Here is a 140,353-nt window from a genome sequence, read left to right as displayed (position 1 = left end):
TTCCCAAGACTTCACTCAGCAAACACTTTTTGTAAATTCAAAACCAACTAAAACGTAATCACACATTAATATGTGTTGGAGAGGTTAAATAACTTGTCCAAGTTCACAAATTTAGTGTGGAGTCAAGGACATAAACACCAATACTCAGTACCCATAGAGCCCCAAGAATAATTTCTATTTGTTATCTATGTATCTGTAGTTTTCCTCTCCACCTTGACTGTCAAGAATCTCAGAACTGTATCTGATACTCTTACCATAGCAACTATATTAACCTATACATATTGGTATGTATACTTTTTAGCTAATACTATTTCTTGCTACCAGGCTGTGTCTTAAATGTATTGCATTTAACCCTAAAAAAGAAAGTTCTAATTTTACAGATGAGAAAACCAAAATGATTTGTTTGATGTTGCCAAACCAGAAAGAAACAGCCCTCTTCACACTCTGATCTCATTCCCAGGGGTAAGCTTCTCAGCGTTTCAATCTTCATTTGTCATAACCTTACTTTAGCCCTTTGTATGTTTGTATTTTAATTTGTCGTTACAAGCCATCTCAACTTCATTGGAAAATGGGAAGACCCGACTAACACAAATGTAACTTAGTGTTAGCATCTCCTGCCTGCTGCCCTGAGACACCGTCCTAGATGACTGCTGTGTCTTCTGAAGGAAGGAGACTGGACCAGTTCATATCAAGAGCATTTCTGGTTTTGAAATCGATTATTCAAAGTTGCATATTGCTTAAAAGTTATTTTTTTCTTTTCTTTTAATGTGACAATCTAATTGTGCTCCTGAGCCATGGTTCTGTAGATGGGGTAACTCCTAGGATGAGGCTCACCAAGGGAGAAGTCTGCATTGTCAGTCCTGACCTACTAAAGCCCAGGAGCACAGGAAACTCCATTAAGGCCTCAGGAGCCATGTCTGTGTTTACCTTTATTGCAGGGTAAGAGGCTAGATGAGTTTCAATCAAGGCGAGAAAGGTTTCTTATGCAACTATGAAAACAGTGCTTAGCTAGCAAGCACACACATAAACGTTTACCAGTAGCTCTATTTCAAATAAATAGCAATCCTACATTTACCTACACTAATTCACAGAAATGGCAAACTGGTGACCCATGGGCAGAATCTCACCTACAGATATGTTTTCTTGGACCCTGACATTTGGGTTCATTGCCAGTATTTACAACTCCGGTTTCACACTTGTTAAAAATCTAGAGTTCTGTTTCTGCTTGAAAATTTGGGACAGTTGGGGATCCAACACCCACATTTCCATCCAGCAACAGGACTGAGCTAAACAATAGCTGTCCCCTTCACCCTGGGCATCTTTGTTTAAAAACATTTATAGAGCTCCTACTACATTTCCAGCACTAGGTACAGTGCAGCATACACCTCAGGCCCTCGCCCTGAGCTCACACCACCAAGTGAAGACCTTTTCCCTGTCGACCCTTCTCTACATCTTTGCACTTCCTGTCAATATCCTACCTTTTTCCAGAAATGTCAGTCTCCAATAGGAATCTCATGAGAACTAATCCAAAAATGGCTTATTTCTGAAGTTTTTATTTTAAAAGGACTGAATCTTAGACAGTGTCATAAAAGCCACTGTATCTTTCTTGCTGTTCCCCAAGAAATAAAATCATTACTGTTTTTAAAACACTTCTAGTGGCTTATGTAGTGATTGGTTTGAGATAATATTTGTGCTATTCTAAGACAAGCTCACAATTTACTACTTTAACAGTAAATGATGCTGTTAAAAAGCAAAATACTTAAAGGCATATAGTCATCTACTGAGCAAATTTGCAAGTGACTGCTTCAATACATAAGGGACCCTCAGATCTTCTAACCCAGCTTTCATAGATTATAATAAGGCCAAAAGTAGTAACTGCCATCTGGAAATTTGAGCCCCTACCTCAGTCCTTGGATCAGAATAAATTGCAGAAGAATCCAAGGTTTAATAATAAGAAAGTTTGTTTAATCTTAATTGGGAAAGGCCTCGCCAAGGCCACTAAAGGGTAAGTTTGCCTACATAAAAATAAAACTTTGCATGAAAAAAACCATCATAAACAAAGTCAAAAGAACAAATGACAAGAAAAGTATTTACAAAGCATATTACAAAGGGTTACTACGTTCCTTAATTCCTGCAAATTACTAATAAAAACAATACAGAAGACCACAGAAACACAAATGGCTCTTAATATAAAAAAATGCTAAATTTATACTAGGAAGAACCACTTCTTATATATCAGAATAGCAAAAGATTAAGTATGAGAACTATACTTAGGAGGAAAAGAGCAATCTAAAGCAATCATTGCTGTAGAATATACATTATTTCTATTGAGAGCAATTTTGGCAGGCTTCAGTAAGTTAAAGCACAAAAACAATTTCTTACTTACACCAAATTGGGTTTTAGTTTTTCTAATGACTAGCAGATTGTAAAATGTAGAAACTTATGTTATGATTTTTTTGAAATTACATACAAGGATAGTCACAGCAAGTTTTTAAGCAAAAAAAAAAAAAAAATACAAAGTACTCTCTTTAGGGAAATGGTTAAATTATGATCTATTCAATGGGATACTATGCAGATAGCTATTTAAATGAACATGGCAGCTGTAATACTGAGAACAATCTCTAAAATGATGAGAACAAGGGGCAGAATACATAGTCCATTTTGTAGTATTAATTTATATACACACCATTATTCATTCTTAAGTCTGTCTTAAAGAATAAATTACTCTATTAGTAAGGTTTCCTCTGGGTGAACTAGGTTGTTGAGAATCAAGGATGCAAACCACCCACTATGTAGCCCTTTTATGTTGTACACTATTAAGATACCTACTTCTTAAGAAAATAATGGGAGCAGGGTTTCATAAACGTACCAAGGACTAGCTGGTCTGGGAAAAACCACAAATTCTTGACCCCTTTCAGCACTTTCCAACATAACCACTCCTTGTCACCTAGTCCTAAAAAAGGTACTGGCCTTTCAGGGGTATTTTAAATTTAGATTCATTATTACAAAATATCAAACATGAGGACTCACCTCAAATCCTGAGCTGATTTTGGAGCCGCAGTTCTTGATTATGAGTCAGTCTTAGTTTAGAAACTTCAAAAAATATTTGAATAAAGAACAGAATGAAAGCAGTCACAAAAAACTCCCAGAAAGGTAACAGAGAACCTGGTAGGTCTGCTTCATGGGTCTAATCTACAGATTTAGGAATTCCTATTTCAATTTTAACAATTATGTAACGTTTCTCCTATGTACTAGGTACTGTTGTACTTTCTTTTAATCACTAAAACACTGTGTAATGATCCCATATTACTAATGGGGAGAAATAACCTGAAGTTCATAAGCCTAATATTGGTAGAAATGGGGAACCAGGATCCAGACCTAGATGTTTCTAAAATACATTACCCCAAAGTTTTTAGCATTTACAGAAAATATCTTTTAAAGAAAAAAGCTTTCATTTAATTACCAACAAAACCCTGAATTTAAATGTGCAATCATCAGAATACAGGGCAATCGTAGTGGTTTTAAGATTTTACTTGAGTCCATTTGCTCTGGTTAATTATGCTAATACCTCACTTTCACTTAACTTTGGTTATTTCCCGTTTGAGAAATGAAATAATCCTTAGCAAGTATTTATTCCAAATATGGGACAAGACAGACACAATCAAAAGCCCCATGCTTGGGTAGTAAGAATTTACTTCTGTTCTAAAATTTGATAGGTAACCAATGTTACCTGGTTTAACTATATCAACCAAGATGTTTCTTCTATAACCATTTAGCCAGCAGTCTGTTCCCTCTAAGGCTTTACAGAGCTAAGGATGTACAGGGATGGGGCGCTGAGACCCAAGGCAGTCTTCACCGCCACCTGTTTACCTCACGCCCCACCCACCCACACCTTGCTCCCCTAAAATTAGATTTAAGCCCTTTCCCCAGCAAATATAAATCCTAGTCACAGGAGGTTCTGATAACCATCTCAATTGCTTGCTTGGGTTAGTTACTCAGAATTCTAAAGCTTAAAGACCACAGATTTTTAAGATTTAACTCAAAATTCACTTTGGTGTTGTTCTACCATGAACTAGTTCATTATTAACAGAAAATTTAAGCTATAATGACCTTTTTAAAAGTTTGTATATTTCAAGGTAATGGCACTAAGCTCCTCTGCCTCATTAATGAGAAAATTTCCAAGATAAAGTATTAGTTAAAACAAGACCCAATGGACTAGTTAACAGATGAACAGAAATGTCAAGAACAGAACTGATTTTGTAAAACTGTGTAAATTTTAAAAGTTCATTAAATTCCACACCTAATTTTTAAAGAATGCTTAATAAATATGAAGAACATCGACAAGCTTGACTTTTTTAACCAAACATTTTACTAAACTCTGTATAGGAACATTAGGCAGAAACATGACAAAAGTCAACATGGCTCCAGACACGTTCTTTAAAGTGAAAATTAACTCTAGCATAAGACAAAAAACAAAAATAATATAATTTTATTACAAAATTTTTTTAAAAAACAAAATGTAACATTCTAGCAAATCCATCTACTGATACTAAAGCCCTGCATGTTTGCTGTGCTACCACACACGTCAAGAAATTAAGGAAACCATTAAATATTTAGAAACATTCAACATCAGCTTTAAAATCTAACTGTAGGTAGCAGCCCCTCAAAAAGGCTGCAACCTGCATTTTTAGAAAAGTATTTTCTCTACAAAGAATCTTATCAGCTATACAAAAATCTGTACAGTTTTTATACTGAAGCTAATGTTGAGCTGCACGTGAATTCACATTCTTAGCCAAACAATTGCCTGCGCGCGCGCCCGACACAGCGCCCGGGACGGCGTTCATTCTTCATCCTCCTCCTCCTCCTCCTCTTCCTCCTCCTCCTCCTCCTCCTCCTCCGGCTCATGCTTCTTCTTTGACCCCGTCGGCCTGCCGGGGCCCTTCTTCCCAGCCTCACTTTTGCCCTTGGCACGGTACGCGGCAATGTCCTGAAATACCGCCCAAGAGCATCGGCTCGGCGCCCGGGGCCACCACTCAGCTGCGGGCCCCGCGTCACTGACCAGCGACCCCGACGACCGTCCGCAAAGGTGGTCGGCGTCTAACTCCGCGCGCCCCGCCCACCCTCCTCCGACACCCCGAGTCGAAGCGCCGCCCTCGGCCGTCGGCTTTCCCGGACCCGGGGCCCCGCCCGCGCTGCCCACCCCGGCGTCGGGCGCGGGACGCCTGCGCCGCTCAAGCGCCCGCTCCCCCCGCCAGGCCTTCGAACGCACGACGGCCGCTCACCGGGCCCCGGGCCGCCCGGGCGCCGCGCGGGCACGGTACCTTCTCGTACTTCTCCTTCAGCTTCGCCGCCCGCTGCTCGTACGGCTGCTTGTCCTTGGCCGCCTGCTCGGACCACAGCTCGCCCAGCTTCTTCGCGGTGTCGCCGATGGACAGGCCCGGGTGCTCGCTCTTGATCTTCGGGCGGTGCTCGGAGCAGAACAGGAAGAAGGCGGACCTGGAAGGGGCGGCGGGTTAGCGGGCGGGCGCGGGGCGGCGGGCGGGCGCGGGGCGGCGGCCCGGCCGCGGGAGGCACTCACGGGGGCCTCTTGGGCGCGTTGGGGTCCTTCTTCCGCCCTCTCTTGTCTCCCTTGGGGGGCACGTAGCTCTTCATCTCGCGGTCGTAGCGGGCCTTGTCGCTCCGCGCCATGTCCTCGAACTTGGCCTTCTCCTTGGCGGACATGGTCTGCGGGCGGGGAGGGGGCCGGACGGCCGCGGCGGGGCGTGAGCCGCGGGCCGCGGCGGCGAGCGGGGTCCGGGGGCGCCCGCGGGGCCCCGCCGCCCGCCGGGCGCGCCCTCACCTTCCACCTCTCCGAGCACTTCTTGGAGAACTCGGCGAAGTTGACGGAGGAGTCCGGGTGCTTCTTCTTGTGCTCCTCCCGGCACGTCTGCACGAAGAACGCGTACGAGGACATCTTGCCCCGCGGCTTGTTGGGGTCCCCCTTTGCCATGGCGGCGGCCTGGCGGGAGGAGCCGGTGGGCGGGCGCCGGAGGCCGCTTCCCGCGCAAAGCCGCCGCCGCCCCGCGGCCCAGGCCCCGCTCGTCCCGGCGCCGCCTCCCCGGCCCCGCGGGCCCTCCCGGCAGAAACGCTCCCCCGCCGCGCAGCTGCCGCCCCGCGGCCCGGCCGCCCGCCCTCCCCGGGCCCGCCCTCCGCCGAGCCCCGTACAAGGCCGCGGGGAAGCGGGAGCGGCCGGCCCGCGACCCGAGCGGCCGGAGGGGCCGCTTGCCTGGTGGCGGCTTTTCCTCAGAGCCCCGCGGAGCGGCCGGATGCCCCACACACGCTTCCCTCCCTCCGCTCCGGCGTGAACTGGTTTGTCGCGGACGCAACCCTCAGCCTCTTGTTTTGCAGAGTTCTCCGCGCCACGGCAGCTTGACAAGACGGGCCGCAGGCCACACCCCCGCCTCTCGGATTGGCCCTGGTGGTTATTCAAACTTCGCGAGGCCTCGCCTCCTAGCCACGGGGGCTTCCTATTGGCCGGTGTCTCGCCACGCCTGGCTCCCGAGCCCCAGCCTAGCAGGTTCGGTGGGTCTCGCAGGTCGTTAACTCCCAGACCCGTTAGAACCGGTCAGGAGAGGAATGCACTGCTCGGCCCTGATTGGCGTCGGGAAAAGAGTTTGAAAAATGGCGGGCCTGACGCTGACTGGCCTGGGCGGCCGGGGGGCGTGGCCGGCCCGACTCGGGAAGCCCCGCCAACTTTAAAAATACCACCGTACGGACTGGGTGGCGGCGGTGCGGTCTCCCGGCCGCGAGGTGACAACTCGTCCGCCGCCCCTCCTCGAGCCTCGGCCCAGCGGCGCGCCCCCCGGGAGCCGTGGTCACCCCGCCGAGGCGAGCGCAGACAAGCACAGGGGGAGCGGCCGGGGCGCCGACCCCGCGGAGGCCGGTGGAAGCCGCAGAGGCGGCGGGGTGTGAGGAAAGGCCCTCAGCGCGGCCCGCCTCCCGCCGCGTCTCGGGCGCCACCCCGGGCGGCAGACTGGCGGGCCCACCGCTCCCTCCCGGCCCGGGCCGAGGCCGCGCCGCTGTGGGGCCCGCCGGCTGCTCCCCACGCCCCGCCGGCCCCGCAGTCGCCCTTGAGGCCCATGTCAGCACCCCCCGAGGCCGCCACGGGCCGTGAGTGCCGCGCCGCACGGCCCCCCTGGGCCGGTCCCCGGTCGGCCCCGCGATGCGCCGGCGGTTGGTCTCAGCCGACTTCTGAATCTTCTCTTAGGTCCCCAGGAAGTTCGCTGGCACGTGTTCGTGTTTGGTTTACGAACGGTAATCACAGTCAAAGGTAACTCACAACCAACAGCTTTTTATCTAGATTTACTAATCGTAAATCTGGATTTTTAAAAATATGTGTAACTTGGACACGGGTATTGGCTGCCCAACATTGTGTAGGTACTAATGCCGCTAAATTTAAAAATAGATTTTTAAAGCGTAGTGCAATAGTGATCTGCTCATTTTCGAATAATGTAATACGAGTTATTTTGTCAATTTGGATTTTTGTGTGTTTCTACAGCACATTGTAACGGGGACCTTATTTGAGAATAGGGTCATTGCAGATGTAATTAGTTAAGATGAGATCGTCCTGGAGTTGGGTGGTCCTAACCCAGTATGGGTGGTGCCTTATAAAAAAGGGGCATTTGGACACAGACAGGCATACGGGTCAGAGGATGTGAAAGGACACGGAGAAGTTGGCCACCTACAAGCCCGAGGGAGGCGCCTGGAACAGACCCTTCCCTGACGGCCTTGAGGGAACTAGCAGTGCCCATACCAGATTCCATCCTTTACTCCGTCACAGCAGACATCAGGAAAGCAATCCCACAGTTAATGTACTTTTACCCTTATTCCCAAGACTTCATCTTACTGACTTGGAAGTAACATTGAGAAGCGCAATCAAGTAGCAAACGAAATAAGATTCAAAAGAGATTGAGATGGTTGTTAAGACCCTTTTTTTAAGTAGAAAAATAAATTTCTCTTAAAGACTTAAATTGTTTGAAACATACAGAAGCTGGTAACAGACACAGAAAAATTTAGGCCCAAATGTGGCTCTGAAAATATGGGTTAAATACACAAGAGTCAAGGCCCGCTCTTAGGAATTACTTGGCATATTATTAAGACTTTATCAGGAAACTAAAATGTCCAATAAAGAGGTAATACCAAAGATTTTTCTCATTGTATTTCTCATCTTGTTATGGGTCTAAATGGGAAAATCAGATTATATTTCTAAAACTCAACTTCAAAGCCATTTGTTTTCAGGAACATATCAGTTTCCTATATACTAAAAGTGATTTCCCAAATTTTTATTAGTATGATGCATCTTTATAAAATGGCGAAAAGTGTTCTTCATAAAAAATGTACAATTTAAATCCGACAAGGACTTGTGATTTTGAACAGTGAAATGAACATTTCTAGGCTTTTGATTGACTGTAAAAATGAGGTTGGAGGGAATAATCTCTAAGGTACTCCATTCAGCTCTTAAATTACGTGATTATATAATTCTGTGAATATATGATCATAATGGGAAATACATATTTTAACTTTTGCAATTGCTAGGTGGTCAGGAGATTTTAATTAAAATCTTAAAATATAAATAACTTGGGTTCTAGGATGTCCTTTGGTTATTAGAGTACCAATTAGTTGTGAGCCCAGTTACTTCAAACAGTATTTGATGAAGAGTTTATATCTGCCCAAATGCGATAAACTATAAACCAAACTTTAGATTATACAATATTGTTCAGTCATCTTAGTCTTCTACTAAAATGATTTTACTGGGTTCTTTTCGCCTTAGATGATAGCAGTATATCACTTTATTTGTCAAACTTTGCCTACATTCAGCATCTCACAAATTGTACCAACGTAAATGCTTAGCAATAAGCTAATTATGAGTTAGGATTAAAGCTGTTTCTAAATAGATTCCCTATCCTATACATACAAATAGCTGTTCTGTAGGTAAACTGGAATTTATCCACAGCAAAGTCAGTCTTGCAGGATTGTGTAGAAATGATCTGGGTTATGCTAGCTATTGAAATATCATTTATTCATTTAGTTATCCTAAAAATTTAAACTTTTCATAATCTAGTCATCAAACCAGATTGGAAAATCCTGATGAAAGAGAATAGTATACACATTTTTTTATAACCCCCCCCCCCCGCAAAACACAACACACACAAAGGTCTAAAAGATAAATTCTCAGTAATTATTATTTGATTACCTCATATAATTAGCCAAAAGTATACTTTATCTAAGGTTAGTTGCATAGAAAATAATTCTTTTCTTTCAAATTGCATAATGTAAAAAACTAAAACCATGCACATGCTTTAGTTTCTCAAAGATGACTCATATTGAAGTTTAATATTAAAGTTTTCATTCTACTGCTAGCATTTTCTGTGAAAAATGGTAGGAAAACAAAGTCATTTTGTTTTTCTTCAGAAACATTAACTATTTTTGTGTATCAGTATGAATTAAATGTCCACCAAAAAGTTGTTTACTTCCTAAAAGTCTCCACTGCCATAATTAGGGATAAAAGGACAAATTGCAAAAAAGCAACTTTTTAAGTACTTTGTAGATTTATTGAAGCAATTGTAAAATAATTCAAACTAAAATTCCAGACAGCAAAGAGTTCTTCCTTGGTGTGCGGATGATTTGAGAACAATTTGTAGATTTTAGGTGTGGAACTGAGGATCGTTCTGACTTGGCCCAGGTGGAAGGACTTATACTAAGATAAAGAGAATCCAGCAAGCTTTTGGCAGTTGTGCGGGGTTAAGCACAATCAGTTGGGAACTAGAGGACCTCTAAGTATACATAGTGATCTATTTTCCACACAGGTGAGCTGAATTCTGAAGTGGTATGGGAGGCTAGAGAATTGTGCCAGAAACTTCTAAAAGGCAAATCAAAATCTCCCAGGGTTTCATGGTGCTTGGTAGACAAAAAGTCTGGCTGGGGAAAGAGGGTCTGCCACAAACATGATATGACTAGTCTTTTCCTGAAGATATTTGCCATATTTTAAAGCCATGTAGGCAGAATGTAGAGACACAAGCTCAAAGCCCCAAAGAGCAGAAATGAATTTTCCATATCCTCTCATGGCTAAGGAGACAAAGACCAACAAGCCCTCAATCAAAACCTCATGCGACAATGTCTGAGGAACAGAAATAAGCCAGAGGTGAATGTGGGTCTTACTAAACTTTACAACCCAGACTAGGTACCTGCAACTCAGTGCCTCATTGGACTTAGATAACCCCTATCCTTCCACCTATTAGAGGTTGATTTTTGCCTCAGAGAAGAAAGGTCAGTCCTCCCTAGCAGAAGATGTCATCTGGTGCACATTGTAATAAATTTGAAACTAAGACAGAAAATCTTAAATGGAACCAGAGGAAAAAGTGAATTTTAAAAAGCAGTAAATCTGAACCCTGACTATTCAACAGAATTATTTTGAAATCTGGAAGACCATAGAATGACATCTTTAAATTGGTAAAGAAAAAAAATGGCTAACTTACAGTTCTATATCCAGGTGTGGGGAAGTTGGGGTTCCTATGGCCAGGATCCTCACTGAACTGAAACCACGTGATTACATAACTGGCCTGTTGCTAGGCTACTGCTTCCACACCTGTAGGCAATAAGCTATTATTGCGCCATATAGAGAACTGGCCCGTGCTCTGCGCAGAGACAGAGATGTTAGTGCTCAACCTACTGCTGGGAGGACAAGCCACGTAATAAAATAAACCCTTTCACCCCCAAAAAGGTTCTACTTTCATTTCTTTGGTCACATTGAATCCATAGCGAACTTTCTTGGGGCTGAAACCCTTTGGCAAGACACCAGAGAAAACGATGTGAAGAATAAAGGCAAAATAAAATTTTTCAGACAAACAAAACCTGAGACAATCCTCCTTGTCAGCAGTCCTGCTTAAGGAAAATGATCTGAAATCCTGAGGAAGAGAAAAAGAACACAGTCAAGTATAATTATGTAAATTTAAAAAGACTTGTTTAAAACAACAGTAAATGGACAAATGAAGATAAATTGTTGGAAAGTCTTTCATTATTCAGAAAGTGATAAGAGTAATGATTTGTATTTAACTGATATACCTAGCATGCTAAACTTTGGGGTGCTAGATATATAGGTATGTGTGTATATACAAATTACATGCATATGTAGATAAATCTATGGGCAAAACTCACCCTTCTGTACAGAGGCTACCAGGTCTTAAATTCATCTGTGCCAAAAAAGCCAATGACTAATGGCTACTAAGCATATGAAAATATGTTTAACACCCTTAATCCGTAGGGAAATGCCAGTTGAGAAACAATAAGATACCCCTCTGCACCCACTAGGGTGGCTGTAATAAAAAAGACAGAAAATTGCCAACTGTTAGTGAAGATGGGGAAAAATTGGAACACATATGTCACTGGCGGGAATGTAAAATAGTACCATCATTAAGAAAATAAGTCTGGCAGTTTCTATAAATTTAAGCAATAGCCCAGTAATTCCACTCCTAGGCATCTACCTAAGAGAAATAAAAACCTAAGTTCACAAAAAAACTTGCATGTGAAAACAGCAGCTGTATTCATATAGCCAAAAACTGGAAACAATCCAAATGTCCTTAACTGGTGAATGAATAAACAAAAATGGAGAATATCCATACACTGGAATAACAATTAAAAAGGAATGGAGGAAGGAAAAATGAGCAAACATTGAGATAAACTATAACATGGATGAACCTTAAGAACATTCTGTTTCAGAGAATATATTCATAAACAACTTACCCAATAAGGGGTTAACATCCAAAATATGTAAAGACCTAATACACCTTACCACCCAAAAAACAACCTGATTAAAAAAATGGGTGGAGGATCTGAACTGACACTTCTTCAAAGAAATTCAGATGGCCAACAGCCACATGAAAAGATGCTGTACATTGCTAATTATCAGGGAAATGCAAATTAAAACCACAATGAGATATCACCTCATGCCACTTAGGGTGGCTAACATCCAAAAGACAACAACAAATGCTGATGAAGATGTGGAGAAAGGGGAGCCCTCCTGCACGGCTGGTGGGAATGTGAATCAGTTCAACGAATGTGTTAGGCAATATGGAGTTTCCTCAAAAAACTAAAGATAGAAATACCATTTGATCCAATAATTCCACTGCTAGGAATTTACCCAAAAAAACTAAGATGCCTGGTTCAAAAAGACATGCATCCCTGTTTATCGCAGCACTATTTACCATAGCCAAGATATGGAAGCAACTAAGTGTCCGTGAATAGATGAATGGATAAAGAAGAGGTGGAACATATACAGATGGAATATTATTCAGCCATAAAAAGAAAACAAATCCTGCTATTTGCAACAACATGGATGGAGCTAGAGGGGATTATGCTCAGTGAAATAAGCCAGGCAGAGAAAGACAAACACCAAATGATTTCCCTCATTTGTGGAGTATAAGAACAAAGCAAAACTGAAGGAACAAAACAGCAGCAGAATCACAGACTCCAAGAAGGGACTAGCAGTTACCAAAGGGGGAGGGGTGTGGGAGGCTGGGTGGGGAGGGAGGGAGAAGGGAATTAAGGGGCATTTTAATTAGCACACACAGTATACATAGGTCATGGGGAAGGTAGTATAACATGGAGAAGACAAGTAATGACTATAGCATCTTACTACGCTGATGGACAGTGACTGCAGTTGGGTGGGGGGGACTTGATAATATGGGAGAATGTTGAAACCACCATGTTGCTCATGTGAAACCTTTATAAGATTGTACATCAATGATACCTTAATTTAAAAAAATATTCTGCTAAGTGAAAGAATCCAGACACAAAAGACAACATATATGATCCCATCTGTATGAAATTTCTAGGCAAGGCAAATGCTTAGACTTTTGAAGCACATGTGTTCCCCTAGGGCTGGAGGTGGGAGCTGTGACTGACAGCACACATGCATGATGGAGCTTTTTTGGGTGAAAGAAATATTCTGAAACCAGAGTGTGATGATGGTTGCACAACTGTATAAATTAAAAATCAGCTGTACACTTACTGTGTTTGAAATTTATAATATGTATACTATATCTAAATAAAGCTGTTTTTAAAAAGGCCAATGACATTTTTCCACTTGTGGAGTATTGCATTCAAAAGTCCAGAACAATTTCTGAATATCTATTACTTTCATATAATGAAAATAATTCTTATTCTACTTTTTTGTAGGTGTTTCCAGTTACAGTAGATTTGTGATATATTAATACTGTGTTGTTATATCTAACCAATGATAGTTTTGAGTTTGGTAATGACTAAAGGTTTGGTAATGTCTAAAAATTATACAAATAACTCCTATAAATATAAAAGTGACATATTTACAGCTTTATCCTCTAGTTAATTTTGTGACTATGCTTAGGAGTTTGATTATTTAAAAACATTTGCAAGCAGTTTGAAATTTTCAGAAGTACTTTTAAAAAAATCCAGCTGAATTTAAGTCTAGAATTCCAATTAGACTAAAAAATGCACTTATACATAGTTGAAGATTGGACTAATTAATAAAGACAAAGAAGTATTTACTGTGCACTTAGTAGGACAAGCTGACAGTTTAAAGGAGAGTAACAACTGAGGTGATCATTGTGGAAAACTTCAAGTCATTCTGGGAATTTCTGTATGCAAGTCTCTGGACAGTGGACCAACCCTTGTACATACGGTCCCAGCAGTATTTTGTCTGTTCAGAAACCTCTAGGCCAATCTCATTTCCACATTTTGTTTGTCTTTTTGGGGGAGTTGTCTCAAGGATCTTGGCAATGGAGTGAATATAACAAGAATCTGAGTCTGTTTTCCCTGCTGAGCATGAAATCAAGTCAAAATCCCCCCAAAAAAGTCTATGTGGACAAGATTTAACCTGAAGATTCTGCATTTCTTAAGCCTTTTTCTGCATGAGATCCCTGACATCCTCCTCTGAAGAATCTGGCTCCATCTTCAGATTCCAGGACCATCTGCCCCTGCCAGGGCTGCTGCTTGCCTGTGTACCCCTCTCACCACGGCAACATCCTCAAGTCCAACAACTTCATTTCAAAACACTTAAACCTGCAGGCCTCCAACATACCTAAGTTATGTCTGAAGTAAGTGGGGGAAGAGACACTGAAAAGAAGACCCTGATGTAGGATAGAAGAGATGAGCAAAGGAGGAGATAGAGGCATAAGAGAACACAGGTAGGAAGGTGAGAGATAAACAGTGATGACAAGGGAGGATCATGGGGCAATTTGCTCAAAGCCATAACTGTGTGGAGGGAGACATTAGATGTTATAAACCTATGTCTAAGGGCATATGTACTTAACAATAGGACACATGTAATACCATTTATTTAACGATCATAGGGTCTGGCACACAGCAGATTACCCATTTAATCCTCCTAATAATGCCAATGAGATATACTATTATTATCTTCTATAAAGGAAGTCACTGAGGCAAAGACATTTAATTACTTGCCCAAAGTCACAGTCCCAGTCAATATCCAATAAAGAAAAGAAAAACCAGTCTGGGAATAGAGATACAGTATGATATACTTTAAATGCAGGTTGGCAGCAAAGAATTGTAGGAATTACATTAATCAAATGTTCTACAAATATTTAGCAAGTTCCTATTTCGTGCCAGGCCCTGTTCTGCTGAAAATACAATGATGGGGAATAAAACAAAAGAGGGAAGAGAGTTCCTTTTCCCCCATTTTAGATTGAATAAAATTCCCAGGGAAGGATTCCCACTGGCTTGACTTGAGTCACGTGCTCACCCGTTGAACCAAGCACTTTACTGAGGAGTGGGTGTTGGGGAAAAAACCTAGTGGAGATGCCCACTGTAATCCCGAGACGAAGATTTGTGTGCAGGTAGTTTATCTGGAGGATTGAGGAAACACCAGGAGGAGGTGGGGAAGTGACTGAGAAGGGGAGGCAATAAATAAAGGCTGCCTCATCAAGCCAGCTACCGCTGCCAAAGACTGGTATTAAAATGCTGGGAAATGGTACGAAACTTGCCTCAAAGTCATCCCACCTGAGGAGCAAGAGAGCTGGGGGATATGCCAAGTCTCAGCCATGGAGGAGGGCCACTGAGATGGGAGGTCATGATCTCAGGCACTTGCAGGTTGTGCTGACCACACAGAGGACTGCCTGCCTTGCTTGGAAGAAAGCCCACAGGCAGAGATGCAGCTTCTGGCGGCTGGAAACATGCAAGGCCACTGAAGTGGTAAAGGCCAGAAGAGTGCTGGCAGGATCTGCACGGCCTGCTGCTCTTACTTTCTTCATCGATAAAAATCTCCTTTGGACAGCAATGTTATGGCTTCAAAAGAAGTAACGCCTGTGAAAGAGTTCTATAAAGTAGGAAGTATTATACAAAGACTCATTGTTTAGAAGTGTTTGGGAGGCAGGAATCTGTATCCTGTTTCATCTCTCTCATAGTGCTGTACAATTTGTCATAGGCTCAGAATTTACCAAGTGAACTTGTCAATTTCATTAATACCTGAACACATTACTTTGTAGGCTTACAAAAGGTGGAATTATTTTTAAACTGCCATTAAGATCAATAACTCATTTCTGCTGACTTCTGTAAGAATTTTTCATCTATTTCAAGAATTTTTAGTATGGTCTTGTTCTACTCCTACCATCGTTCTTAAATCTAGACCTTGGCAGGAAACTGTCAATTGCCTATGCAATAACCATTCTCTCCTTCCTTCTTTTAAAAAAATCTTGATTACAAATAGGGCATTGAAAGATTATTGCTGGTTCAAACCAATCATGAGAATGGTATTGAGTTGCATGAAAGAAAGGCAAGAAAATCACAGATGCCTGAAATTGTTAAACTACTGAAGTAATAACGGTAGTCATCTTCCCTTAGCTTCCTTATTACGTCAGAAAAATTAACTCCTGACACTATTGTTAAGCTGGCATTGTTATATACAGCTGATGACTCATAATTTTTGAAACAGCAGTTTTTTTCCTGCATAGCAGCTCCAAAATAAGTCATTTTATTTCTGGAGCATATTATTTAAGAGAGTAATGCCTCAGAAAACCCAGATAAGCAGTTAAGTGTCTGGCCACATTAGTTTTAATTCCTCTAGAGTCCCTCTGACTGAGGAATGATCCACAGCTCTATCTGCTCTCCCCTTCAGTATTCACTTTGACATTTTAGAGTTTAGAGCTAAAGGAGCTCAGTAGGGCTCTCCGACCAGGAGAGCCATGAAGGGATGATGGCCTTCCAGATGAGAGCAAGTGTAGTGTGACCGGTCATGCCTGATCTCTACACGGCCACTTTGCCTTGCTCAGCCGCACTTGAGAAACACATTCTCTGTTCTCCTTCCAGAATACATTCTGAATCTTGCTGCTTACTTCCATCTCTACCATCATCACACAGTTCACAAGTTGAAGATTAAGGCACAAAAATTTCTCACCCAGAATAAAGCAATGGACTCTGTCCTGATCTCCCTAATTCCAAGAATCCTTGACCCTAACAATCATTCCATCCTCCACAGAATAGAGTTATCTCAAAACATAAACCAGATAAATCACTTCCCAGCATAAAACCTTGCAATGGCCTGTCACTTTACATAAAATAAGGGCTAGGGGGAGACACTGACCGTGAACTAAGAATCAGTTGCTTTGGGTGGTGAGTAAACCTGAGGACCAGGTTAGCATGAGAACAAATGCCCAGAGCAGCTTTTTAGTTTGTGGTCCTTACCAGCAGGCTCAACTAGGCAAACTGAACCGGAGACAGCATGAAGGTGTGCCCTCTAAGGAAACTAGAATAGCATGTTGGTAACACTGTCTCCTGGAAGAGACATGAAATTCCTCACTCAGGAAAACAGCCCAAATTAATGTTACATAAAAATCACAGGTTGATCAAATAAATATAAGCACAAAATCAAAGATTCCCAAACACATGAAGAAGCAGTCCACCACCGGACACCCAAATTCAGGTAGTCCAGTCATTAGGTTTAGAAGATAAAACTCTTTAAGAAAATGGTTTAATAACAAAGATGGAGAAGCCACATGTGTCTACCAGGAATGACAAGAAAGAGCAAAAGAATAACCAAATGGATCTTCCAGGTATAAAGAACACAATTATTGAAATCTTAGTGAGTGGGCTAAACAAATTAGAACTGAGAACAAAGTTAAAGTGGAAGATAAAGTCCAAAAATTTACCTAGAATGGAGCACAGAAAAATGAGATGAAACATATAAAAGAATGAATCTGGAAAATACTAAAAATAGAACTGTTTATCAATATTCCAATATGTTTAATTAGTCCCAGAAAAAAGTAGAGAAAAGTTAGAAGTGCTACTATTTTAATATTGTGGTTGAAAGTTTTTCATAATGATGTGAACTCAAAATTAGGAAGCATAAGATAGCCATGTCGTTTAATAAAAAGAAATCCACAACAAATACTTCAAGTTGAACTTGCAAAATATCAAACAAATGATTCTAAAAGATGCAAGAGAAAAAAGACAGCTGACTTGCAAAGGAAAACAGGCTGATAGCAGATTTCTCAGTACCCACAGTGGAAGCCAGAAGACGATGAAATAAGAGCCAAGAGAAAATGACTGTCATCCTACAACTGTGTACCCAGCAAAACTGTCTTGCAAATAGAAATATCTAAGACTAAGGAAAACTGCAGGATTCAATGGACTAACCCTAAAGAGACTTTTAAAGTATGTAAAGAAGAAGGAAAATAATCCTATAAAGATAGTATGTAAATATTAGAACATATACATAATAGAAAACAGCATTAGAGATAAATGAGACAAAATGAAAAAGGCTAGCATTCGTGTAACTTGAGTCTCAGAAGGTGAAGCAGAAAATGGGGAAAAGTTGTAGTTGAAGACATAGTAGTCAATAATTTTGTACAACTGATAAAAGACACCTGTAGGTTTAAAAAAGAAAGGAAAACCTCAACCTAAGTCTCACATCTTACACCCTTGCACAGAAATTAAGTCAAAATGGATAATGAGCTTAAATGTAAAATGTAAAATATAAAAATACAAAACCTGCAGAAAAAAATAGAAAATCTCTGGGATTTAAGGATAAGGAAAGAGTTCTTAGATTTAACAAAAGCACAATCCAAAAAAGGAAAAACTGATCAATCAGACCTCAACAAAGCTAAAACATTTTTTCTCTGTGGAAAACATTAAAGAAAGGATGAAAAGACAAGTTACAGACTGGGAGAAAATATTTGCAAACCACATATCTAACAAAGAACTGATATCTACATTATATTAAAAAACTCTCAAAAAAGTACAATCCAATTAGAAAATGAACAAAAAAAATGAGCAGACACTCACCAAAGTGGGCATATGAATAGTAAATTAGTATATGAAGAGATGTTCAACCTGATTAGCTGTTGGGAAAGTGCAAATTAAAACCACAATGACATATCACTACACACTTATCAGAGGATTAAAATAAAAATAGTGACAATGCCAAAAGCTGTTGAGGATTCAGAGAAGGATCACTCATACATTGCTAGTGACTAAGTGGTACAGCCACTCTGGAGAAGTTTGCAATTCTTAAAAGCTTGAGCATGAAACTACGTACAGCCCAGCAAATTGCACATCTGGGAATTTATCCTAGAAAAATGAAGACTTATGTCCACACAAAACCTGTATATGAACATTTATAACAGCTTTATTCATAATAGTCCCAAATTGGAAACAACCCAAATGTCTTTCATCCTACGAATGATTAAGCCGGTTGCTCTACATCCATACCGAACCATTCAGCAATGAAAAGGGACAAATTATTGATACATGCAACAACCTGGATGAATCTACGGAGTACTGTATTAAGTGAAAAAACAATCCTGAAAGGTTACATACTGTATAATTCCATGTGTTTTTGTATATTTTTTGAAATGACAAAACTATAGAAATGGAAAACAGCTTAGTGGTTGCCAGGAGGTAAGGAAGGGGTGGGTGTGGCTGTGAATGGGCAAGGAGGGAGCTCTCTGGTGATGGAGATGTTCTGCATCTTCACTGTGTCAATGTAAATTCCTGGTTGTGAGACTGTACTATAGTTTTGCAAGAGGAAATAGTAAAGGGTACACAGGGATCTCTGCAATATGTCTTGCAACTATATGGCAGTCTACAATATCTCAAAATAAAGGTTTGTTTAAACTAATGGAGGAGGAAGTGGAATAATAAAAAATATTTGATTGGTAACAAAAAAAAAAAGGCAAGAGAGGAGACCATGAACATAAAACAGATGGAACAAATGCAGAATAAGTGGTAAGATAGTAGCTTTAACTTTAAATACATTTAGTAAACATACTAAACAGTTAAGTTAAAAAATAAAGATTGTCAGACTGATTACAAAAACAAAACCTGCTTAAATAAGATGCACCTTAAGTATGGCAAAGAGCAAAAGCAAAGGGATGGAGAAAGGTATAAAAATTCTAACTAAAGAAATCTAGAAAAGCTACTCCAAACTCAAATTTGTGACAATAGAGAGAGAAACTAGAGAAAAAACATATCAAGAGACTATAAACATCCTACACATTAAAAGATAAGAAATATCATGATCAGTCAACTTGAAAATTTGGATGAAATGGACAAATTCTTTGAGACACATCTTAAAATTGACAGGTGAAGAAATAGAATATCTGAATGGTCTTTTATCTATTCGTAAACTTAGTCAGTACTTAACCTTCCCATGAAGAAAACTCTAGGCACATATTATTTCACCAGTAAAGCTTATCAAGCATTTAGGCAAATGCTTGATACAACTCTTCCAGAGAATACAAAAAGGAAATATTTGGTCATTGTTTATTTGAAATCAAAATTTAACTAGGTGTCCCATAGCAAATCTAGCAACTGTAGTGCTAACAATACTTGGTAAGAATTTTACAAGAAAAGTAAATTACCAGCCAGTGTCTCACCAACATACTGGTAACAATCCTGAAGAAAATACTGATAAATCCAGCAACATGGAAATCATGACCAGTCTGGCATTCTTCCAGAAATGCAAGATGAGTTTAACATTCAAGATAATCAGTCGTGGGGGAACCCTCCTACACTGCTGGTGGAAATGTAAACTAGTTCAGCCATTGTGGAAAGCGGTATGGAGGTTCTTCAAAAAGCTCAAAATAGAAATACCATTTGACCCAGTAATTCCACTTCTAGGAATTTACCCTAAGAATGCAGCAGCCCAGTTTGAAAGAGACATATGCACCCCTATGTTTATTGTAGCACTATTTACAGTAGCCAAGAAATGGAAGCAACCTAAGTGTCCATCAGTAGATGAATGGATAAAGAAGATGTGGTACATATACACAATGGAACATTATTCAGCCATAAGAAGAAAACAAATCCTACCATTTGCAACAACATGGATGGAGCTACAGGGTATTTTGCTCAGTGAAATAAGCCAGGTGGAGAAAGACAAGTACCAAATGATTTCACTCATATGTGGAGTATAAGAACAAAGAAAAAACTGAAAGAACAAAACAGCAGCAGAATCACAGAACCCAAGAATGGACTAACAGTTACCAAAGGGAAAGGGACTGGGGAGGATGGGTGGGAAGGGAGGGATAAGGGTAGGGGGAAAGAAAGGGGGTATTATGATTAGCATGTATAATGTTTGGGGGAGGGATGGGGAGGGCTGCACAACACAGAGAAGACAAGTAGTGATTCTACAGCATCTTACTACATTGATGGACAGTGACTGTCAAGGGGTTTGTTGGGGGGACTTGCTGATGGGGGGATCTAGTAAACATAATGTTCCTCATGTAATTGTAGATTAATGATACCAAAAAAAAAGTCAGTCATGTGATTTGCTATATTAATGAAATGAAAAGGAGAAAAAAAATCATACAAGTATCTCCAGATGGAGAAAAGCATTTAATAAAATTCAACACCTATTTATGATTTTAAGAACTTAGAAGTTTTAATACAAATTAATAATACAAAGCAAAGTAATAATACAAGAGAACATCCTTAATCTGATAAAAGGTACATCTGAACATCCTATAGAAAACATATTTAATGTAAAATGTTGAAGTCCCCTAAGATTGGGGGTGAGACAAGGAACTCCACTATCACCACTATTCAACCTTATATATGAGGTCATAGCCAGTGTAATAAAGCACTCCCCTCCTCCCCCACAAAAGAAGAAAGAAATGTAATATGTAAAGTAATATATATGTATAATATAAAGTAAAATAAAAAAATATTGTTTAAAAATTCATATTGATTTGTAGATTCAATGCAATCGCAATGTAATTCCCAGCAGGTTTTAAAGGAATTTGACAAGCTGATTGTAAAATTTATGTAGAAATGCAACAGACCAAGAAAAGGTGATACTCTTAAAGCAGAACAAAGTTGGAAGACTTAAACCACCAGATATCAAGATTATTATAAAGTAGCAAAAGTTAAGCAGAGTGGTATTGGTGAAAAAATAGACAATATAGATCAATGGAACAGAAAAGACCTATGTACATAAAGCCACTTGACTTATGCCGCGAGCCCCAGTGCTGTACAGTGGGGATAGGACAGCACTTATAAATGGTGCTGAATTAGCCAGGTATCCATGGGAGAATTAGATGGGCCTCCTGCTTCACATCATACGTGAATAGCCGTTCTAGGTGGATGATCATCATGAAAGTAAAAGGCAAAACACTGAAGCTTCTAGAACATAACAGATTATTACCTTTCAATAGGCAAAAACTTTTTATGTAAGATAAAAAGCATTAATATAGTAAAACATTGATAAATAATATTTTATTAAAATTAAGAACTTCTGTTCATTAAAGGACATGATTAAGGGGCATTAAGACACAAAAAGGTAAGCCCCAGAGGGAGAGAAGATATTTTTAGTACATATATCCAGCAAAAATGTTATATCCAGAAAATATGAAATACTCCTACAGATCAATAAGAAAAGGACATTTTTTTTAATGATCAAAAAGACTTGAGCAGGCATTTCAAAGAAAGTATATCCAAATGGCCAATAAGCCTATGAAAATATGCTCAACACCAATAATGTGAGAAATGTGAACTAAAACCATAATGAGTTACCTCTCCATGTCATCGCATGGATAAAATTTTTTAAACTGAGCATATCAACCTGTTGACAAGAAAGTTGAGCATCTAAACTCACACACTTCTGGTAGGAGGCTAAGTTATTAGAACCACTTTGGAAAATCATTTGACTGCATCTGCTAAAGCTGATCATAGACATTCTTGTGCTTCTAGATCATAGACAACCTCAGACGTGCCTGTGTATTTGTAAACATAGTCCCATAAACATATCCTGCATGCTTATAGCAGTATTTTTTTTAATTTTTAATTTTGATATCATTAATGTACAATTACTTGAACAACATTATGGTTACTAGACTCCCCCCATTATCAAGTCCCCCCCACATACCCCATTACAGTCACTGTTCTTCACCATAGTAAGATGCTATAGAATCACTACTTGTCTTCTCTGTATATACTGCCTTTCCCGTGTCACCCCCCCTACATTATGTGTGCTAATCGTAATGCCCCATTTTCCCCCTTACCCTTTTGAGGGAGTCAGAGATTAGATAAATATCTAGAGGGCATCCTAAGTAAGGGACAGCACTGGCTGGTGTATTTGTTTTTTACTTGGGAGAAACCTGGGAGAGAGGGAAAGACAGTTAAGGGAACAAAAAAATTAGGGAGATCAGAGGTAATAAAATCCAGAATACAAATAAAAGAATGCTTCCCTCTTGCACTAAAGAGGCCAAGATCTGTGAGTATGTAGGTCGTGTTGTTGGTAGGCACAAGCAGGAATTTCTGACTGTTAGCATCGGTTTGCTTTTTCAACTAGCAGGTTGATCTTTGGGTAAAAATGAGGGGATAGATGGTGAGCTGGAAGGTCAGAGGAGGTGCTGGCAGTTCAGCGTTAGCCAGGGGTGGGTGGCAGGACCCGCGCCAAAGCGGACCCGCGCCAAAGCTGAGGTGTCCTGGCAGAGGCTGCAGTGGGCCAGGGCTGAGTTTCTCCAAGGAGGTGAGAGGAAGGTTTTCACAGGAACCGAAGATAATGAGAGTGACTCATGTGACAGAACACAGGATATAGGTAAAAAATAACTGAAGAACGTGAATTCCTCATTGTATGCACATCCTGCCATCGCTGTCACTGGGTGTGGGAGTGACACTTCTTTTGGACTGAATTGTGAATTTTGTAATGGCAAAAATACACATGCCTACTTTATCTTGTCTTTCGGTTTATCAGAAGTGTCTCTAATCCACTCTCATCTTTTTTAAAACAGGAAAAGAGGCCTTTTTATGGACAAATATACTGTCTACACTAAAGATAACATAGGGTTAAAATTAATGTAGCAAGAACTGTTGGTATTTTAAGAAAAAAGTCATGGAAACACACAGAGGGATCCACACATCCACTCATAGGGATCTTTTGTGTATAAACACAAAATGTACCCTATCAATAAGCATGACTTTCAAAGCCCAATTATAAGCTTTGTGGCAAAACTTCAAAAATTTCCTGCAAAGTTAAGAAAGCAGTCCATAGGAGACCACTGTCCTTTCTGACACCAATGTCAGAGTTTAGGGTTCCCTGGAACACCCTTAGGTTTGATCATTTCCTGGAAGGCCTCAGAAAACTCACTGAATTGTTATACTCATAGTTATGATTTATTACAGCAGAAGGATGCAGATTAAAACCAGCTAGGGTAGCTGGTGCCCGGGCCACAGTCCGGGGAAGTCCCCAGGTGGAGCTTCCAGGTGTCCCGTTCGGCGAGTCATGGGTAGCGGCACCTTCCCAGGAACGACAAGCAGCAGTGCACGTGGAGTACTGCCGGCCAGGGACGCTCACCCGAGCCTTGGCTTCCAGAGTTTTGGGGGGGCTCAAGTGTGCAGACATGGCTGGCTGCCCTTGTGGCTGATTATTGCAGTCTCCAGCCCCTCTGGAGTAGAAGGACACCATGTGGCCCCAAGTCCCCATAGCCCCTCTTCTAGGAGGGAATTGCCTCCTGGGGCCTGAGGGCAAAGACCAGAACCTTGGATAAGGTTAATTCTTTACTACTCATTCCCAAATCAAAAGAACTAATTCTCTGATTATAGGCTTATAAAAAAATAGACAAAAATAACTTTCTGGTTTCCCGGTACTTATATTTATTATTTGGCCTTGTATTTATTTATTCTTTGTGATTTTACTTCATAGGGTGATTGTTTCATTAAGTCTTTCAAATTCATGTTAGAATGTTATAAATATAAATTTCATTTCTTTTATGGTAACAATGTTCTGGTAAATTTTCGTCTTCTGTAACAAAATTGTGTTACTCTGTTTCACAGTTTTCTTAACTGTATTTTTGAGTGGATGTTGTGCATATGACGTTCATAACCCTCACATGAGTGAGCTGACTTTCCCTGGATTAGTATCAGGAGTGGAACGAAGGGCCAGGATGGCTTACGGAACTCAGCTCTTGTGGGCTCTCTCCTGTTGCTATGGCAAAAGACTGTTTCCTTTAATTATGGCAACACTACGAAGCCACGCTTCCTCTGCCTTCTGGTACCTAACCTGGCTCTGAAGGGGTTCTGCACACAATCCTGGACTTGCTGGTTTATTCACAGACTCGAGGGACCTGGGCTCTGCCTTCCAAGGTGGGATTGTTTGTAACTTATTTCACTGTGTTGCTTGGATGTGCTCTCTGATTAGGCGCTGTCTGTCCTCTCTCTTCAGTGTCTGGACGCTATTCAATCTCAGTTCTTTCCCATTCCTACGTAGGGTGGCTAGCCAGTGCTTCTGGCCTCAGTTGCCCTTGTGAGCACTCACATGGAATTTTGGAGTTCTGGTATTTTCTTAGTCAGATGTTTGCTGAAAATTCAGTCTCTGTGAATGTATTTTCATTCCCCATTTTGCTCTGGATGGGTTTCAGGAGAAAAATTAAAAGGTTTGGATCCCATGTTCTAAGCAGAATGCTAAATATAGTTTATTGTTTGCCCATGTTTCAAAAGATACGAAGAAATTCTCTGTAAGTACTATGATTATTGGCTTTTGATAATGAACAAGAATGTCATAGCTGTCCGTACCCTAATGATAGCCAGTTATTTAGAAGTTCACATCTGCTCTGACATGAAGGCTATGTCTAGGGGATAGTACCACAAAGTATTTTTAATGGAAAATCATTTGAGGCATACAGGGTAGCAAAAGAATTTTTAAATGGGAGAGGCTTATTTTATTTTATTCTGATATGCTAAAAAGAGAATCTAGCAAAAGATTTCTCCTGAACCCAGTGAGAACATTGCACAGGAAAGTTTGAGAGTGTCTTATTCCAGTCCAGTTGGACTATGTATGAAAGGATGTCCCAGGAATTCTTGTTTTGATCCTGGGGAACTAAAGCTATGTTCATTTTATTTTTGAAGATCGACACCATGCCATCCTGGTAGTCAGCCAAAAGTAGTTTCACACCCAGAGCAAGCTCCAGCATTACCTGGGAGCCACATCTGCTTTTCGTATGTGTGACACTTTAATGAGGAGAAATCATGGTGGAAGAAGCAGAGACATGCTCATCAAAATCGTAGGCTCCGGGCAGGATAAGCACACAGATGCTGTTTTAACATAAGCACTACTAGTTATATCCAGGCAACTTAAGAGCAGAGGTAGAGGAAAAGCTGAGCATTTGGAAGTCAGTTGGATCTAGGATTGGATTCCAATACACACTAAGGGTTGTAACCCTGGTAAAACACCCCCTACTCTGCCCAAGAAGCATAGTCCAGAAGTAGAGACATGGCCTGGAATCATTCGCTGGGCTCTGAAATCCTCAAGCATTGGTTCAGGACCATTGGTACCCGTAAGGACCTGAGAGAAGGAAAAAAAAACTCCTCTCTGGAGAAGAAGAATACTATCCAATGTGTAAGCTATTTCTATAATTAATTTTTCAAATGAAATGAACAGCAAAAAGTCAAAGATAATAGGATGCAAGAAGAGTCAAGCACAAGCCAGCATCAATAGAAACAATAGGGAAAAGAAACAGACTTAATAACAAATGTAGTCTAAAAATCACTGTGCTTGCTATGGTCATGGAAGAAAAAGTGAAGCTTGTACAGTTTGTCAAGAAAACATAAAAATCACATCAGAGGACTCAACAATTGTAGCATAAGGAGCAGAACAGACTAACCCCAGTCCTGCAGACAGCATTCTCCTCATCAGCAAAATCTCGGCAATGGTGAAAATCTGAATATTGATTAAAAAAAAGAAACCATAAAAAGTGACACTTATGACTTTAAAAAATGACCAAAGATAAATAATAAAATTTATAAACTAGAAAAGTACAAAAAGTGTGAATGAATTTTAGAGCAGATTAGGTACCTCTATAGAGAGAATGAGTGACTAGAAGTAGGTTAAACAAAACAACCCACAATGAGGGAAGGGGAGATAAAATTAAAAATAAAAATATACTGAAGATAGAGGCAGAGACATGGAGGATACAGTGGGATGGCCCAACACATATTGAATTGGAGTCCCAGAAATGGAGAAGAGATAAGAAGAAATAACGGCTGAGAATTTCCAAGAATTGATATAAATTATTAATTTATATTAACTAATTTACATTAATAATATAAATCTTAATCTATAATTTAAGAAGCCCAATGAAGTACAAGCAGGGCTTTTTAAAATAAAAGGTATTTTACTTGAAGTGAAACCATAGAAAATCAGTAGCAAAGAGAATACCTTAAAAGAAGCCAGAAAAAAATAAAACTAAACTAAACAAAAAAATAGGACTCTCCAAGGAACCTTGCAATTTCTGGAAAAAGGACAAAGTAAAGACTAATATTAGACTTTAAAAAGTAAGACACATATTGTACATTTTAGGTCAAAAGAATAGAATAGAAAAAGAGTTTATGATTTCCAAACTAATTGGGAAGAAATGCAACTATAAAAAATCTAGAGTGAAAAGAACATAGATAGGCACAACAAATACGAAGCAGAAAAGATAATGGATGTTAGGTCTAAACTCAAATATATTAGTAATTACATACGTATAAATAGACTAAATGCCCTAGTTAAAACACAGATTATCAGACTAGGTTTTTTTTAAATGGAAAACCATGTGCTCAAGAGACACGTTTAAGACATCAGCACACAGAAAGGCTTGCAAGTAAAAGGATGGAAAAATATGTTATGCAAACACACAATAAAAGGCGGATGGTGTAACTATACTAATACCAACCAGATGAAATCAAATTCAAGTCTAAAACTATTACAGAGATAAAGAAGGTCATTTGGAATGTAAAAATGTTCAGTTCCAGGTCTACATAACAATTTGAAATTTGTATGAACTAAATAGTACGGTATCAAAATATCTAAAACAAATTGGCAGAAGAAAAGGATAAATAAATCTATTAGCCAAGTAGTATATTTTAGCTTAATAATTAATAGAACAAGCAGACAAAAGAGTTTGTAAGGCTGCATTAGAGTTAATAGCACAATTAATAGGACCCAGTAGACATACATGGAACACAAACCTGACAGCAGAATATAAATTGTTTTTAAACAGATACAGAATATTTTCAAAAATCAACCATATTCTTAGTTAAAAAGCAAACCTCAATAAATTTTAAACAATTTAAATCATACATATTTCTATAATGAAAATGATAAATCAATAAAGGTAACCAGACCATTGGCATATATTTGGGGATGAAGACATCTAGATCTAAACCATTATGCATCAAAAATAATCATGAGGGGATTTAGATAATACTTTGGCCTCAGTGATAATAAGAACAATACATATCAAGACTTGGAGGATTCAGGCAAACTTGTATTCATTGGGAAATGTACAGCTTCTAATGCACATACTTGTAAAGAAGTCAGTAAACGAACAGCAAAATAAAGTAGAAGAAAATAATAAAGAAAAGAGGAGAAATTAAGTAGAAAAAAATACAATAGAAACTATGAACCAAACTAAAATTGGTCCTTTGAAAGGTCTAATGAAATTAATAAACTGCTCTGGTGAGACTGAACCAAAAAAGAGAGAAGGCACAAATAATTGATACCAAGAATGGAAAGAGAAACAGCAGTACAGATCTTGCATACATTTAAAAATAAGAGGGTATTATGAGCAAACAAACAGTATAAAAATTCAGATGAAACAAAAAGTGTGTCTCAAACATCATACATAGTCCTGAGACATAGAATGTCTTTCTTTGGAGACTGGAAACAACACAAGGATACCTGCTGACACCGCTGCTTTTCAGTATGGTACTGGAATCCTAGCCATGTAGCAGGCAAGGAAGCATATGACTTAGAAATGAAGAAATAAAACTCAATTTTTTGCAAATGATATGAACTGGTACATTGATAAACCAAAGAAAAACACATATAAATTACTATGAATAGGAAATTTTGCTGGATTCAAAAATTATTCTGGGAAAAGTCAGTTTGATTTCTATATATCAGCAACAAAGAAGAAAATGAAATATTGAAAGTATACCACTTACAATAGTATAAGAAATATCAAGTACATATAAATAATATATTGGCAAAACTGCAAAATGACAAATAAAATTCTATGGAGACAGTACAGAAGAGCTAAATGAATTGAAAAACATCATGTACATTAACTAAAAGGCTCAGTATTCCAAAGATGTCTTCTCTCCTAGGTTAATGTGTGGATTCAATGCAATGTCAACCAAAAATCCCAGAAAGGTTTTTTGTTACTGTATTTCTCATTTCTAGAACTTACACTGATTTTAAAATTTATAAGTCAAAGCACCAAATAAGACCAAGACTGTCTTGAAGAAACAAAAATAAGATGGACAATTTATACTTTCAGATTATCAAAAACTTCTATAAAAATTTGTAATTCAGACATAAAGAACAATGGAAAGAATAGAGTTCTGTAACAGGTCCATATCTATGTAAACTTGATTTATGATGAAGATGACACTGTAGAAGAATAGTATATGGATGGATTCTCCAGTGAATGGTGCTTAGTCAAATGGGTAGCACTTGAAAAAAAAAAAGAAACAGGACGTCTACGTCCCACTATGCACAAAAAAATAAAATCATAATCCTAAATGGAAAAAGTAATATAGTGAAGCTTTTAGAAGACAATATAGAAAAGCATCTTCTTCACGACTTTGAAGATACTAAGATACTTAAGGAACTATTACTTAAGTCACAAAGATTAACAGCCCTAAAAGAAAAGATTGATTTATTTCTTCAACATTAAAAGACTTGCATCAAGTTGCCACCATAGTCAAAAGGCAATTACAGAGTAGAAAAAGATATTTGCGATACATAACTTTGAGCAAGGGCTCTTATTCAGAATATACAAAGAACTACAAATCAAAAGAAAAAGACACAAAGCCAATAGAAAAACAAGCAAAAGGTCTAAACAGCCATTTCCAAAGAGGAAATCCAGAAGACCAATTAACATCTAACCTCATTAGTAATCAGAAATATTCAAAGCAGTACCACAGGAAGATACCTGACACACCCATTGGATTGTCAAAAAAGGCGGCCTGGCAGTATCAAAAGGCAGGCCCAGATCTGGAACTCTTATGCAATACTGTGGAAGTGTAGAAGTTTACAGGTATCTAGTAAAGTTGCCGCTATGCATACCATGATTCAACAGCTCTACTCACATATACGTATCCCACTGCCCTTCAAACACGTGCATCAGGTTGCTCTCCAAAAATGATCGTGGTAACATCGCTTTTACCAACCCTATGTTCATCAAAAACAAACTGGTAAAATGTATTCATACCATAATGAAAAGTAATAGTTAAGCAACATACCAGTAGATCTTTTGGAGTGAATGAAGTCAGAGAAAGTTGATTAACAAAGTACATGATTCTACTTGTATTAAGTTCAAAACTAAAGAGTATTCCTAGAGTTAAGGATTGGGTGGTAAAGTCATAATGAGGAGTGAGGTAGTGACTACCTGACAGTCAGGGCTACTGCTGTTCCAGGCAGGGGGGGTCTTTGTGGGGGAAGAGAAGAATCTGGCCTGACAGGCTGTCAATCAGGGTCAGCTACATAATTTGCAGGGCCTGATGCCAAAGTCTTTTCTATTTTCTCCATGGTCTTTCTGGACCCGACGTGATGTTCTCTAAATTTGCTACTTAATGTTGCCTTCCTTTGGGCACATGAATTCTTACTGGCAGAAGGCAGACTCCCCCCCACAGGAGCCAGGGGCCTGACCCCCAACTCAAAGGGATCCCCCGTGCACCCAAGTGGACACTCCCTATACCAATTTTTAGTGCTCTTGACCCTGCCAGAGCAGAGTGGGAGTGTGGGGAGAGCCGCCAGAACCCTTCCTAGAGAGGACAGGGCTTAAGGGAGGCCCACTAGCCATGATAATGCATTATTCCCATTGATACTTCAGTTACAACATACAAACTCAAAGATAAAATCACTAAGTATTTCATGGTGGTGATTGCGGAGCATTAAACCCCAAGCAGGGTAAAGGCAGTGGGCTGGTAGAGGGGGTGAGCTTCCGAGCCTGGGGCCCTAGTTGCACATCCACAGATCTGGCTGTGTTGTCATTGTTGTATTTCTTGATCTAGGTAGCAGTTACATAGATGTGTAGCTTACCGTAACTGTTTAAATTGGACATTTACATGTCATGCACTTTTTTGTATGTTTGCTTCATGTTAAACTAGTAAAGTGTGGTATAAAATAGTTGTGATCCTTTGGTATAATAAAATAGAATTATTCATATATACAGATGTACATATTAACATATGCATACAATTTTTTTCCTAGAAGGAAACCCAAGAAATTGGTAACATTGTTGCTTTTAGAGACAGAGATTTGGTCGGAGTTCTCCTTTTGTTTTTCATATCGGGACTTTTGAATTATTTGAATTTCCTAATCATATTCATTAGGATTATGGGTAAATTTGTGTAAATAATTATATAATTATTTAAAAAATAAAACCAAAAGAATTCAATCACGTTAAGAGCCCTAGAAGGAAGGAAGGAAGGGAAAAACACTTTTTCAAAATGGTATTGGAACTGCTCCAGAAAGCAATTTTTTGATAATAGTGACAGCCCCCCTATAACTTAGGTTTCATAAATCTGTATTTCCAGAGGTAGATTTATCATGAAACTAATGGATTTAAATTTAAAAGGCCTTCACTTGGACAGGCCCTTTTAAAGTTCTGCACTTAATTTTTTATTCATAATTTTACATACGTTTTCTTTAACAAGTCCCCTCAAATTAAATAAGTTTGAAGCCCCCCAAAACCTAATCACAACCCTGGCTATGAATTATACTTAAAGCAAGGAATTCTTATCTGTCCTGAATATGAAGATTTGTAGAAATAACAATGAACCAGGATCGTTAGGAAAATTTCTTTTCTGAACAATAGATTCACTAAAGATATACTTTAAACCAGGCACTGAATTCACTTACTGCAGGAATGCTTTCTGCTTGACAGAGATGAATCATTTCCCTTCTGTATACTAAATCCATACTTTCTAAGTTTATTGAGGCACTTTGCCTGTTTGGGCTGCTATAAAAAAATGCCATAAATCGGGTGGCATATGAACAACAAATATATTTCTCACAGTTCTGGAGGCTGCGAAGGTCCAGACCAAGGTGCTGGCAGATTTGTGTCTGGTTAGTCTGCTTCCTGGTCCGTAGGCTGATGTCTTTTCAGTGTCCACTCACCTGGCCGAAGGGGCGAGGGAACTTTCTGGGTCCTATGAAGACTAATCCCCGTCATGAGGGCCCCAGCTCATGGCCTAATCACCTCCCGAAGACCCTACCTCCGAATATCATCACTTTGGGGGTTAGGTCGCAACATACGAGTTTTGGGGGACACAACAGTCAGTCCATGACGGCATGTATTGTATGCATAAGCTACCGTCTTAGTATTAGACATTGAGCCCCACAATGGCTAGGACCCTCTCTCACTTATTTTTGTATCTCAGGGCCTAGAGAGATCCTACTATGCAATAAATGAATATTTAATTAGATCTCATAAACACTATCGTGTATAAAGGAAGCATAGACACAATTCATCACTGTAGTAGAATCTATGAAACTGACCACATATGTACATGAACTGACTTGGTCACATTCTGCAGAAAATAATTATAAAATTTTAGCCAGAACCAAACAAAATTATGAGTTACTTAAAAAATATACAAAAGTACAGAGAAACATGTGAAAATCCAACACCTCAGTATGTTTGTTTCAGATTAAAAAAATAAATACACATACAAAAGAAACCACCTTCAAACTATTCCCAGACAGTATGTGGGGCCCTCCTCCTATGAGGGGAGCGAACATTGCCCTGAGGTTGTGGAGCATGTCCATCCTGTCCATAGGTTCTCATTTTCACCATTTAAGAAAATATACCCACATACAATAGTATACTATTGTTCTGTTTAATACTTTACACCAGCATTATCTAATACAAATATGTGAGCCACATTTTAAACAGAAATAGGTAAAATTTATGTTATATTTTATTTAGTATATATGAAATGCCATTTCAACATACAATCAATGTAAAATTTTTAATGAACTATATTTTTGAATAATTTTCTGATACCTAGTCTTTGAAATTCCACTGGTAGTTTGTACTTACATGTATGCATCAATTTGGATGCTAAATGCAGAGTTCATAAAATTTAACTTGAAAAAACAGATTCGTAAATCCAAGTCATTCCCAACTTACTTAAAAGGTTTCCAATAACTGAAGTCAGTTTTTAAAATTAAAGCTTAGTTTTTCGGTGGCAATAGCCACATATCAAGTGCTTAATAGCCACTTATGGCTAGCAGACACTCTGTTGGGAGGTGCAGCTTAAAAAGATAACACGAATTACCGTTCAGTATCTTTTGCTCACTCAATTCATGAAATATTTTGACTTTTTTTCCCCCTGTACTATAACGGTAGAATGGAAGAGCAAGATGGAATGGATGGCTTTGAATTTCAGGGCAGATAACACTTTACATTTAAAAAATCTGTCTCTACGGGTAAGATTCCTCAAGGGAGGAACAACCTAAGACAGGCACAGTCGCAGGGGGGCCATCAGGTGAGAATTTGGGGATCAACAGAGGTGAGGCTCAAAACCTCACCCCCCCTGCTTTGAGAGAAATCTTCTGCATCCGTGGATGTCTTGCTGCCCTTGTCTAGCCTGGATTAATACTTAGTCCATAGGCACACACCTGATCATCTACATTTGCCCTCTTACAACACTAAACTATGTTTTCTACCTTTATCTTGCATCTACCTACCACTTCAGCATTTTATTAAAAATAAAAATAATAATAATAATAGAGGGAGAAATGTGGGATCAACATATAAATCAAGTACAAAAATCAAACGAATATTCATATTTGACCTGATTGTTTATGGGTCATAATGCGTGATCAAAACCGAAAGTTTCTGTGATGACTGCCCTTGTACTGTTCACCATGGAAGAATTTATTCACTGTAAGAATTCGTTCACCATGTAAGAACTTGTTCGTTATGCTTCAGAAGATTGGAGACTGACGAGAATTAGGCTTGAGATGGATTAATGATTGTACATTGAGCATTGACCCCCCTATACTGAATTTTATTGTTGTTAACAACCATTTGATCAATAAATATGAGAGATGCCCTCTCAAAAAAAAAAATCTGTCTCTAAATGTACTCAGGAAGCCTAAGAGAACATGAAGACAACCTACGGCTTCGGATTTGGTTCAACAAGGGGAAGGCTGGCAGGGCGAACCTGCTGCCGACGGCCGCCCACGAGCAGAGGGAGCTTCCCGATTGGCCGCTCGCGTTCTCCCACCCGCCCTCCCCGAGCGCGCGCCACGGGCACGCGGGCCAGGACGGGGCGCCCCGGTAAGGCGCGGAGCTGGGGCTGCACGTCAGCGCCGAGTGACGTTCGATCCGGCCCTTCGGGTTCCTCCGAGGAGCGGCTGGGAAGGTTGCGGCCAGTCAGGGGCTCCACCTCGGAAAGCGGCCGACTTTGTAGCCCCAGAACGCAGTGTCCTTCCAGGAGCGCGCGAGGACTGGGCCGCGGCTTCCGACCAGGCACTTGTGGGGTTCCCGGAGGTCCGAGGGCGCCCGCCCCCAAGCGGGGCGTCAAGGACCCGAGCTGCGGCGCAGGCGGCGTGACCGCAGGACCCGAGGAGCGCCAGCTCCCCTGAGTGCTCCTTAGATTGGGGTCCCACAAAAACGTGATCACACAAAAAACTTTTCCACAGATAGGAAAACGGCACCAAAATTTTACTCCCACAATCCCCTCGCCTCCTACGCCGCCGCCCGCATTTCGCGCTTCGCCGCAGGAGTGGAGTGACCGATTCGTCTGGAATGCCAGCTCTGCGAAATTCCAGCGGCTCAACGCAAACCAAATTCCCTGCTGAGACGCAAAGCCAGGAGACCTCAAGCTCCCCAACACGCCCCTATTTTCCCCGTGCTTCAAAAAAAGAGCCCGGCTGGCCGTGGCGCGACGCATGCTGGGGCAAGTAGTTCCCCGAGCCCGCCCGGCGCAGGGCCTACTCCCTCATGGACTACAATTCCCGAGGTGCCCTGCGGCTCATTGTAAGGGGCGGGGTGGACGGGGAGTGACACGCGCTTGCGCGGGTCGGAAGAGGCGGAGGCTCCGCGGTCCAACTGCTGAAGCGTCTCCATGTGACAGTGAGCGGGGTCCCCGCTCCAGGCGCCGCCCGACTCTGTCCTCGACCCCGAGCACTGTCCGCCGTTCCGGCGCCAGCGCAAGCCAGTGGGCGGGCGCGCTGGGTGTTTGCCCGTGCTGCCCGAGGAGCTGCCCTTGGCGCCCCCGGGGCAGGTACCTGAGGGGCCCCGCCGAGACCCCGGCGTCTCCCGAGAGAAGCGGGCAGCGAGGCGGGCGGGGATCCCTGTCAGGGACCCCGAGCGCCGGGACATGAACGGCTTCACGCCTGAGGAGATGAGCCGCGGCGGGGACGCGGCCGCCGCGGTTGCCGCCGTGGTCGCCGCCGCCGCTTCGGCAGGGAACGGGCCCGGAGCGGGCGCGGGGCCCGAGGTGCCGGGCGCCGGGGCGGTGTCGGCGGCCGGGCCCCCGGCGGCGGCGGGCCCGGGCCCCGGGCAGCTGTGCTGTCTGCGGGAGGACGGCGAGCGCTGCGGCCGCGCGGCGGGCAACGCCAGCTTCAGCAAGAGGGTCCAGAAGAGCATCTCGCAGAAGAAGGTGAAGATCGAGCTGGACAAGAGCGTAAGTGGCGGCGGGGTGGCCCGGCCGCCGCGGGCTCTGGTGCGAAACCGACGGCAGAGTCGCCGCGACTCCGCCCGCGCGGGCCCCGCGCCCCCGGCCCGCCGTCTCCTCCGTGAGGCCGGGAGGCGGAACAAAGGGGGCCGCCGGGCCGAGGCCGGAGCGCCTCTCCGGCAGCTGCCGCTGGAATGGAGGCGCCCTCTTTGTTGTGCTTCCGGGCTGGCGTTGGGCCCCGTGGGTAGCCGCCCGACTGACGCCGCGGCCGGGGGACCCGGCCCCGAGGGCGCGGGGTGGTGGGCGGCGGCCGCTGCTCGCCCGCGGGGGCCCCTCCGCCCGGCAGCCATCAGGGTTTCTTCCCCGTCCTCGGGCACGGCCCTTCTGCTGACCGTCCGCGAGGGTTTTGGAACAGCCATTGCCGCTCTGCGGGGGCGGGTTACAGGCTGTCGGGAGCCAGCACGTCCTGCAGTTTCCATTTGCACTTGGATCCGAAGTTAGTTTAAAAGCTCATTGGCTCAGTGCTTAATTGTTGGGGCTTTTACAGTTAATCTATGAAGCCCAGTATCTCAAATGTTACTTACAATACAGCTCTCAAGACTGTGCGTGATTTAGAGTTCTTGAGGTTAAATAGCTCTTCAGTCATGTTCGTGAGAAAGCTTGCAGGTAAGCTTGAGTGATTTCACAATGCTTGGCTGGAATATCGTATTACAGATACACATTCATTTACTATCACAAGGAAAAGTTTAAATTTAAATGTAATTAGGATATGAAATCAATAGTTCATTTGTATAAATTGGTAGTTCTGTATCTGAGTTATAAACTGAGTATTAAGATAGATTAAGAAGCATACATTATGTCACTAAAATATTCTCTTTTAAGTGGAGAAAAACAGCAAAATTGTGGGAAACATTATCTTTTCCATGTTAAAAGAGCAGCATGACCTGACTATGCTAGTTGACTCTCCCTGCAATTTGATGACAAAATCCAGAGGCTTGCGGTTCCTCACTCCCCTTCCTTGCCTCCCTCCCCTGAGCGGTAACCCTGCCCCCCCTCCCCAGTCCTCTTAACGTGTATTGCCGGGCAAGGTCTGTTCTAACTGGGGGCAGGACTTAGGAGTAGAAAGAAACATGCTGTTGTCTTAACAATGGCCTGTTCTGACTTTTAATAATTCACTATGGCCTATGTATTTTTACCAATACATAGACATATTTTGCTGTGATATTATAAGTAGTCTGTGAAACTTTTCCGTTTCAGGCAAGACATCTTTACATTTGTGATTATCATAAAAACTTAATTCAGACTGTACGAAACAGAAGAAAAAGAAAAGGGAGTGATGATGATGGAGGAGATTCACCTGTTCAAGATATTGATACGCCAGAGGTAGACGGAAGTTCTTGTATGTTAAATGTAAACCCTAAGTAATCCATTCTGAAACTTTTATAAGAGCATATCAACACATTTTTAAATACTTAAAACATTTGAAAAATCTGAAAATGAAAGGAAAATTAAATTTAGCCAGTTAACATGTAGTTACAGACTTCTTTTATTTTCAGTTGATGGTTCTGATATAACTGTTTTCTTATAACTGTTTTTGCCCCCAGTTTTTCATATTTAACCTAAAAAAATTTAAGTGTTTAGTACATGTACAGTTATAAAAGGGTTTCTAAATTATGTAATTAAATTTTTGTGTTGAAATTGAAATGTTACATATATTAAAGATAACTTTTTAATAAATTGAATGAACTAATTCACATATGCTAATTTTTTCTAGGTTGATTTATACCAGTTACAAGTAAATACACTTAGAAGATACAAAAGACACTTCAAACTACCAACCAGACCAGGACTTAATAAAGCACAACTTGTTGAGGTATTTATGAGTTTTAAACTATTTCAACTTCAAATGAACCTCTTCATACAAAAAAGGGTCATTAAATGCTAATGAAATTGTTAGTGTAGTGTGTACAACAATACATTTTAGTTAGAAAGATCAAAGTTAAAAAAAAAATTTATTATGGAAGAATCTAGTTACCCAAAAGTATTTGTTTTCCCCTTAGGAAATTGCTTTATGTAGTGACTGCTCAATGGATTGTGTAGTTTTCTAAGCATTTTCTAATACTAGCTTTGAGTGAGAGTCTTTCATTCTCAATATAGAAATCTGTTGATTTTAAAATTCCATTTTCTTAGTAAACTTTAATTGAACACCTAATTGAAGCACAGTAAAATAAATAAATAAGCTTTGCTGTCTTTATGAGAATTTATTTTTTGAATTTTTTGGTGGAATAAGTCTACAGATAAACCCCTAAACAGTATTGCTATAACTTGCTGATTTAGCTGTTTGAGAATTCGTTGTTGTTGATGTTAGGATGTTTTAAAGCATCTATGTTTTTTTCACATCTAGAAGATGGCAAAGACTTTTATCCAAGCTTTTACTTATAGTTTGTTTGATACAGATTTCAAGTCCTTTATTTAATTGTGAAAAGTTTCTGTGTGTTCTCAGGAAATAACAGAACCAAGAAATCTAGACATCATATTAAGATGTTTATAGATTTATATGCTTTATTAAAAGAAAAACCAGAATAGAATTACAAATATTTCAATCAGTTTTGTCATGTTCTCCATCTTGAATTTAGTAATCTAACATTTTATAAAATGTGTTTATTCAATTAGATAAAAAATGAATAGAAGGTGTGATAATTTGGTTAACTACTTTTCAACATAGTTAAGATCCAATATATTAACTTTTTAGCCAGAATTTCTTCTTTCCTTCTTGCCTAGGCAAGAGAATCTAATTTTGCTCTAAATTTGATTTAAAAGATCGAGTCCTGTTGGGATTGTATAGTACATAAATGTAACATAACTACAGATAATGCCTACCATGGTGAAGCTACATCAATATATACAGATATTAGTCAAGTAGAAGGAATCTTTGTGTTGGAACAAATGAGAACCAAAGAACTGATTATTTTCAATGTCATGTTTAAATGTATATATTTTTCAAATGTATAACTCAAACCAAGTTTTTGATAATTTGATCTTCTTTAAAAAGTTGTTATTCTGTAGTTATTTTCTCTTTTAGAAATGAGAAATAGCCATGAGATTGTTATAGTTTACTTAGAGAGGCAGATATTTATAAGTGATTCCAGAGTTAGATGGCTATCTTCCTTGTTTCTTAATTATAGTGTGAGTAATTTTTTCTTTAAGAATTGTTATTTTCTAGAATCTAGATATGTATATGAGCACCCCAGGTTAGTCTGTTCTACATCTGTTGATAGTTGCAGTGCACATGTTAGATTATCACAGTGAAAAGGCAAGAAAGCAGGTAAACATTCCTCAGTGAGCTTCCCTCTTTCCCTTCATATTTTCCATCCATAATTTTTATTCAGAAAAATAGGGAACCTTAACAAATACTGTCAATGAGTGAATGAATATAAGTTACGGCAAAAATATTTGTAATATATTTCATGATTTGTTTCCATAGTACCAAAACTTTTAACTTCATGTTCATCCTCTGTGTGAGTATGGCTTAAACCATTACATGGCTCATGTGGACTCTTACATTCTATTTCACTGATAGTTAAAGTTTAAGAAGTATTTACTTCCCAGTCTTGATTCTAGTTAAGAAAATTTAAAACAAAGAAAATACACATTCTAATTAATGTATATTTAGTTGAGTGGACGACCGTGTCCTTTGAAATCACACTATCTCCAGTTCATAACATCTTATTCTTACATTTTTTCTTATGTTGGTATTTTGTTAACTGCAGTCTACTTTAAAAAGGAAATAGCTCTTATCATCACATAGCACTTTTTCTTTCAATGAAAGTGTTTTGGTTAGTTTATGAAATCTGTTAATATCCATAATTTAATTTCCTCAATTTTTTTTTCTTTATAGATAGTTGGTTGCCACTTTAGGTCTATTCCAGTGAATGAAAAAGACACCTTAACATATTTCATCTACTCAGTGAAGAATGACAAGAACAAGTCAGATCTCAAGGTTGATAGTGGTGTTCACTAGAGAGATGGAATTGAGACTAAGACTTGGATATGCAGATGTTAAGACTGTTTACTGTTTTTTTCACATGTAGAAATGTTCCTTGTGTATTTTTTCTACAGAGGGTTTTCTCTGGTTTTATTTTTTTGTTTCTGACTAATAGTTAGTTGGAAACTCATGTAAAATGAGCTTTCCTAGATTAAAAATATTTTAAATAAAGGTGTTACTATTATAGTTGCTTCAGTGTATTTATTTTGTGCAACTTGAACTTGGTTTTTACTTTAAACTGACTCTTAGGGACCAGTATTAATTGGGATTTTAATTTAAAGATCATTTTGTTACCTTTTCTTTTATTCCAAGAAATTAACAGGTTAAGAGGTCACAAGGGTGACACATTAGCTTTCTTGAGGCAATCTGATTTGGAATTAAGAATCTCCTAGATGGCATTATTTTTTTAAGTGCTTTTTAGTGCTAACAAGTTTGAAAAATAGACTTCCAATTGGAATGCAACTTCTTTTTTACTTTCTTTTAAAGTTATTATTACTTGATCAAGTATCAGGAAAAAAGAAAGTTTAATTTATATGCCTACCTCTTTCCAAAAAGACTAACGTGCCAGCAAAGATTAGCACAGTGCTGAAGGTTGAAATAAGAACATAGAATTAAATAGTTTGAGCTATTTCTTTAAATTTTGTTCTGAGAGGAAAGGTACTCATATGGCATGAACATAGAACTACTGTAATACCCCTTAAATGCCCCTTAGTTTTCAGTCATGTCCTGTGCTTATTAACATTGCAAATTAAACTAATGAATTGGAGAAATCTGGAAATCTAACAAGATCTTTACATTTTGGTCATACATAGCTCTGATATTATTTTTATATTTTATTTTCTTTAATATTGCATTCACTGTCCGTTTTCTATTAAATACTTTGAATCTCTGCTTTTCCTGAGATTGTATTGCTTAGCCACGTTCTTACAATTGCAAGTCAAATTTATAGATTATGACATCAAAACAAAAAAACAGCTTCAGTGGAGCAATCTGAAATTCTGGTACAGATTTTAGGCTGGCGATAGAGGAAACCTCCAATGTTATAACTTAGGGTTTCTCAGGGTTGACATTTGGGCCTTGTAATTCTTTATTGTGGAAGTCATCCTTTGTATTGTAGGTTTAGCAGCATCACTGGTCACGAGCCCACACAAGTGCCAGTAGCACTCCGAAGGTGTGACAACCCAAAATACCCCTAAACGTTGCCAGACGTCATCTGGGGAGAAAATCACCCTGGTTAAGAACCACTGATGTAGCCACACCTAAAATACTGGTTCAGTACAAGGTGAGACTGCATATTTTCAAGTGTTCTGAGTATACTGACAGCTAGAAAGTACAGTTGGTGAATAATCCAATAATGTCTTTGTTCTTGCTATGACCATTTTAAGATTTACTTTCTATTTTATTGAAGAGCAAAAGCTGGAATAATTGGTATTATAGAATCCCCCCCATTTCCGGCATTCCAGAAGTCTCTGAGGTTTTTTTCTTAGCTGTATGAAATTGAACCACTTAGCTACAAGATGAGGTGGTTTATTTCTAGAAAGTAGGATTTCTACATTTTATACTTTGACCTAAATTTAAAAAGACTGATTTTTTTTTGTAATAAAAACTTGACTGTAAGCTTACTCTTTCCTATAAAAACACATTCCATTTTTGTGAAGAAAGCTTGGAATTTGCTTAAAATGTTCTTTATGATCTTTGTCTAGCCATGTTTCTTTAGTTAATTATTTACTGAAAAAAGAGATGAGTAACAAGTAGAATAAGAGTTCTAGTACTGATTATACAATGAAATTAAATCTCTGTTAGAGCAGCTAAAATAAAAAATGAGGAATTAAGAACCAAAGCTGAGATACTCTAGAAGCTGCAATGTAAAAATCAATTTTATATAAAAATTCTTAATTCTTTGCTGTTGGGTTTAAAAATAGCAATTCATTAGAAATTCTTATTCAAAAACAAGAGTTCACTAGAAATCTATTTATCTAAACCAAAAAAATGTAAATGGAAACTCCTAATTCTGTAACGGCGGCGCAGAACACTTTTAGTGGCAGAGCGTCGGGGAAGGAGCCCCAGAAGGCTACGGGGCGGGAGAAGGGGGCGGGCAGGTGGTGGCAGGGGCTCAAGAAATGGGTCCTTCTGGTGACTTCCTCTTACTGAATAATTTAGGAAAAGGCAAAAAAGTTAATACCTGGAATGTATTTATTTATGAAATTAAGCTGTGTATTATTTCTATGCAAAATTTTCTAAGTTGAGGTAGAATATACATAATGTACAATTAACCACTTTAAATTGTACAATGTGGTGACATTTAGTGTGTTCACACTACTGTATAACCAGCAGCTCTAATTTCAAAACTTTCTCATCATCCCATAAAACGCCCGTAAGTGATCACTCCCAATCCCTCCCACCCTCTTTCCTGATGACTCCTAATCTGCTTCCGTCTCTCTGGATTTGCCTGTTGTGGACACACTATGGAAAGGGAATCACACAATATATATCCTTTTGTGCCTGAGTTTTTCACTTAGCATCATCTTTTCAAGGTCCATCCAAGTTGTAGCATATATCAGCACTTTGTTCCCTTTGAAGGGTGAATAGTATTACATTGTGTATGTGTGTATTCTGTATTACGTGCATATATCCATATATGTTTATCACATGTACATATATAAACATTATCCATTGATGAACATTTAGGTTTCTACCTTTGGCTATTATGAATAATGCTATAATGCTATAAGCATTTGTGTCCAAGTTGCTGTGTAGACATATTTTCATTTCTCTTGAGCAGATATCTAGAAGTGGATTTAGAATCACATGATAATTCTATATTTAACTTTTTTCATAGTGGCTGTACCATTTTACAGTCCCACCAGTAAAGTATAAGGGCTCCTATTTCTCTGAATCACCAATACTTGTTTTTTTGTTTTTTGTTTTTAATTAAAGCCATTCTACTAGGAGTGATGTATCTTATTGTGATTTTGATTTGCATTTCCTCAGTTATATTGAGTATCTTTTCATCTGCTTATTGGTCACTTGCATATCTTTGGAGAAATGTCTGTTCAAGTCCTGTGTTTAGTTTTTAATCAGGTTGTTTTGGTGAGTTGTAGGAGTTCTTTATTGTGGATATTAAATCTATATCCAATATATGATCTGCAAACATTTTGTGCTATTCTGTAAATTGCCATTTCGCATTCTTGATAATGTTCTTTGATGAACAAAATTTTTAGTTTTTATGTGTTCCAGTTTATTTCTTTCCTTGCTCATACTTCTGGTGTCAGATCTAAGAATTCATTGCCAAATCTGAGATTATGAATATTAATCCCTATAGTTTTTTTCTAGGAATTTTACATTTTAGCTCTTAAATTTAGTTCAGTGGCCCATTTTGAATCAATTTTTATATGTGGAGTGAGGTGGAGGTCTCACTTCATTCTTTTACATGTGGTTATCCAGCTGTCCCGGCACCATTTATTAAAGAGACTATTCTTTCCCTATTGAATGGTCTTGGCACCCTTGTCAAAAATCAATTTGCCATAGATATTTGAGTTTATTTCTACATCCTCAATTCTATTCCTTTTGTCTACATTGCTATTCTTATGCCAGTCCTGCACTCTTGTCAGTAGCAGAGTTTTGAAATTAGGATGTCTGAATCCTCCTACTTTTTCTTTTTCAATATTGTTTAGGCTTATTTGGGACCCTTTTCAGTTCCCAGTGAATGTGAGGATTGGCTTTTTCCATTCTGCCAGAAAGGCCATTAGAATTTTGGTAAGGATTGTATTGAGTCTGTAGATCACTTAAGATAGCCATATTAGCAATGTTAAGTGTTCCAATCCATAAACATGGGATGTCCATTATTTAGATCTTTAAAATCTTTCTGCAATATTTTGTAGTTTCCAGTGTACAAGTCTTTCACCTCCTTGGTTAAATTTATTCCTTGTATCTTATTCTTTCTGGTGCTACTGTAAATGAAACTTTTCTTAATTTAGTTTTTCAATTGTTTATCGGTGTATAGAAACACAACTGTAATTTGTGTTGACCCTGAAAGCGTGTTGAAGTCATTACCTCTAGTATGTTTATTTTTATCACCAAATTGCGCTGGCCACAGCTTCTAGGACAATGTTGAATAGCTGTGGTTAAAGCAGGCATCCTTGTCCTGTTCTTGTTCTTAGGGGGAGAGCTTTCAGTCCACCCTTGAGTATGATGGCAGTTGGGATAAACATTCTTTATCATTTAAGGAATTTTCCTTATATTACTAGTTGCTAAGTGTTTTATCATGAAAAGATGTTGAATTTTGTTAAATACTTTGTAACTACTGAGGTGATCATACAGTTTCTTTTCCCCTTTGTTCTGTTAATGGGTGTTACATTGAATGATTTTCTTATGTTGAATAACCCTTGCATTTCTGGATAAATCTCATTTAATCATGGTGTGTAATGCTTTTAATGTGCTGTTGGGTTTAGTTTATTGGTATTTTGTGGAAAATTTTTGCATCTATCTTCACAAGGGATACCGTTCTGGAGTTTTCTTTTACTGTCTGTCTCTGACTTTGGTATTAGGGTAACGCTGCTTCCATAGAATTTGTTAAGAAGTGTTCTCTTTTATATTTTGGAAAAGATTAAGTAGGATTAATATAACTTTATCTTGTTGGGAATGGACTCTTTTAACTATAAAATGTCTTTGTCTCTTGTAACAACTTTTTATTTAAAATCTGTTCTCTTATATTAGTGTAGCCACCACAGCTCTCTTTTGCCTACTATTTGCATGGATTTACATAAAGTTTTGACAGCAAAATTCAGATTATGATATCTAGGCAAGTGATGGTGGTACAAAAATAAATTGTTATGTTATTGCTTATTCATTTAGTAAAGGCAGCTTTAAAATGTCAGGGAATGTCATATATATGTATACATATGTATTTTCAAGTGTGAGTACTGTTTACAAATCATTCCTTTGAAATTATGGAATTCCTTTTATTTTTTTTCTAGCTAAAACTTAATGGTATAAACTTTATTGTATTTGTCATGTCCTAGTTGTGTTGATAGTCTACATGGTTATCTATAATCTTATTACATTAGACTATATATATAATATAAATATTAGTCATATTAATTACCACTAGGTTATCATATATGGGAATGTGTGTGTGGGGGGGGTCTTCCCTTTAATGTAAACTTAATGTAAGTATCAAGTCAGTTTTGTACCTATCATGCCCAATAGACTTTATTTTGACTTTTAACCTCTGGAAATATAAATCACATATGTACTCTTTTTTTGTTGAAAAAAGTTTTTACTTATAAAGTTCTTAGAATATATGGGCTACAAATATGCTACACATTTCTCTGGATGTACTAGTCTATAAAGATGAGCACCTTATGGCGAAACCAGTCTGTAGAAGTGAACTGAGGATGCTAATTCAGTGTCAATTTTCTAATATCACTTTCTCTTCAAATCATTGAGAGAAAAGTTTAGGCTGAGGCTGTTGATGATTTAGAAATATATGGATTGCATTATTTTTTCCTTTTGGGAAAAATATGTTAAGGCCTATAGTACTGTACTGATAAGAATATTTACATTTTAAAGGCAACCACCATAATTTTTTACAAAAATGGTTTCTTATGGAAAGAACTCATGTGTACTTACTGACAATTGTAAGGAAGTAAAAGTTGCACAATGATCTTTGAATGTTCTTATCTGTCCTTTTTTCCCTCCAGTAGTTATTGCTCATTGGTTTGATTCTCCATGTTTCTTCCAATTCTCTAATAATCCTTTAGGATTGGTGTCTAATCTTAGCAAATGAAAACATTCAAGGAGTCCGTATGGATTATGATGAGGAAAAGAGAAATCTTATCCAGGAGAGATGAGCAATTAGCAAGTATTACTGGAACTTTGTGCTCAGTAACATGGGATTCACAGTAAGACTGAGGATATAAAAAGTCACATAAAAATACAGACATTGTTGTTAAGTAATTAGCACATATGAGCTATCTGAAATGTATATCATGAGTCCCATACAAGTAAAGGTTTGCTTTCCTAAAAAGGAAATTGATTGGATGATACTATAAATAATGTAGTGTTTATGACACTAGGTGCTAGAGTGAGACTGGCCATAGTCAAAACCTGGCTCTACTGCGCCAGTAATGTAACCTTAGCCAAGCTACTTAATCTCTCTAAGCCTTGGTGCTTTTACCATAAAATGAGGATCATGATAGTATCTATTCTTCAATTGTAAGATAGAGTTTAGAACAATAGTAAGCTTTTAATAAAAGCTTAGGTGTGTTTTCTTATAGCTAACAACTATTGAATAAGGGACCTATTCATATGATAGGATGAAATATTTGCTTTTATAAATGTGTTGACCTACTCAGAGAAAGTTTCATAAAGTAGCTATGTGAAAATTCCTATATTACATTTATCTGGTAATATAGAGTGTGTACTTTTATAATGCATCCATTTCTAAAAAAATGTAATTGAGTTTCATATTACAAAGATATTTCTGGAAAGGAAAAAATATGAATGAAGAATAATCATCATAATCTATAAGATCCCATTTATTGAATACATGGCTTCTTTCAAATACTATTTTTCTCATTGGGTTTCGATTGCGGTAATAAGGGAACATTTATTAAGAAGCCATTGCTGCCTCACGTATGGCCTCACTCTGATGTGTCATTTATAAAAAGAGGTGCCCAATCTTTAACTCTTTTTTTCCTCCCTCAAAGCGAGTCCATAGCAAGTGGAAGTTGAAACAGGCTTACTGATGATTTTATTTACCTCTTCTATGTACTGTTCCAGAAAGGGTATAAGACTTCTGTTATTGAGTTGGCCTGATTTTAATACCAATCAATTCAATAAAGAAAAAAAGCTCAATCAAATCACGTGTTATGTTGATAAAACAGCAAATTTGATTTTTTAAAACAATTTCTTCATGCATTTTTTTGTAGGAGGGCATACTATTTGGAAATACATTGTGGCTAATATTTGTGCAGGTTTTAAAAGGAACTGAATTCTGCCTCAAAATTGTTTGGTCCAACCCAGTAACACTTACTAGATACTATTACTTAGGTACTGTTCTGGATGTGGTCTTTAGAAGCGGATCAGGGACCTCCAAGGATGTATTTCAATTAAATAATGACACTTTTATTATGAAATGATATCTCCTAGATTTTCTACATGGTATTATGGTGTTTCTTAAACTTTTCCTCAACAAAATACTTTGTACAGATATACCTCAGAGATATTACAGGTTTGGTTCCAGACCACCGTAATGAAATGAATATCAAAATAAAGCAAGTCAAATTAATCTTTTGGTATCTCGGTGCACATTAAAGTTATGTTTACCCTGTCTTGTGATCTCTTAAGTGAGCAATAGCGTTACGTTTTTAAAAAAAGTATAGATCTTAAACAATATTGCTAAAAACTGTTAACCATTATTTGAACCTTCAGCAAGTCATCTTTTTGCTGGCAGAGCCTCGGTGTTGGTGGCTGCTGACTGATTAGGGTGGTGGTTGCTGAAGGGTGGGGTGGCCGTGGCAATTTCTTAAAATATGAAGTGTGTCCCATCTATTTACTCCCTTTCACGAATGATTTCTCCCGTCACATGCAATGCTGTTTGAAAGCATTTTACCCGCAGTAGACCTCCTGTTGAAATTGAAGTCAGTTCTCTCAAACCCTGCCACTGCCTTAACAACAAAGTTTATGCAATATTCTAAATCCTTTGTTATCATTTCAACAATCTTCAAAACATCTTCACCAGGAGTAAATTCTACCTAAAAAAAACCCAACTTCCTTTGCTCATTCATAAGAAGCAACTTCTCATCCGTTCAAGTTTGATCCTGAGATGCAGCAACTCAGTCACACCTCCAGGCTCCACTTCGAGGTCCAGTTCTCATGCTGTTTCTACCACGTCTGCGGTGACTTCCTCCACTGAAGGCTTGAACCCCTTAAAGCCATCCATGAGGGTTGGAATTATTTTCTTCCAAACTCCTGTTAATGTTGACATTTTGACCTGTTCCCATGAATCACAAATGTTCTAACGGCATTTAGAATGGTGAATCCTTTATAGAAGGTTCTCGATTGACTTTGCCCAGATCCCAGGGGAGTCACTATTTATGGCAGCTATAGCCTCATGCAATGTATTTTTCAAATAATAAGACTTGAAAGGCACAATGACTTCTTGATCCCTAGGCTGCAGAATGGATGCTGTGTAGCAGGCATGGAGACATGCATCTCACTGTCCACCTCCTTGGAGCTCTTGTGGGACAGGGGCATTGTCAGTGAGCAGTTGTATTTGGAAAGGAACTTTTTTTCTGAGCAATAGTTCTCAACAGTGGGCTTAAAATAAACCATGGTATGAACAGATGTGTTGTCATTTGGGCTTTGTTGTTCCATTTACAGAGCAGAGGCAGAAGAGATTTGGCATAATTCTTAAGGGCCATGGGATTTCGGAATAGGAAATTAGCATTGGCTGCAGATCCATGTCACCAGCTGGATTAGCTCCTAACAAGAGAATGAGCTTGGCCTTTGAAGCTTTGAAGCCGGGTGACTCCTCTCTAGCTCTGTGAGTCCTCGATGCACCATCTTCCAACAGAAGGTTGTTCTGTCTCTGCTGAAAAGCCGTTGCTTAGTGTAGCCACCATTATTAATGACCTCAGCCTGATCTGGATAATCTGCTGCAGCTTCTCCATCAGCACCTGCTGCTTCATCTGCACTTTTCTGTTATGAAAACGCCTTCTTTCCTTAAACCTCACGAACCAACCTTTGCTAGTTTCAGGCTTGTCTTCTGCAGCCCCCTCCCCTCTCTGAGTCTTCATTGAACTGGAGTCAGGGCCCTGCCCTGGATGAGGCTTTGGCTTCAGCAAACGTTGTGGCTGGTTTGACCCTCTGTTCAGACCACTCACACTTCCTCCATGACAGAGTGGTTGGTTTACTTTCTTATCACTGGTGTGCTCACTGGAGGAGCACTTTTCATTTCCTTCAAGAACTTTTCCTTTGCACGCACAGCACGGTTAACTTGTTTGTTCAGGTCAAGAGGCCTGGCTTTCAGCCTGTCTTGGCCTTTGACATGGTTCCTCACTAATGGCATCTAGAATGGATTAATCATTTCTAGCGTTTGGTTTAAAGTGAGAGATGTATGACTCTCCTTTAACTTGAACACTTAGAGACCATTGTAAGGCTCTTGATCGGCCTAATTTCAATATTGTTGTTTCTCAGGGGAATAGGGAGGCCCCCGGAGAGGGAGGGAGATGGGGGATCAGCCTGTTGGCAGAGCCATCAAAACACACACAACATGTATCAATTAAATTCGCTGTCTTCCATGGGCATGGTTCCTAGTGCCCCAGACTAATTACAATAAGAACATCAGAGATCACTAATCACAGGTCACCATAGCAAACATGAAACATGATAGTAATGAAAAAGTTTGAAATATTGGAGAGAACTACCAAAAAGTGACAGCCATGCGAAGTGAGCACCTGCTGTTGGAAAAATGCTGCTGATAGACGTGCTTGGCACAGGGTTACCACAGACTCTCGGTTTGTAAAAAACGCAGTGTCTGCGAAGCACAGCAAAGCGAAGGGCAATAAAATGAGGTGTGTGTGTATAGCCTACACCTCTCCATAGCAGGCTTCACATTGATCAATGATTAGTTGTATTTGTTTTACATTTGTTAGAGTATAAGCTCTAAAAGGACAAATCCTTCTGATTCATTACTACATCCCCAAATCTTAATAATAGCGGGCACTTTGCAAGCATTTGATAAATTTTTATAGTATGGAGGACTTTCTGAAATTTCCTCTGATAGCCACTAGTCTATGCATAACAACTAAAATATGGGGACATAGTCCAAAGCTGCCTGTAGCAATCAGAAAATATTTTTGAAAGCATCTAGTTTATCTTCTTTAAAAATTCATGTGACTTTTAAAATTCCCATCCGTTGCATATTTCTTTTAATGTATGTTTTGTTATTAAGAATTTATACTTCAGGGATACACATCATAGTTGTGTATGTGGGCTTTGAAACTAGAGCTCTTGAAATTCTGCCTTGATTTTTAGCAAATATCTTAAACTCCAGTTAGCATCTTAGAAATGGGTAAGAATACTTGTTTTGAATGTTTTTGTTGCGATTTTTCAGAGAGTAAACTGAAAATGTACTTAAAATATTTGGCATGCACAATATATATCAAATATTGGCTCTCTTTTTCCCTCTCACTAGAAAACTTCCAGGCCCCTTTGTAAGAACCTCCATTTAGATCTGAATCTTTGCGCTAAGTATACATGGTCAGTAACTATCAACTAAGAAATGAAAGTTCTCAGTTTTTGAGCTGAGGTCATGGCTCTTTATCTGGGTGGCAGAATCCTTTTACCAAGTGTAATGAGTGCCTCTTGATGAAAATTGTCTGGCCCACATTTTTAACCAGTTCCAACAATGCCCACAGGAACATATTAAGTTGAATTAATTTTTATTACTACTGATGCAACAGAGGTTTGCTTGTCCTAGACAAGTAGGAATTTATAGAATCTGCTCTATTGCATTGGATAGAAACAAGAAAGGCAATTACATGGATATAGTGCAGTTTGCAGAAAACTTGGGGTGGTGTTGTCTGGGATACATGAAGATTCTCAGTGGCTGTTGCAAGGAATCACAAAAGAGATCTTTGGTCCAAAGAAGAAGCCTCTGAAAGAAAGCAGAGCATCAGTTAAATAGAGCTGAAAGTGCTGATACATATTAGTCTTCTGTGGGTTAAAAATGGACAGTGATTTCCAGGATTTCAGATATGACTATTCTTTTTAGGTGAATAAAGTACAAAAACAATGAATGGGAGGACTTGCCACAGGATCAGCAAAGACCAAGAAGGTAACCAGCTCTACTTTACCCCCATTCACTAATATTACACTATCACTTACTTATAAAGAAAAGGAAAGATTAGATGATATTGAACATTATAATGTACCGAAAAAGTTCATTTCTCTGATATGGGTTGGGTTAGGCCAAGAGGTTTAAATCTACAAGTAGAAGATTACAAATCTCTTAGAAAGTAAATAAATACATGTCTTGATTTTATAGGGAAAGGAGAAATGTTAAGCTACTCATCTCTACTCTTGGAAAGATCACTTAAGGTAATGTATAAAAATGCATGGAATAATATAAAACTGAAAACAGGGCCAAAGTAGTATCATGATTATAACTCATTAAACATATGTACACCATGAGAACCATAGTTACCACAGCTGTATGGTATATTTGAAAGTTCCTAAGAGTAAATCCTGAAAGTTCTCATCACAAGAAAAAATAATTCTTTCGGTATATGAGGTGATGGATGTTAACGAGACCTGTTATGGTAATCACTTAATAATCTACGTCTAGTCATAATCTATACTCCTCAAACTACTGTAGAGTGCTGTATGTCAATCATTTCTCAATAAAAATTTTAAAAAATAGGTATTAAATTAGTGTTTACAGGCAAAAGAAAGAAGGGAGGGAGGAAGGCACTGTATTTAGCAAGGCGACTCTGTTCCTACTGGGAAAAGATAACCGGAATCAGATATAAATGACTTTTGTATATCCATACTTCTACTCTCATCCATTAACACTGATAATCACAAAATTATATCATTAAGTAAATACAAGTACATTTCAGTAAATCGTTTTCAAGTCCTACATAAAGGCAAAAGTGGTAGTTTAGTAGTAGATGGCATTTCATTAATGCAGTCTGGGAAAAATTAAGTTACTCTATGGAATCAGTTAACTGAAGTTCTTGATAGCATCACAAATAGTTCTCAAACTGTCTCATGGTCAGTTAGCGAGAGGGCCTGGTAAGCCGTGATCACTGTGCCTCACCAACAGAGCCCCTGATTCAGTGCTGGTCCGTGGTGGGGCCTGAGCGCGGAGGTGCACTTCTAACGAGAACTCGGGTGATTGAAGCTGCTGTTCTGGGAACCACACGTTAAGAACCAGCTGGCTTGGTGGAAAATATAGGGTCCAAACCAGAAAAGCTGGGTTCCAGTCTTGGTACTGATGTTAACTAGTAGTGGGTAGTGGGGGATGGTGCTGTTTATTTTACCTCTGTACCTTTCCTTGAGAAGAGGTTGTATCTGCCCTTTCTACCTCACAGTTTCTCAGAAAAATGAAAATATAATGACATATGTTGAAAGTAGTTTAAAAAAGGAATTTCAGGATAATATAGCCACATGGTATTTGAAAGAGTCCTATGTAACCAGGGGAAGATGGTTTTAAAAACCAAAGCTAAAAATATTTATTGATTCATGTACCATTGTATTATACTTAAAAATATATCTATTTTCCAAGGCAATGGATGCTTTCTATTTAGCTCATTCCTGGCTAACTTACACATAGAGCTGGAAAGTTTTTCTTTGACCATTACCAGACTTTTCTGTTCACTTAATTACCCTATTTACTGGGATCTTTTACCTAAAGCCTTTTATTAGTTTTCAAATTGGTGTAAGATATTAACCTTGAAGTTGCCCCCTGCTACCAGTAGATATTTTGTAGCAAAACCAGACAGGGCATTTAGAATTAATAGATTGGAGTGTGATTAATTTTCAGGATTTCATTTAATTTTATTAAAATCTACCAAACTGCTTCTTAAATAAAACCATCCAGTTCCATACACAATGGTGATGAGTCTAGAAAATAGCTGAATTTAAACAAGATTTTACTAAAAAGGGGTGGTCATTTTTAGCAAACTCATTAGGAAAGTGTCTTTAAAAAGAGTCATTAAACCTACATCTCATAGCACTGTGTTTTGGGATTGCATTGGCTTACTTTGGGCAGCAGAGTAATTCACTGAAGTTGCAGTAACAGGTCATCTCACATCCCTTCCCATCCCAGAAATGATCCTGGACATTTGCATCAGTCTTGGTCAGGTCAGCTACTCCTTCTGGAAGGTTGTGACAATTACGATCTTTTAGTATTTTTCTGTAGCAGGAGAGGCGAGTGGCAGGCATGGCTTGGACTCCCAGCAGCAAAGTTAGTCCCATGGTCACAGCAAGTACTGTACATTTCATTTTGGCTTAGGTCCTGAGATAGAAGAAAAACCAAAATATGTCAGCTTTTTTTTTTTAAAGATGGAATTTACCTAAAGGTAAAGTTCAGTAGCATTTTCATAAACACTTGGCTAGGAAGAAGGGAATTGATTTTTTTCTATTCTCCTCTTTGTATTCCTCTAAATGTAGTTTTAGGACCATCTACAATAAAAGTCACTTCCAACATTCGTTAAAAATTAAATGTCTGGGCTCTACAAAGAAATACTGAGTGAGCAATGCTGAGGAGGGTGGGCAGGAGGTAGTTCTAAGAGCCAGAATCTGCATTTTAAGTACCCAAAGTAATTTCTGTTGTACATTCAGTAGAGAAAAACTACTTTTTAAGTTGGTAAAATACAGGTAAGTTTCTAGAACTAATAACATCATCAAGTACCGCTCTTCTTAATCTTGCATCTCTAAGCGGTCGCGCTGTCCAAGAACTCGGGCCCCACTCTGCAGACACAGAGATCAGGATGCTGCCATTGACAGATGATATTCTGTAGATACATTTAGAGTTCAATTAACTTTATAAAACATTCCAAAATTATTTTGGGAACCCATTTTTGTTGCAAATTTTTAGTAATATTGTAAACTTTTGTCCCACATAGATTACTTCATCTTAACCACAGTTGAAAACTGATGCTTGAATTCCCCTCCGATAAACATCTAGCCTGTTCTTGAACATCTACCATGATGGGGAACTCATCACTGACTAAGTCAACATATTCCACCAATACAGTTCTAAGTTTCCCTTACTATAAAATAGTCTCCTCTAGCTTCTACTCACCAATCCGAGTTTGAACTCTTGGGGTCATACCAAACAAATCTAACCCCTCTTCCAGGAAATAACCCTTTAAGTACAGCATTTGCATCCAACTATGGGATGTTTATCATCTACTTAATCAGGCTTCTCTGACTTCCATATTGAACATGAAAAAGACTGGAAGCTATTGGAGTAAAGGAACACTCATAAAATAGTGGAGGAGCCAGAATCCAAATCTACAGCCATTCAGAGTTCATCTTGTTGACAGTTGCCAAAATATCTTTCCTCCCATGAAGTATGAAAAAGTGGGGAAGACAGATATGTATATTGTACTTTGAAGTTTTCAGTAAGCTAATGGATTTTTTGAAAGGACAATTATTTCAGAGCAGTTTTTTGTTTATAATAAAGTTGAAAGGAAGGCACAGATTTCCCAAATGCCCTCTGCCTCAAACATGCGTGACCTCCTAGATTACCAGCATCATTCACCAAAATGGCATATTGTTTACCAAGGATGAACCTACACTGCCACATGATAATCAACCAGAGTCCATAGTTTACCTTAGGGTTCATGCTTAGTGTTGCACACTCTTTGGGTTGGACAAACGTATGGCATATATCCACCCCCATAATATCATGCAGAGTATTTTCACTGCCCTAAAAATCCTCTGTGCTGTGCTGATATATCTCTCCCTCCCCAATCCCTGGAAACTACTGATTCTTTTTATTGTCTCTATAGTTTTGCCTTTTCCAGAATGTCATAGAGTTGGAATCATACAATAGGTAGACTTTTCAGATTGGCTTCTTTCACTTAGTAGTGTACATTTGAGGTTCTTCCATGTCTTTTCATGGCTTGATCACTCATTTCTTTTAGTGCTTAATAATATTCCATTATCTGGATGTACCACAGTTTACTTATCCATTCACTTACAAAAAGACATCTTAAATGCCACCAAGTTTTCCACTGATGAATAAAGCCTCAAGAAACATTCAGGTACAGGTTTTTATATGGACATAGTTTTTAACTCCTATAGGTAAATACCAAGAAGCATAGATTATATAAGAGTATGTTTAGTTTTGTAGGAAACTACCAAAATGTCTTCCAAAGTAGTTGTACCATTTTGCATTCCAGGAATGTTTGAGGTCCACATTCTCACCAGCATTTGGTGTTGTCAGTGTTCTGGATTTTGGCCATTCTAATAGGTGTGTAGTATTCCCTCCTTGTTTTAATTTGCATTTCCCTGATGACATATGATGTGGAGCATCTTTTCATATGCTAAACTGCTGTCTGTGCATCTACTTCAGTGAGGTGCCTGTTAAGGTCTTTGGCCTAATTTTTAAATCAGGTTGTTTGTTTTCTTCTTGTTGAGTTTTAAGAATTATTTGTGTATTTTGGATAGCAGTCCTTTATCAGATGTGTCTTCTACCAATATTTTCTCCTAGTCTGTGGCTTTTCTTCAAATTCTCTTAGTATTTTCTTTCACAGAGTGGAAGTTTTTAATTTTAATAAAGTCTAGCTTATCAGTTATTTTTCTCACAGATCATGTCTTTGGTGTTGTATCTAAAAAGTCATCACCATACCCAAGGTCATCTAGATTTTCTCTTAGGTTATCTTCTAAGAGTTCTATAGGTCTGCATTTTATATTTAGGTCTATGATCCATTTTGAGATAACTTTTGTGAAGAGTAAATCCTCTGTTTAGATTCATTCTGTAGCATGTGGCTTTCCAGTTGTTCTACACCATTTGTTGAAGAGACTATCTTTACCCATTGTATTGCTTTTAATTCTTTTGTCACAGATCAGTTGACTATATTTATGGGGTTCTGTTTTTGAGCTCTGTATTCTGTTCTATAATATCTGTCTATTCTTTTACCAATACCACACTTGTTGATCATTATAGCTTTATAGTAATTCTTGACATAGGGCAGCATCAGTCCTCCAAGTTTGTCTTCTCCTTCAATATTGTATTGACTATTCTGGGTCTTTTGTCTCTCCCGGTAAACTTTAGAATCAGTTTGTCAATATTCACAGACAGTTTATGGGATTTTAATTGGAACTGCATTGAATCTATAGATCAAGTTAGCAAGAACTGACATCTTGACAAGATTGAGCCTTCCTATCCATGAACATAGGATATGTCTCCATTTATTTAGTCTTCTTTGATTTCATTTAACAGAGTTTTATAATTTTTCTTATATATACACATTGGTATATTTATACCTAAGTACTTCATTTTGGGGGCTACTAATGTAAATAAATGGTATTTTGTTTTCAATTTCAAATTCCACTTGCTTATTGGTGATATGTAGGAAAGCAATTGATTTTTGTATATTAACCTTGTGTCCTGCAACTTTGCTATAATTATTAGTTCCTGGAGGTTTTTTTTTATCCTTTCAGATTTTCTACATAGATAATCATGCCATTAGCAAATGATGGCAGTTTTATGTCTTAATTCCCAATCTGTATACCCTTTCTTTGCTTTTCTTGCTTTATTGTATTAGCAAGGATTTCCAGTGTGGTGCTGAAGTGCAGGTGAGAGGGACATATCCTTGCCTTGTACCTAACCTTGGAAAGCTTTAAGTATCTCACCATTAAGGATGATGTTAGCTGGAAGATTTTTATAAACAGTCCTTATCAGGTTGAGAAAGTTACACACTATTTCTAGTTTATGGAGAGAAATTTATTTTTTCCTTTCCCTATGTGTTATTTAGAAGTAAGTTGTTCAATCTCCACATATTTTTAGAAATTTTTAGTTATCTTTTTATTGATCTTTAGATTAATTCCTCTGGTCTGAGAACAGATATTATATGATTTCTATCCTTTTAAATTTGCTAAGGTATGTTTTATGGCCAAGAATATGGTCTGTCTTGGGGAATATTCCATACGAGCATTACAAGAATGTCTATTCTGCTGTTGTTGGGTGAAATAGTCTATAGATGTCAATTACATGCAGTTGATTGATAGTATTTGTTGAGTTCTACTCTGTCCTTAATTATTTTCTGCCTATTGGATCAGTCCATCTCTGAGGGGTATTGAAGTCTTCAATTATGATAGTGCATTAATCTGTTTTTCCTTGAAGTTCTATGAGTGTTTACCTTGTGAAATTTGATGTTCTTTGGTTAGGCACATACATATTAATAATTGTCGTATGTTTACATTTGCATCAGAAAGAATAAAATACCTAGGGATAAACCTAACCAAGGAGGTGAAAGACCTGTACTCTGAAAACTACAAGATGCTCATAAGAGAAATTAAATAAGACACCAGTAAATAGAAATACATCCCAAGCTCATGGAAAGAATTAATTTTTTCAAAATGGCCATCCTGCCCAAAGCAATTTAAAGATCCAATACAATCCCTATCAAAATAGCAGTGGCATTTTTCAATGAACTAGAACAAATAGTTCTAAAATTCATATATAACCACAAAATACCCTGAATAGTCAAAGCAATCCTGAGAAATTCTTTCAGCTTTTGTTATGTCTGGCAATGTCTTTATTTAACCTTTGTTTTGAAAGATATTTCTGCTGGTTATAATATGATAGGTTGACAGTATTTTTTTCTTTTAGCACCTGTATCTTTCAGCATAAAATGTATCTGTTTTAATGTCCTTCAGTGCTAATTCTATCATTTATATCACTTCTGTGGTGGTTTCAATTGACTGGTTATTGTAGCTATGAGTTATGTTTCACTGCCTCATTCTACCCTGTCAGTCATTGATTGGATGTCAGACATTTTAAATTTTGCCTTATTGGGTTCTGGATATTTTTATATCACTATAAAATTTCCTGTGCTTTGTTTTGGAATGTTACTAAGTGACTTGGAAACAGCTTGATTCTTTCAGAAATTACTTTCATGATTTGTTAGGTGAATCCAGAGCAGTATTCAGTCTAGGGCTAATTATTCCTCACTGCTCAGGAGGAAGTATTATTCTTCAGGAAGTCATTCCTTCCTGAATGTTCTATCTAATTTCCCATGAATTGAGTTTTTTTAATCTGCGTCTGTGAGTATTCCAGACTTTTTGGAGTGCCAGACACTCTGTTCTCCAATCCTTTCAGGTTTTTTCCCCCTTACCTTGGGTAGTTCCCTTGTTTGCAGGCACTAATCAATTTTCCGAGTACTTGGGCGCAGCCCCCCACAGACACCCAGTGCTCCGTGTGCATGTCTCTCTGGGACTCCGTTCTGGGAACGTGAGCTGCCTCGGTGTCTCCGGCTCCCAGCTCCGTTTCCTCTGCTCAGGGAACATGCTAGACTCTGTCTGGGTTTGCTCTCCTTGTTCTGCAGCCTGAAAACTTTCAAGGCAGTAGATGGGGTGAAATCGTAGGTCTCACCTCCTTTTTTTCACCATCTTTGAGGGACTAATGTCTTTCCTTGCTTGAAATCCAGTGTTTTGACAAAGTTTTTTTCATATATTTTGTGTCTTTTTGTTGTTTCAAGGAAGTGGGTAATCTGGTTCTTGCCACTCCATTTTGGGCAGAGGCAGCGCCTTCTGTATCACTCTTACTAGCTGTAGTTATTTTTGGAGGACTATGAAGGACAAATACTTAAATCTTACAGATTCTAGAAATGTGTTACTCTCATAATTTTAACACTTAAGCCAAGTTCTCAGAACTATGATTCTCCTTCCTACTCCTTTTCCCAAACTGAGTTACAGTTCTTTGGTCTCCCATCTCTTGGGTAGGGTAAGTAGGTGTACAGTCCCAGAATACAACAAATAAGACCCATTTTTGTGGTTTGCACAAGGAGCCATTCAGGCTGCCTGTCCTACTTTTGGACTGATGCTTGTATACTTTGTTCTCAATGAAATAGGCTGCTGAAATATAGCATGGAATCATCGTCTTATCTTCAGGCCAAAATACTGCACTTCTTCAAGTGACTTAGAATCCCTTTGTCAAGACCAAGACCAAACAAGCAAGTATTTTCAAGTGGAAAGAAGCCAATATTGGAAAAGTAAGGGAGTCAAAGCGTAGCACCAATGTGGGGAATCAGTGATAAAGTAACTAATTATGTGAGAGAGGGAAACAAGAGCAGGCTGGCCGAATTTGGTCCAACTTAACACACATTTTTAACTGTTTCCTTTATGCCAGGCACTCACTGTCTTAAGTTCCAGGAATACTACAGGAATAAGGAAAATATTAATCAATAATTAAATCTACCCTCTTCCAATGACTCCAATTTCTTTGACTAAAGGCTAAATCATCGCAATGGCTTGACACGGCCAGTACATGCAGTCTGGCCCCCATGACCTCTGCGAAGTGACGTGCGCTTCCTCTTGCTCATTCCGTTCCAGCTACTCTGCTCCTCAAGAGTATCAGACCCGTTCTCTGCTTGGTCCCTTTGCACTAGTCACTTCCTCGGCTCGGAAAGCTCTCCTGTCAGATGTCTGCATGTCTGACTCCTTCAGTCTCTCCGCGTCTTCGCCCATCTTGTTCCTCGGCAAGACCTACCCCATCCTCCTTTTTAAAATTGTATCTCCTCAATCTGGCTTAGTTCCTGTCCTTTTCCATGGCGTTTATGAATGACTAAATTATTGTACAATATTCTTATTATGTTTCCCCAAACGTAAATGTAAGCTGAAGGAAGGCAGGATTTTGTTTGATGTGAATCCCATATACCTGAAACAGTGCCTGGCACATTAGTGAAAAAAAAAAATCATATATCCTAACCTCTAGATGCTTATATATGATCAGGGGGTACAGAGCTTCTCAGACGCTCAGCTTGCTAGTCGCAGAGAACTGTTTATAATCGGAAGAGGTCAGTAAGCTGCCAAATCATCAAATTTGCATGTCATCAAGTACTGTTTTAACTTTATTGCATGATATTTAATTTTTCCTAAATAGTTTGACTTTAAAATGTACTTCCCAATTTCTGCTTTAGTTTCCTTTTTTTTTTTTTGTCAAAAATAAGCATCTATTTTGGTCTGCTAGCTTATACCTGACTTAAATGTGTGTACATTCATCAGATGATCTGAAGGCAGCCAACACCATCTGCCTTTGCTCAAGCGTCTCTTACCAGATTCTGTCTAAAGGTTGGGTGTAAGGGCAAAGAGAGGAAAGGTTGTAAATTCTCTTATCTTTTTGCATGAAGTGTTTGAAGAGTTTTTCTATTCTTTTAGGTCTTTAGAATTTTTGTTATGTCTTTTGCAACTTGATCTTAGTTTTGACTATATGATCATTTTATTATTTTCAGTAACCTAGCTTAATTTTGTCTAATTTTTGTGGCTTTTGGATAAAGTCATGCATTTACTAAACATGGGCTTTTATTCTTCTTCTATTTCCTACCTATAGGTGTAGTTTGTTTCTGAGCTCATTTCATAACTGTTAACTGCCTACATTTTCTTTCTTTCCTTTAGATCGTTTTAATTAAAGCCATAAATCTGACTCAATGTGTTTTTAAGAAAAAATGATTTTTCTCAAGAAAAAAATAATAATATTCAGTGTAAAACATGAAATATGCCCAGAAGCATAGATATAGTAAAATTCACCTGGAGTTCCAATGTAGAGAGAACTGTTGTTAATATTTTGGTATATTTCTTTTTGGTATGCGTTGGTAAAGAAGGAGAAATTGAGAGGGCCAGGGACAGAATGCCAGGAAACCCTAACATTTATGGAATGGGTGGGAGATAAGTCGGAGAGAGAGCTTATAAAGCAGTAAGGGAGATTAAGAAGATAGTAACACGTTGTTGAGTGATGAGAAAGAGGTGCAGGACAAGTGAGTGGGAGGCTGAGGCACATTTGGACAAACTCACTTCAAAGACCGGCATCAACTGAGGTTCATTCCTCATTCAGAACCCGCGCACCACCCTGCCCTGGCCTCTTGCAGCCCTGTGTCGCTGACTGTGCGCATCTACATAATGCTGCTACTCAGACGATAGTTCATGTTGTCAAAATGTAAGGCTGCTGGATAAAATATGGGATACTCAGTTACATTTGAATTGCAGAGAAGTAATAAATAATTTCTAGTGGAAATATGTCCCAAATATTATGTAGTTTATATCTCTTGACTGAATTTTGATAATTTATATTTTGTTAGACAATAGCTCATCTCACCCATCTTAAAAAATATTGCAGTAAAGATCAATAGAGTATTGCCTGGTAATTAAAAATAAATCTTTCTTCCTCCATTAGGTCTTTTATATACGCTGCCAGGATGCTCTTTACTTTGCCTGACTTATCTTCAGCTTTTGGGTCTCATCTGAAATGTCATTTCTTCAAAGGCCTTCCCTGACCACCCGCTCTAAAGCAGTTGCAACCTAACTCTTTCATAGTGCCCTCTTCTTTTCACTGCTGGGACTCATTATAATTTAATTACGCATTTGTGAGTTCGCTGCTTTTATGCTGTCATTCCCGTTAGATGGCAGGCTCCATGAGGGCCTCTCTATGCGGCTCGCCTCCATATACCTGGCGGCTGATACAGTGTTTGACCCGTATTTGCGGAATTAAGAAAATGAATCTCTGAAAACACCTCTTTTATCCCGAGCGGGAACCTACAGAGGTCCATGATGTATAAAGACTGAACTTCTTAGAGCTCATCCTAAGTCCTTTCTTCCCCACTTTTAAAAAAACTTTTAACACGCAGTTTTTCACTGCTGCGAAGTTAGCTGAGAGACCAGCCGTCTCCCACCCCATGCACGTGCCTTTGCCCTGCACCCTCTCGCTGTTCCCTGTGTGGGGGTTTATGATCAGCCTGTCCATGAAGGACAGACCTCAGGTGCTGTCCTCCGAGGAGTGCCCCCCGATCCAGCCCACACCGCTCCAACAGCCCCCTCTCTCTGCGTTCCTACAGCGCTCATGTGGCATCTGTACTACGGGAACTCCGAATGCCTTGTCATTATCAGCATTTTTCGTCAGCCAGTTAACATATGGAGAATATGGCGACCCTGGGAAATTCACCAAAGCCATTTGGCCATTTGGGGCATTGGTCATTGTGCGAATTTACCTAGAACCAGGAAGGAATTCACCTATATCTTTTATGGAAAGATGAACGGCCTTATTAGACATGATAAGGAGTTTATATTTTATTTTGTGCATTTTAGTTTATATTTTGGAAACCATTGGAAGATTTTGACAGACTAGTAACATGATATGATTTATGTCTTTAAAAAAAAATCCTTTGGCTGCTTTATGAAGTTGTGTCATGGTGGGACAGTTTGGAAGCCAAAGAAAAGAGGGTATCAGGGCATGTCGATGGAAGATATGAGACCAAAGGAAAAGCATCAAAGTGACCCTTCAGTGTTTGACATGAATGGTATTGGCATTCACTGAGCTGAGCAAGACCTGGATAGAGTCAGTTTTGGGGGGAATTCAAGAGTAACCTTTTGGCCAGGTTTGATGCCCACCAAACATCCAGGTGAAGACGGGGGGGAGCAGGCAGTGAACGTGAGTCTGAAGGGCAGGGCAGGGCATGGATCTGAGAGTCATGTGGGCATTTCTCGGTAGACTTCATAGCTCTGGGGGGAGAAGAGCCAGAGGCCTGAAGCCTGGGCTGAGCAGTATTCAGAGGCCCAGGGGAGGGGATGCCAGCATCACAGACGCGACGACTTCTACTTCTTCAGCATCGCTTAGCGTGCCTGCTTCAATGCTGGGGCCATGGTACGTGTTTGAGAAACATTCACTGAAGGAATGAACAAATAAATTGCTGGAAAAGCAAGCGGGTATGTTGCCATACCATGCACCTCTTCTCTCTCCATGCCAGAGCACAAAATAGTGTTTCTGTCACAGTCTCAGTCACATAGTATGATGGAAAGTTCCACACCTGGCAAGCACTTACTGGTAGGTTTTTTTTTTTTAACACTTCATAAATTACATGTTTGAACTGAAGTCTTTTCTTCTTCCTTTACTTACGTTCAGATAAATAGCTTTAACTCTTATTTAGCAAGTGGAAAATGTATGAGCCAGTATGTTCCTGTGATACTTTGAGTGGTTTTTTTTCATTAGAAGACACCAACCTTAATCCTTGGCCATCCATCAAGATCATATATTTTCAAGTGCCAACAAGAGTGAAATGACTTTGGCAAATTTCAAGCAAATTGCTCTTTTTTTTTAATTTTCAGTTGAAGTACATGCCCTTAAAATTCCTCCTGGAGTGCATCCAAATTGCAAAAGAAAACAAAGCTGAAAACTAAATATCTGAGGGAATAAGCCTGGTTCTTAGATGGTTATCAATTTTTTATCTAATTTTATATAATTAACATTATTTTTAAAGTTGTATGATGTCATATCCCAATAGTGGTATGATTTTTAAAAGATCAATTCAGGGGATACAAAATATGGCCAAGACATTTCTAATTAATAATAAATCATTGCTGCCATCAAAGAGGTAGGGAATTAACAAAGTCTGAGAGAGTGAGGGTATTTGGCAACAGCAACTTTTGAAAGGCTAGAGTTAAATGGAGACTTAGAAAGAAAAAATATCCCATTTGATGGCCAAAGCTAACAGGACTTTGTAGTTTAAATGTTCAGACATTTATGGTGCTGTGCTCATACGGGCAGCTGATGTCAATTCTGGGAACTGGCATAGAGGGCAGTGGAACGGAGCAGAGTTGATGAATTACACAGAAAGGGCAGCCCATTTTCAGATTTCTTTCAAAACACAGGAAGGGAGAAGCAAGGGCTAAAAAAGCAATTGAAAATTCCAGGCCAGAACTTGACTTTTAAAATATTAAAATTGTAGTAGGAAGAAATTAATACTGCTGTCCAGTCTGTGATGTTTCCCATTCATCTTTCATGGAGGATGAAAATCACCATTGTATTTTAAATTCTCTCTTTCTTATTAACTGTTAGAAGCAATTTGTGTTAGAATGACTGACCTGAAGTGGAACTTCTCAAAGCGTATGTCAAAGGAACAGAGTGGTATTAAAAGTGGATAAGCCTTTCAAACATCATTAAAACAGACACGGTCAGCCCAGATACCTAAGAGACATCCGCCACGGAAACATGCCCACCATCCACATCTCCCTGAAAGTGATTCGCTCCCAGGCCCCTCAGAAAATGCGAGCTGATGACACTAATCTTCAGCCTTGTATCGGTCTGTTTTCCCGGCCACAAGTCATCATCACCAGAGAAAAGGGCCAGCATTTGGGAGAGTTTTCAAAGACTGTGTGACTAAGCTAAGGAATTTTAAAGAGGAATTTTTCTAAGCCCCAAAGGGAAAAAGTGTCCCCTTTATCTTAGCAATGCAGACACGATGCTTGTTCCATGGTGGGGACACCAAGAATGAATTCAATGAATTCCCTCTTTGTATCACACATTTATACCAGTTCCTTCTTAGGAATCAGGATTTTTAATAGGAAAAGCTTTGGCTTTCCTAGACATCACAGTAACTTCATGTAGAGTAGGTAATACAGAGAGATCGCTGCTGCATTTTGAAAATGCATATACTTCACCATCTTTACAAAGTTCTAAGAGGTGGAGTCATACGGTCCTGTTATGTGGGACCTGATCAAGAATGACATGTACATTAATAGGGAATAACAGGGATGACACTGGCTCTCTTTAAACCTATGGTTAGGTAACTCTCCCAGTTAAGGAATGTATACCTTCTATTCTCTTTTAACCTGATTCTTTTCCTTTTCTAGGAAACATGGTCTTTTTCAAAGTACACCCATCATCTCCTTAGAGGATCTCTACATGTCTTTCTGTCTTTGCTGACTCAACACATAAATACATGGCTGTTCTAATCTCTAGCAGTAGTTTAGAGTAGAATAAGTGGCATAAAATGATTTTTAAGAAAAAACTTACATACCCTTTTCTTCTTTCCTCTTGGACTTCTTGGCAGAGGAATTTTCTTAAATGCTCCAATTCACTGGGTGAGTTTGGGCAAAAGGAAAAGAGAGGAGGTGCTCGAAGGCGGCTCTTTACAAATACACCTCTGTCTGCCTTGTCTCTTGCCCAGACAGGCAGCCTGGCTGCTCCCGCGGGGCCAGTGGGGAAGGGAGGGCGGGAGGGCCGGGCTCGCGAGGACTGCCTCCCTGGGGTTCTTCCAGACCAGGTGAGGACAGACTGACCAGCTTCTGTACAGAGGGAAATCACTGGGCTACACAGGAGCCTCGGGCAGGCAGACTTGGAGCAATTAAATATAAAACCCGAGGGACTTAAAAAGAACACAGAGAGAGTGATTTTTACCCTAAGATAAATATGTGTGTGTGAGGGAGAGAGACAGAGACAGATGGGGGGAGAGAGGGAGGGAAGGAGGGGAGAGGTGGCTGGTGCGGTCTGGGGAAGCTGGGTGCCTCTTCCTCTTTCACTGCTTCTTTGTGGGGTTTTTTTTTTTAATCACCAAGTTTTCCTCACCATCTAGATCTCTTATTATAACATTTTGGTTAAGGTGTATTCCAACTCCTCAGCTCCCCCCCCCCCAGAGAGTCATTACCAGTCAATGGAAGCAAAAAATAAAATTACTGAAAAGGAAATTGATTCTGTGTCTCAGAAATAAAGGCACAAAAGGAATTTCAGTCTGTCTCAAGCAAACTATTGGAAGTGTGGCATCTGTTAATTATCCTTCAGCTGTTGTCTGTTTTGATCTGACTCGGATCGGTGCTTCTGGAGTTGGAAATAGGGAATAGTAATTATCTAGATGGGGAACAGAGCGAAGGGCATTCTAGGTTGTATTAACAAAGTCATAAAGGCAAAAGAGAGTGTAGTTTTGGGGGTTACAGTGGTTTTGTGTGGCTAGGGATGAGTAGAGATAAACTTAGAGGGACAGAAAGGTGAAGCACCTCCTATGCTGGGCTAAGCATTTTGGATTTTATCCTGAAGGTGAATGGAAAGATGATGAACAGTATTATAAAGGATGAATGCCTGTAGTGTGTGTGAAAGAAGGGTGGCAGGGGACGACAGAGACTAGAGACAGGGAGAAGAGCGGCTCCTGCAATACTCCCCTAGCGGCAGCTGTTTTAGGAGAGCCATCCGGGCACTCCCCGGTGTGGAGACAGCAGAGCAAAGAGAAGACTGACATCCCCAGGAGCAGTCCCTGGCCCTGGGAGATCAGCCTCTGGTCTCCACCTTATTGCAGCTGCAGCAAGCGGCCTGGGACTTGTGTGCAATAGACTGCACATTTCCTTTGCATGTTTATACATAAGCTTCCTGTCATGCTTATTGATTATGCCACAGATAGGGTTAATTTGTTTGCATGACTTAAATGTGTAGAGATATGTGAATATGAGGAGGAAAATGGAAACTATCCATCCTTCGCTTCCTACTAGAGGCTGTCCGCTTCACTTAGCCCACCTCAGTCAAGACCAGACACGGCGCCCACACATTGATTTTCCTATGAACAGAATCTCTCTTTCCTCTGTGTTTTACTCTTATTTCCTGGCGTGTCTAATTCTTTTTTATTTCCTTTATTGCATTTCTCATTTTGTTTCCTTATATGTAATCCATAGCTGTTCAAAATAGTTGATTCATTTTCATATTCAGCGATATTCAAATCCACACGATATGCCTGGCGTGTTGCTTGCACGCCTGCCTCGGGTGTGCAGAGCAGCTCTTCGGTGACTGTTGCTACCTCTGGATCAGCTGCTAATCTCTTAGGAAAGGACACCCCCCTCCCCCGCCCCAAGAAAAGCACATCTGGATCTTGGCTTCCTAGTCCCTTCTTGTGTCTCAGATATCTTCTTACTACCAGTGGAACTTCACATTATCTCTAGGGAGAATTACTGAGCATTGTTAAATTTAGAAACATGAGCTACTATTCATCCTGATGTCCGTTACATGGAGCTGCCCACTGGGGAAGCAGTTGAATTGTAAACAAAGGCCTGCTGGAGAGGCTGCCTTTGTGACTTTCAATTTGGGGCTTAAATCTGAAAACATTCTTTGTTTTCTTGTGTATGGGCACCTAAGGCATTTAGTTTTGCTTCGTTTCCCGCTGACACCCTGTTACTGACATTTGGTTGACTCCTAGATTATTTCGCTCTGGAGGCCATCGGTCTTTTTGAGAGGGCCTCTGGAGCCTACCAAAGTAAGCCTTTTATGTGTGATAGGTAAGGCCATTCAGATATATTGTCTATACTTCCAGAAAATATGGCTGGCTATATTTTTATATGATATTTATGATATATGTATGTGTATGTGTGTTTTATTTATATAGGTATATGCTATCACTGTTACGTCCAACCAAGTTTACAACAAACAGTCACTACAAATTAGTGACAGAGCCAATTCATGAGTAGAGAAGCATTTGAAATGGAACTTAAGCAATTATGTTAAAAGTATTGGTATTATAATGGAATATTACTCATCCATAAAAAAGAGTGAAATATTGCCATTTGTGATGACCTGGATGGACCTAGAGGGTACTACGCTCAGTGAAATAAGTCAGACAGAGAAAGACAAATAATATGATCCCTCCTAATGTGGAATCTAAAAAATAAAGCAAACAAAACAGAAACAGATTCATAAATACAGAGAACAGACTGGTGGTTACCACAGGGGATCATGGGTTGGGGGTGATGGGTGAAATAGGGGATAAAGAGGGACAAACATCCAATTATAAAACAAATGAGTCATGGGGATTAAAAGTACAGCATAGGAACAATAGTTAATAATGTTATAATATATTTGTTGACAGCTTATCATGGCGAGCATTTAGTAATGTAGATAATTGTCAAATCACTATGTTGTATGCTTGAAGCCAATATAATATTACATATCAACTATTTTCAATTAACAAACATGTCCAGAAATCCTTGAAAAAAAATACTGGCATTAAATTTGAAAAAAGTTGATTAGTATTTCCTAAAAAACCAATAAGCAATAATGATGACATTCTCCCAGTCAGAGGAAGTCCTAAGAGATATCTTAGATAGAAATAACTTTAGACAGCAGACATCTTAAGCTTGTGGAAAAAATGGGAACGCACGAACCTTCCTCTGATTTCCTTCTGGGAGCTCATGCCTGTGCCCTGGTAGAACCTGCTGCCCCTCTGTCCTACAGTTGACCCCTGTCTCTCGTTTCCCTCAGGCTTAACTCCTTCTGGCGTCACCCAGCGTGGCAGTGTGGGGAGAAGCGGCCGCTGACATCAACCTTCACAGGCCCTCCCAGGCGAGAGGTAGGGTCTGTCTCATGTGAGAATCCTTGACAAAAGGAGTTCCAAGATATTTTTGCCAGTCGGAAACTAATTCACAGGGTGTTTGTTGGACTAAGAATGACTACAACACAGTTACCCTTTAAAATTCCCCTAAAATCTTTAAGCAGTTAAAAAGAAACAACTCGTTTTCTGAACTTAATTTTCTGACCTCAGTAAAAGAGTATTCTTTCTGATTAAAACTATTTCAAGTTTCCCTTAAGATTTCCTCTGGACATGGAACACTTGTGCTTAGAAAAGTGTTTGCCAATGGGCTAAAGAAGATCACCTCTGTCACCCAGACGTGGCTGTCTGCCACCGAAGCAGCCTATGAAGACAGTGCCCACCGAGGAGTCTCAGGCGGGGCCCGTATGGAGACAGCAGACCTGCCAAGGAGCTGTGTGAAGGCACTGAGCTGACGCCGCCTCGGCCACGTGGGCAGAACTGCGGCCAAAAGGCGGTCGGTAGGAGTGCAGCTCCAAAGGCTGGGAACCGCTAGGACCCCTGGGCAGGCAGCCGAGGCCATAGGGGGCTCACGGGGGGTCTTGCTCAGGACCTCTTAGTCAGAATAGCAAGCACAAGACCCCTTTTGTCTGGCACAGCGAGGGAGGCACCCACGGGGAGGGCTGGGCTTTTTCACCGTGTGGATGCACAGAGCTTTTGAACACCCTGAGTTAAGTGACCTTTAAATAGGATAGAAATAAAGTCAGAAAAATGAACATCAGGAGAGAGGCGTGTCAAGGAGAACTATCTAGTTTTAGGAGCCTATGCAATATTAAGAATGAATAACGTTAACGTGAAAATAAACTTTGGCAGGAAAAGAGACCAGAAGGCAAGGAACTTGAAAATAACCCCTCTAGTTTCCTGGCAGTCTAAAAGAGGAATTGGACTGACAGTAAATAGAGTCACAGCCCAGATCCCAGCAAGTTTTGTGATTTGTTGGAAATGACCTACTTATCAAACTAGAAAATTGAAAGATTGCTTCCATGGGCTGACGCGTGTTTTTTTGTAGATCTGAGTCACTGCCCTGAGTAGGTACGAGCATCTGGCCAGTTGGTAACGGCAACAATAACAATGGTACTAGTAATAATAATGTCATTGCTGAGTAATGAACACTTTAGAAATGTTGGCTTATTTAATCCAAGCAACATAGTTTTACGAGGTAGTTTTTCAAGTGGGGGAACTGAGGCTCGAAAAGATTAGGGAACTTGGCCAGGATCACACAGCTGGTGAACAGTGGAGCTGAGACTGGGAAGCAAGACAAAGCCCTCGTAGCTGAGAGTCGTTTCTCCCTCCTGAGTCGGGAGAATCTAAAATGACAATACTGTTCCGAAGGTCACAGCCCATAACTAAGCGTAAAGGAACCACACGCACACTCTCTGTGCCTCATGGAGCCATCTTCTTAATGTGCCTCCTCAATCTATTTCCTGTTAATACTTGGCTTGAAACAATTCTTCCCTGGATATTTATACATTTGAATCAGCTAAAGAGAGTTTCCAACAGAGTCAGATAAGGAAAATTGCCGGAGTGCCAGTCTTTCAGAGAGAGTTTCTAACTGATTATAATTCTAAGAGTAAAACTGCAGCGCCAGACACACAGTAAATATTTGTTAAATGAATGAATGAATGAATAAATCAGTGAGTGAATAGATGAAGTACCTGGCAATTATTCACCATCCTATCATGGGTCATGTGTGTGGGACATTGCCGGTGTGCTATGGTAGATGCTGTAGTGTCCCTGAGGACCACGCTCATCACTGAGTCACCGCTGTTTTCTCAAGACCCTTTGTAAAGTGCGGGCTACTCAATCGTACGATAAAGTCTGTTTTCTCCCTTGTAAAATAGAGTGCGATTGATGATATTTATGAACCCCTCCATTTCCCACTTTCTATGATGTATGATTTTCAATATTTAAAAAAAAATAAACCTTTTCATTTTAGAATAGTTTTAGATGTACAGAAAAATTTCTAACAGTACAGAAACTTCCTATCTACCCTGCACCCGTTTCCTCTATTACTTAATATATTACATCACTGTGGTACACTTGCTACAGTTAATATGTCAATTTCGATACATGACGATTGGCTGAAGTCCATGCTTTATGTTTTCTCTTAGTTTTTACCTCAAGCCCTTTTTCTGTTGCAGGGTCCCCTCCAGGACACCACATTCCATTCACCTGTCATGTCTCCTTGGCCGCTTTTGGCTGTGACAATTCTTAGACTTCCCTATTTCTCATGACCTTGCAACTTTGAGGATGACTGGCTGGCTGCTTGTAGAATGTCCCTCCATTGAGATTTGTCTAATGATTACCTTAGGACTACACTCAGGTTGTGTGTTTTGGGAAGAAGCCCACAGGCTTCGAGTGCCATTTTCACCCCGTCCTGTCAGGAGCACGTGCTCTGAACATGACTTAGCACTGTTGCTCTTAGCCGTGACCACCTGGCCGGGGTCGCTGCCTTTCTCCGGGTTCTCCACACTCGGGCCACGTCTTTCCTTGCCCTTTCTGCACTGCACCCAGGGGCAGGAAGTCACTATGCACCCCCGACACCTAGCGGCGTGGGGTTAGGCTCCGCCTCCTGGAAGGCAGAGCATCTCCGTGAATGACCTGGAATTCTTCTGCATGTGACATTTGTCTGTTCTCCCTCATTTTATCTATATCAGTAAGAAAGCATGGTTTTTGGGGGGGAGAGGAGGTTGTACTTTGGATAATCCAATGCTACTTTAAAAATGTTTTTTGTCACATCCCAGCTCTGGCCGCTGGGGTCTCTCTGAGCTGTCTCCCGTATCCTTTTGATAGGTCCCCTCACAGGTGTTCGGGTTTTTTTCCCCCAACACGTCTTTACTTTGCTGCAGTACAAGATGCTCCAGGCATCTTTTGCATGTTTCTGCCCCAGTCCTTGAATGAACCATTTCCCCAAGGGACCTTGGTTCCTTTTATTGAAGAGTTGGTTGGAAACCAAGGTCCAGGCACACTGCAACTAGTGTGTCCTGTAACCTCTAGCCCTTCTCAGCTGACAGAGTAAGGAACTACGCATGTGTGTGCTCTGTACACGTGCACGTACCTGCGCATTGTATCTATGTCAGGCTAACAAGAGTTGTACCATTGTCTCCTTATCTAACCATTACTGCCTGAAAGGTTCCAGCCTCCTCCCCTTGTGACCGGCCACCTCCCCCTCCACCAGTGAGAAGCCTGTCTCCCACCAGCAGCCATTTATTTAGTTGTTCAATGCCAGTATACACACAGAGCAGTATCAGAATTGTTAGCCCTGCAGTAAATTATTTTATCAACCACAGCACAGCGTCTTCGGCTTCCGTTTTAAGGACCCCATTTCCAAAGTTACTTAGGTCAGCACCTTCCCTCCACCACACCCTTCAGTGAGCTTGTTCCATACATTTGTAAAGCAGTTGGGTTGTTTTGCCAACTTCTGAATTCTGTCCTGGAGTACCCCAACTTCTTACTTTTTTTTTTAAAGTATCAGTGATATACAATCTTATAAAGGTTTCACATGACCAACATTGTGGTTTCAACATTCACCCATATTATCAGTCCCCCCCACACCCCACTGCAGCCACTGTCCATCAGCATAGTAAGATGCTACAGAGTCATTACTTGTATTCTCCGTGCTGTACTGACTTCCCTGTGACCCACCTATATTGTGTGTACTAATCATAATGCCCCTTAATCCCCTTCTCCCTCCCCACTGACCCTCTCCAACCCCTCCCCTTTGGTAAGCACTTGTCCCTTCTTGGGTTCTGTGAGTGTGCTGCTGTTTTGTTCCTTCAGTTTTGCACTGTTGTTATACTCCACAAATGAGGGAAATCATTTAATGCTTGTCTTTCTCTGCCTGGCTTATTTCACTGAGCATAATACCCTCCAGCTCCATCCATGTTGTTGCTAATGATAGGATTTGTTTTCTTTTTATGGATGAATAATATTCCATTGTTTATGTGTACCACATCTTCTTTATCCATTCATCTACTGTTGGACACGTAGTTGCTTCCACATCTTTGCTATTGTAAATAATGCAGTGATAAACATAGGGGTGCATATGCCTTTTTGAATCAGTGATTTGGTTTTCTTTGGGGAAATTCCTAGGAGTGGAATTCCTGGGTCAAACGGTATTTCTATTTTTAGTTTTTTGAGGAACCTCCATACTGCTTTCCACAATGGTTGAACTAATTTACATTCCCACCAGCAGTGTAGGAGGATTACCCTTCTCCACATCCTCAACAGCAGATGTTGTTTCTTGTCTGTTGGATGTTGGCCATCCTAACTGGTGGGAGGTGATATCTCATTGTGGTTTTAATTTGCATTCCCCTGATGATTAGTGATGTGGAGCATCTTGTCATGTGCTTCTTGGCTATTGGAATTTCTTCTTTGGAGAAGTGTCTGCTCACATCCTCTGCCCATTTTTTAGTTTGGGTTATTTGCTTTTTGGGTGTTGAGGCATGTGAGTTCTTTATATATTTTGGATGTTAACCCCTTATTGGATAAGTCATTTACAAATATATTCTCCAATATTGTAGGATGCCTTTTGTTCTGCTGATGGTGTCCTTTGCTGTGCAGAAGCTTTTTAGCTTGATGTAGAACCATTTGTTCATTTTTTATTTTGTTTCCCTTGTCCAAGGAGATGTGTTCAGAAAAAAGTTGCTTATGTTTATATTCCAGAGATTTTTGCCTATGTTTTTTCCTATGAGTTTTATGGTTTCATGGCCTACATTCAGGTCTTTGATCCATTTTGAGTTTACTTTTGTGTATGGAGTTAGACAATAATCCAGTTTCATTCTCTTGCATGTAGCTGTCCAATTTTGCCAACACCAGTTGTTGAAGAGGCTGTTATTTCCCCATTGTATATCAATGGCTCCTTTATTGTATATTAATTGACCACATATGCTTGGGTTTATATCTGGGCTCTCTATTCTGTTCCATTGATCTATGGGTCTGTTCTTGTGCCAGTACCAAATTGTTTTGATTACTATGGCTTTGTAGTAGAGCTTGAAGTCAGGGAGTAAATGCCCCCAACTTTGTTCTTCCTTCTCAAGATTGCTTTGGCTGTTTGGGGCCTTTTGTGGTTCCATAGGAGTTTTAGAACTATTTGTTCCAGTTCATTGAAGAATGCTGTTGGTATTTTGATAGGGATTGCATTAAATCGGTAGATTGCTTTAGGCCAGATTGTCATTTTGACAATATTAATCCTTCCTATCCATGAGCCTGGGATACATTTCCATTTATTGGTGTCTTCTCTAATTTCTCTCATGAGTGTCTTGTAGTTTTCAGAGTATAGGTCTTTCATCAACTTGGTTAGGTTTGTTCCTAGGTATTTTATTCTTTTTGATGCAATTGTAAATAGGATTGTTTTCCTGATTTATCTTTCTGCTAGTTCATCATTAGTATATAGGAATGCAACAGATTTCTATGTATTAATTTTGTATCCTGCAACTTTGCTGAATTCAGTTATTCTAGTAGTTTTGGGGTGGATTCTTTAGGGATTTTATGTACAATATCATGTCATCTGCAAACAGTGACAGTTTAACTTCTTCCTTACCAGTGTGGATACCTTTTATTTCTTTGCGTTATCTGATTTCTGTGGCTAGGACCTCCAGAACTTTGTTGAATAAAAGTGGTGAGAGTGGGCATCCTTGTCTCATTCCCAATCTTAGAGGAAAAGCTTTCAGCTTTTCACTGTAAATATGATGTTGGGTGTGGGTTTGTCACATATGGCCTTTATTATATTGAGGTGCTTGCCCTCTATACCCATTTTGTTGAGAGTTTTTATCATGAATGGATGGTAAATTTTGTCGAATGCTTTCTCAGCATCTATTGAGATGATCATGTGATTTTTGTCCTTTTGTTGATGTAATGTATGATGTTGATGGATTTTCGAATGTTGTTCCATCCTTGCATCCCTGGAATGAATCCCACTTGATCATGATGAATGATCTTTTTTATGTATTTTTGTATTCAGTTTGCTAATATTTTGTTCGCATATTTTTGCATCTATGTTCATCAGGGATATTGGTCTGTAATTTTCTTTTTTTGTGGTGTCATTGCCTGGTTTTGGTATTAGAGTGATGTTGGCCTCATAGAATGAGCTTGGAAGTATTCCCTTCTCTTCTACTTTTTGGAAAACTTTAAGGAGGACTGGTATTATCTTTTCTTTAAATATTTGATAAAATTCAGCAGTGAAGCCATCTGGGTAAGGAATTTTGTTCTTAGGTAGTTTTTGATTATCAATTTGGTTTCATTGCTGGTATTTGATCTGTTCAGATTTTCTGTTTCTTCCTGGGTCAGTCTTGGAAGGTTGTATTTTTCTAGAAAATTGTCCATTTCTTCTAGGTTACCCAATTTGTTGGCATATTATTTTTCATAGTATTCTCTAATAATTCTTTGTATTTCCATGGTGTTTGTAGTGGTTTCTCCTTTCCCATTTCTGAATCTGTTTATGTGTGTATATTCTCTTTTTTTCTTGATAAGTTTGGCTAGGGGTTTATCTATTTTGTTCATTTTCCCAAAGAACCAGCTCTTGATTTCATTGATTCTTTCTATTGTTTTATCTTTCTCAATTTTATTCATTTCTCCTCTGATCTTTGTATGTCCCTCCTTCTACTGACTTTGGACCTACTTTTTTCTTTCTTTCTTTCTTCTCTCTCTCTCTCTCTCTCTCCCTCCCTCCCTCCCTCCCTCCCTTCCTTCCTTCCTTCCTTCCTTCCTTTCTTCTTTCTTTCTTTTTTTTGTTCTTTTTCTAGTTTCATTAATTTTGAGTTTAGACTGTTCATTTGGGATTGTTCTTTCTTGAGATAGGCCTGTATTGCAATATACTTCCCTCTTAGAACCTCCTTCTCTGCATGCCACAGGTTTTGGCTGTTGAGTCATTGTTTTCATTTGTCTCCATGTATTGCTTGATCCCTATTTTAATTTGTTTATTGATCCATTGATTATGAAGGAGCATGTTGTTGAGCCTCCATGTGTTTGTGGACTTTTTTGTTTTCTTTGCGTAATTTATTTCTAGTTTCATACCTTCATAGTCTGAGAAGCTGGTGCAAAATTTCAATCTTTTTAAATTTATTGAGGCTGTTTCTGTGGTCTAGTATGTGTGATCTATTCTGTAAAATACTTGAGAAGAATGTGTATCCTTCTTCTTTTGGGTGGAGTGTTCTGTAGATGTTTGTTAGGTCCATCTGTTCTAATGTGTTGTTCAGTGCCTCTGTCTCCTGACTTATTTTCTGTCTGGTTGATCTGTCTTTTGTTGTTAGTAGTATGTTGAAATCTCCTAAAATGGATGCATTGCACTCCATTTCCCCCATTTAATTCTGTTAGTGTTTGTTGCACATATTTTTGGGCTCCTATATTGGCTGCATAGATAATTATAATGGTTATATCCTCTTGTTGGACTAACCCTGTATCATTATGTAATGTCCTTCTTTCTTTCTTGTTACTTTCTTTGTTTTGAAGTCTATTTTATCAGATACAAGTACTGCAACTCCTGCTTTTTTCTCCCTATTATTTGCACGAAATATCTTTTTCCATCCCTTCACTTTTAGTCTGTGTATGTCTTTGGTTTTGACGTGAGTCTCTTGCAGGCAGCATATAGATGGGTCTTGTTTTTTTATCCATTCTGTAACTAATTCTGTGTCTTTTGATTGATGCATTCAGTCCATTTACATTTAGGGTGATTATCAATAGATTTGTACTTATTGCCATTGCAGGCTTTAGATTTGTGATTGCCAAAGGTTCAAGGGCAACTTCCTTACCATCTAACAGTCTGTCTTAACTCACTTATTATGCTATTTAAAACACAGTCTAAAAGTTCTTTTCTTCCCCCTTCTTCTTCTTCCTCCTCCACTCATTATATATTAGGGGTCATATTCTGTACTCTTTGTTTATCCCTTGACTAACTTTGTGAGTAGCTGATTAAGTCTTATATTTGCTCAGTAATTAATTGGTCGGCTTCCTTTACTGTGGTGTTATTTTCTCCGGCGACGCCTGTTTAGCCTCAGGAGCACTTCCGTCTAGAGCAGTCCCTTTAAGATACACTGTAGAGATGGTTTGTGGGTGGTGCATTCCTTCAACTTTTGCCTCAACAATCTGGAAATTGTTTAATATCTGCTTCAAATTTAAATGATAATCTTGCAGGGTACAATATCCTTGGTTCCAGGCCCTTCTGCTTCATTGCATTAAATATATCACGCCACCCCTTTCTGGCCTGTAAGGTTTCTGCTGACAGCCTGATGGGCTTTCCCTTATACATGATCTTTTTCTCTCTCTGGCTGCCTTCAGCACTCTCTCCTTGTCCTTGATCTTTGCCATTTTAACTATTATATGTCTTGGTGTCGTCTTCCTGGGGTTCCTTGTGTTGGGAGATCTCTACACTTCCATGACCTGAGTGACTCTTTCTTTCCCCAGATTGGGAAAGTTTTCAACAATTATTTCCTCAAAGAGACTTTCTATCCCTTTGTCTCTGTCTTCTTCAGGAAACCCTATAATATAAATATTGTTCCATTTGGATTAGTCTCACACTTCTCTTATCATTCTTTCATTTCCAGAGATCCTTTTTTCTCTCTGTACCTCAGCTTCTCTGTATTCCTGCACTCCAATTTCTGTTTCATTTACTGTCTCCTCTACCTCATCTAATCTACTTTTTAATCCCTCCATTATATGTTTCATTTCAGGTACTATATTCTTCAAAATGTATTTCTCTTTGTTGAAGTCCTCCCTGAGTTCTTGAATATTTTTCTGTAGCGCCATGAGCATGTTTATGAGTTTTATTTTGAAATCTTTATCAAGAAGAGTGGTGGTTTCATTTTCACTAAGCTCTCTTTCCTTTGCCACTTCATTTTTTTAGTGTTTCCTATGGAACAATGACTTTGTGTAGGCATGCTCTCTAGTGCCCAGAAGCTGCGCTCTCCGGGGCTGCTGTCCCCCTGCATCTCCGGTGGCGCTCGCAGGTGAGCAGAACCAGCACCTGCTGGGAGGGTTTCCTGCCTCCCTGGCTGTAACGCCTGCCTCCACTTCCACGTCAGGGGTGGCAGGTGAGTGGGCCCAGCACCTGCTGGGAGGAAGGAGTGGCAGCCTGCATCCTTCTAACTGCCAGCCTTCCTTTTGTCCTAGGGGGACACTTGTGCGTACCTGTTCTCCACAAGCATCTGGATTCTCAGTCTGTGAGTATTCCGCCCATCTTTGCTTTCCAAAGCTCCTAATCCCAGAGCACCGCGTAATGTGGGTTCGTGCTGCTGGAGCAGATCTCCAGGGCTGGGTGTTTAGCAGTCCTGGGCTTCTAGTCCCTCCCTGCTGCATTTCTCTTCCCCTCCCCTGGGGGCTGGGATGGGGGAAGGGCTTGGGCCCTGCCGGATCGTGGCTTTTCTACTTTACCCTTTTCTGTGAAGTCTTCTCTTTTCCTCAGATGTAGGCAGTCTGTTCTGCAGTCTTCAGGTTGTGTTTCCAGGATTAGTTGTATTTGCTGTAATTTTGTGTTTTATGTGATTTGGGGAGGAGGTTTCTGCTTCACTTCTCATGCCTTCATCTCCCCCCACCCCACCTTAAATACTTAATAACTTTGCATGCATTAAGGTTTAGTCTTTGTGCTTTGAAGGTCTTTGGGTTTTGACAAGTTTAGGATGTGTTGTATCCACCATTGCATTAGGATACAGGGCAGTCTCTGTACCCTAAAGTATCTCCTGTGATTCACATATTCAGCCCTCCCATGTCTGGAGCCCCTGGCAACCATTGCTATTTTTACCTTTTCTGTAGCTGTACCTTTTCCAATTGCCATATAATTGGAACCATATAGTGGGTAGCCTGTATAGACTGATTTCTTTCATTTAGCAATATGTATTCAAGAGTCGTCCATGTATTTATGGCTTGATAGTTGATTTTTTTTATCACTGAATAATATTCCATTGTATAGATGCACCACAGTTTGTTTATACTTTTACCTGCTGAAGGACATCTTGGTTGCTTACAGTTTTTGCAGTTATGAATAAAGGTGCTTAAACATTTGTGGGCAGGGTTTGTGTGGACATAAGTTTTCAAATAAGCTGGTCAATATCTTTTTAATGTGTTTTTAGGTTACTTGTAATTGTTGATTTCTCATCATCTAGCTTTTATATGGCTTCTCAAGTATGGCTGTTTAAACAATAATAACCACTTTCTCATAATAAATCTGTTCTGAATCAGGTACCATTTTCTATAAAAGTATGAACAATGAACTCATAAATATTTTATGGAATAACAGAACTTTAAATATGGGGCAATTTGGAAGTCTTTAAATTTAATATTCTTTGAAATACAAGCAGACCTCTCGTCTGCTGAGGCTATTTCTTTTACATCACAAATGGGAATGCTTATAAGTGTTGAATTAACTGCAACATTGTCCCTTTATTGCTCCCTCGCTAATAAGACATGTTAAAAATTACATATTTGGAAATCCAATAAAAGCATTTGGAAGTTGAAGGAATAAATATAACACAGTATTAGATAACTAAAACCAGCTCTGTTTATGTATACTCATATCAGGTAGGACACGTGAAATGCCAAGAAATAGTAAGCAATGGAAATGTTTTCCCTGGACATTTCATCTGTAAACATATAACATGTTCTACATACAGTATAATCCTACTAAAATATAACTTGTTATTCCATAAGATATGGGTTCACATCTCATCTTCAAAGAGGGCCCTTGTTTGGGGATGAGTCAGCAAACAGCACCCCCACATTGGCTCTACCTGAAGAGTTCTCACTATATTTTCTCAAGTGACTTGTGCTGATTGGTCCAGGAAAGCTGAAGTATAAAACATCCTGGCACCAAGAAAGCTTTAGTAGTGTGTGCTAAGTTTTAGTTTGTATCTTAATTTTCTAAAACATATGAAAAAATGGAGAAGGTCAAGTACCAGAAAGAATGAGGTGCTTAAGAATATATCATACTAATTCAATGTAATTCTCCTGTCCATAGACATGATGGCCTTTTTAGTGTTGGAAAATTAATGAGTCTAAAGCCTTGTGGGCAAATGGTGGGGCAAATGCCCCTGGTCTAAAAGATTCTGAGATTTCCCCATTAGGAGCCTGACTGGCTGAGATATGAGGACTGGCTTACAAGAAGTCTGGGGGTTTTTGGATTTTACTTCAGTGGAGCAATTCAGGAGAGAACGCTTGGGCGTCTAGTTCTCTCTGAAGCAGACACACCTTATGCATTATAGGGGCGCTTCTGTAGAGAGATTATTGCCTTTAAATAGAGAAAACCATAAGAGGGAGAAAATCTCCCTCTCTCTCATTGTCCGTTCCCCAGGGGAGAGGGGCCCCTTGCAGAGGCTTGGTTCCCTCCAGGATCCTGGAGTCTCTTTCTCTCCTGTCCTCCCATGAAACTTTATAAGCACTCTGCCCTTATACTTCCAGATTATAGCTGCCTCTCAACTAGGAAGAAAACTGATAAAGAACTTAGGCCAAACTATTTATAACTGATGATTTTCAAATGTTCTAACTTCCCAGAAACATTTGTAGTGATTTGAAACTTAATATATCTTTAGCTAGAGAAGCAGCAAGACAGAAACAAGACGTTGGCCCCTGGATCTTCTTTGATAATAATACGCTTGATCGCGGCAGGATAGGGTGAGTCGGTGTACATGTCTCTGGGGAAGGAAACTTCCAAAGGTGGTTCTTCGCAGTGTCCCCCTGATGTGCCAAATTAAACTCACCTGGGCCCAGGGGTCCCCCAGGAGGAAAGGAGTCAAGACTCTATCCTCTGCCCTTTTGAAATTCAACTGAGAGCTTTCTGAAAGGCTCGGATACCCCTGACAGAGGCCCCCTCTTAGCAAAATCATTAAAATTACCTCAAGCATAAAGGGGTCTGGCTCAGTGACTTAAGCTCAACCCCAGGGCCTAGAGGTTTGGGGGGACAGTGTGTCCTAGATGCAGCGGGTAGCTGTGGTTAGAAACGCGGCTATGCCCGGCCTCCTTGGCAACGCTGTCGTGTCTGGGGAACACTAGCCGATTGTGTGGGTACAAACCCAGTATGCTGTCACCTTGGAAGCCCATGTCCTCAGGGCCACCCTGCTGCCTGCACAGAGCTTTGCAGGGGCAAAGATACCCTGATGGCCGGAGAAGGACTCGCGGGTGCCTCTCAGAACCATTCGCAGCAGCCACACCAAGTGGAAGTGATTGAAAGCAGAATTTTAATAGACTGATCAGTTCTTCCCACATGGAGCTTTGAGTCAGGACTGCTCACCCTGGATTAAGTGAGTTCCCAGGGTTCCTGCACAGTCTGGGGAGTGGGAAGCCCCCACGAGAGGGATGCTGAGCCACTCGCCGTATGGGGAAGAGGAGACGCAAGCAGGTGATCAGAAAGACAAAGAGATGCCCGAATTTTGAATCCAATGGAAGACATTTTATTAATTTTTTATTTTTATTGATACACACTCTTATGAGGTTTCACATGAAAAAACAATGTGGTTACTACATTTGTCCATATTATCAAGTCCCCCCCAATACCCCAGTGCAGTCACTGCCCCTCAGTGCAGCAAGATGCCACAAATCCACTGTGTGCCTTCTCTGGGCTACACTGTTCTCCCTGTGACCCCCACACCTTGTGTGCTAAACATAATACCCCAAAATCCCCTTCTCCCTCCCTCCCCACCCACCCTCCCACACCTCTCCCCTTTGGTAACTGCTAGTTCCTTCTTGGAGTCTCTGAGTCTGGCATGCAGATTGTATTTAACGTACCAGTTGATCGTGAATCTCCAAGGGCTGAGTGTTTGCCAGACTGGCTTAGCCACTCAACCTTTTTCTAAAGTGAGCATCTTGAGGGACTAGATTCCAAGGAACGCTTGTTGGAAAATGCTTCAGGAATGGCAGAATTTTAGATACTACGTCATGACAAGGAGCCATAAACTTGGGGCAGGGACCCTTTCCTGTCCCCCACTCACACGGCAGCCTAACTGTCTCAGAGTAGACAGGCTGTGGAGTTCTGCCGTGTCAGCCTGGAGGTTTGGTGACTCCAACCCCGAGGGCAGAGTGCGCAGGGGAGCTGCTGAAAGGCGAGTGCAGCCTTCTCCTTGGCGCCGTCCGTCCATCCATCCGCAGCCTCCAGAGAATGAGCACCCCCTGCCGCCCCTGGCTGGCTCCGTGAGGAGGGATCCCCATCCTTTTATTCTGCTCTGTGTCGGTATCTGGAGCTCTGCCTGGCGCGATTTCAGTGCTCAGTAACTGCTCGTTCAGTGAATGAACTTCTGGCCTTCACTGTCCTGGCAAAGTCAAAAACCTAACGCGGCCATTTCTGTGCATGGTTCGTGCCGCATCGCCGCAGAGCGCATCCTCCTAAAAGCCAGGAAGTACGGGAACAGCGGTGGCTGGGAATCCCTGACCAGGTGGTGGGCCCCGGCTTCAGCGACAAATGGAAAGTAACATTTCAGTTGTGAATCAAATGAAACCCATATTCACCCAAGTCAGCTCTACTTGGGACAGATGGTGGGGGCCAAGATGCAGTGAAGCCCTTTCAAGCCCCACCGGTGAATCACTGTTCCCCATTTCACACGGCCCCGTTGAGGGTGATGTGCAGCATACTGAACAACCTGCATGGCAACATTCATTTTATAAATAAATGTCATGTATTTCAATAGATCAGTATATAAATTAAAAAACCAAAATATTTCCTTCCTGTCCTCAACACTAAACTATATGTCATGATGCTACTTACCATGCAATCCAAAGTAATATGGTTGTCGAATGATTCTAATAATTTCTAAGTCATTATTGACTTTCAGAAATTACTGGGGTAGCCTTGTTTGACAAGCCTCACAAAACTAAATGCTGCCTGTGTCTAAGCTACAGTTTTGCAGAGGAAACTGCAAACTCTTCCAAGAACTCCCCAGTGGAGGCAGGGCTCTGCAGACGGGCCGCAGGGGAGGGTGGCTGTGAGGGCTGGGGGCTGGCGCTCCTCATACAGCCTGTGCCAGGAGGGCCTTTGCTTCCCCTGTAGCACTGCCCCCAGCCAGGCCCGTCCTCCAACTCCTGCCAGCACCGGGCCCTCCTGAGTGCAGGAGCTAGCCCCTGGGCCTGCTCAGCTCATGTCCCAGCGGCCAGGTGCACCCACAGTCCCAAGTCCCCTCCCACCTACACAGTCTTCACTCGGTGATGTCAGTCGGTGGCATGAAGTCTCACTCAAGCTATTAACCAACAACCAGGGCAGTATTTCTATTTAACCTGCAGTGACACTGTGCCAGTGTGGGCTGCCTGCCTGACAGCCATGCCCCATCCCTCCTGAGTAGTTCTGTCTTCCCTCACGTATGTCAGAATGAGGCCATGAGTGCTTTTCTTCTACCTCATGCCCCGTTTCTTCTCTTACCTCCATAGAATGGCTCCCATACTTACGCACTGATTCCTGGAAGCAGCTACTAATTTGCTTTATCTCTTAAAACCACTCAAGTGGCGTGACCCTTGCGGATGCTCTGTCTCTGAGCTAAAGAGGAGAGATCCTTGCACTGGTCTGAGAGGCCCACCAAGGCCCCGCTAAGGCTGACCTGCCTCTTTGCGACTTCCTCCTGCTACGACCTGAGTCTGGGGAGCCATGTCAGCAGGAGCTGGGGCCTGATTCCACTCTCAGGCTACCATTGCCTCCCACAGCTCACTGTCTTCTGGATTAAGCCTGTACACTTTTTCCAGCTTTATTGAGATATAATTGACAGATAGCACTGTATAAGTTTAAGGTGTAGAGCATAATGACTTGCATATCTCATGAAACAGTCACCCCAACAAAGTTAGCTAACACCCATCATCTCACAGAGACACAGAAATGTCTTTGCCTGCTCTCAGGATCTACTCTCTTAACAACTTCCAAACATACCATACAGCACCGTTAGTTATAGCCATCATGCTTGCGTTACATCCCCAGGACTTATTCATTCATTCACAAAGTGGAAATTTGTGTCTTTTGACCACCTTTATCCAATTCTCCCACACTTCATCCTCTGCCTCTGGTAACCACAAATCTAATCTCTTTTTCTATGAATTTTTTTAAGATTCCACATGTAAGTGAGATCATACAGTTTTTGTCTTATTCTGACTTATTTCACTTCACCCTCAAGTTCCATCCATGGTGTTACAAGTAGCAGGATGTCCTTTTTTGTTATGGCTGAATAATATTCCATTGTGTATGTGTCACACACGTTCTGTATCCATTCATCTGTTGACAGACACTTAATGTTTTTTTCAGGTCTTGGCTAATGTAAATGGTGAGGAATCACCAGGTGGGGTGCAGGTGTCTCATTGATAAGGTGTTCTAGTTTCCTTTGGATATATTCCCAGAGTGTAATTGCTGGATAGGATAATACAGTAGTTCTATTTTTAAGGAACTAAGTTCCATTAAGAATCTAAAAATAGAGCTTTGCCCATTTTTAATCAGGTTATTTGTCTTTTTGCCATCGAGTTGTATGAGTTCTTTATATATTTTAGGTACTTACTCCCTACCAAATATATGATTTACAAATATTTGTTCCCATTCTATAGATTGCATTTTCATTCTGTTGATCAGTTCTTTTGCTGTGCAGCCTGTATGTTCTGACACTTTTTCTGCCCTGGGTAATTTTCTTCCCTAATAGCTTGGGAGCTTGAGAAGAGGTCTTTGATCCCTAGTGGTTTAGGGAAAGTGTTCTCGACATGGCTGGACCTCAGAGCTGTTGATGGGACGGAAGCATGAAAACTGGGAACTCCAAGGTGAATTGGATCCATACCCACAGCTGAGAACCCTTACCAGGGGGTCTGTTTTGGGTCCAAAGCAAGTACTCAGTTTTCCCCTCCATTTATCAAGCCCACTGCTGGATCTGCCCACACCCCTCAGTGGGATCCGTTCTTAGGAAATCCATGTACCCCTTGGTTGTTACTCTGGGCTTCCTGCCGCTCTGTGAGCCCCTCCTATGAAGAGCGATAGATACACAGTTTCCTTTAGGCTAATTCCAAAAATTGCATTAAAAAAAAAAAAAGACCTGACATCACAAGCAAACCACATTTAGTTGCTCCATTTCCTGGAGCTTATAGCTGGCAAGATGCCTGGGACGTGATGTACTCAATTCAAGTCAAAAACAGAGCAGCGTTGGGAGAAACAGATGGTCCACCTGAGGTGAAAATATTACTTTCCTGGGGGGAAAGGCAGGGCGGTTTGTCCACCTCTTCCTCTCAGAAGGAGGGACTGTAGGAGGGCAAAATAAGGAAAACACATTGCAAACACATTCCACAGAAAAGCAGGGTAATTAGTGCCGAACAAGGTTACAGGAGGCATCTTCCTCCTCCAGGCTCTGGGAGCTCGGCTCACACATATTAAAGTGACCCCAGACCTTGAAAATCGTCCCATCAGAGCAAGTAATGAGAACCAACACGGAATCGACGAGATCAAGCCCGGGTGAGCCTCTGTGGGAGCTGGTAATGAGGACCTGAGGAGACGGGGTAGTTAAGTCAGGTGTAGGCTCGGGGGGAAGATGACGGAATAAAAAACAAAGCCAGGTGGAATCTTACTACACGATGGACAGTGACTGCAATGGGGTGTGGGGGGGACTTGATAATATGGGTGAATGTGGTAATCACATTGTTTTTCATGTGAAACCTTCATAAGACTGTATATCAATAATACCTTAATAAAAAAAAAAAAGAAATGAAGCCAGGAGACTGTATTGCACTCCATCGCAGAAAACTGGGACTAGTGCAGCGAGGTGTGGGAGACAGGCCACGCGCATCTGTTTGGAAAAGGGGGCAGGAGGTGTGAGAACTTGTGGCTGAGCACCCAGCGCTCCCCAAAGGACTGGGGTGCTTCCCTGGAGGTCAGCAGTGCTCCGACCCCCCGGGAAGGCTTTCCCAGTGCCCGGAGGAAATGCCCCTCCAGCTACCCAGCTCTTCTGTTCTGATCTTTGTTCTACAAACAACATTCTGATTATGAATTTGGTCTCCCAGCTACCTTAATAATGGGCAGGATTGAGGAAACAAGTTGGAAGTCATTGGAAAGGTTTATTATGTACCTGTTACCAAAAAATAGATTTGTGTTTTGTTTGGTATTTCGATCTTCTGAGGGTTTGGTTAGCATGGTCAGCCCTGTGACCTCACTGCCAGCAGGACAGATGGACCCACAAACCATCCCCCGCAACCATCTCCCGACTTGCTGCTTTAAAATCAGCGGAGGATGACCCTAAATCATCTTCTCTGTAAGGCATTCTAGCGTCCCATAGCCCCGAATCTCAGGCAACAAGTCGCATTATCTGCAGTCACACTGTGGCCGTAGTTTCACCAAGTAGCACCTTTCCAGCAACGGTGGTCCTTGCTGTCCTCTTCATTTTGGGGGGGACCACGGCGGGGCCACGTGACGATGCACCGAGGGTCCTTCCACAGGGGAAGGGACAGGAAGGATCACGCTGCCGAATACAGTTCCCACCAAGGCCCCCTCGTGCCCCTTGACCAAGTGACTTGAAAGCGTGAGTATTTGGGTCAAAGGACGAAAGGGCAGATGTCCTCGCCCCCAAGAGCAGGGCCAGAATGCTGCTGCTTTCTGTCGGCCGTGTTCACAGTGGCTGTGGGGTCGTGCGGAGCTCTGCCCTGTCCCCCATCAGAGAATGGGCGCTTCTCTCACTTGCCCCGCCACCCCGCGTGACTCTCGTAGAGGTGGGGCGCCGTCCCGGCACGCCCCCGTGCTTGCCTGCCTCCTGGGGGAGTGAGTGGTTGACACCGCGCATCCCGTGGTGGCTGCTGCGCACTTGTTCACTGCGGGGCACTTGCCCATCGCTCTTTCGGTGACAAGAGCAGTAACAGAGATGACCCACCTCCAGGAATCATCTACTAGCCCTACACCCCAGAAATTGCTCAATATCCCCTGAAAAGAGCAAGCAATCTTCCCTTTAAATGCAAAACAGAAATATTAATATTGCATGTTAATTTCTTCTGCCCCCAATTTGGAGAGTTGGCCTAAGGACTAATAATGCCAGCTATTGTGAAAATTCTCTTGAAATAGTCACTTCATAAATAAGAGATACTCTCACTGCAACCGAGATTCATAAAGGTTCTGTGACGTGGCAAACTGGCGTTTGCGATTCAGGATGCTTGCTGCGCTCGGGGCCCGTGGCTAAACCTCCTATGAAGCAGGGTTTCAGTTGGGTAAGATTGGGTAATGAGAGCGGAGGTGCCCTGTGTAACTCCTTCTTCCTCTTTTTTTTTTTTTAATGTGCACCAGTGAATGTCCTGTCTGAAGCTGTAGGCCAGCTTAATAGATTTAGTTTTTGAATCTCTCTGTATTTCTTACAAAAAGTAGCCCCAGAGAACCCTAGCCATTATGCCTGTCTCTGTGCTGATACTGAATTTGTACGACAGGCTCCCATAGGGCACCCTGATAGACTTTCCTTTAAAGGGAAAGAGAATTGGCATTCCTGGTTCCTTACTCTGCAGCCATACTCCCTTTTTATTTCTCATAGCAAGTCCGGGATATCGATGTTATTTCCCCTCTGGCGTAGATGGGATTGAGACTCAGAGATAAGCAACTTGCTCAAGGCAGTAGAGTATCTGAGGAGCCTAAAACAAATGAATTCTCTCTGGTCAGTTCGTGCTGAAGAAGCGAGCTGGTAATAGTGGGGAGCTGGGTTACAGGATCTCAGCCCAGACCTCTCTGACCCAAAGCAGCTGCTCCTTTGCTGCACCCTGCTGCCACGTTAACAAACAAACGGTTAGGGAAGTGCCACAGGATTTTTCCTTTTCTTCCTTTCTTCCTTTCCTTTTATTTCATTTGGATGGTCTGTATTTTTCTTTCAATTTTTTAAAAATTGTGGTAAAATATGCATAACATACAATTTACCACCTTAATCATTTTTAAGGGTATGATTCAATGGTATTAAATGCATTCATAATGTGCAACCATCACCACGACCTATCTCCTTAACATTTTTAATCAAGTAAAACTAAAGCTATTTCCATTAAACATGAACTTCTCATCCCTCGCCCCCACCCTGTCCCTGGCAGCCCCCATTCTACCTTCTGTCTGTGAATTTGACTGTTGTATCTCACACAAGAAAAATCACATAGTATTTTATTTTTGTGACCGCCTTATTTTAGCATAATTTCCTCAAGTTTCATGCATGTTGTAGTGTATTGTAGAATTTCCTTCATTTTTTAAGGAAGTCTTTTTTAAGGCTGAATAATATTCCATGTGTATGTACCACATTTTGCTTATCCATCCATTTGTTGATGGACACTTGGTTTTCTTCCACATTTTATCTGTTGTGAATGATGCTGCCCTAACCATAGATATATAAATATCTCTTTGAGGCCTTGCTTTCAGTGCTTTGGGGTTTGGGCCCAGAAGTAGAATCACTGGGTCATATGTACTATTTTTAATTTTTTTGAGGAGGCTCCATACTGTTTTCCACAGTGGTTGTATCATTTTACATTCCCACTAACAGTGTACAAGTGTTCCAGTTTTTCTACGTGTGTTATTTTGTTCTACATACATTATTTAATTTTTCTACACTTGTTATTTTGTTTTTTGATAGTAGCCACCTTAATGGATGTGAGGTATTATCTCATTGTAGTGTCAATTCACATTTCCCTAATGATCAATGATGTTGAGCATCTTCTCATATGCTTATTGGACATTTGTATATCTTCTTTGGAGAAATACCTGTTCAAGTCCTTTGTCCATTTTTGATTGGGTTGTTTGTTTTTTGTGTTGTTGAGTTATGGGAGTTCTTGATATACTCTGTATATTAATCCAGATATTAATCAGCTATATGATTTGCAAATGTTTTTTTCCATTTTGTGGGATACCTTTCTACTCTGTTGATGGTTTCATGTAGTCTAATACAGTGTCACTTCCAAGAAATCTTTAACAAATCCAATATTGTGAAGCTTTTACATGAAGTTTTCTTTGAAAGTTTTATTTTAGGTCTTAGATTTAGGTCTTTGATCCACTCTGAGTTAGTTTTTATTTTATGCTATTAGGTAAGGGCCCACTTCCATTCTTTTGCATGTGGACATTCAGCTTTCCAAGCACCATTTGTTGAAGAGACTGTCTTTTCCCCATTGAATGGTCTTGGTGCCCTCATAAAAAATCAGTTGACCATAAATTCAAGAGTTTGTTCCTGGGCTCTTTATTCTATCCTATTGGTCTATATGTCTGTCTTTATGCCAATAACACACTTTTTGTGTTTTTTGTTTTTTTTAATTATGTTATTTTTGATATACAATCTTATGAAGGTTTCACATGAGCAACGCTCTGGTTTTAACATTCATCCATATTATCAAGTCCCCGTCCAACCCCACTGCAGTCACTGTCTATCAGCATAGTGAGATGCTGTCCAGTCATTACTTGTCTTCTCCAAATAGTGCACAGTTTTGAATACTGTAGCATCGTAGTGAGTTTGAAATCAGGAAGTGTGAGTCCTCCAGTTTTATTCTTCTTTTCAAGATTGTTCTGGCTATTCAAGGTCCCTTGAAATTCTGTAAACATTTTTAGAATGGGTTTTCTACAAAAATGTCAGTGAGAATTTGATAGGGATTATATTTCATCTGTAGCTTGTTTGGGGTAGTAATAACACTTTAACAATATAAAGTCTTCTAATCCATGAACAGAGGATGCATTTCCATTTATTGATGTATTCTTTAATTTCTGTCAGCAATATTTTATCGTTTTCATTGTCAAGTCTTTTACCTCCTTGGTTAATTCCTAAGTATTTTATTCCTTTTCATGCTATTATAATTGGAATTGTTTTTGTAATTCTTTTCAAATTGTTTATTGTTAATATATAGAAATGCAACTAATTTCTGAGTGTTGGCTTTGTATCCTGCTACTTTTCTGAATTCATTTATTTGTTCTAACAGTTTTTCATGTGTGGAATCTTAAGGTTTTTTACATATTTACATACAGAAGATTGCATCATCTACAAACATAATTTTACTTCTTTTCCAATTTGGATGTCTTTCATTTCTTTTTCTTATGTAATAGCTGTGACTAGAACTTCCAGTACTATTCAGAGTAGAAGTGGTAAAAGGGGCATCCTTGCCTTGTTCCCAATAGTATAGGAAAAGCTTTCAGTCCTTTCCCAAAGAGCAGTCTTTTCTGTGGATTCTTCATGTATAGATTTATTTTGTTGAGTTAGTTTCCTTCTATTCCTAGTTTTTTAAAAGTGTTTTAACCATGAAAAGGTGTGAATTTTGTCAAATGCTTTTTCTGTATAAGTTGAGATGATCATGTGGTTTTTCCCCTTCATTCTATTAATGTGGTGTATTATGCTGATTGATTTTGTTATACTGAACCAGATATCTTTGCATTCCAGGAATAAATCCCATGTGGTCATGGTGCATAACCCTTTCAATATTCTGTTGAATTTGATTTGCTAGTGTTTTGCTAAGGATTTTTTAGATCAATGTTCATAAGAGATATCGGTCTATAGCTTTTTTTTCCTTTTAACATCTTTGTCTGGCTTTGGTATAAGGGTAATGCTGGCCTCATATAATAAATTAAGAAGTGTTCTCTCCTTTCAATGTTTTAGAAAAGTTTAAGAAGGATTGGTATTAGTTCTTTAGATGTTTGGTAGAATTTAGCAGTGGAGCAATTGGATCCAAAGCTTTTCTCTGTCAAGAGATTTTTAAACTACTGATTCAATCACCTTATTAGTTATAGATCTGTTCAAATTTCCTATTTCTTAGTGATTTTGTCTTAGTAAGTTTTGTGTTTATAGTAACTTGTCCAGTTCATCTAGGTTATCCAATATGTTGGCCTACAATTGCACATAGTATTCTTATATCCTTTTATTTCTATAGAATCAATAGTAATGTTCCCACCATTCACTTATAATTTTAGAATTTGATTCTTCTCTTTTCCTTAGTCCACACAGCTAAAGTTATGTCAATTTTGTCATCTTTTTGAAGAGCCAATTTTTGGTTTCACTGATTTTTCTCTATTGTTTTTCTTTTCTCTATTTTGTTTATCTCTGCTCTAATCTTTATTATTTCCTTCCCTCTGCTAGTTTTGGGTTTACTTGTTCTTCTTTTACTAGTTCCCTAAGTTGTAAAGTTAGGTTGCTGATTTGAAATCTTTCTTATTTTTAATGTATTACAGCTATAATTTTCCTCATAAGCACCACTTTTGCTGAGTCCCATAAGGTTGACATGTTTGGTTTTTGTTTTCATTAGTTCTTAAGTACTCTAGAATTTCCTTTGTAATTTCTTCTTTGAACCATTAGTTGTTTAAAAGTGTATTGCTTAATTTAGTTTTATGTACCCTTTATAGATAAAGAAATTGAAGATGACAGACATTAAGTAAACTGTGATCTGGAGCAATTTTAACCAAGTCATAGAATCCTAATCCACACACTTAATCTATATCAATAAATGCTCACTTAGAATATTGGTTTTAAAAAAGGGTATTGTTTAATTTCTACAATTTTGTGAATTTTCCAGATTTTCTTTATTTATTTTGAACTTTTACTTACTGTGGTGAGAGAATATACTTTGTATGATAACTTTCAAACTCTACTGGAACTTAATTTGTGGCCTAACATCTGGTCTATACTGGGAACTATCCCATATGCACTTGGAGAGAATGCACAAGCTATTGCTGTTTGGTAGAGTGTTCTGTGTATGTCTATTAGATCTAGTTGGTCTGTTGTATTATCTGTCTATTTTCTTACTCATCTTCTGCCTTGTTGTTCTATCCATTATTGTGATAATGAATACTGGTGTCTTCAACTATTACTGTAGAACTGTCTTATTTTTCCCTTCAATTCTGTCATTTTTTGCTTCATATATTTTGATGGTCTGTGATTAGGTGTGCAAATGTTTATAATTGTTATTTCTTCCTTCTGTATTGAAATTTTCATTCATATATAATGACCTTTGATTCTTGTAACTTTTTCTATTTAAACTCTATTTTAATATATAGAACAGACTTTAATGTATATTAGTATATCTACCATACTCTCCTTTGGTTGCTATTTGCATGGAACACCTTTTCCATCCTTTCACCTTCAATTTATTTGTGTTTTGGATCTAAAGTGAGTTTCTTATAAATAACATAGTGGGAGCATATGTTTTATCCATTCTTCCAATTTATGTCTTTTGATTGGAGAGTTTAATCCATTTATGCTTCAAGTAATTACTGGTAAGAGATTTACTTCTGTCATTTTTCTTTTTGTTTTCTAAGTGTCTTAGAGCTTTTCCCCTCATTTCCTGAATTATTGTCTTCTTCTGTGTTTTGATGATTTTGTAGGGAAGTGTTTAAATTCCTTTATCATTTTGTTTTGTGTATATTGTATAGCTATTTTTTTGTGGCTAGCATGAGGATTACAATTAATGTACTAAAGTTATAACACTGTAACTTGAATTTATATCAGACTAACTTCAATAATATATAAAAATTCTGCTCCTTTACAGCTCCATCCCTACTGCTTTCAGTTGTTGTGTCATTAAATTACATATTTGTACATGGTGTGCCTAAAAACATAAACTAATAATTCTTTTAAGTATATTAGTCTCTTAAATAATGTAGACAGCAAGATGTGGAGTTAAAAACCAAAGTTACAATAATACTAGCTTTTAGACTACTTTTTTCTTTAAATGTATTAGTTTCTTAAGTCATGTAGAAAGCAAGAGGCACACATACAAGTCATTGCTGCAGTAATATTAGCTTTTATAATTATCCATGTATTTACTTTTTTTGATATCTTTCTTTTTAATACGGTTTTGAATTTGTTATGGCTTCGGGTGTCCTTCCATTTCACCTTGCTGGACTCCCTTGAGCATTTCTTGCCAGTCAGGCCCAATGGTAACAAAGTCCCTCAGCTTTTGTTTATATTGGGACATTTTAATTTCTCACTTAGTTTGAAGGACAGTTTTGCTGGATACAGAATTCTTGGTTGACAGATATTTTTTCTTTTAGCACTTTGACTATATCAGCCCTCTGCCTTCTGGCTTCCAAAGTTTCTGATGAGAAATATGCTGATAATCTAATTGAAAAATCCTTGTATATGGTTATTATCTTCTTGATTGTTGCCTTCACGATTATCTTTGTTTTGGCTTCTGAAAGTTTGATTATAATGTATCTTGGTGTGGGTTTCTTTGAATTCATCTTACTTGGAGTTCATTGAACCTCTTGGATGTTTATATTCATGTCTTTCATCAAGCTTGGGAGGTTTTCAGCCATTATTTCTTCAAATATTCTTTCTGTCTCTTTTTCTCTTCCCCTTCTGGGGCTCCACAGTGTGTATTTGGTCCCCTTTATGGTGCCCACAGTCCCTTGCTTCTGCTCACTTTTCTTCAATCTTTTTTCTTTCTGTTCCTCAGCCACAATAATTTCCATTGTCTTTTCTTCAAATTTACTGATTCATTCTTTTCCCTGCTCAAATCTGTCTGAATTCTTCTAGTGAATTTTTTATTTCAGTTATTGTACTTTTCACTCCAAAATTTCCTTTTTGTTTCTTTTTAGGTTTTCTGTCTCTATATTGGTATTTCCATTCTGTTCATATATTGTTTTCTTGACTTTATCCACATTTTAATTTAGTCTTCAAGCATTTTTGAGAAAGCTGCTTCTAGTCTTTGTCTAGTATTTATCTTATTAGATCTTTTTCAGAGACAATTTCTGTTGGGTTTTTTTTTTCCTTTGAATGGGTCATATTTTCTTGTTTCTTTGTATGACTTGTAACTTTTTTGTTGAAAACTAACATTTGAAGCTAATAGTGTGAGAACCCTGGAAATCGGATTCTTCGTCTTCCCCAGAGTTTGCTGTTTTGTTTTGTCATTGTGTTTGTTTACTGTTTTCATTTTTTGATTATTTAGGCTGTCTCTGTGCTGAGGGGTCAGCCTCAGGTGTAAACTTATGGTCTTCTTTGGTGTTTTCTGAGACTTTCCCTGAGTCACATTCTAATTTCCCCCATATATGCATTTTTAAGAATGTTTTAGTCTTTAACGTCTGTTTACCAAAAAGGGAAAAAGAAAAATGAAGGGGGTAAAAAAAAGAAAAATAAAGGGTGCCAGTTCTTTCTATCTCCTAGATGTCATGTCAGCCAGATAGGGAGAGACTTGTATTAATGGGGGGTGTGCACAGCGGCGGCGGCCTGCCTCTTCATCTGCACCTCTGTAATCAGTAGCAGCAATCAGTGACCAGGGCACAGATCCCTGATACTTGGAGCACAGGTTCCTTTTTGCCCATCTTGGCTCCTTTAAGCTGTATGGAAGCTGCTTCTAGAACAAGGGCTTCGCTGCCTGCTCATGGCTGGGGGTGGGGAATGGGCAGTAACTACTGTGTAGAGAGCTGCAATGGACTGAAATCAACTGTCCTGGTCTTCCTGGGGACATGGTGTGCCTTGAGTAAACTTCCCAGAGTTCCAAAATAGTTACATCAGACAGATTCTGCCAGTGCAGTTGTTGTCTAGTCGGGGGGGAAAGATTTTAGTGTTTCCTACTTCACCATCTTCCCAGAACTCCCCAGGATTTTAAATAATAGATTTCATTTTTTTAGAGAACTTTTAGGTTCACAGCAAAGTTGAACAAAAGGTACAGAGATCTCCCACATGTCCCCTGCCCTCACACATGCATGGCCTCCCCCATTATCAACAGAGAAATGCTCAGGATTTTCAAGAACCCCCAGTAAAATAGTATGTAAAAGAGCCTATTGTTATATTGGGGTGTTTCAAAGCTCTCCACAACAGGCAGGTCTGGCCTTTTGAGGACCAATGTTTGTGTACCAGGGGTGGTCTCAGCACCTAAGAGCAGAAACACTCATGTTCTTCTCCTCAGTGTACATAAAACATGCAGGAATAATAGCAAAACTACCACCCCAAAGTCACTTGCCACTTTCTGTCAGTGGCCCTAATATTTTTCTAGTTACCCAGGGTCCCTCTTTCCCTAATGACTTATCCTGCTTGAAGCCTTCTTATTTAAAAACTTGCCAAGTTCTAGAGATTCTGTCGCTTCACCGTTGTTCCTGTTTCTGTGCTCACTGCCACCAGTCCATTTCAGACTGTCAGGTGTGGATTCTAGTCTGTTCTAAGAGTCCCCTAAACACCTCCCCCACTTGCCAGATACTCTTTGCTCGCATCACACGACTAGGAGATGTTTCATCCTAAAGCATGGCTCTGATCATCTCATACTTCTGCTCAAAAAGAGAAAAGCTCCAAGATCCAAAGTCAAACCCTTGAAACTGGCAGTCCCCAGGCTCCTGGGGTAGCTCCCCATGTGTAAGGGCCCAGGGTTAGAGGACTCATTTTGGTTTGGGATGCCAGTTCCTCAAAGTGGGGCTTTCTGAGGAGCTATCAGTAGCAAGAGTTTATAACAACCCATAAAAAGACCACAATGTGTAAGAATGTCTGTCTGTTTATAACAACATATAAGACGTGGGCAGTAATAGACCAGAACCCTCCAGTCTTCACTGTAGTGAAGCCTTTGTTCTTTCCCATTAAGTTGTTGTCTAGCGCCACCTGCTGTTAAAACTAAACAGTAGCGCTAGAGTAAACGCAAGAACTTACTGTAAATGTCTTAACACAAATTGAGGATCCTTAGCACTGGAAAGGAATCTTACAGACCACTTAGCTGCTTCATTTTATAGGTTAGTAGTTTATCCAGGATTTAGAGGAAGAATTGAATGCAGAGTTCTTGAACCCTAGGCTTCTCAATTTTCCAGCATATCCCCATAGCCTCTTAAGCCCCAAAGGAATCCTTCCAGGCAATGATGCCACACCTGGAGACAAAAAATGGATACTAACATTTATTGACCTGTATTACAAGCCAGTTATTGTACTAAGTACATTTACAAACATCTCATTTATTCTTCACAGGTAGTCTGTTCATATTTGTGTTTCACAGATGGACAAGGTGAGACTTGGAGAGGCTGAATAACTCACTGAATGTACAGTGTGTCATTTGTTCACAATTACTGCCTCCCCTTGCCAATCTTCCCTGTATGGGAAGTATGTGCACTCCCCTGCTCCCACGGGCTTTGGGCTTGACCAGGGGAACGAGTCTTCAGCCAATGCAATGTGAGCAGAATTGACACGTGCCCCCCGGTGAGGAGAAGATCTAAGTTCTGTGGCTCGGTGGGGTGCCCGCAGCCCTGGCTTCTTCCAGGAGAACAGCATGCCTTAGAGTGTAGCTGCTTCTGCAGCCCTGGCTCCTGGAACGAGATGACCCGTGCTGAGCTGAGCCCCCCGAGGCACAGCTGGCCCACAGTTAACCAGCAGCCCTCATGGAACAGGAGCAAAACATAAATACTTGTTTTTTAAACCACTGGGAATTGGGGTTCTTTGTCACTGCAGCAAAAGCTGACCAATACAGGGTTTGAATACAAGAACGACTGACTCCAAAATCTGTCTGCAAACCCTCTGTGAAAGAGAGCCCCATTCCCAGATGATGTCTAAGTTAACTAATCTGAGAACCCACAGGCCAGGCTTAAGGTGCTGAGGTTCTCACATCCTCTGGGTCTGTGCCGCTCAGCCTCTCACAGACACTCACCCCGAGCTTCCAGTGTGATTCCGCAGCTGCCTCTCCAGCTCTGCCACCTCAGTGCTTTGGGCTCCCTTCACCTTGATTTGCTCTTCCTCTTTCTGTAAACTGTATAACTGTCTAATATATTCTACACCTACCTTACTTATAGTTAAAATGGCTCCCCAGCTGAATTTTAAGGTTTCTTGTCTGTTTGGTTTACTGTCATCCCTTAAACAGTGCCCGGCAAATAGTAGGTGCTAAGACATATTTGCTAATAAATGAATGAAAGTATGAAAATACATAGGAGCTGATGCAGAGAGAGATAAAAGGGTCTCCAGGAATGAAACAATATTAAGAGAACTGTGTGACCAATCCAAAAGGAACAATATCCTCATTATAGGGGTACCAGAAGAAGAAGAGAGAGAAAAAGGGATAGAAAGTGTCTTTGAAGAAAGAATTGCTGAGAACTTCCCCAAACTGGGGGAAGAAATAGTTGCTCAGACTGTGGAGGCACACAGAACTCCTGAGAGACAGAACCCAAAGAGGACAACACCAAGACACATAATAATTAAAATGGCAAAGATCAAGGACAAGGACAGAGTATTAAAGGCAGCCAGAGAGAGAGAAAAGGTCACCTACAAAGGAAAACCCATCAGGCTATCATCAGACTTCTCAACAGAAACCTTACAGGCCAGAAGAGAATGGCATGATATACTTAATGCAATGAAACAGAAGGGCCTTGAACCAAGAATACTGTATCCAGCACGATTATCATTTAAATATGAAGGAGGGATTAAACAATTCCCAGACAAGCAATAGTTGAGGGAATTTACCTCCCACAAACCACCTCTACAGGGTATCTTAGAGGGACTGCTCTAGATGGGAGCACTCCTAAAAAGAGCACAGAACAAAACCCCCAACATAGAAGAATGAAGGAGGAAGAATAAGAAGGGAAAGAAATAAAGAATCATCAGACTGTGTTTATAATAGCTCAATAAGCGAGTTAAGTTAGACAGTAAGATAGTAAAGAATCTAACCTTGAACCTTTGGTAACCACGAATCTAAAGCCTGCAATGGCAATAAGTACATATCTTTCAATAATCACCCTAAATGTAAATGGACTGAATGCACCAATCAAAAGACGCAGAGTAATAGAATGGATAAAAGGGCAAGACCCATCTATGTGCTGATTACAAGAGACTCACCTCAAACCCAAAGACTTGCACAGATTAAAAGTCAAGGGATGGAAAAAGATATTTCATGCAAACAACAGAGAGAAAAGAGCAGGTGTTGCAATACTACTATCAGACAAAATAGACTTCAAAATAAAGAAAGTAACAAGAGATAAAGAAGGACATTACATTATGATAAAGGGCTCAGTCCAACAAGAGGATATAAACATTATAAACATATATGCACCCAACACAGGAGCACCAGCATATGTGAAACAAATACTAACAGAATTAAAGGAGAAAATAGAATGCAATGGATTCATTTTGGAAGACTTTAACACACCACTCACTCCAAAGGACAGATCCACCAGACAGAAAATAAGTAAGGACACAGAGGCACTGAACAACACACTAGAACAGAGGACCTAATACACATCTACAGAACTCTACATCCAAAAGCAACAGCATACACATTCTTCTCAAGTGCACATGGAACATTCTCCAGAATGGACCACATACTAGGCCACAAAAAGAGCCTCAGTAAATTCCAAAAGATTGAAATCCTACCAACCAACTTTTCAGCTCACAAAGGTATGAAACTAGAAATAAATTGTACAAAGAAAGCAAAAAGGCTCACAAACACATGGAGGCTTAACAACACGCTCCTAAATAATCAATGGATCAATGACCAAATTAAAATGGAGATCCAGCAATATATGGAAACATATGACAACAACAACACAAAGCCCCAACTACTATGGGACGCAGCGAAAGCAGTCTTAAAAGGAAAGTATATAGCAATCCAGGCATATTTAAAGAAGGAAGAAAAATCCCAAATGAATGGTCTAAAGTCACAATTATCGAAATTGGAAAAAGAAGAACAAATGAGGCCTAAGGTCAGCAGATGGAGGGACATAATAAAGAGCAGAGAAGAAATAAATAAAATTGAGAAGAATAAAACAATAGCAAAAATCAATGAAACCAAGAGCAGGTTCTTTGAGAAATAAACAAAATAGATAAGCCTCTAGCCAGACTTATTAAGAGAAAAAGAGAGTAAACACACATCAACAGAATCAGAAACGAGAAAGGAAAATTCACAACGGACCCCACAGAAATACAAAGAATTATTAGAGAATACCATGAAAACCTATATGCTAACAAGCTGGAAAACCTAGGAGAAATGGACAGCTTCCTAGAAAAATACAACCTTCCAAGACTGACCCAGAAAGAAACAGAAAATCTAAACAGACCAATTACCAGCAAAGAAATTGAATCAGTAATCAAAAAACTACCCAAGAACAAAAGCCCCGGGACAGATGGATTTACCTCAGAATTTTATCAGACATACAGAGAAGACATAATACCCATTCTCCTTAAAGTTTTCCAAAAAATAGAAGAGGAGGGAATATTCTCAAACTCATTCTATGAAGCCAACATCACCCTAATACCAAAACCAGGCAAAGACCCCACCAAAAAAGAAGACTACAGACCAATATCCCTGATGAATGTGGATGCAAAAATACTCAACAAAATATTAGCAGACCAAATTCAAAAATACATCAAGAGGATCATACACCATGACCAAGTGGGATTCATCCCAGGGATGCAAGGATGGTACAACATTCGAAAATCTATCAACATCATCAACAAAAAGGACAAAAACCACATGATCATCTCCATAGATGCTGAAAAAGCATTCGACAAAATTCAACATCGTTCATGATAAAAACTCTTAACAAAATGAGCATAGAGGGGAAGTACCTCAACATAATAAAGGCCATCTATGATAAACCCACAGCTAACATCATACTGAACAGCGAGAGGCTGAAAGCTTTTCCTCTGAGATCAGGAACAAGACAGGGATACCCACCTTCCCCACTGTTATTCAACATGGTACTGGAGGTCCTAGCGATGGCAATTAGACAAAACAAAGAAATACAAGGAATCCAGATTGGTAAAGAAGTCAAACTGTCACTATTTGCAGATGACATGATATTGTACATAAAAAACCCTAAAGACTCCACTGCAAAACTACTAGAACTAATATCGGATTTCAACAAAGTTGCAGGATACAAAATTAACACACAGAAATCTGTAGCTTTCCTATACACTAACAATGAAATAATATAAAGAGAAATCAGGAAAAGAATTTCATTCACAATAGCATCAAAAAGAATAAAATACCTAGGAATAAATCTAACCAAGGAAGTGAAAGACCTATACCCTGAAAATTATAAGACACTCTTAAGAGAAATTAAAGAGATCACTAACAAATGGAAACTCATCCCGTGCTTCTGGCTGGGAAGAATCAATATCGTTAAAATGGCCATCCTGCCCAAAGCAATATACAGATTCGATGCAATCCCTATCGAACTACCAACAGCATTCTTTAATGAACTGGAACAAATAGTTCAAAAATTCATATGGAACCACCGAAGACCCCGAATAGCCAAAGCAATCCTGAGAAGGAAGAATAAAGTGGAGGGGATCTTGCTCCCCAACTTCAAGCTCTACTACAAAGCCACAGTAATCAAGACAATTTGGTACTGGCACAAGAACAGAGCCACAGACCAGTGGAACAGAATAGAGACTCCAGACATTAACCCAAACATATATGGCCAATTAATATCCAATAAAGGAGCCATGGACATACAATGGGGAAATGACAGTCTCTTTACAGATGGTGCTGGCAAAACTGGACAGCTACATGTAGGAGAATGAAACTGGACCATTGTCTAACCCCATACACAAAAGTAAACTCCAAATGGATCAAAGACCTGAATGTAAGTCACAAAACCATAAAACTCTTAGAAAAAAACATAGGCAAAAATCTCACAGACATAAACATGAGTGACTTCTTCATGAACATATCTCCCCATGCAAGGGAAACAAAGGCAAAAATGAACAAGTGGGACTATATCAAGCTAAAAAGCTTCTGTACAGCAAAGCACACCATCAATAGAACAAAAAGGTACCCTACACTATGCCTACAGTATGGGAGAATATATTCATAAATGACAGATCCGATAAAGGCTTGACATCCAAAATATATAAAGAACTCACACACCTCAACAAACAAAAAGCAAATAATCCAATTTAAAAAATGGGCCAAGGAGCTGAATAGGCAGTTCTCTAAAGAAGAAATCCAGATGGCCAACAGACACATGAAAAGATGCTCCACATCGCTAATCATCAGGGAAATGCAAATTAAAACCACAATGAGATATGACCTCACACCAGTAAGGATCGCCATCATCAAAAAGACAAACAACAACAAATGTTGGTGAGGCTGTGGAGAAAGGGGAACCCTCCTACACTGCTGGTGGGAATGCAAATTAGTTCAACCATTGTGGAAAGCAGTATGGAGGTTCCTCAAAATGCTCAAAATAGAAATACCATTTGACCCAGTAATTCCACTTCTAGGAATTTACCCTAAGAATGCAGCACTCCAGTTTGAAAAAGACAGATGCACCCCTATGTTTATTGCTGCACTGTTTACAATAGCCAAGATATGGAAGCAACCTAAGTGTCCATTAATAGATGAATGGATAAAGAAGATGTGGTACATATACACAATGGAATATTATTCAGCCATAAGAAAAAAACAGATCCTACCATTTGCAACAGCATGGATGGAGCTGGAGGGTATTATGCTCAGTGAAATAAGCCAGGCGGAGAAAGACAAATACCAAATGATTTCACTCATCTGTGGAGTATAAGAACAAAGGAAAACTGAAGGAACAAAACAGCAGCAGAATCACAGAACCCAAGAATGGACTAACAGTTACCAAAGGGAAAGGGACGGGGGCGGATGGGTGGGAAGGGAGGGACAAGGGTGGGGAAAAAGAAAGAGGGCATTACTATTAGCATGTATAGTGCATGGGGGGCACTGGGAGGGCTGCGCAACACAGAGAAGACAAGTAGTGATTTTACAGCATCTTACTACGCCGATGGACAGTGACTGTGAAGGGGTATGGGGGGGGGGACTTGGTGAAGGGGGAAGCCTAGTAAACATAATGTTCTTCATGTAATTGTAGATTAATGATACCAAAAAAAAGAAAGTATGAAAATACACCGGAATGGTAGCTGTTGTAGTTCAAAAAAAGGACCAGTAGAGGTCGCAGATGAGTTCTTTAAGGGTCTTAGATTTGCAACTACCTTTCTGTCTCTCTTCGTACAAGGCTCTGTTAGGATGTCGCAGGGACTAGTATGGCTTGACACACGATCAGTTTGGTGGTGGCAATGCAGAGATCATGAAAAGTGCTGAAGGGTAAAAAGTGATGATGGCTCAGATTGGTTTCTTCTCTAAATATGACCTAGTCTTGGGAGCCAAGCAGAAAAAAAACACAAAAGGCAAATAGAAATAGAAAATAGGATGCACTATGGGGCAGAAAGTGTTGGCTTTAAGGTTGTGTCTATCTATTTATTTATTTTTATTTTGGTATCATTAATATAAATCGTGTCTCTTTATATAAATTACTTGTAAATAAGAGTTAACTTCAATCAAAGAACCAGATTATAAATGCTTATTTTCAATTGCAAAACTGTCTGTCTTGGGTAACAATACAACCTCCCCAAAATGTCTTGTGTGTGTTTACTAATTGAGCCTAGTAATGCTAGGACACCTCATTGACCTTTCCTTCTCTTCCTTTACAACAAAAAAATGGTAAGCTAAGGATCATAAGCCAAGTGTGTGGTTTGCTCTCCCTGGCTGGGTAGCCCATGGCTAAACATCAGAGCATGTTACTCCATCAGGGGGAGCTTTAAAGGAATGGTGACAGTGGATTGGAAGCAAATCATTTTCTTCAGATCACATATTGGTTTTGACTGTTTTGTTCGAGGATAAAAATTGAGAAGGAAGAAAATCAATTGTATTGATGGCCTCCCACATGTCAGGCACTGCGATAAGTACTTTGACCTGGTATCTCACTCAGTCGCTGAAGGAGCGATGTCAAAGGTGGCAGCTAGAGCTTAGGAGCAGCTCAATCATTACTGAGTGAATGAATGGGTGGGTCAGTGGCTGTTAGGAAAAGGACCTGTTTCTTTGTTTTGGTTTGGTTTGCTTGACGGGGTTGATTTATTTCCTTGATAAAACTAAATCCAACTTAAGCCCAGCACGTGAGTACATTTATGTTCAGTGTTCTTCTGTATTCATTACACATTCCGTTTCCTAGGCACTAAAAAGCCCTCAGAGGATGGGGGTTCCTGCCACAAGACCTGGAGAGCTGGGTGTGGATGGGGGGCTCTGATGAGCATGTTAATCCTTGCCTGGCCGTGAAATCGACCTTTCCTTGAGGTTCTGTACAATGAAAATAATAATTACAGAGTTCTACATCTTCTACTCAATAACATGTCATGAGATAGATATAAGATGCCATAGGCGAAAGGTTTTGGAATGATTAAACAGAAAAGTTAGTCAATAAACGAGGGTTTGGTGAACAGTTTTCTGTGATGCCAGTTGAGGAGGCAGTGAGACGAGTCACAGACTCCATCCCATGGCCCGCGTCGCTCTGGCATTAAGCAGGTGGACAAATCAGTCAGAACAGTCATCTCGGGGTCACGCGCTGCCTCCGCACACCTGCCTCTCCCGGTGCTGTGGGTTTCCGGACCAAGAAGCCCCATTGTGTTGGAATATTAGAGAAAAGGTGTTCTTGAGCTTTGTGGTGGTAAATAGCCAGATAACATAGTTCTATTCTAGTATAAGGCTTTTAACCAGCAAATCTAAAGGGTAGATTCTCTTGTGTGATGTTACAAAAGACAATACACAAACTACTCAGAATAGTTTAGTGTGGGGCAGGTTGGTGGCAGGTGGGGAAGAGAGGCCATTGAAGAGCTCCCGCTATGAATCCATGGAGCCTCATTCCCTCTCCGGCAGGAGTAAACGGGCCTCCCTGCCTCCTCTGGGCCTGACTATTAATTTGACTGTTGGGCATGTATCAGACTCACTGCAAGAATTATCACCACACAGAATATAAAGATGCCATGTGTGCATGAACAAATGTAAGGTTCTTAGTCCAATCCAAATAAACATATACCTGATAATGGCTTTAGCTGAAATACATTTTTATATTTTATAGCATGTTCACATTTGCCAGTGGTTAGCAAACATTAAGCCTGCCAAATTTTAATGTGCTACAAATGCCATGTTCAAAGCAGAGTAAGAGCGCTGTTACGGGATCTGGCAAATCAAAAGCATTATCAACAGCTGTGGTTTTCATATGCTTTGTGAGGCTGGGATAATAAGCCACATGTGCCTTTAGAGGGGCATTAATTCTCCCATTCATTTTTTTTTTATAAAACTTAAGATCACTGGGAGTTTCCTATGGTTTTATAGTTACAACCGATTTCTGATTCCATGGGATAATGGCCAGAAGGCAGAGCTGAACCCATAACTAATTAGTGAATTAATTAGCGATTTATTGGGAGACTGTTCAGAATCAGACACTGTGCTAATTGTAGCTGACCACCTCACACCCTTCCCCATCCACACTTTTGCTAGAATTGCCATGAGCGTTAGTGTTAATTTGAATCTCACCTCTTCCATTTACCAGCAGTAGATGGCACATCGTTAGGAATGAGAAGGTCAAAATGAAGGAAAATTGTCATAGGGATAATGAAGAAAAACAGTAATTCTAAGTCATCAAACAACTGACCTCTATATCACAGGATTCTATATTATGCTTCTAGCCAGGTGATGTCAAAAACCATTGAAAAGCGACAGAAGATAGACATTTCTGCTTTTTTGAGTGTCTTGAATTGATAAAGTTTCATCATAAACATGACCATGTATAACACAGATTATGTTTACTAATATCTTGGCTTTTTATTTTATATTTTAAAAAGTCAAACCATTTACATAATTACAACTCTGTACAACCCATTAAAAATCCATTAGCTGTCAGAGATTATCTGAAGTCTAGATGACCTTTACGAGGTCAGAATGTACTGTCCTATAAAGGGCAGACACAGAGGACCATGCTTTGCGTTTGGTCTGGAGTTGGTTTCAGCTGCCTTCCAGAAGATCTGAGCAATTTTGCTTTACTTCCCCCCCAAAAAAGAAAAAAACTGAGGAAAATTGCCATGAACTTCATGACTATAGATTCATTGGAATGAAAAAAAACACCCTAATAGTGCACTTGAAAAAGTGATTTCATCAATTTCAAAATTTTTAATAACACATTTGAATGCTATAAAGTTGATTTCATCACTAACATTGTCTAGTTAAAGTCCTTTGAAGATGTTTTTAATGCAAAGATAAAACTTGATCCCCAATTTGCAAATCTAAGGTCCCCCATGGTCTAGATGTCCAAGTCATTGTGCTCCCAGAGGTCAGTCACCTAACTGGATCCATGAATGTTTTAATTGAAATGAAACAATATTGTCAAGAGTTGCTTAACCTTTTCAGTACTTTAATCAGTCTTCCTAATCAGGTTAGTGCATTAAGTGGTATAACTGATAAATAAAATGTTTGCTAAGAGAGTTAAATTTTAGGCAATCTGGAGAAATTATTCTAAATTTGAACTTAAGTTCTTATTACTAATATAACACCTTATGTTTATATTTCCCTTTAATGTGAATAAATACTTACACATAGTATAAGTTGCTTTATTTCTCTGCTGGTAATATTTTCCTTACAGTATTTTGCTTGAATACAATCCCTCTGATGGAAACTTAACACATAGTTGGCTCATCCTCGGGGGAGGCTCTTAGGAAAAAATGTGACCAGACCACAAAACCTTTAGCTATCCGAGGACAGTATCAATAGCTTCTTTAGCTGGGCTCTGAGGTATTTCATATTGTTAGCATTATTCTGTTTGGTTTTATGTCTCATGACTTAACAAAATTAAAATCATACCTTTTTCTCAAAAAAACAAAACAGTAATGTACAGAGTTTACAGGGTAACAAGTCACTGTACCACAAATAGGTATCTCCATTGTGTGCCAACATGTCACTAAAAAATAAAAGATATGTATTATTAGTTGCTTCTTGCACTAGCCCACAGTAGCCTCATTAAGGCAAATAATGTAAACTTTGGGCTTATCAAGTCAGGATGCATCTGATCGGCACAAAGCATTGCTCTAAAGACCAACTGACATGGGGCCAACCTCCTGGACTACCAAGTGTACCCTGCGCCTGAGGAACATGTGAGGCTCATCGCACTGACTTTACAAACCAAGGCAGACAAGACACTTTGTAGAATTTGTCAGACATCCTCTCTTTCTGCCAATTTTCCACATTTTTATGCCAATCAGTAGAAAAAAAATTACATATGCACTTTGCAACTTCTTAGCTGACAAGAATTTGCTGGAGTGGAAATATTTTCATGGTTCTGTGATGTCATTTGAAAATTGAAGGCCGAGTAAACCCAGAAGTAAGTATGTTTTAAAGAAAACAAAAGAGCGGAGTTATCAGTGAGTTGCCAATTTCATGACCACCATTTGACTTAATTCTTTTGGTCTTAGAACATTCTTCCCACTTTTCAAAAGACTGGTCATTACTAATTAGAAGGGCTTAGGCAGAAACTCAGAAGGCAAAACTGGTAAAAAAAGATCACTGTATGCTCTTCTTAAGTTTTATTCAGCAGCAGGGATGGTCTGTCATTTTAACTGGTAGCCGGCCTCCCGGCAGTTTTCCAAGGTGGTAACGCTATTTCACTCCATTTAACTTAAAAGGCATCCACTGCTGTGTTTCTCGCACACCTTCTGCACCTGATCTCTTCCTAGTTCCCCCAAGGGACAGTGTGGCGGCTACTGTGTTTCCAGGCCCACAGTCCCTGGCGCTGTGAGAGTTCTGTATCCTTTTAGTCCATCGGCCCAAAGCCCAGGGAGACTCACAAGAAGGCTGGTCCTGACCGTTCATTCCTCCAGCCAGCAGGCCTCGCATTTCCTTCAAGCGCCATGGCCGGTGCTGACCCGCCCTGGAGGGATGCCAGCCCTGTTTCTCCTCTTGCTGCTGGATTCCCCTCCTCCACTCTTGCCTCTTCTCCGTGGAAGAGGCCCTGCACACCTGCTGCGGTGCTGGGCAGTATTCACGGGGCACTACTGGGCACTTAGCAGCCAGCCAAGAACCCTCCATGTGGAGCAGGAATGCTCCCGTGGGCCCACCCAGCCGTGGCCCTGCCTCCGCTTCTGGGCTGTCACCCCCACGCCGTCGGGGGCTGGGATCCCAAGCCAAAAATTCTCCTGGGGTAAGGTTGCCAGATTTGGCAAATAAAAAATACAAAAAAAAAACAAATAAAATAAAACGTATGATTTAAAAAGTTTAGCTGGAAACCCTGTTAGATTTGAATTTCAGATAAACAACGGAAAGCAATTTAGTGTAAGTACATCCCCATATTGCATGGGAGGAACTTATATTAAAATTACTGTTTATGTGACGTTCAAATTAATGGGACTTCCTGTGGTTTACCTGGCAGGCCTGCCTGGGAGCCTTCGTGTGCTGCGCCTGTGGGACCAAGCGAACTCCCAGCCCTAAGCCGGCAGGCTTCTCCGTGCCCCCCAGAGGGCCGAGGGCGGGCCAAGGGCATGGGGGCAGGGACAGGGACGCTGCTGTCTGACCTCCTGGTGCCCTCCCATCCCCGCTGCTTGCACTTTCGACTTCCGCCCCACGTCCACCTTTCTGTTACTCCACATGTACTTAACACTCAGATCTCGTCAGTCAGTCCTCCTAACGGCTTGCTCAAGGAACCTGGGTCTCAGGGATTTCCACCTTGCTGTCGTCTTCGGAACCCTGTCTAGATGTCAGCAACTACATATTAACTCTTCAAATCACTTTGCTTTCCTGAGGCAGTTTTGTGTCCTTTCCATTTCTTGGCAGATGGCTCCAGCTGTGAGGATACCAAAAAATGCACAAGAGAAATGCATCCTGATGTATCGGTGAGGAGAGGGGTTCCACTCATTAAATGGTACATATACTCTAGCTTATTGTCTGTAGCCCTCCTTTCCTGCCCCCACCCCAGTCCAGAACTTGACCCCCGCGAGAGCATGGACCTCACCCTGGGAATACACTGCCAGGCGCATCAGTAGCCACCTGCTAACTCTATGTTGGATCAGTGAGCAAACTCTCATTTTACAGAGGAACAGGAGACTTGGGGAGTGGGCTGGCCTGCCTGGCACAGCAGAGCCGGGCGTCGCATGGAGATGGGCCTGCCTGGTGAGCCCCAGTGTGTCACGGCTGCCTGTCCCTGCCTGTCTGTCGCCCGGCAGCTCACACCTCCCTCCCAGTGTGTTCTTTTCCTCGGGAAACCTTGGTCCCAACGTGAAAAAGGCAAAAACAATAACTGCATTTCTTTATTTCTTTCATTCAACCAAAGGGACTTCCCAATAACTGTGACACAAAGTGAAGAAAAGCTTTATAGGAAACAAAGAAAATCTCAAACACATGATGTTTATAAAGTCCTGCTTTCTGATCCTCCAGTAATCAACAAGCTCTGTTCTAGTCCACAGAACAGAGGAATGATACGGGGATCCGATACCAATGCTCTGGTCTTGAGATAATGAGTTCTTGGTCAGAGGCCCAGGTAGCTTATGGAACTGCAGAATCAGAATGAGAAAAATATGCACCTTTTGCTGACCAGGGACAGCGCAGCTGCATGGCTGGCACGCAGCTCGGTAGGCGAATCCAGGCTGAATTCCACTCCCAGTTGCCACTTGGCCGGGCACCTCACGGAGGAACAGCCTCCATCTCTGCGGCTGATGGCTCCTTCCTCGGCAGAGCTGGCCCTTGGACCACAGTTTTTGGCTTAGTGGCTGTTAAAAGTTGGGACATCTTTCTTTCCTCCCAGGTCCTGGTCTGTTTTTTAACCACCTGTTTTCTGGATATCTTATTGCCTCCCTCCCAACTTGAGCTAAGAACCTCCCCCTGGGAAAGCTTCACAAAGATTTCCTTCCATTCCCCAGGTCCAGCTGCCATCATGCAGGTGAATGTAGTTTCCCAGTTGCTGAGCATCTTCCCCCTTGTGTCTGGTTTGACCTTGTTAATTTCCCACCGGATCTGGGGCAAGGTAACTGATGTCCTTGGCACCGTGAATAACCCTGGTTTTTCCAGACCAGCTCAAAGTTCCACCTTCTGAGCTTTCTGTGACAACTCACTCATGAAATGTGGAGAAGTCATCTTCCAAAAGTTCTCCTCAGAATAAGCAATATAAAAAAGCCTTGATTGTGCAATTCTAGGAACACTCTGCAAGCCCATGTGCAATGCATGGGCTTGTGTGTGTTTTCTTAGGTATACAAATGAAAATAAACAACAAGTTTGGAGGCAGGCACCATGTGGTGGGAAGCTTCCAGGCTCTAGAACAAAGCAGATCGGTGCTAAATGACAGGCCTGCCTCTTCCTACCCCTATGACTCGGGGTGAAGTCCTTGATTTTCCTATACCTCGGTTTCCTTACTTATAAAAAGGGGGTAAGAGTTAAACTGTAGGGTTATTCGTTACTTCTCTAGGGCTGCTGTAGCAAAGTACTGCAAACCGGGTGGCTTAGGCAGCAGAAATAGCTTGCATCACAGTTCTGGAGGCTGGAGGTTTGGAATCAGGGTGTGGACAAGGTCTGTTCCTCCGTGAGGGCTGTGGGGGCCGCCTGCTCCAGGCCTCTCTCCCTGAGTCTAGATGGCTGTCTTTATATCCACGGGGTGCCCTCCCTAGTTGTGTGTGTCTGCGTCCAAATTTCCCCTTTCTGTGAGGGCACCAGTCATACTGGATTGGGGCTCATCATAATGACCTCTCTTTGCCTGATCACCTCCGGAAGGACCCGTCTCCAAGTAAGGCTCCCCTGCAGTGCTGGGGGTTAGGACTCCGGCATATCTTGCAGGGGAGGAGCTTTATTTAACTCATAACAGGCTACTGAGGGAATTAAATGTGGTAACGTATATACAGCACCTAACACAGTCTGGGTTATAGGAAGTCCTTCAGCTGTTGTGGTTATTATGAATGGTTTTTGTCTTCTGTTCTTTTGTAAGGCTTTATAAATACACTGTTACTCACTGGGATTAACAGGCATAGAGACACAGGGTCTATGTAGGAAAATGTGTAAATACCCGGAAAATGTCAGGCATAAGAATCAGTCAGCGAGTATAAAAGGTTTTATGTTTGTGTATGTGTTTGGGGTGAGGGGATGGGAAAGAGCGGGAGCAGGGGAATAGAGGGATGGCATTTAATTATCCAGATTGACTGATTCTGAATTGATTAACACGCCATTTTACTTCACTTTGAAAACAGAGAGACAGAAACAGAATCAGAGTTTACCCTGGAACAATACAATTTGTGCTGGAAACAGAATGATGTTTTTAGTACAAAAAGTGTCGTTACAGAATCAGCCACTAGGTGCTGATGATGGAAAAACTCAGACTGTAATTATTCAACAGTATTACTGGAACATGTTCACCAGAACAACATTTTCAAGCCTCTGTGGGATTTAAAAGTGATACATTTTCTGTGGCACCACAGGTTTCAGTGTGTTATTTGAAGAGAAATTCTTGCTGTTTACCAAACTAGGAAAGAGAGAAGCACATTTGTTAGTTTATTTGAACTTGAACTTTCCCCTCAGGATATCCTCCCTGGCAGGGTAACTAAGACAGTGCAAAGGAATGCCTGGCTGAGAGGGAGCGTCCCCCAAAGATGAGGGGTTATTCAGACGGATCTGGTCTCCATTAAGAATAGAACAAGAGGAAATGTTCGATTTGCAGAAGGAAGAATTTAGGCTAGATCTCAACACTCCCCATATTGATCACCAGTAAAATAGATGCCAAGAGAGACTAAGTAAGATAGCTCCTAAGAAGAGCTGTAAAATTGTGATAGAAATTGCCTTGCTAATAGTTTTCAAAAATCGTAAGGCCTTATGAGTATTTTATCCGGCATGTGAGATCTGCATTGCCCTACCCAGTTTTCCAAGATCACTTTTTTCTGAATAATCCTTCTGATTATGAATACTCAATTCAGTAATGTACTTCTAAAAAAACGGAGAGTGGAGCTTTATTACACTGACCAAATCTGAGTTAATTTTCATGCCTTTCATAAAGGTATGGTCTTATAGTTTTCCCAAAGATTTCTGTGAAAGTCAAGCCAAAGAAAATTTGGAATGGAGAGACTTGTAAACCCGAAAGGCCTAAGTCATGATTTTCCCAGGGGGACTCTAGGTCTCTGAGGATGGGACTGTCCCTCTCCCCCGCCCCACCCCACCGAGGCTAATTCCAAAGCCCCTCCCTCGGGAGGATGCGCTCCTGCATTTCGTTCCGGGGTCCCAGACCGCCTGGACCGTCCGCGGGGGGGTGAGCAGGAGAACGCGCTGTGATTGGTTGTCGGCTGCGGCCCGCAGATCCCTGCGCAAAGCTTTTCGCTTTACGTAACCACACATTTTCCGTGTGAGTCTATAACCCATCAAAAGTGGTGATCAAGCAACTCAAGGTTTTAAATGCTATGAGAGTTCAGGAGACAAATTTTGGGATCCAGGAAAGGCAGAAATTTGGATGTAAGACCTCCAAGCGACATACTTTTAGATGACCATCCATCTGTGAAAGGGCGCAGTGAAAATGTTGGGAGAACAGCTCCCAAAGGGGCGCTTAAAGGAAACCTTAGTTCAGCCTGAGCAACTGGGGAACAGGGAAGGGAAGAAAACCCTGAGACCTCAGGCTGCCCCCGCTCAAGATCAGGGTCTGCGTTCACAGGGGACGGAGGGCCTGGATTCTCCACCAAAATAGTGTAAAACGCAGCCTCAGGCCCGTAACAGTACTGCACCCTCGAGAGAAACGCAGCTGGTCCCTGGGCAGCACCGTCTGAGCGGCGTGGGGTCGCCACACGCGGGTGTTTTCAGTAAGCACGTGCTAGAAAATATTTTTGGAGATTTTTTGCGACGATTTGAAAAAACATTTCCTTTTCTCTGGCTTCCTGTATTGTAAGAATATGGTAATTAACATATATATAAAATATGTACTGTCGACTAGTTGTTATCAGTAAGGCTTCTGGTCAGCGGTAGGCTATTAGTCAGGATTTTTCTGTGTCAAAGTCACAATCAAGTTTCCAGCTGGGAGGGGGATTGGCGGCCGAGGGTCTGTGTGCAGATGGGACGTAGACTCTTCTGGACCTGCCTTCCATGCGGGCTTCTCTACGCTCTTTCCTGCCTCTTCTTCCAGATTAAAGGCAAATCGTGCAGGGCTCCTAGAAACCACATATTAAAAATAACAGCATTACAAGATAGAAGGAACCTGGGGCCCAAAAATGACTGCTTCAAAGAGTATGTCCCACTGGTCAGGAATACCCACTTATGTGATCAAGGAATATACCTTTTTGTGTATTAAAAGATTTTTTGGTATATATGTTATTACAAAACACAAGAAGTTCTTCCGCATATAAAAGCCTTCTTATGTGGGGCAAATATGGGGAAACCAGTCCTAACCTCCCACCTTTATAGCTGGTGTGGATACTTAGCTTCTTTCATGGATCTTCATCCAGCTAATCAACAAGTGAACATCTCTGAAGTATGTTTCAAAGAGATATTTCTGAGATGTTGGCTGTATTTCTGCAAAATATTGTGATGCTTCTGTCAAAATTAGGAGGTTTAGGTTTTAAGGTGTGCTTATGCAAACTTCTTACTTTCTGCCTGTTTTTGCTGCCTGGCAACTGGCAAACCCTATAGGTTTTGACCATAAAGAATTCCTTTTGCCTCTACAGATCTGTGTAGTTTAGTTTTAAAATCCATTAAAGGCTTTTATTAAGTGGTAATAAATTTGCTTTTCCATATTTTGTTACTTTTTTTACTACTTATCCTGGAATTAGTGGCAGGGCGGGTTGGGCTCTTTCCAAGGGAGTGGGCACGGCTTTGGCATGGATTAGTGGCAGTCTGGAATTTTGGTGGACATTTAAAATTGCCAATCATGTCCCGACTAGTTTACTTTAATAACATTTGTTTTGCACATGGGGCTGTGGCAGCAAATCACCACAAACTGAGTAGCTTAAAACAACAGAAATTCGTTCTCTCACAATTCTGGCGTCTAGAAGTCCAAAGCCCAAGGTGTTGGCAGGCTGTGTTTCCTTTGAAGGCTGTCGGGGAGAAGCCTCCATGCTTCTGGCTTCTGGGGGTTGCTGATAATCTTTGGCTTGTACGTGCCTCTCTCCCACCTCTGCCCCGTCTTCTCGTGAACTGCTCCCCCAGGTCTGGGTCCAAATTTCCTTTTCTATATAAGGATCCTAGTCATAGTGAATCACAGGCCCACCCTAATCCAGTATGGTCTCTACTTGATTATGGCTGAAAGACCTTATTTTCAAATTAGGTCACCTTCACAGGTTCCAGGAGGACATGAATTTTGAGGGGACACTATTTTACCCAGTTCAGGCTTCTAACCCAGATGACATAAGTCAAAAAGATGGTCAAAGGATGCTTCCTAGAAGAGGATGGGGAGGTGGTTGGGTTGCATCTTGAGGGATGAATGGAAGTTAAAATAGAAATGAGATGTTTTGATATGGTATCACACTAAATGTGTGGTACCCTATCAAACATTAAAACAATACCTTCCACATGGAAAATTTTATTGGTACTTGTTTTAATTAGGATGAGGTTCAGTCTCAAACATCTGCTTTGTCTTTCCCTATAGCAATGTGTCCTTCACTCAATCCTATTCTGTGAAATAGAGTCCATGTGCTAAATATATGTCACATTAACACTTCCCAGTGCAAGAGCCTCTCTGGAATCCCAGGACCCTGGCTTTATGCCAACTGTGAACATGGGATGCCTATAGTATCTTATTTTCCTCTGATTTGGGGTTGAGGACTATCTTTGCTCACAAGGCAGTTTAAAAGATGATGGCATTAGTATCTGAGCTCACTTCATTCCTTCATCCAATTAGTTATTCATTCCACAAGACTTTCTGAATATTGACTATGTGAAACCACTGTGTTAGGTGTGGAGAAGATAAGAAATATAAATACAATAATACAATATAGGTCCTTTCCTCCAAAAGTCTACAGTCTAACAGAAAGAAAACATAAGGGCTATACTCCACTTCTGGCACCCAATAATTAATTAGGAACAATTTGATGAAGTGAATAAAGAGGTTTCAACATTATGGGGCAGAAAGAATTGCTTTCAATCTTTTTCTTTTTAATGGTTAGAATAGCAAATTTTATGTTATATGCATTTTACAATAAAAAATGGGAAAGAAGGAAATTATACTGTTCTTACACCAAGATACACTCTTTACTTAAACTCCTTGAGATCTGGGTCCTGGGCCCTTGCCTGCCTGGATCTTTCAAATGGTCTTAATTCCTTAAGCCACAGAGTCGTCGTCAGCTTTGAAATCCAGCACTTAAGCCTGCTGGGATCCCTGCCACCTCATCTTACTTCTGTCATGACTCTCAGACAAAAAAACGCACCTGTTTTAGGTGGATTTCCAGGGTAGCCCCTTCTCAGCTGTGTCTCGGAGCTTCCTGCCAAAGGCCTGAGGGTCTTCCCTGGGTCAAGTCCATCTGTGACTCTTTGGTGAGACAGAAGACACAGATCTGTTTTTTTTCCTTCCAACTATTAACTGCTCCCCATCTAGTGTCATCTCATGAAACTCATGAGAACTCTAAAGACATCACTTGAGCTCCGACCTTAGTGTTCTGAGGGCTCTAGTAGGTCAGATGAGGTAGGAATTTGGAGAACATTGCTTCATATCATTATATCCTTTTTACATTCATCTTTCAGCCCAATGCTTGGTACACAACGGTGCATAGTTGAGGTGCAGGCTGGGAAAGTCCCTAAAAGTGGTACTTTGGGTTCTAGAAGTAACCAGTTTCCTTTCTAGTCCAGCTCTAGAATTTTCTGATCTCTTTCAATGTAAATACTCCTGACAGGAGGGAGGCTTCTAGTCTGACCTCTTACCCTATAAGGGCTTTTCAGACCCCTTATAAGACATTCTAACAGGTGAGAACAAGGGAAAAGTGCCACTGAATAGGTGGGAAATGAGAGGACTTGCATCAACGAAGTTGGACAACAAAAATAGAATTCCACATCTTTATCTCGAGTTGGCCTGGTATTTCATCATGATTAAAGCTATGAAGGCAGACAGAAGCTGGGGAAAGTCCTTTCCAGGGCCTGTACTCAGACCAGAATCCTGTCTATGGGTCTCATGAGATATCTGAGAGGAGAACTCATTTACTTTGAAAATATTTTTGCCTCGCCTTTTTGATAAGTTTCTCCTCTGAATTCTTGTAACACTTACAACCTTCAATACGTGGTTTGTATTTTCAATACTGTGTGATGCACACTCCACTAGCACTGACTATATTCTCTATGCTGCACTTCCATCCCCGTAACTAACTACATTATGATTGAGATTTTGTGCCTCTTTATCCCCCTCACCCTTCCAACCCACCCACTGCAGCCCCTCCCCCATGGTAACCACCAGTCACTTCTCAGGGTCTATGAATCTCCTGCTACTTTGTTCATTCTGTTTTGTTTTGTTTTTAGATTCCACTAATAAGCAAAATCATATGGTATGTGTCTTTCTCCACCTGGCGTATTTCCCTGAGCATAATACCCTCTAGATCTATCCATGTTGTCACAAATGGTAGGATTTCTTTCCTTTTTTTGACTGAATAATATTCCATTGTGTATATGTACCACATCTTCTTTATCCATTCATTGGCTGATGATGTATGCACACTTAGGTTGCTTTCGTATCTTGGCTGTCATAAATAATGCAGCAATAAACACAGTGTATATATCTTTTCAAATCAGGGAATTTGTTTCCTTCAGGTAAATTCTTAGAAGTGGAATTACTGGCTTATATGGTATTTCTATTTTTTACTTTTTGAGGAACCTCCATACTGCTTCCCATAGTAGCCTCTTTTCTCATTGAATGCCATTTTTACTTGAAAGAATATTGGAATGAATATGCATTGATTCCAAGTAAGCAAAAAAAATGCACAGAAAAAGAAAGGAATGTGCACTGCAAAAAAATAAAAATTTAAGTAGCTCAAGTTTTATTTTCATCAATTTTCTAAATTTTCTACAATAAAAATTTTTTTCTTTATAATCGGGAAGAATAAATTTTCAGTTCCAGCCACAGACCATCCACTTGCCTTATAATAGTGGCAGCCATCAAAATAAACATGTCTTCCTTTTATTAGTTATGTAGAAGGAATTGATATGTCCAACTGTAAGACGACAGGGTTTTTAATAAAGAAACTTTCCAAAACTGAGTATATTTCTTCCTTGTGGTTCCCTTAGGAGGCTTTATGCTTATTCAAATAATGCTTTCTTGGAGCCCTTATTACAGAGTCATCTATAGAGAGAGGCAGGCACAGAAGAAATTCAACTTATATCTTTATGAGGATATGGCATTCTCTCTCCCTCCCTCTCTGCCAGCTTCAGCTCCCAGTGTGTGTGTGCGTGGTCGGCACTGACTGAGAGCGGTGAGGCAGGACCGCAGGGCCACGTGCAGGGGAAGGGTCCACAAGAGCCCCCCCGAGTCTCCAAATAAAAGCAAGTCTAATTGTGTTTGGCAAGATTCTGGTAGTAGTGAGCACAGGTTTAATCAGCTGTCCTCTATAAAGGTAAATTAAAAGAAGGCAAGGAATTAATGGCTGTTTCCTCTTTATCCGTACCCCATACACAGTATAGAGTAGGGATCAAATACTGAGCACAAAACAAGGGATCCATTAATCAGTATTAACTGGGGCATCTGTGACATTCTAATAGAGCGATTTGGATGCAGGGTTGTTCCTCCCAACTTACTGTGAACTGTCAGCTTTCGTAGACTAATGGGTAATTGGGGTTTCCTAACAAGCCTACAGCTCAGGTCTCCTAACTCGTCCTGGTTTGCCCCGGATTTTCTAGTTTGAGCACAAAACCTCATACATCCCTGGAAGCCGCCGACCCAGGCACGTTGGGCTGGTGGGTCGCCCTGTTCTTCAGTGACCCGACCTTACAAAAATGCAACATCTCTTCATTTTCATTTGACCTGGCTTCTCTCCCCAAGCGTGTATGTGCGGCGCCAGCCACAGCGAATGGGGGCATCTGTGGGCCGGTCCACCGACCTGCTGTTCTGTGGCTTTGCCCTGCAGACCAACCGGCCAGGACAAGGGACTAACTGTGGGGGGCCGGGCCCCAAACTTATAACTCAGTTTTAATTTACTCAGGAAAGCCTTGGGACCCTGGCTTACCCGTGCCCCACTTGTAAAGAACCACCGCCTGTCAGGTCGAGTCCTCACTTTCACTTCGTTCTCCTCACAGAAAGACAATCCACACGCCTGAATCCCAACAGCCAGGGCCGTGCCAGGCCTGGCGTTCTGCGGAACGCGGGTCTCTAGAAGAGAAAGCCCAGCTTCAGCATTAGCAAAGACTTATTTTTATTTTTATTTATTTTTGCATTCAGAGAGGAATGATGATGTCATCCTTGCATAAGACACATCTTCACTGGGGGACTTTTCTTACTTAACTCCCTTAATTGGATGAAAGTGTGCGGCCACTGCTGATTTACGGGCCTCGGGCTGTGCCAGGCATCATCTTAAATGTGCACAGCTGCTCTGCTCTAGTTTGCCTTGGCAGATAGTATTAAAACATGGAATCGGGTCATGTATTTGTACGTGCATACAATAGCCTCCTTGTGCAGGTTTGGAGCGGATGCCTCAGGAATCTCACAGTGATTTATTCCTCTGGAAGGTTTTCAGGGTTTCCACAATGAAGAATGAGCTGTTGCTCGGGACCATGGATGAGCGCCCCAGGGAATCTGGGGGACAGGAGAGGCTCGCAGAGTGAGGAGTCCCCAGCTGACGTTCGGGAACTCCGATTTCAGTGGTGGCTCCGGCAGTGTGAGACGTGTTACTGCTGACAACAGTCTCACGTTCATTGTGACATGTTCCAGGGAAGCAGCTAAAAGAGGGGGGGGTGAGGGGTGACCTAATACCAGTAGCTGCAGCATAAATGACCTGGGCTCCGCTGACAACAGAAAGCCTGGCATTCGTTCCGTATCTGCGAACCCCAAGGGCCCCGAGGTTTGGCACTGTCGTCCTTTGTAGTCGACGACGATGCTGTTGGCACCTTAGTTATCCCCGTACACAAGTGTGGCTGAAAATACCCAAGTGTGACCTGATAAGGCCTGTCTGCAGAGGACCAGGGACATTTTTTCGGTCTGCGTCTGTTGGCCCCGCACACCGCTCGCCTGTCGCAGGGTCTCTCCGCATCAGGCCGGCTGCTCTGACTGCCGCCTCTTGACTCCAGCGGCCCCAGTGTCCCCAGTGTCCCCACTGCTGGGGCGTCTTTCCCCTGCGGTTGTGTGACGACTATACCGCCCACCCACCCTGCTCCCTGTCCGCCGTGCCGTAGCCCCGGGCAGACTAGTGCCAGGCTCCCTTCCACCTGCAGTGGTGAGAGAATCTCCAGGCGGTGGCCTGTCCTTCCCCGTAGCCTTTATTGGTGAGTTTATTTTGCCACCTGAAGACTGAGTGTGAGAAAGAGCTCAGAGGCTGGAAGAATTCGCCCCGTTTTTCAGGGCTCCTTAGAACAGAGGAGCCCAGGGATGCTTTTGGAGAAGGTTCGCCTCTCCTGTGGGTGGACTTAGCTTAACTGCGGTTTAGTTAAGATAATTTGTTGCCTTAAAAAAATGGTTCCACACTGTCTGATGCTCAAAATCTCTTTTTTTTTTTGGACGGCTAGGCGATCCCAAATGGTTCTCTCTGAAGCCGGCGGGTGTCCACTGGCAACTGTGCCCGAAAGCCAAGCACGCCGGCTGCTCAGGGACCGGCCTTGGGCGACAATTAGGTGAGGCCAGGGTCAGCGCTGGCGGCGTCCTGCAGAGGGCAGGCACTGTTTGGCCGCGCAAAGGTTGCCTCCTCGGTAAATAGAAAGTCTTAGGCTTTTCCTCCCGCCGCCGCCTCCCCCGAAGCCCAGCCCACCGCCTCGCGCTGGCCCTGAGCACCGGCCCCTGCTGACATAGCGCCGCCGTCCCCTCCCACCAGCCGCCGTCGTGACCGTCTACCCGGGCCTCCTCGGCCGCGGCGGGGAAGAAGGCCAGCAGGACAGAGGGTAGCACGGAGGACTGGTCACTGCTGGAAATGCCTCCCCTGGGGGCGCCCAGGGCGCAGAGCCCAGAGCCCGGACGCCACTGGTGTTCGTACCGTCATGAACGATCACTTGCAGGAAGGCAGCTCCCCAAAGAAGCCACAAGGGGCACATCAGAGGCGAGAGGGAGTCGGTTAGAGGCGGAGTGGAAGAACAGACCTGAAGGCGTGAAACCTTTCATGTCAGGGGCTGCAGAACAAGTCAAGCAGGTGAAAACACAGGCCCAGATGGCCTGGGCGCTCTGCTGGGCTGCCCTGAGGGTGGGGCCTCCCCGTCTGCGATTTCCTTTAAGGATGGTCTGGAAACGCACACAAGTGTGACGGAATCCATCGCCTGCCGGCATAGCTGACCCCTACTTTTCATCCACACAACACCAGGACTTAGACAAATGGGGCTGACGTCCTCCTGAGCTCTTCATTTATTTTGACCTTGATTTATTTGGAGCGGAAGCATTGTTTTAAAGAAAAAACACGTGTCATGTAGATTGTTGAAAAGTGAAATGTGTTTAAACAGTCTTCTTACACGTGAGCTCAGGATGGGCGTTAGGAAAGATAGGAAAGGGTTTCTTAGTGTTGCCTCAGCCTTAAAATCTCCTGTGGGAGGAGCTGCCAATTGTCTCCTAGGGAAACCCCAAAAACCATTAGCTCCTCACCCCTCTGAGTGATCAGCCTCCCCAGGTCTCGATGGAGAAGAGTGAGCAAAGGGCAGCTTCACGGGTAAGAGGCTGTGATGAGGCTAGTGATGGACCCGAGGGATGAAAGCTGAGACCCAGCCTGGGTCGGGGGCTTCCCAGAAGCATCCGTGGGCAGCAAACGGAAACTGGGCGTCCGAGAAAGGGCATCTCGAGGGAGACAAGGGGCCTGGAATCAGGAGGGGGGACCTGACCGCATGCTTTGCCCGCTTCACGATTTCACGTCTCTCTGGTCTGAGGTCAGTCAGTACAGTCCCACCTGACACAGGTTTTGAAGTTCCTTCTCCAAAGCCTGTCTCTGAATCTGCTGTAATCTCCTCCTCGTCCTCTGAGGACGCAAAGTGAGGCAGAGACTCCAGGGCATGTGGCAGCCATCTCTCGTCAAATTTTCCTATTTTTGTTTGTTTTTTGAGAGTAACTGAGAAGCACAGGGTTGACAATGAACAAGTGTCTAATATGAAGAACATTTTATTATTTCAATTTTATAGATGAAGAAACTGAAGTTCAGTTATTGGACCAGGACCAATGAAGAGCCGAGCAAAACCAGGATCTAAACTGAGACCCAAGGACCAGGGCTGAGTCAGCTCAGTTCATAAAGGCCCCTGAATCTTACTCCTCCCATGCTGTCCCCGAACTGCAGGGCTCTCTAAAGTCCTGGCTAAGAATGTATAAATAGAAACCCCACTACAATGATGAGCATTAAATGCCACCATCTGTCCCTTATCATGTTGAAGGTACCATGCAAACTGTGCTGTTCTAAGGCCAGAATCTAAGTTGTTTTGATTCATAAACCTTACTTCATTTGATGAGTTAAAATAATGTCCTTCACTTCCTCTATGTATATTGGACAAGAGGTCAGAAGGAAATAGTTACTCTAAAATAACTCTTGCAAGATCCTAATAGGTTTGGGTTGGTAGACATGCAAGAAGTTACTGCTGATAAGGTCTGATATCCCTTAGTCATTAATGTTTTTGGGCTAACACCCTCAGTCCCAAAATTAATGTTTGTCCAAACAAATGAACAAAACAGCAATAGACCCATAAACACTGAGAAGTGACTGGTGGTTACTGTGGGGGAGGGGTTGGGGTGGGTGGCTCGGCAGGGAGGGGCAGGGGGATAAAAGAGCATAAAAATTCTGAGTCATAATATAAGTTGGTCACAGGGGTGGTAGTACAGCCTGGAGAATATAGCCAGTGATTCTGAAACCTCTCCCTGCTTGACAGCTAGCAACTGCATCAGTGGGGGTGAGGGTTTAATAGTATGGCTGTCACACCACTGTGTTGTATACTTGAAATCAATAGAAGATTATATATTAATGATACTTCAATCTAAAAAGTTGATGTTCATCAAACAGATTGATCTTAGATGGATTCCTCCCTTTTCCATCACATTTGTGTGTCAGGAACCCCCGTCTCCTGACTTGTGACATGATAGGTTGACCAAGCTTCTAGTTTACGAAGCTCTTCCTCGTGAACTATTTCATGAAACCTCAAGGAAACCCAGGGAGAGAGTCAAGGCCAGGGTCGTGGCTCCCTTTCTGTCAGGAGGGGACCCACAGACCCACATGCCCGCAGGGCCCCAAAGGCCGCACAGCTGGCAGACTAGAGCTCCGTGCCCCCTGCGCGGCCCAGCCCAGCTTCCTTCTCCAGGCCCCATGGGAGCGTCATGGACACCTGCAGGGGGCGGTCAGAGGGGTGGCATGGCCATCTGGAGCTGAGGTCTCGGTGCGGAGCAAGACGGGCATGAGCTCCCCAGGCCTTAGCTCGGGATCAGCCCCATGGATTCAAGTCACGGCCGGACCCGTGGCTGGAGCACAAGAGGAGGGAAGCAGTGGGTGGAGGCTCGGCCCAGACAGACCCAGGGCTGTGCGGCGGCGGGCAGGGTTATAAAGCATTTTCAAAGGAAATGTGAAATATTTTTAGGGTGATAAAATCTTTATATTCAAACTGTCAGAAAATATGCCTATTGATGTCCATACAGGTATTCCTAAGATATGTGTAAGTTAGACTAAATTCTTCATAAAACAGCATTGAATTCAATTTTTTAAAATGGGTTTTCTTTTGGACTACATGGCCACATACATGCAGTGGTCATAGCCCTCACTTTTTTTTTTTTAAATTTTATTTTGGTATCATTAATGTACAATTACATGAGTATCATTATGGTTACTAGAGTCCCCCCATTATCAGGTCCCCCTCACATACCCCATTACAGTCACTGTCCATCTGTGTAGTAAGATGCTGTAGAATCTCTACTTATCTTCTCTGTTGCACAGCCCTCCCCATGCCCCCCTCCCATGTCATGTCTGCTAATCATAATGCCCCTTTTCCCCCCTTATCCCTCCCTTCCCACCCATCCTCCCCCAGTCCCTTTCCCTTTGGTAACTGTTAGTTCATTCTTGGGTTCTGTGATTCTGCTGCTGTTTTGTTCCTTCAGTTTTTTCTTTGTTTTATACTCCACATATGAGTGAAATCATTTGGTACTTGTCTTTCTCCACCTGGCTTGTTTCACTGAGCATAATACCCTCTAGTTCCATCCATGTTGCAAATGGTAGGATTTTTTTTCTTCTTATGGCTGAATAATATTCCATTGTGTATATGTACCACATCTTCTTTATCCATTCATCTACTGGTGGACACTTAGGTTGCTTCCATTTCTTGGCTATTATAAATAGTTCTGTGATAAACATAGGGGTGAATATATCTTTTTGAAACTGGGCTCCTGCATTCTTAGGGTAAATTCCTAGGAGTGGAATTCTTGGGTCAAATGGTATTTCTATTTTGAGTATTTTGAGGAACCTCCATAGTGCTTTCCACACTAATTGAACTAATTTACATTCCCACCAGCAGTGTAGGAGGGTTTCCCTTTCTCCACAACCTCGTCAACATTTGCTGTTGTTTGTCTTTTGGATGGTGGTGGTCCTTACTGGTGTGAGGTGATATCTCATTGTGGTTTTAATTTGCATTTCCCTGATGATTAGTGATGTGGAGCATCTTTTCATGTGCCTGTTGGCCATCTGAATTTCTTCTTTGGAGAAGTGTCTGTTCGGATCTCTGACCATTTTTTAATTGGATTTTTTGCTTTTTGTTTGTTGAGGTATGTGAGCTCTTTACATATTTTGGATGTCAACCCCTTATTGGATCTGTCATTTATGAATATTTTCTCCCATACAGTAGGATGTCCTTTTGTTCTACTGATGGTGTCCTTTGCTGTACGGAAGCTTTTTAGTTTGATATAGTCCCACTTGTTCATTTTTGCTTTTGTTTCCCTTGCCCAGGGAGATATGTTCATGAAGAAGTTGCTCATGTTTATGTCCAATAGATTTTTGCCTATGTTTTTTTCTAAGAGTTTTATGGTTTCATGACTTTCATTCAGGTCTTTGATCCATTTCAAATTTACTTTTGTGTATGGGGTTAGACAGTGATCCAGTTTCATTCTCTTGCATGTAGCTGTCCAGTTTTGCCAACACCAGCTGTTGAAGAGACTGTCATTTCCCCATTGTATGTCCATGGCTCCTTTATTGGATATTAATTGGCCATATATGTTTGGGTTAATGTCTGGACTCTCTATTCTGTTCCACTGGTCTGTGGCTCTGTTCTTGAACCAGTACCAAATTGTGTTGTTTACTGTGCCTTTGTAGTAGAGCTTGAAGTGAGGGAGCGCAATTCCCCCTGCTTTATTCTTCCTTCTCAGGATTGCTTTGGTTTTTCAGGGTCTTTTGTGGTTCCATATGAATTTTAGAACTATTTGTCCAGTTCACTGAAGAATGCTGTCAGTATTTTTATAGGGATTCCATTGAATCTGTAGATTGCTTTAGACAGGATATGCATTAGCCCTTAGTTTTCATTGTGAATGTCAAAAAGGATGGCACTTTTCTTAGGAAATGTGAGTTATAATACACTCCACACTCAATAAAATTGGGTTGATGCATTCATTAAGATTCAACTGCCAGGAAATCCAAAACACTAGTGGTTTAAAGAAAATAGAATTTTATTGTTCTGTCATGCAAAGAGGCAGGAGACTGTCTGTTTGAAGTGGTACAGTGGCTCCATGTCAGGGTTCATGCTCTCCGATCATGTCTCTCCACCATGCATGGATTCTGCTTCCAAGTTCACCCGTGGTCCAGCATGGCTGCTGTGGCACCAGCCACGTTCTCTACCGTCGGGGCAGTAGGAAGGGGAAGGGGGCAAGAAGAAGGGAGTGCTCTCCGTTCCGCTCCCACTTGCGCCTTCCTGGCTGGAACCCAGTGAGCGGCTGCATGTAGCCCAAAGGCAGGCTGAGAAAGGTATTATCTTGGCTGGTTACAATGTTCTCAGCTGAAAAAAAAACTAGGATTATTTTTTCAAAGAAATAAATGGGGCGTTTAATAGTTAGAGGCGATCAGAAGACCCCACCACCACTTGGTTCTCGAACGTATCCCCTTCTATTGCTGCCTGTGCTCCCCGCGTTCTCCCCCCTCCCCACTTCTTCTGCACACGTGCGTTTTTAAAAAGCGCTCTAACGCTTGAAAGCTAGGGCATCACACAGCAGAAAAAAGATGAGTTGGGATTGACACTCGGGAATTTGTTGCAATGTGTATTTTACCTGACTGTCAGTGTCACTGAGATCATCAGTAAAACTTACCGGCACTTAGGATGTGCAGGAGACAATACCAGAGGTGTTGAGAAGTATAATATAATATTCTGTCTTTAATTTAGTCTTTCTCACTTAGGGAGGATGAGATTCCCATAGAAAGATGCTGTCAGGAGCAGAGAAGGGGCTGGAATTCGCCCTACTTGTGAGTGAGCAAGCTGGTCTGGCTCAGGATTCCTGGGGCAGAGACAAAGGACTTCCTGGCAATAGCCAGAGTGCCAAGCTTACCTTATGCCGGCTTCCCCGGCCCATTCCCACAGGCTGGCGCAAATGCATGCGCCTGGGCTGCCTTCAGGGGGAGAAGCCTCAGCTTAAGGCAACGAGTCTCTCATGACAGCAGTAAGCAGGCCTGCACTTTCTCCAGAAGGAAACACTCCATCCCTATATCAACATCCTTACAAACACAGTCTGGAACAAAGGTGGTCAGTGTCTTTGCTTGCAAGATATTCAGAAACATGAGCAACCGGTGGAGAATCATCTCCCAACAGATAAGCATTGCACCTCAAGTGCTGTACAAGTGCCAGGACCCCTAATGAGTGAGAAGTGAGTGCTGGAGGCAGGGAAATGTGGGGAAGCTGCTGGACTTGGAGGGGAGGGAGAAGCAGGACCAGACGAGGAGAGCGTCCACTCTGCAGGCAGATGGGGGTGGGAACGTGCTGAAGAATTCGAAAATCTACAAAGGACATTTGGTTGGAGGGAAGTTCATTTAGCAAAGCAGAGGGAGGCTGGGACTGGTCTCCGGAGGGCCTGGAAGGTGTGACTTTCCTACAGTTATAAGGAGGGGCTGCAATAATGCCAACCGGCATCAGGTGGGCCAGAGGGGAGGCAATCGGAGGTAAGACAGAGAGGCTACTAGAAGGTGACTGCAGTGTGTGGGTCTGAAAACTGGACGCTTGGACTTTTCCCACTTGGTAGGAGAACATACCTGTATTTATGCAGTTTAGTTTCCTATCCTATAGAGCGCCAAGGCTAACTTCCTAGATAACTGCGTCAGGACCAACTGATAACCACTGCAGGGCCTTCATAGACCTTTTCACTCCAGAAGGTGTCATCAAGTACGGTCAGTGTTGGCTTCACTCATGCATTTTGGGACCAGCCTAGTCCCTCAAGGGGTAAGTGGTCAAGTCTAAAGGACCTCCAGGGATCCTTCCTAGTCATCATTAGGGAGGGTCGTGGTGTGGGGCAGACTGAGGAAGTGACCTCTGCTGGACATGGGTGACCCGTTACGTCAGCCCTCAAAGGTAAAGGACGTGTCCCCAGGGAAACAAGGGGTACCCAGCAAACAACTGGGCCAGTCAGAGCTCTTGATAAAGTAAGTGCTAAACACCCAAGTCCGTGGCCCTGAGGCAGATACTGCAAGTCCATCTGTCCTGGTGTTTCTCATTATTCCTGCATAGTAGTCTGGCTCCTTGACCTTGGTGCAGGAAACATGACCGGTCTCACCCCTGCCTCTCCACAAATGAACAAAACGAAGCGCCACCTTACCTGTTCCCCAGGCTCGCGTCAGCCCCGGGGGTCTCCCAGGGTCTGGGGTCCCCCACAGCTCCTCAGCAAGGCCCCGAGATCATCCCCGGAGGCGCTGGCAGGCCACCCTGTAAGCAAACTCCTAAATACTTGTAATAGAGCCCATGGCTGACAGGAGTTCAGCTTTATATATTAAGGGAGTATTACAAACAGAGCATTTTCCAATAATTTATTATGCACATGCTCATAAACATATTACCCTTGTCACAGACACACAACTGTAGTAGGCCTTTCAGAGGTAGTAAATAACACTTACCTAGTGAGAAGGCAGATGTCAGGTGCACCAGGGTTCCAGCCTAGAGGCAGGGTCACACCTGGCAACCCTTTAGCAGGAAGTCCCCTGACCACCGGCCACCTGTGGCCTTACTGAGACCTGCCACTAAACCATTCCCTGAAAGTGAGCCTGTCAGTTTTCACAACCAGTGACTAACCTAAACCTTCAAGTGACTGCTTGAATGGTGACCGCTCGTGTTGAGAAAAGTGATCGACAGGAAATGACTACACCCAGGGCTCTGTGTCTGACTGGACACCACACTTCAGGAGGAATATGAGCCAGAAAATGGGATCCATTCAGAGGACATGCATTCAAACAGGTCAGTGAGAGGACACAAAACCAGCCATGTTGGGAACGGCCAGAGCACCAGGTCCATGTGGACGGATGGCATGGGGGACATGCTGACTGCCTTCAGATACCCTGAAGGTCGCCAAGAAGGTTCTCCCAGGGGCGGGGGAGGTGGAGACCAACGATAAAGGGTGGAGACCGGGAGGACAGCCCTAAGCAGGAAAGGGGGGCCGCCTCCTCACCAAGCTCTTCAAGCTGGACCGGGAGCCTCTGGACACACAATTCTGTCATTTGAGGTGCTCAAGCCTTCACGGCACAACCACATGATGGCTGCAGAGCCTCCGGCACTGGGTCAGGACACGCCGTGGCTTGAAGCCGCCTCACCTCAGGGATCTGCAGTTCTGTGTAGGGACCTCGAATCCAAAGTGACGCACCCTTGTGAAGCCGTCACCACTTTGACTCACGATATAAGCTGACAGACACCCAGACGGTAACAAAATTCTCGAGTGAACGGGAAACAGCCCAACATGTCAGGTTCTGTTCAGTTGCAGGGATACCTGAACAGGTTCGGCCTCAGTGAACCTGAAGCTCCGGTTTGGTCTAAAACCACACGAGCTGCAGGCCTTCTCCTGTGAGGCGCCTCTCCGGCTGCTGCCTGTCAAAGTTGTCTGCTGTCTCCTAGAAGACGTGCAAGCACGCATGCACACACACAGCTACCACTGTAGCTGACATTTTGGTGGTTTCAGTATATTTAAAAAAAAAACAACTTTTTGTGTTATGTAATGTCCACCCATTTGTAAACGTCTCTGGTTGAAGATCACAGGGTCACAGGTGGACGTGCAGTGTTCCCAGCTTTGGCAAGGCAATAGGTGTGCATGCTGGACAGCGAAGAATATGTACAAAATTAGGTAGCAGTTAGTGAGGATAGCTATTTTTAGGAAGTATTTAGGAAAAAGTAGCAAGAATAGGGGACGTTGTGCCCCTCCAGAGAGAGCGGAAAGGTCTTTGTTCGGAATCCTCGAGGGTAACTTCCCTTCCCGGGCCTGTGTGTCACGGGGCAGGTGCACGGGGCTGGCGGCAGCTCCCCACCTCCCGGGGACTCTCAGCTGGCAGGATGGTCTTGATTGCCTTGAGGTCAACAGGTGGTGCTGCATTTCAGGGGGGCTGTGAAGGGGGTCAGGGGGCTCTCTGCTCCATGTCTACCGCAGAGGCCAGAGGGGCACAGATGAGAACTCGGAGCCAATGCATTTGTCTCCTTCTCCCCAAAACTAGCCTTACATGTGCAAAGGCCCAGGGCAGCCCGAGCTCTGCCATCCCCCATGTTGCTTAGAAAAGCCACCTTTGCTGCTGGGGTGCAGGGAGAGGGGCTCTCTACAGAGCCTGGGCACAGCCGGCAACCAGTGAGGGATGAGGCTGGGGACTCTGGTCAAAAAATGCAGCAAATTCTGAAGACAGGAGACACACAGGTGTTTTGTTAGGATGCTGATAACACTGATGAGGACATTTAACAAAGGAAAAGAGGCTATTCCCACATTTTAGAAGATTTGGGGAGCGGGGAGCAGAGTCAACCCCTTGCATTTCGTCATTGTTATGAGAAGAAAAATAGATTTCGTTTGCTTTTGACTTGAATTTGTCTCTGTTTTCCACAGAGAGTTCAAACATTGAGAAGCCACCCTTACTCATTACAAACATAATTGACCCTTGGGACCTGGCCTGCAGGCAGTCCCCCCACCCGCACTTCCCAGGGAGGCATCTGTCCTCCCAGTGGTGGGCCAGCAAGGCTCGCTCTCAGCACGGTGGGATTGCCTTGAGTCCTTAACGCAATATTCTTTGGTTTCTCCACTTTTAGCTCAGGTTTCATCTGCAAATCCTTGCCATTTGTAGCATTTTAGGCATATATACATACTAAAAAAGAGACGATAATCTTGTAGGAGCTAATCAGTGAGTGAAACTTACTTACACTACCTGGGTAGTTTGACTCATAGTTCTCATCCGGTATTTGTGTCCCATTGTCCGTCATCAGATGAATAGCTTAACAAAGTGTAGTATATACATACAACGGGGTATTATTTAGTCTTAAAAGGGAATGGAGTGCAGGTGCATACTACAACATGGATGAACCTTGAAAACATCATGCTAGGTGAAATGTGCCAGAGACAAAGGACAAATATTGTACAATTCTATTGATATGAGGCCCCTAGAATAGTCAGATTCATATGGACAGGAAGGAGAAGGGGGCTAGGGCTAGGGGCAGGGGACTGGGAGTTAGTGTTTAATGGGGACAGAGCTTCAGCTGAGGAAGGGGAAAAATTCTGGAGATGGAAGGGGTGATGGTTGTGCATGATGTGAATGCCCTTGAAACCACTAAACTGTACACTAAAAAACAGTGAAATGGTATATGTTGTGTAATATGTATTTTACCACAATTTGTATATGGGTGTGTGTGGACAATTCACTAAGTCCCCTGGCCTTCCCTTCCTGCGCGTGGTGCAAGTGGTCTGTCTTCCTGGGTGTGAAAGGAGCGTCATTTTCTGCCCCTAGAGCCTCCCTTTGAACAGAGAGGAAAATCATCAAGAGAGGAGGCTTGGCACCAGCTTCGAGCCAGGCCCACCGCCCCTTGGCTTAAAGAGTATTTACGGATGAAATGGCCAATCTAGAAAAAAAAAGGTGGGGGAGACAGGTTACAAAAAGGAGGAAGGAGAAGGGAAAAAGGCCTTGTGAAACTTTGGAGTGCTTATACTTGTAGTCACATGGAACACGTTTCTTTTTTATTTGCTACATAAACTTGTCCTAAGCAATGCATTCAAAGGGAAAATTCCCAAACCACAGTGCTTGGAGTCATTTGTCAAGTGAACTATGATATATTTTCTTCTTTGAATAGCATCAGCTGGAATATGTTACATTCCATTCTTGGAAAAGAATCCAAGTGAACAATTACTAACAAACAATCACTCAGTCTGCAGAGAGTGGGAACCTCCAAATTCTTTCATTACTGCTCACACATTTCTCCATGATCTTCTAGTCAGGGAGATAGAGTCAAATGGGAAAAGGAGGACTGAAACCTTGTACAGAGTTTTAGAACCAACCCAGTGTGGCGTGATGGGGACCAAGATTCCAGTCAGGGACAGTGCTGGGTTTGCTACACGAGAATCGCTTCAGGAGAATGGAAAAAATAGCAAGTCAGATCTGAAGACTGTTTGACACAAACCTAGAGAGTCCAAATTTTGGGAAGGAATTTGGTTCGGAGACGCAGGGAAGTCAGAGTGAAAGGTAAAGAAGGAATTCGTTAAAGTGAGAGTAGCAGGGAATGGCAGCTGCCTGCAGGCAGCAGAGAGCAAGGAAGAACAGAGGGAGGGAAGGGAAGCTCATTGAACTCCAGCTCAGTGCAGGGCAAGTCCCTTGCCAACTCCTGAAGCCAGGGCCACCGGGCATCCCGTGTCTGCTTGGATCTGCCCAGCGTCAGAACTAAGTCCCTACCACCCCAGGATTTGGGAGGGGGTGCTGCAGAGCATTGGATGCAGAGAGATTATGTTCTGGGAACTTGCCAAAAGCGAAGAAAGGAGATTTTTCTGGCAGGCTTCTAAAGAGCATGATGGTACAGCTGAAGTCTTGTCCAGGTTACCCAGGTGATGGTGTGGGGTGTATGGCAGAATTTCCAGAATCTCCTGCCTAGCCTTAGTTCATTTACATATCAATAGGAGCCTCGGGAGCAAGGGGTGGAGAGAGAACAGCCATTCTCTCCTCCCCTCTGTTCCTGGCATGTAATTGGTCTGGCATCTGCCATTCAGCAAGGTCCCTCCCATGAGTTCCTCCCTGAAGGGGCAGGTGGGAAATAGCGCTCAGTGGAAGCGGAGTGTGAGTGGCGGTGGGCGGAGTCGGACAGTGCCCCCAGCCTGGCCCGCGAATTCAAGCAAAGCTGTGAGCAGTAAGAACAGTTTGTCCCAACCTCCCCTTTCCCTTGACTTATTTTGGTTTCACTGTTTTCATAGGGCACTCGCCCCAGGCTACAGATGGGAACTCGCAAGCCCAAGTCGGCGCTCGGTAGCCCCTCCTTATGTATCTGCAGGAGAACAGAGACCGAGTGAAGACCTGTGCTTACGCCTGGAGAACAGAATGAAATAGCAAAGGGGCAAAGACCCCACTGGAAGAGCGCAGAGACAAACGTAGTAAGTTGAGCAGTAAGAAGTCTTTATTTAAGGTAAAAAGTACACACTTGAGAAAAGGGAGTGTGGGCAACCTCAGAGAGGCTGTGCTCTGATGTTTTTCTTCATCTGGGGAATTGTTTTTCATCTGGGGAATATCTGGACATTCCGAGTCACTCTTAGCCTTTGAAACTTCAGCTAATTAGCGAACTAACTTTGCGAGCCCTTTTTGGCTCTGTGGTTTGATCTGGTTAACTCTTTGGGTCCCTGTTAGTCGGCTTTCCTGGCTTATTCTCTCTCCACCCTGCTCATGTCGGTCTTTCTGCCCAACACAAATGCATAGCCTGTCTCTTTCCCAAGTACCTGAAGTAAGTGGATGGTCTTATAATTTTAGCATTCAGCCATCCATGTAGTATTTCCTAAAATAATAGAATTAAGACCCAAAACTGCAAAAATTTAATCATAAACTGATTATCAATTTGAACACTATGATAGATTTTAAATGTAAAATTTTACAATTCTGAAATGCTACTGTGTTCATGTACTTCATTGGAAGTAAAATATGCCAATACTCTATTTGACTCACAAAGTTGATGTAGCACCCTTTCCCAATGAATGTCCACAGGAAAAGAGCAAACTTGGTTAAAAACTAATTTTTCTAGTTTCTGAATGTTCAGCTCAGAGTTCTCCTCCTCTCCCAAATTAGGGCCTAATATTCATTCAGTATAGGACATATGTATCTATACATGAGAGGTAGGAAGCTGGGAATTTTCTGGATCATTCAGATTAATGAAAAGTTCCTCATGGAGTATACAATGAACTGAAGCAATATTAAAGAAAAAGTATTCCTTCTTAATTATAATTTATCCATCTATATAATTCATAATACAATTTTCTCTTGTTCTTCCTAGTCTGAATGTGAGCATAGCCTATTCACAAAAGGTGTTTTCCTACTTTATAAAGGAATTGCATCATCTAGTTTTCTGGCATTGGTCTGAAATCCAGACATCTTCTGTCATACACAAATGGAATCAATAGCATTTGACCTGAGTGACTACTCAGGGCACTGGAGTAAAAGTGAATGACTCCATCCAGGAGACAGGCAAGCACAGGTGTGCGACCTTGACAAGTGGGGAGAGTGGAAAGACTGAATTTGTTGACAAAAACTGCTAGTCATCCAAGGCCAGATTTTTTGACTTGAATAATTTTGGGAGAACTTTGCCAAAAATTTAGGAAGTGTTATAACATGGACATTTGCCTATTGCCTATAATGCCTATGACCCCTCCCAGCTGGAGCTAACTACTAGCATTAAAACATTCATGTTAAAATGGTCCCTTGAGGTTTCATAGCTCTAGGCTGACTTACCCTGCTCCCAATTGCATTTCACCTGAATTCTAAAAGCTACACGTGTTCTTATATTCCGCTGATGTTGAGTCACTTGGAGTCAGCCACTTAGTTGACTTAACAAACAGTGGCACCCTACCTATTTTAGCCCCAACAGGCCCACAAAATCTTCCCATGTATCCATTCCCTGATGAAAACATTTCCTGAATGTTTCCTCTGTACCAGGCACATGGCTGGGTATTAGAAACCCCGGGGTGTGAAGAGAATGTGCCCTCTGTCCCTGCCGGGAGAGCAGCTCCCAGGAAGCTCCCACCAGTCGTGGCCAGCTGCCGGCGTGCCACCCTCTCCCCCCACAGAAATTTCCTCACACTCAGAGCCGGTGATTCCCAAGGTCCTTGGAAGAATGCCCTCCACCTGGACTTGTGCAACCGACAGCCATCAGAAAGAAATCTTGACGATGGATAGTTAAGGACACTAATGACACAAAACACGGCTTGCAAAGGGAGCTCAGCCCTATTTTGAAACCTGCTGAGAAAAATAAGGCCTTTGCCTCCATGGCGCACAGTGACATCCAGTTTATGACCTTATTCCAACCAGGACCATCAAGTCAGGGCCAGCCTGAGACGCCCGCGTGTTTTCCACACCATGTTTTGCTTGAGTAGGTGCTCCCGAAGCTTTGTGTTCTCCAAGGGGAAGGAACAGAAGCCACCTGCCTGGGGCCCGTGCAGGGCAAGGCTCAGAGCCGCCCCAGAGCCGTGATCCATGGAACTTAATTTTGCCACCGTGTGTAAACAAAGAATGCCCCAGGTATTTTAATTTCATTTAGTTTGGAAGCCACTCAAGGCACAGTTCAGAATGAAGGAATTGGATATTACGTTGGGTGTTGGTGTTGAGCCATGAAAAATACACAGGTCCTTTAAATAGTATCAAAAACACAGAAATGGCCCAGAGAAGAAAATGGCAAAGCAAATGTTCTAAAAAATTCTTCTGTAATCAATTGAGTCTTTTTAGAGTTCAGACAATATAATAGATTCAGAACTTTGTCATAAAAATAAAACTGCCAAAATAATAATAAAATGTAGAGTACTTTGTTTTTATGAATTTATTTTTTTCTAAAGAAAACAGAGACTCTGCTAATGTATCCCTCAATAATCTTCCCACTGTGTAAAGCATTAAAATAATATATGCTATTTAAAGATTACGAGGAATCCATTAAATTGGCAAGACCTCAGACTTCCTGTATTGAGGATTTTGCTTTGATGGGAAGCAAATGCTATAAAGTTCCTGTTGGAATGAGATGTTTTTGGATGTGAGCAGCCATTTTCTTCTGACTGGAGAGAAAATGCTGTATAAATAAGAGTAAATGATAAACTTTTATCTGCTGCATTCTTCACCCAGCACAAGGTACCAACACAACAACCTACAAGCAAGAAGAAGAAACTATCCTCCCAACCACGGGGTCCCCCTTCTGGAAGATTTAGATCCACCCAGGAGGCGTCCCGTTCTCCAGCTCCGCTGGGTTTATGGCTGCACTGGGGAGGCTGCTGTCGCCACGTGTCGGCACAGGTCACTGACTCCATCAGAGGCACGTGCTGTCACACACCACTGCTCGTCCGTGCACAGCCTCCACCAGGTTCTGGGCCTGTGTGCACGTCCCTCCAGCAAATGAATGACAGCCTTTCCATGGGTCTCAGCTTTGGTTGGGAGACCATGCAGCCGAGCCAGCCCCCATGGAGGCCCCCGCCACGTAAACCAGTCCTGGCTGTCCTCCTGGAGACGTGGGCTCATGTGACAGCCGGCTGCAGACGCCAAACAGGTGACCAAGGCGATCTGGGCCCAACTAGGACCCGTTAAGCTATAGATGACTGCAGCTGCCCCAGTGAACCCCAGGCAGGAGCAGCCGAAGAGCCGCCCAGTGGAGCCCAGGAACACAGCAGAATTGTGAGCAGTGTAAGAGTAACTGTTTGAGGCCACCAACTCTTGGGATGGCTTGTCATGCTCTAATGGCCAGCTAGTCCAAAAGTGTATTGAGCATCTCTCTAGCTCTCAAATATATCAAGTTCCAAATTTGAGGGTTTAAAACGTCATGATTCCTTGTCTCTGCTTTCTTCACGAGCTCTGTCGTAGGTGTGATTTAATAAACTTGGCAAGTCTTGCATTCAAATTGCATTTTAAAGTAAATCCTAGAATTTTTTAACTGAAGAAGCAGCAGGTCTTTGACTCTTTAGTTCAAAGATTTTTTTCTACCTTCCTCTTGAAAAAAGATGTCTAACATGGTTCACTCATCTCTTTCATTCTACATATGTTTTAAAGACTATAGAGATTTCATCTGAAAGGATTGCTATTTCCAGACCAGGGTTTGAATTTATTTAGGGCAGCTGGCATTTTCTCCTAAACGATCTATTTGTCAATTGCTTCTTACCCAACTTAGTCACACCCTTTGTAGCTGAAAGAGTAAAATGGAGTCTGAAGATGCGGCCACCGTGTCTCCTTATCCTTGACGGAACATCTAAATAACCCTGTCACAGCCGCGCAGGGGGCCTCTCCTTGCTTTTGTTTCAGACAGTCCCCTTCACCATCTACAATGCCAGCCTCCCACCAGATTAGTCTTTCTGACCCTTTTCCCACATACACTTTGGTATCCGTGCTTGCTTTTGTAGATCGCCTTTCACATTTTACATACACCATATAAAAACATATCTGATCTCAGCAGACAGCTTCCTGCACAAAGACACTAAATCTTTTTGGCTACTTCCTTCTTTCTTTTCTTCCCCCTGCCTGGGATCATTCGCAATAGCAGCATCAGAGGTTTATTTTGAGGACTCTCCCCTGCTTGTTTTTGGAATCTCAGACTAGGGCGTCAAAGTTAGGCCTCTATAATTTCCTGAGATATTTTAAAACTCAAACTGAGTGTGTGTCTGGCAGTGATTACATCCCTCTGGAATTTTCTGATGGCCAGGTGGCCCACTTCCAGTATCCCTGTCACTTCTGATTTTCCACTCAGGGCCTCCGAGTTGGCCAAAATTAGAAGCAGGGTGTTAATCCCCTTCGCTTCCTCTCCCTACTGAACGATGAAATTATCACGTGGGTTAGTGATCCGCACACGCGCTGTGCATTCGAATCGCTTGGGGGCTCTAAAAACAATGTCTGGGGTGCTACTCTGAGAGATTCTACTTTCTTCAGAATGGATGGAGCTGGCCAAATCATTTTGTTGTTGTTGATTGAACTCTGGGACTGTTCTAATGTGCAGCCCAGGCTGAGAGGCAGACCGTGGGTTTATCAGATGTTCAGAGCTTAGAAACTGTGACATGTGGCAGATGCTACATAGCCAAGCCCCCATCGCTAGGATCTTGAATGCTTCTCTTCTCCAGTCCATTAAGTTTTAACTCAGACAACCTAGTCCCAGCATGTCTAAACAGGATATTACTTTCTGACTGCTGGTATCATTTCAATGCAGCTCTAACATCTTTAAACAAGATGAGGCTAGGCAGCAAAAAGTCCTTTGAAAAATTAGGAAGACAGTTGAGACATTAGCTTTCCTCAAATTCCAAATAAAGATGACTGCGCTGGTATTGACGGTTTGCCTTATCAGGAGAGGAATTAACTGTTCATTATTATTAAAGTAGGCAACTGCAATTTTCCACAAGGCAGTTGCCTATTTGCAACGGAAGTGGGCTTGTTTCTGGTCAGTGACGGAGCTGACAATGGTGCCATTCTCAGACGAAGGCTACGCGTCAGCCGTTCGGGGACATTGAAAAGTGGGCAACGAGGCGCCCTGCAGCTGCGTGACATGGACGCGCGTCTCACCCAAGCACCTGCCGAGGGCATGACTGCATCGTGGCAGCCGCAGCATGTGCTGGGAAGGCACAAGGGCGATCGCGGCTTTGTTAGGCCGTGTCAGGCCGCAGGCACGGGGTGGGGGCGTTCAGCCCCCCAGGGGTCAGAAGGGACGCGGGCGACAGGAGGCTGCGTCTTCCTGAGTCAGCCTACTAAGGGCTGAAAGGCGTGAGCGCTCCGAAACCCTGGCTCCGCTCTGCTCCGCGTCGGCTTGTAGGGGCTGCTTTCCGGAGGCGGGGCAGGTCCAGAGGTAGCTCCGCAGGAACCTGAAAGCAGACAACGCGAAGGCCAGGCAACGTCCTCGCGCTGAAACGCCGCAGCTGCTTCCAATCAAGCAGCCCTTTTGGAATCACATGCATTTCATCAATAATCCAGTTTTGCAAATGTTTTGCAATGTACTTTCATCTGACATATTCTCCATAATGTATTTTTCCACTTTCTGAAGAAAGTACATGTAGAAAATGGTGTCATCACATCAAAGGGTGTGTTTTGAAACTGTGGACACTTAGAAAACTAGTGTTGGTTTTCTCTCTGACTGACTCATGCCGCCCTGAGCGAGGCTTACAGGGGTCTGCAGACTGTGCGCGGGAAGAAGGTGGAATGGAAATGAGCTCCTGACGGCAGGACACAGCTAACAGCAGGGGGAAGGCAACTGAGGCACGGCTTCCTCAGATCGGTGGATCTGACTCAGACCGAGAGTAGTTGTTGTGCCCTTTGCATTTGCTTAGCTGGACGCACCTAAACACACACAGGTATTTCATCATTCCCTGCCAAACCTCCACACGGAAAACAATGCGCACTTGTGTCTGTACTGGGGCAAAATTACAGAGTCATGCTTAAGTGTTTACAGAAGTTTAAAATAATAAAGTTACATCTCGGCTCCTACCAACATTGTGCAATCATTCAGGACAACTGTGTTGACTTTTGTGGAGAAAAGGGAAGATTTCCCTTGCTTCACATTAAGGTCCACACATGAGCAGAGGAATTACTGGTTATGCCTGATTGAAACAGATTGGGTGTTTCTTCAATGAAAAATTAGTACCTTCATTTTTAGAAGTGGCTTGCCATCAGACAGCATGCATGTTCAGACCTCAAGTATACCTCACCCACTGCTTTTCCTACCTCTTTTCATTGTAGTGCAGAAAGACACCGCACTGGTTAGTGTCTCTATTTTTATGGTTTGGCAAGCATCGCAATCTCCTGATTTCATCCTAAACCCATAGGCGTTCCCACTTGGGTACAATTCAGCCAGGATGGCACAAATGACTGGGGTCAGAAGAAGACATTCTACCTCTTCTCTTGAACGGTGAATTAATTTAAAATGTCAAACTTCATCTTGATAAAACAGGCTTGAAAACAATACTGTTTGGTTAAGAAAGAAGTTAATGAAGAAAATGTAATCCCCACTTGCCTGCCACCGGAATGCCAAGCCATATTTATTTGCATATGTGGTATCTGTAACGGCCCAAGGAATTTTGTTTTTGTTGCTTTGAGTTGTTTATAATGTATTCGTTCTCTTTTTATTCCATCTACTAACAATTCCCAGAAATAATGGAAACCAAAAGATGGAAAAATATAAATGCATTTGGGTTCACAGAAAATTACCCGTTGCAACATCAGCTCTAGCCACAGTTCATAAAACAGGTGATTATGGGGACAATAAGGAAAATGTTATTAAATCAGTAAAAGTCCCTTGCATCTTGCCAGTTCTGTGATAGCGCCTAAAAGTCTGACACCCCAAAACAGTCCCAGCTAAAATCTGCAGCAGAACTTCACTAATAGGGATGCTCATTTGTGGATACATAGTTCGGATATTCCAGGCTGCAGGACGTAAAACACTCTGGGTCAATTTATTTGGCCTTGCTGCTTTTACTGAATTATCTGACGAAGTGTCAAATCAAACAGATCTATTATTTGAAAACCAACACTGGAAAGGCCACTGACTTTTCAATAGGCCAGTTTTTCATCACACTTTTAGGTTATTTTCTCACACATTTCAGGGTCAGGAACCGCTTCATTAAGAACACTGGGTTTCAAAATAAGCCCATTTCCCTGAGGTCCCACAGCCAGAGCAGTGCACTGTGCTGGGAGCCACAGGCCATCAATTAATTAACAAGGAACCAGGCCCTCCGAACAAGGGCTGCTTGGCAGAAAGTCACAGGGATTTCAGGCCCCAGTTCCATTTACTTTGGAGCTGCTGTGCTATTTGCAGCAATGTGCTAATGTTACCTTCATGAATGATAACAGTTAGGATTACCAATGCTTAAACTTTTATTTCAGAGTCTTGAACTGTTACTTGAATGTTTCCCACCAGGCTTTCAAATATGCAAGAATAAAAATGAGTCCAACACTAACGTTTTTATAGCCTTGCCAAATATTTCTAGTTCTAGCAAATTCTTGTAGATACGTGGAGTGATAGAATGCTACAGTAACGAAATCCCTTTAGAAACCTCTATTTCCCTCAACCTGAAGTTTTCAGGGAGCAGGACCTCCTTTGCAGTAAGGCCTAGCACCCCTTCCCACCTCTGTGGGCTGGAGGAGCCCTCTGACTGTGGGGGGCCTGAGCGTGCCCAGTCCAGCCCTTTGGTCCAAACCCTAGCCAGAACGCCAGGTGTAATGATTTATTAGGCCTCTAGAATCCTGACCACTTCACAGAGGTAATTAACTAACACAGAATCATTAAAATTAAAATTTAATAGTTTTAGCAGCATGTCCATACTGGATTCCTGCTGGCCTGCTCCACATTCTTTACACTGGTGCCCAGGCTAGGGAAGCAGCTCTCTCTGCACCACTGCTGACATGTGGTTAGAGGGACTAGGACACGGGGGTAGGGGGAGCATTTTTGCTCCTACCGCATTGGGGAGACCCAGGCCCCACCGAGCGCCTCTGAGTGGGCTTGGGTGCAGCTCCTGCAGAGAGGGCACCCTGCCTTTGTGAACAATGACAGCAGAGCAATCGCTTCCTGCTGCACAAGGCTTAGTTGAGTGATACAGGTTCATTCTTGTCTCCACTCAAGAGGAATCAATGAGCCAAAATTTCAGCTCCTGAGTGTCACCTGCAGGTTCAGAGCATTAAAGTGGGGTTCAGGCAGCAGGTGGATGGGCAGGTGGTCCTACTGATGGCCGCAGTGGAGATTTGCAATGTGCGTCCCGCTCCCAGCTCACACTGAGCGAAGCGCGCTTGCCCAAGAAACCTGTGCTTCACTCTCAGGCTGGGAACTGAAGACTCATGTTCTTCCCTTAAACGGTTACAGCCTTGCTGGGGACTGAATGTCCAGAAATCAGAGTGCAATATGGGACAAGTATTGAAATGGGCAGAACAGACGGTCATTGAGCCCAGTGAAAAATTGTGCCTGATCTGTCCAAAATATTGCTGTTTTTCCTGCTTTGTTGCAAAAACCAGAGAGGGGGAGCCTTTGGAAGTAAAGCTTTGTGGTGAGAGTATGTGGAGAAAGTGAAGGTTCCCATGGCCAGGATTCTCACCTGGCCCTGGTCACCTTGCTCACTGCACACGTGTGGGCAATACGGTGTTACTGACTCTATGAAGAGCTCCGCCCAGTGCTCAGGGCTGCTGCACGGCTGCAGGAGAGCAGAGGGTGGAGGGGTGGCAGTGCCAAGGACAGAGACTGAGATGGCTGTGCGCGCAGAGGGGCCCAGAGGCAGAGACTGGCTTGCTGCGTGCAGGCTCGCTCTGAGTGGCTGGGATTCTAGTGACTGACCTGCCACCATGGGAATAAAGTTGGGCATAAACCCTTTCACCCCAAGAACGTTCCATTGTCATTTTTCAGTCTCACCGAATCAAGAGTGAACTTGCCCAGGGCTGAAACCCCCTGGTGAGACAGAGGGGCCAAATGAGGGGCACCAGCACATCATCCTTCAACCTTTTGGCTTCTCCGGCAAGCACCCCCACAACATGGGGCTCACCGCCTCCCAACCTCCGCCAGCTGGGGTCAATGCCTGCAGACATTCCTGCCCACATTCCTGCAGACCTCGGGCTGAAGCATCCAGGCTGCCTCGTCCCTGGCATCAGTAAGGGTCCAACACAGGGAGAGAGGCTTTCAAGCTCAGAGGATTTAATACAAGCTATCAAGTAGATGGGCTGGGGGAGTGAAGCCCCCCCACAGCTGCCAGGGAGCCATGGAATCGGTCATCTTGTCCACCACTGCCTTCTGGAGCCCTCCTGTGCCCCCACATGGCTGAGCAAGACAGCGCCCGCTGTTCTGCCTCTCAGTCCCATGGGAACGCATCTCACTGTCAGAACCTGAGTCACACCTTGGACGCTTGCTGCCGAGGTGGCTTGTAGCTCTAACACTTCTAGGCCCTATAATATGAGGTGGTGCCGAGGCCTGGGAATGCCAGCACTGTAGACAGTGACACCACAGCCCTCCTGCAGGGACCGTGCGGATCGCCTCCCCCAGTGGCCTGGCCACGAATAAGGTGCCCTGGAGCCCCAGCTCTCCCGGGTCCCCCTCCAGATGGGCAGGCCCCGAGCTAACCACCGAGAGCTGGTGGTATAGCCTGAACCACCCGCCTCCAGGTCTGACCCCCAGCAGCCTTGAGTGTTAGGGGACTGGCTTGGGGTTGGGGGCCGGGTTCATGGGATTGAGGTGGCATCAGGCCAGAAATCCGTGAGTGCCCTCATCCTGCCTGCCAGTCATCTTCCTAGGTGACAGCATCCTCAAGGTGTCCCAGAGCAGTGGTTCCCAAGGGCTGGCCCCGGGCCGGAGCATCAGCCTCCTGGGGAGCCTGTTAGAAAGGCAGGTCCCCAAGCCCCAGTCCAGAGCTGGTGACCCAAAATGCGGGAGGAAGCCCAGCAGTCTGGTTCAGCCAGCCCTCCAGGTGACTGACAGGTGCTCACTTTTGAGAACCTGCTCTAGGGAATTAGATGTTGCTGGAACAACAGAAAATGGGAAACAATGCCCACCTGATTCATAGGGAGAAAACAGAGCGCATGTCGGCACAGAGCTCCCATCACGCTGAGGTGGCCCGCGGCTGGGTCGGTTCCCCGGAGTCCGCGTCTGGCTTGTCTGTCCCTCTGGCCTAGCACGCCCCTCAGCAACCCAGCGCCGTGCCCCGCGTGTTTCAGAGGAAGAGAGGAAAGGGGGGCTACACCCTTCGTGTTGTGGGGGACAGAGGGAGACGGCTGGCGTTCCTAGGGTGGGCTCTCCCTAACAGGCCTGCCTGCCAGGAATTAGGAGAAAAAGCCAAGGGGCCGTCACCTTTTACCACGATGACGTGGCCTCTGGGGCGCATGGTTTAATTGGCGTCCTGAACCAATAGCACCTGCTCCTTGGAGGCAGCGGGACGGACAGGAAGCGCAGCCATCACTGAGCTCCCGAGCCATCCCACCACTGAGCTACCATCCCACCGCCCTGGGAAGGTAAGGAGCCCCCTTTCCGAAATGCGTGACTTCAGCCCCCCACCCCCCGCCGCCCTCCCAAACCCAGTTTGCACAGCAGGCTCCCCTTTGCCCTCCCCCTCCGCGTGGAGGTGCGTCGCTCCTGCTCCCACGGCGGCCGCCTAGCGGAGGCCGAGGCCCGGCCTTCTTCTGCCAGTCTTCTCCCCGGGGCCTGAGGCCTGGCAGGATCCATATCCCACCACATTCATACCAGGACAGAGACCCCTGTGCTGAGATTTTAAAAGCTGAAACCTACTTCCTGGCCTCATTTTCAGTGGAGTGAAGCTCAGAGTAACTCTGGAAGGGAGTAGCTACCCACCCTGGCTCAGTGTAGAGCACCCCGGGGGGCAGAAGGGGCCTCCGCCTGGCACCCTAACCCTAAAGAGCTTAGCACTGATGGGAGCCTCATTAGAGAAACATGGGTTTTTCTAAAAACATAGCTTCCAAGCTCTTTTTAATGAAACCCAGGATAAGGAATACATTTTACATTGCAACCCAGTACATATGTACATACAGGTGGGAAAAGAGATTTGTGAAAGAATATCTATGTTTACCATCTTCGTCATGTTTTCTGGTTCTTTTCTACTTCATTTTTAAAATGCTGGTCAAACCCCAGGTTGGTGACTTCCTGACTCACTAATGGCTGGCACCCTGCAGGATGCAAAACGCTGTCTCAAAGCCCACACCCTGATGCACCCTCGGCGGCCCCCCCACGAAAAGCAGCATCATAGCTCTGTCATCGTTACTAAGTTGCTGTGCGCTTGTCTCTGTCATTGTCATCTCAATTAAAAGCTCGAAATTGCTACAGGCCATAATACCAACTGTATTCTCTTAGTATTCCAGTGAATTAAAAAGAATACTTTTATTGAATCCATCTTAACTTCAAACTGGTGATGATTCGCACCAGCAGCACCCGTGGGTGCCTAGATTTTCGTTACCGGATTAGCAGCAATTAGAAATTCCAGTCTCAACCAGCATGTCTGCTCAGTGCCGACTGGCTCCCAGCAGGTGCGGGGCACCCGTGTCGTGGCGCTTCTCCCTCCTCCCTGTCTAGTAACAGTAGTTCAAAGGCTGGGAACGTCTCGAGGACGAACATGGGGCTTGAAAACTGAGAGGTGTGGCTTCCGGGACAGAGCCAGACCCCGGACTGTCACCGAGGGACCTCGAAGCCCTCCTTGCGCAGCCGGGAGGCTCTGCCGCTTGGCGAGCGGGCGCCTGCTCGGCCGCCCAGCCCCGGGGGGCCCGCAGCCCACGGAGACCCGCCGGCCGCCGGCGCGCGGACCTCGGGGGGGCGCGCGGGCACCGGCCCCACCTCTCCTCGCGCCCCGCCCACATCCACGCCCAGCGTGCGCCCGCGGGGAGCGGGAGGCCTCCCGGCTAATCACCCCCGCTGCCTGGGCCCCAGGGGGCACCGGGACCCCTCGCTCCTCGGGCTCGGGTCCGCCTTGGCGGCGGGGTTGCGGGCGCGGGCGGCTGGGCCGCGGCCGGGTTGGCGCCGCCCGGCTCCGTGCACACCGACGGGCAGGCGCACGGCCGCCCGCGGTCGGAGAAGCCGG

At 41.9% G+C, this 140,353-nt stretch overlaps 3 protein-coding genes across 12 annotated transcripts; 1 reads left to right on the top strand and 2 right to left on the bottom strand.

Moving 5' to 3' along the window:
* Positions 1-4,346: 4,346 nt before the first annotated feature.
* HMGB2 (high mobility group box 2) lies at positions 4,347-6,417 on the bottom strand. Of its 3 annotated transcripts, none has more exons than XM_036998804.2 (5): positions 6,266-6,417; positions 5,840-5,998; positions 5,579-5,724; positions 5,322-5,496; positions 4,347-4,987 (listed from the first exon to the last, which is right to left on the bottom strand). In XM_036998804.2, exons 2-5 carry the CDS (start codon positions 5,987-5,989, stop codon positions 4,841-4,843), a joined length of 618 nt encoding a protein of 205 aa, XP_036854699.2. In that variant the 5' UTR covers positions 5,990-5,998; positions 6,266-6,417; the 3' UTR covers positions 4,347-4,840. The 3 variants fall into 3 exon arrangements, with proteins under 3 accessions (XP_036854699.2, XP_073088915.1, XP_036854698.2); XM_073232814.1 differs by having other exon boundaries at positions 5,840-5,926; positions 6,266-6,400; XM_036998803.2 differs by having other exon boundaries at positions 6,205-6,343.
* A 27,390-nt stretch (positions 6,418-33,807) lies between these two features.
* Positions 33,808-134,285, top strand: SAP30 (Sin3A associated protein 30). 7 transcript variants are annotated; one of them, XR_012129674.1, is made up of 11 exons: positions 33,808-35,154; positions 36,403-36,528; positions 36,920-37,018; positions 40,308-50,033; positions 50,244-50,296; positions 66,936-67,502; positions 75,881-75,983; positions 76,147-76,196; positions 116,263-116,367; positions 128,066-128,242; positions 129,789-134,285. XR_012129674.1 is itself a non-coding variant. In XM_073232806.1 (4 exons), the coding sequence occupies exons 1-4, from the start codon at positions 34,849-34,851 to the stop codon at positions 39,164-39,166; spliced, it is 654 nt and encodes a 217-aa protein (XP_073088907.1). In that variant the 5' UTR covers positions 33,840-34,848; the 3' UTR covers positions 39,167-39,374. The 7 variants fall into 7 exon arrangements, 1 of the variants encoding a protein (XP_073088907.1); XR_012129675.1 differs by lacking the exon at positions 116,263-116,367 and having other exon boundaries at positions 66,936-67,023; positions 76,147-83,419; XR_012129673.1 differs by lacking the exon at positions 116,263-116,367.
* SCRG1 (stimulator of chondrogenesis 1) lies at positions 49,622-64,174 on the bottom strand. Of its 2 annotated transcripts, none has more exons than XM_017647266.3 (3): positions 63,717-64,174; positions 51,963-52,217; positions 49,622-49,853 (listed from the first exon to the last, which is right to left on the bottom strand). In XM_017647266.3, the coding sequence occupies exons 2-3, from the start codon at positions 52,202-52,204 to the stop codon at positions 49,799-49,801; spliced, it is 297 nt and encodes a 98-aa protein (XP_017502755.1). In that variant the 5' UTR covers positions 52,205-52,217; positions 63,717-64,174; the 3' UTR covers positions 49,622-49,798. The 2 variants fall into 2 exon arrangements, with proteins under 2 accessions (XP_017502755.1, XP_017502754.1); XM_017647265.3 differs by having other exon boundaries at positions 63,721-64,165.
* Positions 134,286-140,353: the final 6,068 nt, after the last annotated feature.

This window comes from Manis javanica, chromosome 3, assembly GCF_040802235.1.
Source record: "Manis javanica isolate MJ-LG chromosome 3, MJ_LKY, whole genome shotgun sequence".
Taxonomy (NCBI): Eukaryota; Metazoa; Chordata; class Mammalia; order Pholidota; family Manidae; genus Manis; species Manis javanica.
This window is presented reverse-complemented; position numbering and strand designations above follow the sequence as displayed.

Coding starts and splice junctions, on each gene's coding strand:
- HMGB2 (XM_036998804.2), bottom strand. CDS start 5,989: ATGGCAAAGGGGGACCCCAACAAGCCGCGGGGCAAGATGTCCTCGTAC. Junction 5,725..5,839: donor AGTGCTCGGAGAGGTGGAAG/GTGAGGGCGCGC, acceptor CCCCGCCCGCAG/ACCATGTCCGCCAAGGAGAA. Junction 5,497..5,578: donor AACGCGCCCAAGAGGCCCCC/GTGAGTGCCTCC, acceptor CGCCCCTTCCAG/GTCCGCCTTCTTCCTGTTCT.
- SAP30 (XM_073232806.1), top strand. CDS start 34,849: ATGAACGGCTTCACGCCTGAGGAGATGAGCCGCGGCGGGGACGCGGCC. Junction 36,529..36,919: donor AAGATATTGATACGCCAGAG/GTAGACGGAAGT, acceptor AATTTTTTCTAG/GTTGATTTATACCAGTTACA. Junction 37,019..39,043: donor ATAAAGCACAACTTGTTGAG/GTATTTATGAGT, acceptor TTTTCTTTATAG/ATAGTTGGTTGCCACTTTAG.
- SCRG1 (XM_017647266.3), bottom strand. CDS start 52,204: ATGAAATGTACAGTACTTGCTGTGACCATGGGACTAACTTTGCTGCTG. Junction 49,854..51,962: donor GAATTACTCTGCTGCCCAAA/GTAAGCCAATGC, acceptor GCTTTCTTTCAG/AGGCTTCTTCTTTGGACCAA.